At 42.2% G+C, this 144,179-nt stretch overlaps 1 protein-coding gene across 1 annotated transcript; it reads left to right on the forward strand.

The window, feature by feature from the left end:
• The first annotated feature begins 7,674 nt into the window (after positions 1–7,674).
• On the forward strand, positions 7,675–70,787 carry TAFA3 (TAFA chemokine like family member 3). The gene is made up of 5 exons (XM_063119564.1): positions 7,675–7,759; positions 9,863–9,978; positions 56,936–57,085; positions 64,826–64,950; positions 70,039–70,787. Exons 2-5 carry the CDS (start codon positions 9,864–9,866, stop codon positions 70,048–70,050), a joined length of 402 nt encoding a protein of 133 aa, XP_062975634.1. The 5' UTR covers positions 7,675–7,759; position 9,863; the 3' UTR covers positions 70,051–70,787.
• Positions 70,788–144,179: the final 73,392 nt, after the last annotated feature.

Raw genomic sequence — 144,179 nt, forward strand, 5'->3', positions numbered from 1 at the left:
CATGAGCATGCCTCATGCCTCATTCAAAAACCCACCTCTGCCGCATAGACAGGTGTGACGCGGCACTGCACAATACTGGTGAGAGCAGTTGTACACGTCATCTGCCCAGCACTGCCCACTTCTACCGATACACATGCAGAAGAGGTGTAACAGGGCACAAGTGCTCCCACAATAGCACTCCTGTAACTGTGGTAAACACATGTGCCCTGTGAGTGGTGATTGCGGAAGCGGGGAACCTTCAGAAGCATTCCTCTTCCATAGCAAAAGGGCTGCAGGTGTAGATTAGCCCTCTCTATTAAGTGTAATACACACATCCCAGCTGTGAGGGGCATGCCCATGGGTATTGGAGGTGTGTGCGAGTGGACCTATCATCCATTTCCGCCACATGTTTTAGATGGGTATCGGCGTGTTTCATTGCAGAGTGGGTTTTTTTAATGTGTTTTTTTTTTTAAAATGTGGAGCACATATTCAATGGAGTTTGTATGTCCCATATGTTCCTATGCATCTGTAGTAATGAACATGCCTCATGACTCATTAAAAAACCACCTCATTTTTTAAATAATAAAAAGCTTCTACCTTTAGAGCATGACTGTTCATGCGCTCCTCTTCCTTTAAAAATTAAAAAATGGCAGGCGCGACGCCTGTCTTCCTGAGGTCGTCGCACCTCGCGTGTAAACGGAGGAGGGATCTCGCGTTAATCGCACCACGAGATCTTCCCTCCTCCGTTGCAGACTATCAGGTAGGTCTGGCTAAGGCCTATGACAGCTGAGATCAAAACATCATTGCCTGACACACTATTCAGAATTTTCTTTTCTAGAGTTTCTCTCTCTCTCTCTCTCTCTCTCTCTCTCTCTCTCTCTCTCTCTCTCTCACACACACACACACACACACACACACTTTATTCCTATTCATTCAATTCTCATTTTTTTGGTCAGGAACATCTCTAGGAGCAGGAAATGCAAGGGACAGCAATCAGTCACCATGAAAACAGCCCTGCCCACACAAGCCCAATTTACCAGGGATGGGGGAACTGACATCTTCACAGCCTTGTATATCTCCTGCTGGGATTTAATGGGGTCCAGAGTGAACAGCCACAGAGGTCTTTCCATTGCTGTCTATGTTTCCCCTTTGTTGTCCTATGATGGTTAGAGACGTTTCAGCTACTGAAGTTTTCCTTTCACTAGTATTGAAAAACCATTTTCTAAATTAAAACTAGCAATTTTAGGCTTGGAAGTATTTGTTCTAGCCCTTTGTTCTAGTTTGTCAGTGTGTATCTTTCTTGGTGTACCTTCCTTTTCCCAGCTATGCACTATTCCTCTGACTCTCAGTATGGATATCTGTGCAGAATGTCTGCATATAGTCTGACAGTCAGCCTCTGCTTAATTTAGGTGCTGAGGGTTTGTGCGGAAATGAATGGAGCTTATCCCCAGTTCAGCTTCAGGTATAATAAAGTTGATTCTTGAAAAAGTCAGAACGCTGGCTCAATTTGAATTTGTTCAAATTACTAGAATGATATTCAATTAACAAATCCTCAGCACTCGGTTAAGTAATATTAAGTTCTATTGAGGTTGGATAAGCCATTTAGGGCAAAACGCATTTCCAATCTCTTTGCCAAAGTTTGCAAAGAAGAAGCAAATGTGGATTGCAGATTTGTAGAAGTCAATCTGGAAAATTTAACGTAGCCTTAAATTAGTTCCTGCAGCTGTGACATCTAATGCAAACAGCGGAAGATTAGGTCACCCACCCTCTACTGTTCTCACACATTTGTAAAGAGGAGAAGCAGGTGAAGTTCAAATGCTCTTTCCAGTGAAGAAAAAAACATGGCATATATCTGTGGGCAAATCGCTACGTCATCCTGGGTGGCCTGCCAATTTCTCCTGAGGTGTAAGAACATAAGAAGAGCCAAGGGTCCGTCTAGTCCAGCACTCTGTTCACACAGTGGCCAACTGTTGACCAGAGACCCACAAGCAGGACATGGTGCAACAGCACCCTCCCACCCATGTTCCCCAGCAACTGGTGTAATAATGCTATAGGCATACTTCATCTGATACCCGAGGTAGCACATAGCCATCAAGATTAGTAGCCATTGATAGCCTTCTCCTATTCATGTTTTCTAAATGTAGGGTGACCATATGAAAAGGAAGACAGGGCTCCTGTGTCTTTAACAGTTGCATAGAAAAGGGAATTTCCGCAGGTGTCATTTGTATATATGGAGAACCTGGTGAAATTTCCACTTCATCACAACAGTTAAAGCTGCAGGAGCTATACTGCAGCTATACTGTGACCAGATTTAAAAGAGTGCAGGGCACCTGCAGCTTTAACTGTTGTGATGAAGAGGAAATTTCACCAGGTTCTCCATATATACAAATGACACCTGTTGAAATTCCCTTTTCTATGCCTTGCTATTTACTGTTTTACTCTGTACAGCACCATGTACATTGATGGTGCTATATAAATAAATAAATAATAATAATAATAATAATAATAATAATAATAATAATAATAATACAACTGTTAAAGATACAGGAGCCCTGTCCTCCTTTTCATATGGCCACCCTACTAAATGTAAATGAAATAAATGTGTGCTGGGAGTTGAGGTTGTAGAGTATACTAGCCCTGCCCCCTCCTCATGTGTTTCCGCCACCGTCTACACATGGGTGTGTGTGACTTTCTGAAGGGGAGAGCCTCTTCTATCTGTGGAAGGGATTTGGAAATCTGATTTTCCAGGGTTCAAATCATGGGGAGAGCCCACGTATAGAAGAGGCTCTCCTCTTCAGAAAGTCAATGTCTACATATGGATGATGATGAAAACAGTGACAGAGTGAGGGCAGAGCTAGTGTGGTCGTCCCTGCTTCCCCACCTCACACATTTACCCATATTTAGAATGCCTAAATAGCACGTCTTGAATTAAATGACTAATGCAGGAGAAAAATAGACCTTGCTGCCCCTGGCCAGAGTGATCTTACTGCTACTTCAAAGGGCTCCTGTGGCTGCTCTTGCTGAACATTGCCACCACTTGTTGACACATTGACTTTGTTTGGAGGACACAAAAAAACATGAGCTTCTCCTTGAGTACCTTATTCTTCTGTGGGAGGGCAACCACTCCATTTTTCTAATGTTGCATTAGACAACTCTCATTCCAAGTTCCATCATTTCATTCTTGTACAATTTGCAAGGATGCTGATTTATATATGGTGGTTCATGGACTACTGGGTGCACATTCAGGACCATGATGAAAATAATGGGGGAAATGCAGAAAGCATTTTCAGAGCCAATACTCCCTCTGCACTCTGATATAGCTAAATTTGCAGTCTGCTGCAGCTAAATTTGAGTCAGGGGAAAGAGTGAAGTTTTCCTAAGTGCTGGGTAAATGTTGCCATGCTACAACTGTCCCAAACAGTAGTACCTTGATTGAGAAATTTAGCTCAGTAACATGGTGCACTCACAAATGTAACACTGCCCCCTTTTTCCTCATCCAGTGCACTCGCAACAGATGTTTAGAAGGAAACGAGATCTAAATCGGAAGGCAGCTTCTTCGAAAACATGGTGGTTCCAAAGAACAAACAAACTGAAATAATGGGCTACAATAAAACAAAGTTTAAGAATTGCTGTCATCGACTGAAAGATTAAAACGCTTACAGATAAATCATGATAAATCCAGTGCATGTTTTGACAAGGAACAGTGGTGAGCTGGCCCTGTGCCCAGTCAGGGCTCTACATCATCACAAACAATGTTCACTCACTATCTAGTTCACTGTTAATAAATTCTGATTGGGCGCTAAACCTTTACAGCTTCTGTGGCTGTTCTCTCTGGACCCCATTAAATCCCAGCAGGAGATATACAAGGCTGTGAAGATGTCAGTTCCCCCATCCCTGGTAAATTGGGCTTGTGTGGGCAGGGCTGTTTTCATGGTGACCGATTGCTGTCCCTTGCATTTCCTGCTCCTAGAGATGTTCCTGACCGAAAAAATGAGAATTGAATGAATAGGAAGAAAGTGTGTGTGTGTGTGTGTGTGTGTGTGTGTGTGAGAGAGAGAGAGAGAGAGAGAGAGAGAGAGAAACTCTAGAAAAGAAAACTCTGAATAGTGTGTCAGGCAATGATGTTCTGATCTCAGCTGTCATAGGCCTTAGCCAGACCTACCTGATAATCCACAACGGAGGAGGGAAGATCTCACCAGGAAGACAGGTGTCACGCCTGCCATTTTTTATTTTTAAAGGAAGAGGAGCACACAAATGCTTGTGCGCTAAAAGTAGGAGCTTTTTTTAAAAAAATTCATTTCCCCACTTCCCCCACCCTACCCCTGATGGGTGCAGTGCTCAGCTCCATGGCAACGGTCAACACGTTCCATGGTCTCGGGCTCAGCCCAAGACCATGGAAAATCCGGGCCCAAAGGGGAGTGCTCTATCCCAGGGCAAGGAAGAGATGATCCCTCCCTGATCCCGGGATCCCCTGTGCATCATGTGGACACACAGGGATGATCCCGGGGTTTGCCCCATGATAAAGCCTGGTCTAGCTAAGGCCATAGGCCCTGATCTGTCCACCAGCCCTTCTGCAGCCACTCATCCCTCTACAAACTCCAACTACCCCAGAGTGACTGCAGGTGCTGCAGTCACCCTGTTTCTTATATTATATCCCTGTTGCTGTTCTCACTTTGCAGAGTCCAGAAGAACGGAGCAGGGCCAACCCTACCATTAGGCAGAATGAGGCAGCTGCCACAGGTGGAAGATGCTTAGGGCGTGAGGCAGTGGCAAGGTGTTGGAGAACAGAGCTGTCTGTTCAGTGCAACCTGCCGTGTGTCCCATAAGCTATTCTGCTCTCCTCAAGAGCAGAGAGTGGAAGAAGCTATTCTGTCACCTCTGCCAACATAAGATTCAATTGCCAGTCAGCTTCTCTTTGTGGAATGGGGAGGGAGGGCGGGCACCATTTTGAACTTTGCCTGAGGCAACAAAATGTCTTGGGCTGGCCCTGGAACTGGGAAAGCTGCTTGGCATATTTTCCTTACCCCTGCTCTGCCTTGTAACTGCTGGCTCACACTGCAGATGTCCCATTTATCCTATGAATAGGTTACCTGTGCCAGAAATGGCTGCCAGTTCTGCCCTCAGGGGATGGAAGATACTTGCCAGTCAGTCTTGCAGCTGCATTCAAGATAAAATTACCCAGTAGTTAAAACATAACACAACCTGAATACAGTGCTTTGTTGTTCCATGGAATCTATTGGTGGCTTTCTGCAAGTCAGGATTCCTTAGCATCCCCCTTGTGTATAGATCGTATGGAAAACGAGACCTGTCTATATGACCTGTATTGCCTATTAGGATATTTTTGAGGTAGGAGTTTTAGTCCTTATCTAGATATATAATATTAAAAGATGAACTGTGGGATAGTCAAAAGGAAGGCTGGAGACTGGGCGTTTCCAGCCGGTGATATCTTTCTCTCTTTTTTTTTTAGTGGTGAAAGCAATAGTTAGCTTATCAAGTATCCATGTAATCATTTGGGAAGTCGGCTCTTAGTATTTTGCAGCTGATAGACTTTTATCACTTTCCTGCTTTTCCAGATTTCTGTTCAGGTGCAGAAAAGTTGTAAAATTCTTCACACCATTTGGCAAGAAGATTCTCCACACCATTTGGCTTTCCAACTACAGTTTCAGCTTTTGCTTAGGAAGACAGGGCCATTTGAGCTTAATTTCATAGAGGTTTGCGAATGGATTTTAAAATTCTAATCTGTCTTCTGTCACTGTGTGCTCTGTTTTGAAGTCACAGTCTATCTTAGCACCTTTTAGCCACTGGCAGACACAGAGGGTGTCTACCAAGCCATATCTGTCAAAGGTCATAGGGACAGAGCAGATCAGTCAAAGAAATCATAAGAACGTAAGAAGAGCCATGCTGGATCAGACTGAGGGTCCATCATGTCCAGCCTTCTGTTCACACAGTGGCCAACCAGATATTGACCAGGACCCCACAAGCAGGACATGGGTGAAACAAATCAAGAGAGGAAAAGCAGGCAGAACCTGAGGAGAATTTATTGAATGGAAATGAACATAAGAATGTAAGAAGAACCATGGTGGATCAGACCAAATGTCCATCTAGTCCAGCACTCTGTTAACACAGTGGCCAACCAGCTGTTGACCAGGGACCCACAAGCAGGATATGGTGCAACAGCACCCTCCTACCCATGTTCTTCAGCAACTGGTGTAAATAAGCTTACTGCCTCTTATACTGTTATGCAGCAGCCTTTTATATTGACTGTGCCAGTACCCAGACACATAGGCCTTTCTACCCTTTTGAAATAATCTATTTTTCAGCAGATTTCATTAATAATTGCTTTTTGACTATGCAACTTCTTGCAACAAATCCCACCAACTTTGTTTGCAGGAACACTTTTACTAATGTGGCTGGGTGAGATTCTGGGAATAACCTAAAACAGGGGCCTTGTTTTCACATCCAGCTAACCTTCGATCAGAATTCCAGGGTGCTTGACCAACAGCTAGCTTAATCTTCAGAGGTGTCTGTGATTTGAGTTTTATTTTAAGAATTTATATGTTGCTTTTCTAAACAGCTTGTGACAGAAGATATACTCAAACTAGCTTCTAACAGAAGATATAAAAACAAGATAAAGGACATAACTATATAGTAAAGCAACTAAAAATGTAAAATGGCCAGGCTTCAAGACAATTCCTCTAGGGAGGAATACCTAACAACCACATCTTATTATTATTATTATTATTATTATTATTATTATTATTATTATTTATTTATATAGCACCATCAATGTACATGGTGCTGTACAGAGTAAAACAGTAAATAGCAAGACCCTGCCGCATAGGCTTACATTCTAATAAGAATTACATTCTTATTCTTTCAGTTTTTGTTGATTAAAATCGTTTATTATATTTTTAAATCTTTCACTACTGGTGATTTTTACTTTAGTTTTATGCAGTGGTTCTGAACCTTTTAAAAGTTTTATATAAAGTTTTATTGTCTTATATTTTATGGCTTTAATTTCTTGTGAACTGTCCAGAGAGCTTCAGCTGTTAGACAGTATAGAAATATATTAAATAAATAAATAGTTTTGCAGCCCCTCCAAAATAAAAGTAGGGAGAAACACTTCCTCGCTTTGGGAGGGATGTGGTTTCACAGTCTTGTGGCCACAGTTCTAAATACCTTGCTCCTGGGTTGGAATTCATCATCTCTTCCTTGTTGCCCTGGAAAGTGGGTGGGAATTCAGAGAATCCTAGCTTTGGGGAGACAGGCTGATTGAAATGATACATGCTGACATTGTGAGTGTAGGGGAGCAATTATTTGATTGCCTTGCTGCTTGTGCAGATCCTGATGTGCATCGGAATGCCAATGTTTTAGTGTGGTGCACGGCAAAACTTGGAAATACTCGTAAGGCCTCAACTTGTGCATGAAATCAGCATGGATCTGTTTGATTGGCATGCTGCCATGAGCGTAGTGTCCCATAAGTCCTCAGCAGGGATGAAAGGAAGAGGAGTGGCTGGTGGCTGAAATATGGGGAGGGCAAGAGGAGAGGGCTTGTTAATAATATATTTAGAAACCTGATTTAAGGGATTGTGTGCTTGGAGGCTCAGCACCTTTATTTGCAAGTTGCTCTGCAGTAATTTCAGATTGGCTCTGTCCATCGAAAATCTAAGCTGCTCTTTCTTCATTTTTAGATGTCCTGATGTTTGCCCTTCTTTACACATACAAAGTCTATCTGAGATTGGCCAATGCACAGACAGTAGCTGTGAAGCCCCAGTAGGAGGTAAGTATAATTGCTTAAACCCTCATTTCAATTTTGGTCCTTTCTGTGCCTTCACAAGCAAACATGTAAGAAAGCTAGATGTATCCAGCTTGGCACAACAGCAACAAGAACACAGGTGGAAACTGTGGAAGATGCAGAGCTTTGAAATGGCCCACTGCCTTTATACTGCCACGGCCCCTTTGTTGGACCTCAGCATTTTTATGGGCTGAACTTTGCACCTGCTTCTTTTGGGGCAAAAAGAAAAGGAGAAGAAGTTTGCTTCCCTGTGAAGTTAGTGGGGCTGTATTTGTGCAACTGCTAGTGAACTTGGTTCTTCACATGGCAGCCAAAGGAGAAGATGCAAATGCTTTATAAAACAAAAGCTGGTTACTTGGAATTTAAGCACAGTGGATCTCTGTAGTTGCTCAGAGCACAGATGTGCTATCTGGCTTTCCCCCTTCTTTTTGAGCCAGCCACAGGAAGTGTGTGTAGCACGCATGTCATTTTGTTGTAACGATGTTTCTCCAGTTTAGCCTAACTGAATGTATACTGTTGCATCAGCCTGGCCTGGGAATGATTCAGCCGCTACCATATGTGGGACAACACATTAAAGGGCAACCATGTAAATTGTGCAACCCAGCATTTTGCAGCACATCAGATAATCCGATAATCTCATTTTCTAAACTAGATTCATAAACAGAAATAACACCATGCAACAGTCTCATTCAAAATTTCTTGTTGCAAATTCTTGACATGAAGATTCTATTCTGCTGGTCTCAGGGTTTTTTTCATGGTGTGTTAATGTTGTTTACTATTTTTATTTCTTGTTAGCTACCTTGGAAACCATTTGAGGAAAGATGGAGTATACATAAAAGCATAAGAGCCCTGCTGGACCAGACCAAGGGTCCGTCTAGTCCAACATTCTATTCACACAGTGGCCAACCAGCTGTTGACCAGGAACCCACAAGCAGGACACGGGTGCAACAGCACCCTCCACCCACGTTGCCCAGTAACTGATGTATGTAGGCACACTTCCTCTGAGACTGGAGGAAGCATATAGCCATCAGGACTAGTAGCTATGGATAGCCTTCTCCTCCCTTTTAAAGCCATCCTAATTGATGGCGATCACTACCTTTTGTGGCAGCGAATTCCATAGTCTAACTATGTGCTGCGCAAGTGATTTTGATGATGATATGCATTACTGTATGGATCCATTGTATTCCCCCACCCTCCACCATACCTTTGTTGGTTGACAATGGCATAGCAGAAATTGTTGGTTCTTCGTGGTGAGTAATTGTACGTAACAGGTCACCACCCAGAGATGGCTGCCATGCCATGTCATCTGCCATCTACATCAGGTTAGTAGAGACAGTTGTGTAGTTGTCCTGATGCTTAGAATTTCCAGGCAATTGCCCTACCCCCTATTGAAAACTATAATGGTATAGAGCAGTGTGGGCAATCTAATTCTCTCCAGATACTTTGAACTACACCTCTCATAAGTCCCAGGCAACATGGCCAATGACCAGGAATAATGGGAGTTGTAGTCCAAAACATCTGGAGGCACCAGATTGCTTCCCCTTGGTATAGATTATGTGGCATGTGTTTGAGTGTCTGTACATATATACACATGCATACAAATGTCATGTACATATTTTTCCTTAAAAACACACACCATAGGCTTGGATCTTGACTTTCTCTTGCTGGCGGGAGTATTCTCTATGTAGAGATCTGCTTAAGGAATGCTCCCACTGGCAGAAGGTGAAAGGAGGCCATTTTTGCCAATTCCCCCATTTTCCTGCATCCCCATGCACCCTCCAAAAATCTGATTCAAAGGGTTGGGGGACCCTTGGGACCAGTGTGTGTGTGGGGAGGGGGGACTGCAGAGGAAGAGGGAATGAATAAACATGGCCTCCTCCCCCATTCTATCACTGGGATCCTCTGCTGGATTCAAAGCCTTTTACGCATAGAAGGCTAAGTTAGGATCCAGCCCATGGTTTTAGATGATTCTAAAATTTAAAAGAATATGTGAATTGCTTGTGGGTTTTTAGAGGTTAAAAAAAAAGTTTAGTAATGACCTCTATCCATGACATGTGTGTTTTAATATTATTTCTTTTTCCATGGCAGAATGAGTGAGAGGGACATCCGAAGCTTGAGCAAAGGGGTATTGGTGCTCTCTCTCTGCCTTATTACACTATGGGGAAGGCTGACACTGGCCTCATCGCACCACAGAAGCCATTCAGGTAGGTCCAGTGATCTTTCAAATAGGCATTGTTGTTGTGATGGAGCTTTGACTTAGTGCACATGTGCAGCAGTATTCATCTGACTTCATGCACCTCCGGAACTTAGAGGAGTGGCAAGGCAATATCAACTGGACTCCTCCAGAAGACTGAAATGGTACTGTTGAGAGTTATCATCTGAGTTATAGTTTGAAAGGTGTACTCTAATGCATGTGTATACAGAATGCCACTGTTATTTTAAAATCATTTGTTTTTCATAGATCACTCTCTCAGAACTCTCATAGCTGTAAAAAGCAAGGGAGATGCCATAGCTCAGTGTGATAGAGCACCTGCTTTGCATGCAGAAAGTCCCAGGTTTGATTCCCAGCATCTCCCGGTAGGCTGAGGAAAGAATCCTGCCTGAAACCCTGGGTAGCCACTGCCAGTCAGTGTTGACAATACTGGGCTAGATAGACCAATGGTCTGACGCAGTCTAAGGCAGCTTCCTATCTTCCCGCAGAGTTTTGCCAGTGCAGAGGGAGGAAGAATCAGTGGCCCAAAACTGGAATCAGTACCTCTGGGGCTCAGATTTCCACCACCACCACGTCCCGTTCTTCACATAGGTGCAAAAGACCAAGGGCATGTCTATGCTATGCCGTATCCTGAGGATCATACCTGTGCATCCACATGATACACATGGGATTCCGGGGGAAGGGAGGGAAGATCCCTGAATTTCCCTGAGATAACTGGGATGGCTTTAATTCAGCCTTTTCCCGTGGTCTCGGCATTGTCCTAAGACTGCAGTGTGGGCGGCTGTCCCGGTTTTGTCCTGGCTCCTCATAAGTAAACGCGAGGAGCCGGGAACCGGGCCTGGGCCTGGAGCTCTTCAGGTCACTTCCATGCCCATCGGGGATGGGGAGGGGAGTGCAATCTTTTTTTTGTTTGTTTTGTTTTTACCTTTCGTAATTTTTGCTGGAGCGCTCTTGCACTCCAGCTCCTCTGTCTTTAAAAAAAGAAATGGACGCTGCGATGGGTGCGATGCCCGCAATGTCGTGCAGCCCGTGTGGACTGAGGGGGAGGATCTCGCGAGCAGAATACCACGAGATCCTCCCTCCCGGAATGCCAGGAAGTCTAGACATGCCCCAGGCTAAATGCTTGATGTATGCTCCTGTGCAGAACTGCTTTCTCTTGGGTAGAGTTGACATGAGTGTGTGTGGTTTGGCTTCTGCCAATTCTAGAAGAACTTGGCTGATGCTTGCCACCCACGTGCTTGCTTGAGGAGGACCTCTAATTGCCTCAGCCATGTGAGCCAGTGGCAGATAGCCAGGATGCCTTCTTAGAAAGAAGTCACACAAATGTCAGGACGCTTCTAGAGTTTTCCTCCTTTCTTGAGATACTCAAACCCTTTTCAGACATCGTAACATCTACAGTGAATGGACGTGGAAGGTGATGTGAAGCCTTGTAGCAGCAGGTTCCATCACTGAACTACACACATTTAGTGTAATGTCAGAAAAGACACCCCCTTACATATCCAGCTGCACATATGGAGGGCTTTTCCCTTTGTGCATTTGATAGTCTTGCTTTTCCAGGGTTTCTGTACACATGGAGAGAGCCCTCTAGAACTGTACCCACAGAGGGGCTTCCAGACATTACTGCAGAACCTGTTGTTTTGTGGGACAGGACCTGCTCTTTTGTTGCTTGCACATAGCCATGAATGTTCACTGTACCCAGTATGACATGTAAAAAGGACTTCAAATAAGTGCAGCTCCCAAGATCACACCACTGCGATAGAACTGAACTTCTTGCTGTGTATGGAAAGATGGGTTAATTCTCAGAATCAAGTGTACCTTGCTGTATGCAGAATTGTATTTTATGCTGAATACAAAACTCAGTAAGTTTTTTTCACAATAGTAAAATATGCAGGGATCTGTTCATTATGGTATGGAACTCTCTCTCTCTCTCTCTCTCTCTCTCTCTCTCTCTCTCTCTCTCTCTCTCTCTCTTTAAAAGAACGATTTGGGCTTAAACCCAAAGTTAATTCATGTGGTATTTATATTCTTGGCATATTTATTGTGTCCAACAGGAATGATGTAAGTGGTAAATCTTTTTGCCAGTATGACTGATAAAACTTGAAAAAAAGTATGAATATTCCTATGGTGGGTATAACATCGTTTGTTACATTTTTAGATTTTAAAACTGATCCTTTATTTTTAACTGCAGTGAATTCTAAGGAACTCTTATTTACTTTAGTCACATTAAACATTTATTTGTGTCAGTCCCAGGCCTGAAGCAGGTCACAAATCCCACAAACTCATAAGTGTGCTCTGGAGTGGGGGATGAATTTCTGGTTATGTGGGGAGTAATCTAAAAGTTGTCCCATAAAGTTTGGCTTTTTCAGATGTGGATAGTTTTGTACATAGTTAACACAACAGCAAACCTTCATCTTGTATGCTAAAAACCTGCCCCACTGTTCCTGTCAACTTGTGTGCTGTGGTGCTGTAGGCAGAGGAAGTTCAGGATATGATGACTTCAAAGGTTTTCTGCCTGGGACTCACTTCCTTAATTGTGCCATGCTAAAGGGAGCAATTAAAAGTGAGTGGCTGCTTAGGGAAGTTGTGGACCTGTTTCTTTTCACAGGCTTGGGGGGCCTCTTTAGTTTACTGCAGGTGCCCAAATCCCGTTGTTACTGTCTAGCATGCATCTCAGAGTGTGGTAGGAATTTATGAGGCATGTGTGTGTGAGAGAGAGATCAAGAAATGCATAATAAGCACCTGTCTGCAGAGAATAAAGGCAAATGCTGTTTCAGCCTCAGTGGTATATCTGCATTGTAGCCCCCTGAATTGTAAATACAGTTCTGCCATTTTTTTGTACACAAGTTATTTTCCAGTTCTCATTTGAAAGTGGAGTTCTTTCTTTTGATGGCGAGAGTTGATGGAAGTTAGGCAAAGCATCTACTGATTTGGATCAGAATTCCATGCACATCTGTTGCATACTTGTACCTTGCACTAAAGCAATACTTGCAAAGTAATTCTGCTTGGGTGCTTCGCTTCTGATCATATGGGACTGGTTTTGAAGCAAGAGAGCTTGCCAACATTGGGCCCTTGTTCACATTTTGGCTTTCGTGTTTAATAACCAAATGTGGGAGGATCAGCTATGCATGACAAGCTCTGAGAGAGGCACACCCAAATTGTTCCCAGAGGCTCACAATACCTCTATATTTTCTTAGAGCCTTGAGAGCATTTTCAGACATGAGAATTACTAATAGGAATACTCCCAAGTTTCGAAACTGTAGCAAGGGAAGACTCAAGTTAGACAGGTCTCAAGCCTGGTTAATGCCTGGAAAGGGCAGTTCCTAGAAACCCACCTAAGCCATTATAAGTTTTCCCAAGGACAAGTGGCACGTACATGCACCAGGTAAAGAAAGGTGAAATAGTAGGGCAGGGGTCTAATTGCTGCAGCACCTTCTTAGATGTGTGTACTTGTTCACCACGTTGATTCATAACATTGCCTTTGGCTTTGCAATGGTGGAGTAGTCATTGACCATGGGCCTGTGGATTTCCAAGATTTATTTATTTATTATTGCATTTATATCCCGTCTTTTTTCCTCCAAGGAACCCAAGATGGCATACATAATCCTCCTCCTCCTCTCCATTTTATCCTCACAACAACAACCCTGTGAGGTGGGTTGGGCTGAGAGTGTGTGACTGGCCCAAAGTCACCCAGTGGGTTTTCATGGCTGAGTGGGGACTAGAACCCGGAACTCCCGACTCCCAGTCCAACACTTTAGCCACTACATCACAAGATGACAGCATTGGGATAAGTAACGCAGCTCCAAATTTTGTGCATGTGCCTAGATCATCTGAGCTTTATGCAAAGGTTTATGGCAACGATAGGGGAACCTCGAGGGCTAAATTCAATTTTGGAGAAGCTTTTGGGGGCCCATAATCCTCTGGTGGGCAGGGCTGAAGGTGGTGGGTCCAAAAATATAACTACCCCACCTCCTAGCATATTGTAATTTAAAGCTTTTACAGCCGGTCACTAAGCTTTAGGAAAGACATTTCAACCTTTTAGAATGCAGGAAAATACATCACAAAACCTGGGAAACCACCAAACAGTTGTTTGTTGGGAAGAGGGGCTAGGACCAGGAAAAGGGTGTCGGGCCAGCTGGGGAACTCTGGAGGGCTGGATTGGGGCCCCAGAAGGACCGGATTTGGCTCCCATGTCTGACGTTACCAAGTCCTGGATTACAGGTTCCTGTTTTTAACACAGTGAATGGGATTACATAGTTAAGCTTATAATCAGGTGAACAGATTTTGTGTCTGCATCCAGAATTGGTCCTCTCTTCCTGTGTTTCTATTAGTGATATCCAGAAGTAACACTTTTATAACTCAAGGTAGTACAGGGTCACTGGTTCTATAGCTATGTTGTATTAGGTTCTCTTATTCAGTGTCAATGGTGCACATAGAAGAATGTGTAATTTTGCCTGCCTATAATGGCTGTGGAAATGGATTTGTTTACTTTTGTGTTTACTTTCTGCCAGCTTCAGGATGCAGACATCCTAGGAATCTGACATTCAACTTTATGTGGGACAACTAATGCATGAGCACAGACACTACTTCTCACTTGATGTGCAGATTCTGTGCACAATTCAGTTGGTGTCCAGTCGCTGCCAATTCTTCCATATGTTCAAGAAGAGATTTGGGCTGTGCATTAACATTTTAAAACTTTCTTTGTAGCAGTAGAAGCAGGTGTGTCTAACATATGGGAGAAGATACGGAAGCGTTCAGCTGCAACTGCATTTGCTAATGTGTGACATTTCATCTGTCCCCGTTCCATTTCTGCCATTCACCTTCCCCACCCTGCATAGATAAAACAATTTTAATCCTATAATCCCTAGCCTCATTGTTTAAAGCCAACATATATCTTGACTATTTCAAACAACTAGTGAGCATTCACTTATTTTATCCTCTTGCTAACCTGTAGCCAGGTGCATATGAAGATAAACCTCTATAATAGTAACATCTGGAATAATTTCTGGAGAGAGCGCCATGCTTGCTAGGGTATTTGTGGTTTCCCTTAGTGATCTCCTGGGTGTGATCTGTCAGGGGATTACTAGGAATAAAAGTGCAGCGAGAAAATAGCCTCGGTTGGGGGAATATTTTGTGTAGAGTCGGCTTGCATGTTATGGGTAGAAAAGACCTGTAATGTGATTGTTCAGATACAAAGTATTTGTTATATAATGTTCAGATTAATGCAACTTCCTACCAAGAATTTAATTAACCAAATGGAACTAGAGAAATAAGTTACTTATACCACCAAAACATAATGTTTAATATAGGTTGCATTCTGAAACTGGAGCATAAATAGCCTTTCAAAGTCTGACTTTCCCCCTAAATAATTATTTCTTGACCATACTAATGGCACCTCATCCCAAATCCCCTAATGACTCCACCCAGCAGCTTAATATAGATATTAAACAGTGTTGGAGACAAACTGGTACCTTGAGCCCCCCCCCCCCCCCCCACAGCAAGATTGCCAGAGGGCTGGCAGGCTGCCCCCCAATACAATTCTCTGGAACCTGCCCTGTATATTAGGAGCAGAACCACCACAGAATGATGCTTCCAACCCCCATGGTGGTTAAAAACTGCAATGAGCTCCAGAAGGATCTCTCCAAACTGGGAATGGGCATCCAGATGGTAAATGAGGTTCAATGTGAGCAAGTGTAAAGTGATGCATGTTGGAGCAAAAGAATTCCAGCATAACATGGGATCTGAGCTAGCAGTGACTGACTGAGAACAGGACATATAAAAGGAAGTACTTCTTCGAACAGTGCATAGTTAAATTATAGAATTCATTACCACAAGATGTAATGATGGCCACCAATTTGGAAGGCTTTAAAAAGGGGATTAGACAAATTTCTGGAGGATAAAACTATCAATGGTTTCTAATAACGATGGTTATATGCCACCTGCAATATTAGAGACAGTATGCCCATGTACACCAGTTACTGGGGAGCCTGGGCAGGAGGATGCTGTTGCACTCATGTCCTGCTGGTGCGTTTCCCAAGAGCAGCTGGTTGGCCACTGTGTGAATGGAAGGCTGGACTAGATGGACCCTTGGTCGATCCATCATGACTCTTCTTATGTTCCTGCTTCAAATACCTCACTGCAGACCAGAACACATGTTAAAGATTTGCTTATCCACACCACCTGTACACTCCTTGATTTTCATATTTATTTATTTACTGCGTTATATTCCAATTTTCAGACAATTATTGTCTCCCAAAGCACATTACACCAATAAAAAGAAACAGGCCTTGCCATTAGGCTTAAAACATAAAAAGACAAGACATGCAAGGGAAGGGGACTGGAGGGAAAAAGAAGATGAAGAAGAACTGTTTTTCAAGGCCAGAAAAAGGTTGTGAGCTATAAGCAGGCATTTAAGTGCACTTTGGGACAGCCTGATCTTCCCTTGCTGGTGTTATTGCTGGAATTACTATGGATGGCTCTTGTTTCTTAAGCCAATAGATGGGGCCAGAATCCCCCCCCCCACCGGCCTTTTGCAGTCGCAAAGCAGCTTTGGAACCGAGTCTTCATTCTGACAGGGAGGGGGAAGTGAGCTCATTGCTGCTGCTCTGTCTCTGTTCAATGGATGGGCCACGTCAGCCACCTTCTTGTGATGAATTTTTTACCAAAGTAAGCATGGTATTGTGATGAGGGCTAATGATCGCAAAGAGAAGCTGCTGACTGCATCCATTTAGCTAACTGTTGGCAACTTATGCTGGAAATGCATTGCCTTGCTGAGCCTAATTCCATCCCTATTTCATGTGGAAATATCTTAATCACATTGTTTGATGAATTGTCTATTTATATGCCACTGTGGATCTCACAGCATTAAACAGTAATTCAGTTTCTGAGTTCCTCACCATAGACATTGGTTCTTCCTAAATACAGCAGAATTAGAGATGGGCAACCTCTCCCATCCCACTAATTTTGGATTGAATTGGAAAATAAGCTGAGCCATCCCCTCCTCAAATTGGGAAAAGCTCAGTTTATTTTCTGAGCTAATACGGCTTTGGAAATTTGGAAATCTGCCAGTGTGCTGGAAAAGGAAGGAAGGAAGGACTTGAATATCCCTCCTTCTACTTCTGTTGCCTGAACTGTGTAAGTATTGCTTTAAAAGCAAGTGGAGAGGGTTTGAGGTGCTTCAGAACAGGTGAATAGACAACCAGCAATTCTCCTCCAGCTTAGATGTTAATCTGAAACAGAGAAGAAGTCGGGAGCCTTGTAATGTTCGCTTCTCTGTTGAAGTCAGCATTTTGAAACCCTGATGATGGGCCCAAGCTTGGTGCCAGAACAAGCCCCTGCCCCTTCTGAACTGGGGCCCACTGCCTTGGATCTCATATCCTATCCATGTGACCTCCACTGCCACTTCACTCTGAGGAGTGGGCTTCGGACTCCTCTAGCTAATAGGGACACCCTTCACATCCTAGAAGAATCCTATGCTTCCAGAAAAAGGCCACTGGCCCTTTAACAGCTGGTTACATCACATGAGGGGTTGGAGCGGAAAGACTCGCCTGGCTTGACTATAATTCCTCTGCCAGTTTCTTCCTGTTAGTGCTGGAGTAACTTGCTTGGTGCTCTAGCTACAGGTTTGCTGTCCATGGTCCTGAAAGCAACTCCAGACTTCTACCTGAAGTGCTGGCCATGGTACTGAACTTCCTGTCCGATATTGTGCCTCTTCTCTTGAGTTGTTGCTCACAGCAGACAATGGAGTGTAATCAAGTTTTCTGCCATTTGTAGTTGGAATCATCATAATCTTAGTTGCCTTACTCTTTTAAAAAAAAGAGTCAAGGTAACATATTACAAGATTACAGCATTTTAAAAACCAAACACAATTCCCACTAAAATACCACAACCCCATGGTTCAGAACTGTTTTTTTGGATGGAGGAACTGGTTGACATCAGTGGGGGTTTGGCCACACCAACTGATATCAACCCAGCATGCATTTTGCCTTCCTCCAGAGACAATACAGAAAGTGACTCAGCTGGTACTGGGAGAAGCAGCTCAGATCTGATGTAACAGCCAGAAATCCTCTAGGGGGTGGGGCTTAAAGAACAAGGAGGAACCCAAGGAAAGTCCACCCCATGGAGGAACCAAAGGAGTCCCTGCAGGCAAGGGGTGAAATTCCCATGGACCTGATTAGGCTGGAGGTTCCATATCCCTCCTGTAAGGGATCTTTTACAATCACTTTGAGCACCGTTCGTACTCTCCTAGAACATGAGGCATTTATTATTATTATTATTATTATTATTATTATTATTATTATTTATATAGCACCATCAATGTACATGGTGCTGTACAGAGTAAAACGGTAAATAGCAAGACCCTGCCGCATAGGCTTACATTCTAATAAAATCATAATAAAACAATAATTTGTAATTACAACAATTTGTAATTTTGCATTGCTGCTGTTTTTATCTGGTTGAGCTTTTATATTGTATTTTATATTATGGTTTTATACTGTTGTTTTATACTTTGAATGGTTTTAATTTTTGTGAACCACCCAGAAAGCTCCGGCTATTGGGCGGTATAGAAATGTAATAAATAAATAAATAAATAAAATAAATAAGGAAGGGAAGAGAATGCAAACAGGCACAGGGTAGGGTAAACAGGCACTGGGTAGGATAAAACTAACAGTATAAAGTCAGAACAAAATCAAGTTTTAAAAGCTTTAGGAAAAAGAAAAGTTTTTAGCTGAGCTTTAAAAGCTGTGGTTGAACTTGTAGGTTGAACTTGTAGGGCACTCAATTTGAGTGCCGCAATAATTTTTAGCATTCCCAGTTCTAAGCACAGCATTAACAGCTGGCCAGAAATGCAGTGTAAATGCTTCTGTACTAGAGAACCAGTGTGGATGCTCCTTGCAGTATTTTTTTTTAAATTAGCCCTGCCTGTCAAGACATAGGTTTATGGTTAGAAGGATGCTTCGTTCATTCTTTTGGCTTCCAATTTCATCAAAGCTCCTGGACAGCAACCTTTTTGAGAAGGCCATGCTGGGTGGCCGCCCGAGCCTCAATCACCACTCCACCCTATCCCACATCCTATTTCATAACTACTACCCTCTCCATAGTTGCCTTTTAGTTCTTGGTTAGCCCCTAGGGTGTGTGTGTGTGTGTGTGTGGGAGGGAGGGAGGGAGGGAGGGAGGGAGGGAGGGAGGGGGAGAGAGAGAGAGATTGCCCCTTTTGGGAGCATGGCCTGAATCTGGGCTAGTTGCAGTCCCCTATCCTAGATTTTTCTTGTGGGGTATAGGACAGCTTTCCTGCAGACAAGATAGCAGATATCATTCTGGTTACAATCTAAAAGCCTGGAACATTATTTTATTGAGAAGAAATCCTTTTCTTGAAGTAAAGCTGTTAGATTCCAAATTGCTTTTGTTACAGACTTTGAACTGCAGAGATATCTCTTATATTTTAAATATTGCATTTGGTTTTTTAAATTGCATTTTTTCCCTTAACCTCTTTGGGCCACTCAGACAGAATATGCAGGTCGGTGTCCATATAAATTCAGTAGTAGTACTAGAAATAAAGTCATGATTGGCAGAGACTTCCCAACATGTATAGGTGAGCTAAAATAGAAATGTGTACATTCTCCACATATAGGTGTATGTATAGGTCCGTATGGTTTGATTTATATCCACGTAGCAGCATCTTGCTAGCATAACAGACATTCACACACCTCACCTCATATAAACTCTGCTGTATGAGACAAGTGCATGTATCATCCCCTGCGAATTATTTTTACAATATGCTTTGTAGAGTGGATGCGACAAGATGATAAAAATCCATTTTCTCTGTGCTCAGTTAAGGTGTAGTAGTAATGAGCAATAAAAACAGGTCTAGTTCTCTCTAGTAACCATTTAATAATATATGTGCAAAAGGCAGAAGTGAGTTTAATTTTTTTAAAATTATTCATTGAATATTAGTAGCAGCATTGTACCATGCTGAGCAAGGAATACAGATTTCGCACTTGGCATTTGGCTGGGGAGGAAATTAGCAGTATTAGTTCTCTCATTTGAGGCATGACTGACAGATAGTTAAGAAATCCCAGGTCAGTAGTCTGAAAGGGTTAGAATTATTAGCACTGTTGTGATAGGGCCAAGAATGCTGCTGTGTCCATAATGACCTGGTTCAGACAACACGCTAAACCATGCTGCTTAACCACAAAATGCTTAAGGGAATGCATTGAGGTTAATGTTGTCTAAACCAGGCCATACTAAGTATAAAGCAACCCCACCCTTGCTTTGAAGTGTAGAAAGTATGGCACATTTTCCCATTGCTTGCTTTAGGGGTATAACGTTAGATAACAAGGTGGGGAGATCCAAGTTCCATTGTAACGTACAAACTCAGCCAATAACTACAGACCTCACATCATTTTTTTATAAATCCATTCTTTTTTTATTTGATTTTTTAAGTTGCTTCAACAGAATACTAGAATAATGTACCCCAAAACTCCAGTTCAGCATTCCATCATGAGAGACATTGTGATTGTAAGGGAAAGAGGTTTGCCTTAATCATGGTGTGGTCGGCTGGTGAGAGGAATGTGTGATGGAGAGAGATGCGATCTACTCTGGTGTAAGTTAGACACGTTAAGTTTTATTGTTTTTTAGCCTGTTACTGCGTTCTTATGTTATGCATGTTTTATGATATTTTATTAAGCTATCCCCATGCATCACCTACCCATAGCCTAAATAAAAGGTCTTAAACCTCACTTCGGTGAGCCTGTGAGCGTCTTTGTCTGGGGTCCGTGCTACATTCAGTGGAAGCTGGCTGGTACCCTGCCCATGCTTCTTTACAGTGATATCTCCAACTCCAATGTCTAGAAAAGGTTCATTGTCATTCGATACACAAATATTACAGAAGGGTTGGGGGTGGGATTTCGTACAGGACTAGTTCATCTCAAGAGATTTCCCCAAAGGTTCCCATGAGACACAGGTAGCCTTAAATCTGCTGCATAGTCTGCAGATTTACAGATCTCCAGGGCATAGTCTATAAATGGGAGCCAAATTGCATAAAAATGTCTGATAATGAGTCGTTGCGCTGTCTATGGTGATTTTTTTATTTGCTGCCTGTTGTTCACTGCTGCTGTCACTGCAGCCCCTGCTCACTGCCACTGTGTGCACATGGCTATATAATCCCTTGCCAGCTTTGCTCCTTATTCTAAATGCAGAGAGAGTCTGTCCAGCCTGATGGGTCAACTAGCTATTTTTTGGCTTCCCACTCCTTGGGAGAGTGCGGAGTAAAATTCGACATGCTTGCCTGTACATTGCGAGGTATTCCGATTGCCTTGAAGCCAATTACCATTCTGTTGGATTATATAGAGCAGGAGTGGGCAGAAGGTAGATCTGGGTCAACTGGTAGATATTTGGATGATTTTCAATAGACCAGCAAGGATTCCTGACTCCCAATGATTTTAACAATAGCGCAACAAAGTTTCTTTCCCTCCTCCCCTCCCTTCCGCTCCCAAGTTATACTGCTGAAATGACAGAAGCTCAGGGTAACTAAGAAGACATTTTGTGTGAAAGAATTGTTCTGATTCTCTGGGCAAATCCTGGGCCCAGAATGGTTTGACTCTAAATGTATGACTTTTGTACCAGGCTCTGGGGTTACAGAGAATTCCATAGGTCACAATTCCATCGTGTTAATTTCATCAGGTGCCTTTTCCACGTTATGTGAACATCAGGTGTCTGTTTCCTGTTGATCTATTAAATCACCAATGAATTGGATTTTACCTCAATCCTTTTTTTAAAAAAACCACAAACTATTGAACTCAATTCTTTTAATTTAAACCGCCTTTCCCCCATACTTATTTGGATGGTGTCCTATAGCCTTGACCATTCTTGTTGCTCTTCTCTGTATTAGTGTCTTTAATTTGTATTAAATAGAGTGCTGTCAACTGATTAATCATTTTCTTAGTTGATTAGTCATCTGACTTGTTAAATGATCAATTAATTACCCTTAAATAAATTTGCATATTACCAGGCCTGATTTTGAGAGGGAGGAGTTTCAATAAAAACTTATAATGTAATAGGAATCTGGAATATTGATTTATTTCCACTTAAGCTTTAACCCCAGAGCTTTTAAAAAAGAACCTTGAAATCCCATCAGCATTGTGGAAGGTCTGGATTTGAAAAGACACATTGACATTAATTTCATCTGATCACTGTCAGCTTTAACACTCTGTGATTGATATTGTTAAAGGAAATAGCCATAGTATCTTTCACCCTGAAATGCAAAATATTTGCTAGTTTTAGATGCAAATTGGAAGGCAAGGGTAGCAAATATATCACAAAGGGAAGGAAGTAGTTGTGCCTGTAGAGCAGTGGTGTGCCTTATGATCTCAATCCCACTGATAAATTAGGGAAGCAAATTTTATTATGTGACTAAAGCTTTTGTGGATTTGTCTGCCAATTCAAATCAAAGCTTGCAGTCCCAATTTTGAGAGTGGCGATTAGAATTGCATATCTACGGGGCGTAGGTATTTGGCTGTTTGTGAGGATGGATACACACTTGTTTTTCTTTTGCAGAGATTACCAATGGAGATTATCTATGAAGGGGAAGAAGCAAGGCAATTATAGCCAAGAGCAAAGAGTGGAAGATGATCCCACTCCTTGACTCTGGCTTTTCAGATATCACTCCTGAAATACCTTGAAATTTGTTACTGCAGCCATCAAACTAGATTCTAGCTTTAAAAAGAAACAACTAAAAACGGAGATTCTCAATGCTTCCCGAGATTCCAACTTCTGTGCTTATGGAGCAACCTCACTGATGAATGAATGTGTGTACTACTACTACTTATTATATTTTCATGTTGAACTTGAACAGTACTTTAGGGCACAATCCTCTGTATATTTAGACAGAAAAAAGTCCTACAACTCCTAGCATTCTCCAGCCAGCCTGGCAAATACTGGGAGTTGTAGGACCTTTTTCTGTCTAAACATGCAGAGGATTGCACCCTTATAAGTCTTTGTTCTCAGCTTCACAATATCCCTTGCTACTGTGAGGAACTGAACCGAGTGCTTGCTTTGCCCAAGGCCATAGAATGAGTCCACACAACAAAGGTAAGATTTGAACATTGATCTAAGTCCAGCTTTTGGACTACATTGGCTCTAAACTCCTGAGAAAGAAATAACCAAGCAGTGGAAAAGCAAGTGCAGGAACTGTGAATGGCCCAGTGTTAGGGATCTATCAGCAGAAATACTGTCAGGAACACAGTCCATGGGTCCTGAATCATATGCATCACGTAAGCAATGTTGCATCTTAACTCCATGCATAAATGCTTAGTAGCTGACCACTGCACTGCTTGGCTCAGTTTCCTTTCTGGTTCAGATCAATTCATTGGATGATCTGAAACTGCATCACACACATAGGAGGGGGCTATGTGTCCTACATTACAGAGAACAGTCTCTCTTTTGGGCTGTTCAGTCTTAAGTCCAGTTTAAAGATAAAAGACCATAAGATCAGAGAGCAGGAGGTTGTTTATCATCAGTGAGCACCTGGCCAACAGGCTAAGCAGGTACCCAGGTCTTCCCCAGAATGGTGATTTGTATTGTATTTCTGTCTACATTACAGTAATCTTTTCTACACTTGCAACAATCCATACACATTAACTCATGGATAATTTTATGTAAATCAATCTTCTCTTTCACTCTTTTTTCTTCTTCTGTGACACATAAGACACCACCCTAGATACACATGGGAAGTGGAATTCCCAGTATGGGTTAGATTTGGCAAAATGGAAATAATCCTTTGTACTCATTCCTTAAAGCTCTTTGCAGACAGTGGTGTGTGTGTGTGTGTTTGCGTGCGTTTTAGTGGCATTTAGTTTTTGTTGAGTGATCTGAAGAGCAATTGCATATTTCTGTAGATAGGCAGGCTGTGTCGTTCCAGGTGATACCATACAAAATGCGTTTGGCTGCTCATTTAAAGGTCAGCTGGAATAAGACATAGTTTTAATTTTATTTATATATCCAGGATTCACAAGCTCTGTGCTTTTACAATATGTATACGCTCCTGCAGACTAAGATCTTCCATTAAAAAAAGGAGATCTGGAGGGAAAATAGCATCTAAACTAGAGTGAAAAGTGTTGCAAACAGTGCAGGAAATTGTCCCGGTCTCAAAGGGTTTCCTGCTGCTCAGCATTAAACACTCATTCTGATTTGCCTTCTCAGATAGAAGTGATCGGAGGTTTCTTCCGGCTCAGCAAAGAAAAGAGGGGGATGGGCAGTTGCCCGGGGTGGGTGGGAGGGGAGAAATCCTATTACATTCATTATACATGCTCTTTAGATCAGGTCCTTCTCTTTGTACAGATGGATGATATGAAATGAAAACCCTGCACAGATTACTGGAGCTTTGCTGGCAGCATTAGCTGACACTACTGAGATGGCTCCAAACTCTCCTTAATCTCTATTTTACCATTATTGTAAATGCCCCAAAGAATAACCATGAATGTTCTTGTCCTGACACTGGACACTGGACATTGTCAGGGTTCATGTACATATTTTGTGATATTATGCAAGGCCCCAAAGGGTTCTTTGGAAACGTGTAAATCGGATTGTATTTGAGTGTGACTGGGAGCCATAGAAAACCCAAATAAAGGGCACACATGGATTTCTGATTGCAATCTATACAACGGCCATGATTAAGGGATAAAGCAAAGCTCTTCAGTTTGAAAGGCAGCAAGTTCTGATGTCCCCCCCACCTACCCACCCTCTGGACTATCACTGGACTCTTACGTCAAGACTGGTGATGTGACAATATCCTCCCTTGTACCTGAGGGCAACAAGGAAACATTGGGAAGTTCAGAGCCGGCTAATTTATTTGCTGCCACCCCTGGCATATGCTGCCTGAAGCAGGTGGCACACACTCTGTAATGGTGGGGCCGGCCCTGAGTATCTTTTACCCATTTTACGAGGATGGTACAGATGTTTTGATTAAATTGTCATGCAATTAGTGTCATTCTGCATAAACTTACACATCTATTAGAATTGGTTCAGTGACTAGGGGATTTATTTATTTATATGCTATGGTCATAGCATATGGAAAGAGGCGTTTTTGGAGAGGGCCTAGCACTTACTGCTTTATGGCAGATTCTGGGCTTTTTCTGAAAGTATATGAGAAGGATACAGTGGGCAGAATCCAATGGGCCGATTCTCTTCCGCCCCACCAATTCCCTTCCAGGGTGGATCCTACGAGTTCTGTTGTGGAAGCAGGACTCACTGCTTATGTAAGGGAGATTTAGCGCTTCCAAGAGAAAGCCCTGAAACAAGCAGAAATGCTCGTTTGTGGAAGGAAGACACTTAGCAGAGCTCCCTTATGGGAGGTCTGCCAACCTGCCTCCTTCAAGAAACTAGTGTTTCTGCTTGTTTCAGGGCTTCCTCTAGGAAGTGCTAAATCTCCCTTGCAGAATCAGTGGGCGCCGCTTGCAAAAGGGAATCTGTGGGGTACAGGAGAATCACTGGGGGCACAAGTGCCTCGTTGACTACTGCCAAGTATAACTCTACCTCTCCCCAGCCATGTTACACTTGCCTCCCATATGTAGAAGCTTTGGGCATGTCAAGAGGGCAGTGATATTACCACCTGGTTGATGCATCAGAGAACTCAGAAAGACCAAGAGGAGGCCTGGTGTAGGCCACAGAAATGGTTACTTGAGGCACAATGCAATAAGCATTTACTTGGAAATAAATCTCACTGTGTTCAATGGGGCCTACTCCCAGATAAATGTGTGTTCGATTCTAGCCTTTGTCTGGCAACAAAAAATAGCATATAAGAATAGGGGTCCTACAGAGACTTTCCCAAACATATGGTCCCATTTCCAGTGTGTTTATGGCTAAAGACAGTTTTATGCTGGCTAAAGGACTATTGTCAAAAATAATCCCTCAACCCCCTCTTCTTCTTTTTTCTGCACAGTAAGTCCTCAATGGAAGGACACTGTTCACATGAACTGTAGGGTCCTGCTGAGGAATGTGTGATAGTTATTCTTGTAGATCTGATTCATACTTCTGTCTTGCTTGGGCATGATCCCCAACCATGTGGAAATAATACATGAAGAAGGCACAGGGATGTGCATGCTGGCCGTGCTCCAAATATCCCATGCCCTACCCCACTACCCTTGACCTTTATATGTTGATTGCAAAGGTTTGAAGCTTTTTGGGCTTGGAACCAGGCTACCTGAAAGACCACATTCTGCAAAGGTGTTAAGCTCCTCTGGGAGGCCCTTCTCTCAGTCCTGCCACCTTTGAGGGCATGTTTCTTGGGAATGTGAGGCAGGGCTTTCTTCCCGGCTCTGCTGAGAGAAGCTATGTTGGTCCCCTTTCTGCAGTCTCTTCATGAGCAGACAAGAACATTTTTTATCCAAGGAAGCCTTTGTCATATAACCTGGTTTGTTGCAAAAGTGTGCTCTACTTGGTTGGTGCTGTTTATTTCTTTTATTATTGTTTTTCATTGTATTTTTCATGGATTTTTATGTTACGTTTCAGTTTTATTTTTAATCTGGATTTTATTGATAGCTACCTTGAGTGCCATTTTTGGTAGAAATGTGGGATAAGCATTAGACCAATAACAACAACAACAACAACAACAACAACAAGCACTTAAAAGCCTTCCCAGTGGTTGCTGATCATGGGAAGGCTTCTACACACATACAGCTGAACATACTTGGCATCTCCCTTCATGCTGATTCCATGAGGATTGGGAGTGGAGAAGGCAGAGGTGGGGATGATGGGGGTTGAGGCTTGTGCTTGCGTGTCCATACCCTCTTCACACATTGACCCTGTTCAATGACACACTGAGCCACGGTAGTTAAGCGTTTTGAGCTAAACATTATGGCTTAGCTTGTTGTGTTAACCATGACTTAGCCTGTCATGTGAACTGTTCCTAACCATGCTGGCTACATAACCATGGTTTAAACACACTCACTAACTATTTGCTGCAAAAGGGTTAGCGAACTAATATAAGAACATAAGAAGAGCCATGCTGGATCAGACTGAGAGTCCAGCACTCTGTTCACACCGTGGCCAACCAGCTGCAAGTCAGGGACCATCAATGCAGGACCCAGTGCAACAGCACCCTCCCACCTATAGCCTTACTGGAGGTAGCACATAGCCATCAGGGCTGGTAGCCATTGATAGCCTTCTCCTCCAGAAATTTATCCAATCCCCTTTTAAATGCATCCAAACTGGTGGCCATCACTACATCTTGTGGTAGTGAATTCCATAGTTTCACTATGCACTGGCTTCACCTGTTGTCTGAACAGGTCCATTATTTCCACATGGTTTGGAGTAATGTCATAACAGGGCTCATGTGATTTCATCCAAATTGTGTTTATTGAACATTGCCAGTGTTATAATTTTTTTGCTGTTCTTAGGCTGTTGTTTCAGTTTCTGTTTGTACTAGGGATATATGGATTTTGTTAAATCCGTTTTGTCTGTGTTTCACGGATTTTCAGGCATCTTTTGTTCTGCCTTCCGCTCACTGTCAGAATCTGATTTTTTAAAACCATTCTATTGCCCTTATGCACGTTAGCCATAATGTGCACGTGTGCAAATGTGCTAATCTGCATTAGTGAATGCAGATTAGTACATTTTCACAAGTGTGCAAGTTCGGAATCTGCAGGTCGGATTCATAGAAATCCAAACTCATTTGAATCAGTTGCAGTTTCCCTGACATCCCTAATTGGTGTTAATACTTTTCATTTACTTTCTTCAATCTCTGTACTTAAATCAGTACAACACTGTTGTACTATAGTAATCAACAGGGTTTACATTAAACATTGAAAACAAAAGCAGTGCACATAAATGACAAATCTAGCAGCTCACCAACCCACCAATTTTAAAAGTAAACACCTCACTTTTATCATTGTTATTAGATCCATCTATTTCATCATCAATAACGGAGGGGCTAGTTTTTAAATCCCTTTCAAATTCTTGTTATGTTGTGCAACTTTTCCTCTTTAATTTTGAATTGAACTGCTGTTCTTATGCTGGTTAGGTATACTTCTGCAATGTTCCTTGCTGAGCTGTAATAAATAGCTTATTCATGATAATCTTTGAATTGAGGGGGAATAAAAGTAAAAAGCTGGCCAGAATTATATGGACCCATTGTGTTACGCCTGCAGGAATTGGAGCAGATATGTTTTTTTTTTTTTGAGCTGGCAATAAATAAATAAATAAATATAATAAAATTAATATGCCGGCGATTCAGAGGTTCTTCAGCAGCAAATTTTGCTGACTGTCTGCTTAGCTTTCCTTCCCTGGAAAAAGGCCTCCATTCGATTGTCATGCCAGGTGCCTCATTTGCTCATGCCACTGCTGACCCAGTTTCCCTCCCCCCTTTCTGATGTAGCTTGGGGCTCATATGGATTTTCATGGCTCTTTGCCTGGAGCTCATTAGCAAGTGGGAAAATGCAATTAGCCACAGAAAAACAAACTGGCAACGGGATAAATAGTGGACCCTGATAGCACTCACTCCCGCATTGGGGAATCAGAGCAGTTTCATACTGATTCTTTATGGCCTAATCTCCTCACGGTGTCACCTGTTTATGCTGCCTATCGATTCTGAGCTCTGTGCAGCCTGTTTGCCGATTGTTATTACAGCTACAAATGAAGCATGGTCTGTCTGCGTATCTATCAGAGAAGGTAGCTCGGGACGAGCCCAATTTTCTGTAGGAAGAGATGCTGGCGAGCTTGCAGGGATGAAGGATTGCTTAAAGAAAACATCAAACACCTTTCAGTTTCTAAGAAATCCCTTCCCCCATTTTGGTCTTAGCTGAGACATAAAATAATGTATGTTGTCTATGATATCTATTTATGACCTCTTAATTCAACTATAAGAGGCTGTCTCTGCTATAATCCTGATGTCCAGATACTGCAGCTTGTGCAAAATGTGGCTGCTGGATTACTAACTGGGACCAGAAGGTCTGAGCATATAAGACCAATTCTGGCCTGTGTGCATTGGCTGACTGTATGTTTCCAAGCCCAATTCAAGGTGCTAGTTTTAACCTATAAAGCTTTACACAGCTTGGGGGTACAATACCTGATGGAACGCCTCTCCCAATCTGAACATACCATCAACACGTGTGAGCTCCCTCCGAGTTCCACCCCAAAGGGAAGCTTGGAAGGTGGCAACAAGGGAGAGGGGCTTTTCGGTGGTGGCCCCCCCAAATTGAATGAGCTCCCCATTGAACCCTGCGTCGACAGTGTCATCTTTTCAGTGCCAGTTAAACACCACCCCCTGCTCCCAGGGATTTTAGGTATATCATGAGGCTCTATGTCATGCTGGATCAAATCAAGGGTTCATCTAGTCCAGCACTCTGCTCACATAGTGGCCAACCAGCTGTTAACCAGGAACCCACAAGCAGGACATGGGTGCAATAGCATCCTCACACCCATGCTCCCCAGCAACAACTGGTGGAAATAGGCGTACTGCCTCTGATACTGGAGGTAGCACACAGCCATCAGGACTAGTAACCCTTGATAGCTTTCTCCTCCATCCTCCTTTTAAAGCCATCCAAATTGGTGACCATCACTACATCTTGTGGTAGTGAATTCCAAAGTTTAACTATGCACTGTGTGAAGAAGTCCTTCTTTTTACGCTGCCTGCTGTTTTAGAACAGGTCTGTTAAGAAAACATTGCTTATTTAGGTTGTTTTTAGCTGTTTACATTGTTTTAATTTTTCTATGTTTAAAATACTATGTTGTATTTTGTATTTTTTATGAATTGTTGTAAACCACCCCTAGAGCTTCAGCTATGGGGCAGTAAAGAAATAGTAGTAGTAGTAGTAGTAGTAGTAGTAGTAGTAGTAGTAGTAGAAATCATCATCATCATCATCCAGAATCCTTTCCCCTTGAAGTGCAAATAGTATTCCTGTGACTGAAGTGTAGATTTGTGTGTGTGCATTGGGGCACCTACTAGATAGTCTGTGATGTCACTGATGATGGACATAATTACGCCATCCTCTGCAGTTTTAGACTGGCTTTTAAAGGATTTAAAAAAACACCACAATGAAAAGAGAGGTCCTATTGCTTTTTACCACATAGCTACTTGCACAGACCATAAAAAGAAAAAGAGGGGGGAAATGCATTGCCTTCAGTCTCCATCCATCTGTAGTTATGCTCATCTCTTTGAAGAACTTTTCTCTCTATAGGGCATGTGCTTCCTTCTCCCCAAGCGCTATATTTCCCTTGATGTTTTTGTTTAGTTTAAAGAAAAGAAGGTCAGATGGGAAGATACTGGAATCATCCTAAGAGTCAAATCTTATCTAATCTTTCTGCTGTGACACACTGAGAAATTGTAGAAATTGCTGTAAATCGGGGGATTGTAAACGAGAGCTTCTAATGTTACTGCATTTTAAAAATGAAGTTGTAAGTATGGATCTAGACCTAGCCATGCTTACAGTAGACCCATTTGAATCAGTGTGACTTAAGGTAGTCATTAAGTTCCTTTGAATAGGTATACTCTAAGCATGACTACCTCTGGATCCAACCCATTTTTTTTTAAGAACTTGAACATTCTTTTGTTATTTGGACTTGATAGTGTATTCATCACAGTTGTGTGTGTTTTTATGGATATACTTTTTGTTTACATTTTTAAACAAATTATATGCCTAAAGAACTAAACTTCAATAGGTACAATTTTCTCCAACACTGTATCTTCATCCTGGGAAGTCTCCTTCTCAGGAAAAAATGTTATCTGCACTTACTTACATGAAATCTAATAACCCTAAATTGCCTCTGTTCACCAGAACACATTCACCAGATATGGTAGCAAGTTTAAGTGGCCCCTGGACAAGGTGCCCTCTGGGCTCTCCAAAACCACAAGCAGGGGGAGCAGGGGCCTTGACATCTCACACCAACTGTTAGCACCTGGACAGCAGACTGAGCAGTTACACAGGTCACCTTGTCCAAGTCTTCCCCACTGTGGTGAGATGTATTTCTATGCATCTATACATATAAAGTGGTGCATGCACATTTTATGCAAAACTGTTTCCTCTTTTTGGGTGATGTGAAAGTGGACACCCCAGGGCTTTCTCTAGTAAAATAAAAACAGCTGGAACATATATATGAGTTCCTTGTATATTTATGTCTTCCACTCTTTAGAATATCATTGTTCATTTTTACTACATGTAGCTCCCCTGCTAGCATATGCTGAGCTTTGAAATCCTGAAAACCCTAGTATTTCAGAGATGGATCAGTTCCAACTTGTGGTATATAAATATGAAAGAAACTGTATTTTCTGTGTAGGTGGTTGATAAGGTTAAACTTCCAATACTACTTAATGGGGTGGGTCAGAACAGAACCCACTGTGGAGAGACTGTACCATGCAGTAGCTGGGATGCTGGGCTTGAACATAAAAATCCAGATTGAAAGCCATGCTCAGCTTTCAGTATTCCTTTTTTTTTTGCCAAGCTCATCACAATTTCTACCCCCTCTCCCCACCAATGGCCGTGTGGATATGTATGTATGTATGTATGTATGTTTGAGATGTATAATCTGCCTACTGATCAAAGACATGAAGTGAGTTCCAGTCCACAAAAAAGTTTATGCCACAATAAATCTGTCAGTCTCCAATGAACAAAACAATCACAGTGTCTGGAATGAATAAAGACATGGAAACCGCTTTCCGTCCTGTTGTGCACATTGACTCTCATGACTATAAAATGTGATCTGGCTATTGTCTAGACCACTCATGGATGTCTGATCATTATTTTAAACCTACTGATTAGCATTTTTACAGATTTTGTATCTCTTCTTCTTTACTATCATGTATTTTTATTATATCTGTACTAATACGTTGTAATGGTGGTCTGTTGAATGTAAACAAAGATTGATTGAGTGACTATAAAATGTGTACCTATTTACATTGAGGAGGGTATTCCTTCTGCGAGCATTCTGTGGGACAATGCGGTTACTATCTTTCAGTTTTATCACACACCCTTTACACTTGGGTGCTGTTCTAACAGTCTAAGCTTTATTGCTGACTGGCTTCGTACTCTTGATAAGAAATCTGCAAATGGTATAGACAGGCCCACTCTCTGTGAAGTCTTCAACAAAAGTTAAATCTACCAGATGCTTAAGAAAAGCAGTAATTTTTAAAAAGTAACTTCAGATTCAGTTACACTCAGGCCATAGCTAGACGGGGCGATATCCCGGGGTGATCCCCAGGATACCCTAAGCGACAAGATACCCTAAGCATTTAATGCAGAATTCGGGCTAAAGCACTCCAGTTTAAACTCTACAAAGTAAGAATAGAGACCCATTTCAGATGGTGTTTTTCAGTTTCAGTTTGTAAACCAATTTTTTAATAGATTTTTCAACCTCCTTCAGGCAGCTTTCCATAAAGGTTGGAAGGGACCACATACTGTAGTTCATCTAGTTCATCTCCCTTTTGATACATAAAATCTGCTACTATAGCAGCCTTCAATAGGGAGCCATACAATCTCAATTTTTAAATTCTAAGGAGGTGAGTCCATCAGTTCTCCAGTCAGTCTGTTCTACTGTTGAACAGCTTGTACCATCAGGAAGTTCTTCCAAATGTTAAGTAAAAACCACACACACTTTCTTCTAACTGAACACACTGTGGTGTAGTGGCTAAAGAGTTGGACTGGGAGTTGGGAAATCTGGGTTCTAGTCCCCACTTCAGCCATGGAAACCCACTGGGTGACTTTGGGCCAGTCACAGACTCTCAGCCCAGCCTACCTCACAGTGTTGTTGTTGTGAGGATAAAATGGAGAGGAGGAGGATTTTGTACGCCGCCTTAGGTTCCTTGGAGGAAAAATGGTGGGGATATAAATGCAACAATAAGTAAAAAATAAAATAAACACATTGGCTTGGGTCCTACCCTCTGGATTAACAGAAAACAAATTTGCTCCACCACCAATGTAACAGCCCTTCAAATAAGTTGTAGGATTGTGAGACAAAATGAACACGTTCAAAAGGTTGCAAAGGTAGAATTTGTTTCTTGTATCTTTTGGCAGTTTTGTTGTTGCTAAGATGACTCAGTGAGGATGTGAGGATGATTGCGTAGGGAGAAGAAGCATTGTGGCTTCTCCCGCCCCCGTACATGCTGCATGCATGACCGCCATTTGCATACTTCCCTACAGTTGGTGTGTCATCTGAATCCAGCGCACTATCTGGTGGGGGTGGCTTCATACTCACCCTATAACCCCTACTGCGAGTACGAAGCTGCGCTGCATGCCAAGTCTGGACAACACGACAACCCACATGGCATTGCAGTGAATTATGCAAATGATGGTTGCATATGTGCATAAGGATGGGGAGGAGAAGCCACAATGGCTTAAGAAGAGCCCTGCTGGATCAGACCAAGGGTCCATCTCGTCCAGCACTCTGTTCAGGCAGTGGCCAAGCAGCTGTCAACCAGGGACCCACAAGCAGGACACAGTGCACCCTGCCACCCATGTTGTCTAGCAACTGGTGCATATAGACTTATTGCTTCTGATATTGGATTCTTGTCGCTATGTGATTGTTTGAACCCAGTCAATGAGGCTAGAATCTGAGTCTTCCTTCATTGCCGAATTAAAAACTTTTGGGAACGTTAGCTCAACATGAAGAGGCCCCGCAACAAAGGAGTGTCACTAAAGGTAAAAACTGAACAATGCTGTCGTAAAGAAAGAGAGCAAAGAAAAAATTGGGAAGAATTGACATTCTTTTTGGCTTAGAGGCTCTGGTAGAAAGCTCTGCTAATGATAAAAATATTACCATCCATTACCAAGAAGCGGTAGAAAGCTAGTGCCTGTGGTTGCATGGGTATGCCAGACCTCAAGTATGGTGCAGGCCATGTAAAATGCATAGAGCAGGAGACTATGGCCATTTCTACACCAGCCCAGTGTAGGGGGGGGGGGAGCCCGGACATGCCTCCTTCTGGGATGTCTCTTGTGTCCAAATGGCCAGCGCAACATCCATGATGGGAGGAGGGATGTCACACGAGTGGAAGCGGCCATTTTTTTAAGTGACAGGAGCTGGAGTGCACTCGCGCTCCAGCAAAAGGTAAGTATGTGTGTGGGAAAGCCCCAACCCCTTTCCCCCCCCAATCTTGATTCCTCCCTGCCTGGCTCCTTCCCTGTACTGCTCCCCGCTACTCGCGGGGACGACAGAAGAAGCCAGGACGGGCGACCACACCTCCCGCAGTCTCGGAACGATCTCGAGACCATGGGAAGAATTGGATTTTCCCAGGGATTATTTATCCCTGGGAAAACCCGCACTTATCCCCCCACTGCCCCTGGGAGTCCCTGTGCATCATTTGAACACACAGGGACTCGGCCATGACCAGCCTGCATTTTCAGGCTGGAGTAAAAACTGTCTATATTAGCCTTGGTGCATTAGCATATACTCTGAGTGAGACTCTTAAAATAATGTACCTGACAGAGGATTAAGAGAACTGAGGCTTTATCTTTGGCAAGTTGATAGGACTAGGATGCTTTATCATTTTTAAGCATCTAATTGGATCCAAACTTAGTTATACTTTGAGCAGACCCATTGAATTCAATGGGACTTAGTTTAGTCAAATATGTCTGAGTCTGGATCCAACCTACTACATTTAAATGCTTCGGACTGCAATCCTATACACCCTTACCGGGGAAAAACTCTCACTGAACTCAGTGGGACTTACTTCTGAGTAGACATGAATAGGACTGCATTGTCAGAAACTCTTATTTTGGAATATGAGAGCTCTTGCGCAGTATAGAAATGCAATAAATCAATAAATATGGTGAGAAGCCTTGTTTCAAGGTTAGGAGAAACACAAGGCCAGAAGCTTCCCAGAATTGCTGTGTGGTCTCACCAGCATCTATGTTTTGGAGTGATGTAAGTTGCAGTGTTTGGGATGAGTCTTTATCTTCCTGAGCATTGGATCTCGCCCACCACAAAGTTTTTGTGATTTATTTTCTCTTTTGTTATTTTCTGCCGGCTGCTTTTGGTAGATGTTCCTTAAAAGAGTCATAAAGGCAGAAATGGCTGCGAACAACAGCATCTTTCTTTCTTTTCTTTTTTTGCAAGAAGAGACGAGATGGTATTAATTTCCTTCTCTCCTCCATTTTCTCTCCTGAGAATCAGCTAATGCTCTACTGTCTTCAAGCATTCCTCCTTCAAAAATACTTGGTGGCTGCTCCCAGCAACCCCTGAGGCAATCATTCACATCCCCCAGGCTACTTATTTAGTTACCTCAAACTTGAGTGAGTTGCTTGTGGATCATGAATGATAATCATCCTCTGCCCACCTGGAGACTGCCACTTTGGAATGGGGGGGCAGGCTGTTCTTCTTCCTTCACTGTTCAATAGACCAACTAACTTGAAGAACCCAGCCTGTACTTCCCCATTTTCTTCTTTGCACGTAATGATATGTAGAGGACCTGGAGATAAATAGGGCTCCATTTTGTCACTTATGCAAACATAGTGAGAGCCAGTCTGCACCGCAAAAGAGCCATATAAGCTGGGTTTGGACTATGTTTCCATGGTTTATGAAACTGGGGACAAGTACTGGGGATGAGCATCCCTGCCTTGCCCTTGCCCTTGCCCTCCTGGTGTATAGGTTTATTATCCTGGTTTGTTAACAGACATTAAGCTAGAGTTCAACAGCTCAGATGTAACAGAGAACTCTGGCTTAATACAAGTCAGGGATGAAGTGCCAAAGCTGGTGCACAAGCAAGAGAGTGGAGGCAAGGGAGGAATGTTTTGCTTTGACACAGTTAAAGCTGCAGGAGTTTAGCTAGAGTGACCAGATACAAAAGAGGGCACGGCTCCTGCAGCTTTAACTGTTGTGATGAAGACAGAATTTCTTCAAGTGCTGCATGCATACAAGTGACACCTGCTGAAATTCCCTTTTCTACACAACTGTTAAAGATACAGGAGCCCTGTCCTCCTTTCCATAGGGTCACCCTATCTGTGTGTCTAGGTTCCCAGCTTCCTTCCACCAATGGCCAGTTCCTCTTCTAAGTCGCTGACTTTCATTTTACAGCGTTGCTCCTGTGTGGAGGCAGGTGCAGTTCTTGCCCAGATTCCTGAAGTTGTTTATGGCTCAACGAGCACCTGAGCCTCCTCAGCATTTTGCACATCTTTGAGCTCCTGCTATTATCTTGAGCTCTTTCTGCTTCCTTGCTTAGTTGCCAAATGTAATGAACAAAGGAGCTCAGCTGGCCAAAATCCTTTACTAAGAGCTTGTGTGAGGCTGGCAGGATTTGAAAGAGGGTTGTGGAAAAGGGATACAGCAGCACTTAGCGGGCTTGTGAATTGAGGTGAGAGTGAGCCATAGTCTGCTAGATGGGCTTTGTGAGGTGGCCAAGAAACCTTTCCTGTTATGTTTGGTTTCCTCCCTATGGATCTGACAGTTCTATAAGGACAAATAGACCAGTTATGGCAGTTTGCAGGTTGTCATCCAAAGACTGGTGCTGTGTTCTTTAGCTCATTAGATTCATGCAACCTTGGCTTTATTTGGATATTTTTATTTGGATGTTCAGAGAGGTCTGAAGCTGATTACAGATTGGAATAACCTCTTAGAATGGCTCTTTGCATCATCATCATCATTTCATATTATCTGTACAGTACTTTAGTGGATTCATATTATTATTAATATTAATAATATTTATTACATTTATATACCGCCTCATAGCTGAAGCTCTCTGGGTGGCTTACAAAAGTTAAAAACAGTGAACATTAAAAATAAATATAAAAATTTGAAACCATAAAAAGCATAAAATACAAACAAAAACAGACAATATCCATTTTTAAAAAAATATTCTGGGTTCCTTTATCCCCCTTCCTCCCCTCTTTCATTTTGTTTGTTTGTTTCGTGCTAACTATAGTTTGCCATGATGTCCAAGTTGGTAAATGCTGGTTACTGCTTGCCTTTCAAACCAGGACCAGAAAACCACTTCAAATCATGTTTGAAATAATTCTTCTTCTTCTTCTTCTTCTTCTTCTTCTTCTTCTTCTTCTTCTTCTTCTTCTTCTTCTTCTTCTTCTTCTTCTTCACATTTTTGTACCGCCCAATAGCCGAAGCTCTCTGGGCAGTTCACAAAAATTAAAACCATGAACTCATATCTAAGAACTTGTATGTCTATACCAACTAATTTTTGTGCAAATCATCACACAATACAGAGCAACAAACTGCTAAAGTCAGCATTTTCCATCGCTGAGGACCCGTGATCAGCACTCCATTTCCTGGTTTCTCCACCTTGCTAAAGAAGTACTAAGCTTCTGGCCCAAACAACTCTTGCTTATGTTTGAACTGATGTATTGCAGTGGCCCCTATCCTTATTAATTGTCTTTGAATATTTTGTTTTTCTTTTAAGCTGAATCAGCATATATTTTCACAATCACTACCTTATCTGTTATCATTAACTTTTTTCCTTCTGTGATATTTTTAAAAAGCAGAATTTGTGCACATCACCGTATTCATCATACTTACTTAGCTCATCTCTTTGGGTAGTTGCATTTAAGGGAAGAGGAGAGGGTTCATGTTTGATCTTGCATATTCCCAGTTACCGTGCACAAAGACAACACAAGGCTGTCTTCCCTTTTTCACGTTGTATAAAAACGATGTGTATTTGATGTGTATAGTGGATGTGGTGAAATTTCACACATTCAGCATTATTTATAAAAGCAGTCAGCCTACAATTGAAGAAGAAGAAAGCACATGGATGGAAGGGAAAGGCACAATAATTCATACCATGATAATGAAGAACAACCTGGAAAAAATGTGGCAAGGGACGTCATGTTGACATGTACCCCATTATTGAACAGGCACTCCCTGCCTCTTCTTCCCTCAAATTTGAGGTTCAGGTTTATCTTAAACCTGAACCACAAATTCAGCATCTTTGATAGCTCATCCTGACCTGAGGGTAATATCTTCACACACGTTTGGTCTTTAGTAGGGAAGTACTTGAGAAATACTCAAATTTCTCCACCCCATCTCCATCTTCAGTATGTGCAGGCGTTGTAAATTTTAAGAAATAACATTGTAAATTTGCATTGTAAATTTTAAGAAATAACAGCTTTCTCCAATAAAAATGCCCAAGTTCTTCATGCCATCTTATTTATTTATCTAACCTTTCCTTTTCACAAACATTTGTTTCTTAAAATCAAAACTCCTTAATTTCAATCCCATTTCCAAATTCTCTCCCAAGCACCACTTACTTTCAAGTGGAAAGACATTACTCCCCTGTCCCCTTATCACTCCTAGCTAGAATTTCCCCATAACTATATCTGACGATGTGAATTTAAATCCATGACAGTTTCTGCCATAATCAATTTGTTAGTCTTTAAGATACCACAAAGTGTTTCCTGTTTTTTGCAATGGGTGGAACTAACTACTCAGACCAAATACAGCTCGGATTGAACTTGAGTGTAGATTTTTATTTTTATTTTTTTTAAAAAAAATCAGAACGTTGTTGTTGTTGTTATTGGATGTTGGAAGCAAACACAAACATTTTTTCTACTGTGTCTATACTTCCATGGAGATGTACTAAAGCAGTAAGAAATGAATGTTACATGTGCTGTTGAGTAGGTGCAACTGCACCTGTTCCTGGACAGGGGTAGCTTGGCCACTGTGATCCATGCATTGGTAGCCTCAAGATTGGATTGCTGAAATGTGCTCTGTCTGGGGCTGCCCTTAAGGCTGGTTTGGAAGCTGCTGCTAGTGTAGAATACAGTGGCTACTAACTGGTTACTAACTGGGGTAACTTAACGCTCACGTATTAAACTTGTCCTAAAGGAACTACACTGGCTGCCAATCTGTAACCAAGCTAGGTTTAAGGTGTTGATATGACTATACAAAGCCCTGTACATCTAGAGCCAGGTTGCCTCAAAGGACATCTCCCAGTGTACCAAGACACTACAATCTTTGGGGGAGGCCCTGTTGTTCATAATGCAGCCTAAAGATTTCAGTTTGGCAGTGACCTCCAGTGTCAGGCCTCAACACTGGCATGTGTTTACTCATTTATTAAAAATGCATCTATTTGCTTTGGCTTTTCCCCAGCCATGAGCTATCTTTGTACCAGCCTCATGATATTAGCATATGTAATTTTTGTTCATTTTGTTTATTCTATTGTTTTGCAACCCACTTTGGGATTTGATTCAGATGAGAAGCAGTATATAAATGTTGCAAATAAATAAGATGAACACACTGACTGGGTTCAGACAACACAATAACCAATGGTGGTTTAAAAAGTCGATGGTTGGTTATTTAACCCACAATGGATTATTGTGTTGTGTGGAGGGAGTTTTTTTAACCAATTGTTGGTTATTTGGCTGAAATAACCAATGCTGTGCAGAATTGGCTATTTGAGCCACCATTGGTTATTGTGTCGTGTGGAGGGCACTGTTGGTTATTTCCTCGGCCACCATTGGTTATTTTGTCAGCGACAGAGTCGCAAGGCAAGACTAGTCAAGAGGGTGACTGCTGCTCTAGTCCAGCTGGCAGAATAGATTTTTGGTAGCAATGGCTGATGCGATACTAGAGGGAGGACTGAGGGGGGAGAGAGGGCAGGGGATGAGTGAGTCAACTCAGTGTGGACTAGTAGTCAACTCAACGCTGATCCTAATCTACACAATGGTTGATTATTATCATATTGTGTGGGGAGTACCCCCTAGATAAACAACCGTCGAGTTGATTATTCCCCCTCCCCCGACTATCGTGTTGTCTGAATGCAGCCACTGCAGCTTTAGTGAATGTCTGGTGAAAGGTTCATTCCAAGCATACTCTCAGACAGTTTGCAAATTAAGTTCAGAGAAGGGGCTCCATCAATCTGAATCTTTTGGGAGCCACCAAGCCTGTGCAGCTTTTTGCAGTTAGTCCTGTGTTTTCATGCCCTTGGGGAAGGAAAAGCATGTGCTGCTATTGCTTCTCTCTCTTTCTGTAGTTAATCAATATTTTATTAGAACTAAGCAGCCAAATGTAAGCTCTTACTTTAATTTAGAAATACCTATGTCATATGAGAAATGTGGCGCTGGTGATGGATGGATGGTAGACTGACAGCCACAAAGTCTGAAGTCCCAAAGACTGGAAACAATTCTGGGTGAGGCTGCTCATCCTTTTTCTAATCCCCATCACACTGCACATCCATCTCTCTCTCTCTCTCTCTCTCTCTCTCTCTCTCTCTCTCTGAGACACACAGAAAGACATGGCACAGCCACGGACTCTTGTTAGTTTCCTGAAGGAATTCTTTTAAGGATTGAGAAGGAAAGGCTAAAGGGCAGGGCAAAATGCTTTAAATAAATAATAAAAGCATTATTATTTATTATTTACTTCATTTTTACCCCGCTTTCCTGACAATTATTGTCTGCCAATGTGGCTCACCAGTAAAGAGGGAGAGGGCTGTGTCATCAGACTTACAAACTAAAATGACAAGACAAAGAGGGAAGAGGAGTGGAGGGAAAAGAGGAGGGAGATCAGGTTTTCAAGGCCAGAACAAGGTGGTGAGCTATAAGCAGGCATTTAAGTGCACTTTGGGCCACGCTGATCCTCCCTTGCTGGTGTTCTTGCTGGAATAACAATGGATGGTTCTTGTTCCTTAGGTCAGTGGATGGGGCCGGAACGTCCTTTCCCCTTAGTGCCTGCAGTCCCAGGGCAACTGCCAGTGGGAGCCGAGTCTTCTTTCTGACAGGGAGCGAAGTGAGTTCCCTGCAACAGCCCCTTCTCTGGCTGATGTATGGGCCCAGTTGGTCTCCCTGCTTGGCTTGAGGTTATTCCTAGGAATCAGGGGATGCAGCGTCCCAGTGGCCTTATGCTGATGGCAGAAGCCACCGTGTGTTTCCCTTCTGCTCTGCAGTCCCAGGGTTTAAATAAATAAGTTGCAGGTGATACCAGGCTTTTGAATAACCGTGAATTTTATTTAACTAATTGATGGGGAAGGCTCTAGGTAGATTGAAGTCGCTTACCTAAGTTCCTATAACTTTCTCCATACACTGGAATAGCTTATCTTGCTGCTGAATAACCACACTGTCCGATTTTACCATTTGATGCCAAAGAACTGACACACAAAGAGAATGATGAAACTGGCAAGACTGCTCCTTCTAAGGATTGTCTGCAACTCTCTCAGCACCTTCAAAGGCATTTGTTGAACAATCTCACTATAAGGCTTTGTCTACACCAGCCGTTTATTCCAGGATAACATCAAAGTCGTCCCTACCGGGCCACATGACGCACAGCTGATCCCGCGGTGATCTCGGGTCCATCCCTCAGTTATTCAAGAATATCACTGACTGGATTTGTCATGTTTTTTCTGTCCGTCTCACTACAATCCTGAAGTTCGTGGCTGGTGTGTGCCCCCTTCGCGAAGCTGTTGCTGTTCGGTGAAAATTCCTGGCTCAGCGAGCAGCCAACCCACTGTCAGGGTTGTGTCCAGCAGTGCCAGAGGTGTGTGGGAGTGGACCCGTCTGCCATTTTCAACACAGTTTTTTTATTGGTTATCACCATGTTGTGGATCTGACCATGTGTAATTTTTTTTAACACAAACATATCTCTTCGCAGCATCGCTGGACCTGCTATCCACCCCATGCGTAGCTGTGATTTTGCATTAATGCGCATCCCTCTTGATTCATTAAAAAAAAGCCTCATAGCCACATCATTTGCATATCCCCGCCCACTTCTCCTGATCCACATGCGAAAACGCTATCACGTGCTCCCGCAACGGCACTCCTGTCATTGTGGGAAACTTCCCTCGCGTGTGCCCTGTGAGTGGTGATCCTGGAAGCGGGAAACCCCTCTTCCCTTGCGAAAGGGCTGTAGGTATAGATTAGGTATAAGACTCAAATTGCTGGAATAATAATAATAATAATAATAATAATAATAATAATAATAATGACAGCTATTGCAAATTTAGCAACATCCCACTCAGCCAGGAAGAATTTTGGAAATTTGCATAGGACTCTAGCAACAACGAAGAGTCATTTCCCTAAAGTTTGTCTCTGCAGAAAGGCTACGGAAAATGCAAACAAAGTTGAAGGTTGCCACAACCAAAGAGTGTCCAGAAAAGGAGAATGTTTTTTTTTTGTAATCCTCTAGACTTTGAGAGCTTTGAGGTTCTTGAGGAGCACAGGCTGAGCTGCTTGTCTCTAACTGGTATGCCTCTTATGACATTTGAACATGCGTCTGACAGATTTACAAGAACAATCCCTGTACCTGGGAAAGAGCTTTTAATTTCATGGGCCTGCGATACTCTGCAGTTGACTGAAGACTTCCTAGTTACCTTCCATAAAATAAGAATTTATCTTTCCCCTCCTTTGTAGACTACCTTTTAAAAAACAGAATCCTGAACAATTTGCATTAATTTCATAATAAAGAACTTGTTATAAAACAAAACAAAAACCCTAAAATAAGCCAACCCCCATCTTCTGTAAATGGGCTCAGTGGTTGAGCTACGGCCAGCCTTCTAGTCACCAGAAAAATTCTGTTGTAAATAATTTCTGCAGACATTATTACAACCCCCTGAAGCCTAACAGAAAGCTAGAGGCTGAAATGCATTGGGCTTGTTCACAATAAAGTTGTCTACAGCATCCTGAGACATTTCTCCCTTTTTCTTGTTTATCTTGGATGCTTACCTGCCTTGCACCCTAGGGCCAGCCTAACCATTAGGAAGAATGATGGATGCTAAGGCGTGTGGGTTGGGGTGTGGGAGACAGTGGCAACCCCTCCAGCTGTTCCTCCTGAGCCCTCCAACTATTCCCCTTTGTTGGAAGAGGGAGCTTTGTTCACTAAATGGTCTTCCCTGTTTCCCCTAACCAAGCCTGCTGCCCTCAGGTGCAGTGGTAGAAGTGGTCCCACCCGTAGTATTGAAGGAAAATTCAACTGCCAGTCTAATTGGTTTCTGAATGTGGAATTGGGGAAGGTGGGGAGGCAATATCTTGTCCTAAGCTTCAGGCAGTAAAATGTCTTGGGCTGGCCCTGGGTTCGGCTCAGACTATGCTGTGTTACATAGATGGCCAGTTACTGATTAGAAATAAATACGTTGCAGATATCATGTTTTTAATTCCAAAAAGTCTTGTTACTAAAGTTTTTGACAATCTCTGCATTGGTCTAAAATGAAAAGGAAGTGGGCATGTCCCGCTATTCTGCTGACATTCTACTTCTCCAAAAACTTCCTGACTGTTAGAGCAATATGACAAAGGCACCAATGACCTAGGGAGGTCATGGGCTCTCCCACACTCAATGCATTCAAGAGGCAGCTGGACAACCGCATCTGTCAGGTATGCTTTAATGTAGATTCCTGCATTGAGCAAGGGGTTGGACTTTCTAACTCTACTATTCTATGATTCTATGTGGATAATGACCATTCAACAAAATGTGTAAGGACATACACAAGGTACATTCAGAAACTCCCACAAACCAAGTGTAATTTTGTATACTTGCACTAGTTATGTGACATGAGGAATGGGCAAAAGTGTCAAGGGATCATACGTGACCATGCTGGCCATGCTGGAGGTTAATGTAAAATGTGTGTTTGCAAATTTTTGGATCATGGTTAAGATGCAGCAAGGAGAGGCAAACTAAACTATTTTCAGGTCAGCTGAACAATACATTAACTTGGCACAAACCTATGGCACAAACCTAAAGCAGTCTAACAGCATAAACAAGAGTTCCCAAGAGAAGAATAACCAGCTAGGCAAGGGGCCCGAGGTTTATTCAGTTCCCAGGTAAACCCTTATTTAAAAAAAGACTCTAGTCTTCAATGACTTGTAGCATAATAATAAACATGTTATTCTTTATGGAGCTACAGGACTCTTTTTCCCCCTAAGTGGGAAGTAAGGGGGAAAAATAATCCACAGTGAAGATAATGGATGTGGAATTCTTCTTATTAGGCTAATCCTATTGCCAGAGTCTTACGCCTTAGCTAGACCTACCTTTTAATCCACTACGGAGGAGGGAAGATCCCATGATGTGATTATCATGAGATCCCTCCTCCGTTTACACGTGAGGCATGACGACCTCAGGGGGAGAGGCGTTGCGCCTGCCATTTTAAATTTTTTTTAAAGCAACAGGAGTGCACGAGCGCTCGAGCACCGAAAGGTAAGTTTTTTAAAAAATAATTTAATTTCCCTGCTCCCCCCACCCCCACTGCACCCTGTGCTCGGCTCTCGGTGAGGAATTGTGCGGAGCCGGGTCAACCCGTGGCAACAGGCCACACATTCCACGGTGTCGGGCTCAGCCCAAGACTGCAGAAAAACCAGGCCCAAAGTGTAGGGCAGATTAGAGCCTGCAGATCATCCCTCCCTGATCCCGGGATCCCCTGTGCATTATATGGGGTTCCCGGGGTTCGCCCCGGGATAAAGCCCCGTCTAGCTAAGGCCTTAGTGATGTGATGCCACAGTTTGTAGAATCTGAGTTGCTCATTCTCTAGTTATGAGTCTACCTATCATGTTTTGAGTCCCTCTTTCTATTTGTACTCATACCCCAAGAGCACTAGACTAGAGCTCATGAAGAAAACATGATAGTCGCTTGAGTCTGTACAAGGATCAATAGTACAAAAGGTGAATCTCTTCCAGTGCCCCCAGTGAACACTTATAGGTGGAATCTCCTTTCTCCAAAGAAATGAAAAATTACGGACAAGTTTGGAACTAATGCTTTCCTCTGGAAGCAAAACCTCTGGGAGCTGTCAGCTATCAGGATTTAACTATGTCAAACAATTGGAGGTTTTGTCTCTCACTTTCATCAGATTAATAGATCAACCAATTTAAAAACAAATACAGCAATCTTAACAAAGTAGCTGATATGTTGTGGCTTGTAAAGAGAAATAGTTATTTTTTCAGTCTGAGTCAACAGTGCACCCCCTCCCCCAATACTATTATCATTGAAAAGTTGCCAGAGGGATTTTCAAATAGTAACTAAAATGTAGGATGCAATTTTGCAGGAAGGTCTAAAACACTATGTCTGGATTATCAGGCTACACCTCGATTGTTACAACATTATGATCTTCACTGAACAGCCCCATTTACAAGCTGTACTTCCAACTAAGATCATATTTCACATCCACATTTTTAAATTTCCTGTTAATGAACTAGGCCATTTGCACATGTGGTGTTTTAAATTGGTTTCTGCATTTCCCACATAATACAAGTGGAAAACATACATTGAGTAGTTGGTGCATTTTGATTCAGAAATAGCTTCCTACTGCCTCTTATATGCTGCACATTAACATTTGGAAGTGACATATTCTGGACAAAAGTATGAAGTCAGTGACACTTCCAAACAAATAATTTAATCAATAGGTTCAGCTCCAGTAATGTTTAGTATTTTTCCTGAAGCCTCATCTCACAGAATAGTTCCCTGAGACTAGAGTACCAGATTTTGTTCATGAGAACAATCTATTGAGGATGGAAGGTGAAGTAACGAGACGAGACAAGAAGTTGGATTTAAAATAGGGCCACATTTATTTATTAATACCTGCAAAGGAAGATGGAGGCCTAGGCGGGCATCCTATCTTGGCCAAAATCTTGGCCGTAATTGGGATCAGGCGATCCATTCATATCCCGACTGGTGATGCGTGTCTATCGCCACCTGTCAGGATTCCCCTTTTGGGGTAGGTAGGCCTTCCAGTGTCACACTGCCTCAGGTTGCAAAATTCTGAGTGATTGAGTAAGGTTGGCCTAAGAGGTAACCCTTATCCCATCATCTGGTGCCACAGGACTCCCAGCTGAGGGCCTCAGGTATTTACCAATCACCACAATGGGAGCAAGGATAAGGTTCACCAACCTTATCCTTGCTCCCGATGCCCGCATGCCTGCCCCCAGTCAAAATGTGACTAAATTCAACCAATTAAGTAGTTAATACTCCCCTGCTGTCTTACAGTGTGAAGTAGGCAAAAAAACCCAAACCAAAACAAAAAAAAAACCCAACCCTCCCAAAAGAAATGATTGAGAGCAAAAAATTCCTACTTGCCCCCCCTAGGGGCAACCGGTGAACCCACACTGTCTACAGGGAGGTAGGGAGGGAGCTGCAAAAGACGCTGAAAAGGCTGGGGAGGGGAAGCGCTCTATAAACAGGGTTCCCAGTCCCCTCCCCGCGTCTGTGGCGCCAAACGGAGGATGCCTATGGAGAGCCTCCACTTGTCTCTCTCCCCCTACAATTGCCTCACCACGCCCAGGCAAGCCGGGCGTGGTTGTAAGGCCTTTTCCAATTCTCATAATAGCAAAGAATGTGAATTATTACTTTGAGAGTGTAGCCAAATGTTCAGGAAAAGCATGTGGTACAGTTCTCCCAGAACTGTATCAGTTATAGTGCAGAGGTGTGTGTGTGTGTGTGTGTGTGTGTGTGTGTGTGTGTGTGTGTGTGTGCACGCGGGGTGGGTGGGTTTGAGGCTGGAGTGGGTGGGTGGGTTGCGTGTTCAAATGTAAAAATATACCAAAATCTCCCTGCATGTTGAGAGCTATTATGCCAGATACATAGGAAGCTGCCTTATACTGTGTCAGACCATTGGTCTGTCTAGCCCAGTATTGTCAACACTGATTGGCAGCAGCCGTCTATGGTTTCTGGCAAGGTTTTTTTCCAGCCCTTCTTGGAGATGCCAGAGATTGAACCTGGGACCTTCTGCATGTAAAGCATGTGCTCTACCACTGAACTACAGATGCCCTCTCCAAATTTGTTCCTGGGCACAAATAAAACTGGTAGTTTTGATGTATCAAACCCTAAATGGCCTGAGACCTTGGTGTCTTGTAGGGCTGCCTGATCCCATACAAACCTGCCCAATTGCTAAATTTTACATCAGTCCCTTCATCAGAACCTCTTTGGAGGTTATGTCAATGGATACCAGGGACAGGGCCTTTTCTGTGATGGTGCCGTGTTTGTAGAACACTGTCCCATTATCTATCTACTTGGTGCCTTCTCTGGTTTCTAGGGGCCAATTAAAAACCATTCCTTTAACCATGGGAGCTTCCATACTAGGCCATTACTGTGCCATTGTCCTGCTTCATTTACCAAATTTTACAGGGGGTGGGTGTCCAGACATCATCTTCCACTTGTAACCCTCCTGTGTTTTTCTGATGCTTCCTCTTTTTTTCTCACCCTCAAAAAAAAAAAAAAAAAAAAAAAAAAAAAAAAAATTAAGAAGGAAAAGACAGAATAGGTTGGTAGCACTAGGAGCTTTTATCTGGGAGCACCCTTGCACATTAGTGGGCATTTCATGGCTTTATCATCGTCTTTTTGCTGCTGCTGTTGGAGTTGGGTCATAGTTATTGTTTGTTTAGTTTGAGTTTTATGCCTGTGTCTGCTTGGTTTTTATATTGATTTTCGTGAGGCCTTTGTTTCAAATAATTTCTGTGAGCTACCTTGCAGGCTACAGTTTAAAGGCAAAGTAGAAACGGTTTAAATAAATTGCTTTCCATATCTAGAGATAGTTTGGTGTGAAGGTGCATCCAGATATGTATTTTTTCCACCTGCATTCTGAAGTGGTAGAGTCCTGGATACCTACGTTTCTTTACATCCTTGTTGACTTGCACTCATGGTGACAGCAGAAGCTGCTAAGTAACCATTTCTAATATCAGTGCTCCTTATTGCTATATTAGTAAATAATTAGCACAGTGGAAGAAGAATGGCATCAAATATTCTGTCCCAGATGTTTATTTAAACTGAGCATCTGTCAAACTGCAGATTAGAGCCATGTAGCTGACTGGAAGAATTTCCACACCATCAAACAGCCTTTTCCCAGACAACATAGCGTAACCTGTCCTGTATTAAACAGTTAACACACAGCACTGCATCAGAATACTGCAGTCTCAAATCTGCGGGGGTCTCATGAATCTCTTGTGCATTTTAATATGGCCAACAAGAGGTAGAGATTATCTCAGGTCATCTTTACATAAATGCTAACGCTCATACCTGCTTTAAGGGTGAACACCAGAATATCAGTTCAGCAACATCAGAGAATAAAAACAATTTGCTGTATTACTCAACCAAAATAAAAGCTAAAATGCTTTGTGAACCATCCTCATTTTCAGGTACTAAGTGTTCTAAAGAGCTGCTCTTAAAGGCTCTTTTGACTAAATACTTAAATAATTAACCACTGTAAAAGCAGCATGCTAGATCCCTTGAAATAACACAAGTGTGTAAACTTTACTGAAGAGCAAAACAGAACAAATGCACAACTTTTGGTCTCTAATCTTTAATAAAAGATCACACCACTTTGGAGCGCTTGCTTGTTCTTCCTAATTTCAAAGCAGTCTTAATGTTTTAACATGCTTGTCAAAAATTACAGTTTAATTGCTTATGGAATGATTTTTAAATGGCTATTTGGTTTAAGAATGAATGAATCCTTCAAAGAAATGGTTAGCAATTACAAACCTGTATTCCCCCTGCCCCCCGGCCATTCCTATCTTGTCTGTCAGAACTAGTCACTTGACAGGACTACTAAATCAGAATGGGTTGGATCTAATGGTGGTTTCGCTCTAGTAGAACAGGTTTATACTCACACAAAACTCGGCACCCCATTTCCAGCAATGCCTCCCACAAGCTCTTCTGGTGGGTGCTCCAGAACAGCATAAGATATGGTGCAGAGCACTGCAGTAGGTAGAAGGTTGGTTACAAATTTGATATACCGCCTTGTGTGAGTGAAAGTGCTTTCTGCTACTGCAGAGCTGCCTTTGGATACATCCTATTGAGTTTATATGATCTCACACTTTGAATAAGTCTTCTGTCTGATCAGATGTTTGCATGGAGTGCCAGTTTCAGATTAGAAGTTATCTGCATGGCATAGGAGTGAGGCTTTAATCAAAAAAGTCAGGGTGGGGAGTAGTCAGGGAACGTTGAGCTCAGTGAGGGCAAAATAGCTTTCAAGGTGGATAGACACTCCATCCACGGCAGGGACTATTCATCCAGTTCAAAGGTGGCAAGGCAGGCTTTCTTGTAAGAGTGTGCATGCAGAATCCAGTAGCCTTGCTGTGTTTCATAACTTGTTTGAACTATACAACAGTGTGTGCTGGGGCTGGTAGAGGAAGAGAAGGTTCTCAGCCCGTGAACACATTTTGATAGAAAGGTAACCAGTCCCTGAACCCTTATGTCCAAAGCTGATTTAAAGTAAAAAAGACTCTGGCCTTAGCTAATCCTAAGGTTTATCCCAGGATCATCCCGGGGTCATCCCTGTTCATGTAAATGACACACAGGGGATCCCGGGAGCAGGCAGGGATGACCCCGGGATGATCCTGGGATAAACCTTAGGTCTAGCTAAGGCCTCAGTAATACTTATGAAATAGGTGGAAGAATGCTATTCCCCTTTTTATAGGCAGTGAACTGCGGCTGATGGTGACTTGTGTAATGCCACCCACTGAGTATATGTCTATTCTTGTCCTTTGACCTACAATGAAGACTTCCATTGAGATATCTCTATTAATCCCTTTAGTAATTCCCTCCTCCCCTTTTGTTGTCTTCACCTTGCCCCAACTCACTAAATTTAAATTTCATTTCATTTATTACATTTCTATACCGCCCAATAGCCAACACTCTCTGGGTGGAGTACAAAGTTCAAAAAACACACATGAAAAATACATCATACATACTATAAAAACCAGTTATATACAAATGGTTGCAAGCTCCTTTTGCAAGGGACTTGTCTCTTGCTCATGCTACTTCATGAAGCGCCATGCACACTGATGGAAATAATAACAGACTGTATTTAAAACACACACACACACAAAGATATTTCAGTCAATTAATTAGTTAAAGTAACAAACTGAATTGCCTTAAAAGCACAGTGGCTGACAACTCTTTAGCGGAAACCCATGAACTGGAGCAAGACAAAATAGAGGCAGGAGCCAGATAAATTTTGAACTAGACACATATAAGCTCTTTTTAAAAATTCAAATATATCAAAAATAAAAATGGGGGAATAATGACAATGACAACAAACATTGCAAACAAAAGGCATATCCATTGACAATAATATTTCACAATGCCAATAATTTGGGGGGGGGGGAGGAAGGAGAAAATATATTCTACATTTCTGTTGTTAATTTAAGCAACCCAATACATAAATAAGTACCCTTATGAAAGATATAAGGGTGTCATGTTCTCCAGCCTCAATCTCCCCTCTGACTCAGGGGTGGACTCAGAGGAGGAAGTTTCATCCAGCAACCCATTATCTGCTATTCTAGAAGCTTCTCAGTATGTGGCTTCTCATGCATCCTTTTGATGCAGTTCTCATTGTCCTACACTATAGGAGCCAGCAGGCAACCCATTATCTGCTATTTTGAGAACTTCCAGGCCAGAGTAGGTGGCTTCTAAGGCATCCTTCTGAGGCAGTTCTCACTGCCATACAGCATAGCAGCCAGCAGCTCCAGAATCTGTCATTGACCCTTTAAGAAGCAGACAGTTCCTCAGACTGAGTGAAGTTAATAGCAGATCCAAACCCACCAACTTTCATAAAGCTTCAGAAGGCCTCTGCATATTGCTGAGACATCTGCTCTTCTTGAGTGAGTTCCAGCACATATCTGCCACAGTCATCTGTCCAGGGTCCTACCTGGCCTGGCCTGCCTTCACTGGACGTGATCTTACTTTACCCGATGTGATTCAGCCCTTCCAGTACCACAGCTGCAACCCAGACTCCCCTGGGAGTTCTAAGTCAAGCTAGGACGGGACACTTGCAGTTTTGGCCTTTAGACCAAAGATCATGTGTGAGGTTACACTCTCTGTACTTGAATTTGCTGAAGAATGCTGCAGCAATGTGAAGCAAAAAAGTAAAAAGTTAAATTTTACTAGGAGGGAGGAATCATTGAAAAGAATTGTCAAAGTCACTCAGAACATGCAGGGAGTTTGAGAGAATGGACAGAATTTTTCAGCCAAACTTGCCTGTCATCTGAACAATGGCGCCAAATATTCCAGAGGAGCCTCTGAAGGTTTTTTGGTTTTTTTTACAATGTCTGCAGGGGAATGAGGTGGGGAAATTGGACGCACTTATCTTCCTCACTGATCAGCCAGTGGGCAGCAGAGAGTGTGAAAAGAAAAGAGGTTGGAAGGTGCACGTAATCACCACTGATGAGAGGCTGAGCAATTGTCTGGCTTTAGCTCTAATACAGAAAAGGGCTACCACGGCTATAAAGGTATTTCCTTTGTATCTCCTGCACAATAGTATGGAGGCTCCTTCATTAACATTTTCTATCAAGATTGCTTTGACAGCAGGTTACAATATCCTGCTTTTAATCATTTAAGGCTGTGTCCTCAAGGAGTAGGTGTAATGCTTCAGAAGTTTGAGACTTAGTTTACCAAAAGCCTCCCAGTATATTGGTCCTTGCCTTATTAGATTGTAAAGAACTGATAAGCAGTAGTACATGCAGAGTGCCTTCGAAGATCATCGGAAGCATCCGGCTGATTCAGTGACACAGTTCTAAAACTATGAAATGAACTTGTTTCAGCAAATATTTCCAAGCTAGGACTTCGTATGTTCAATGTTTGTTTCTGTTTTCAAAATGAAAGCAGAGGACAGGTTCAACATCCAAGAAGAAATGGATTTTGTTTGTTTGGGTTGCTGTAATCCAAGAGCCATTTGGCTTTTGATAATGACCTGAAAATGGGTGCAAACAAATACTTCTTACTGGGCTGTCTCCAGTATTCGAGGCCTGTGTGCACCAGTTGCTGGGGAACATGGGTGCGAGGGTGCTGTTGCACCTCTCATGTCTAGCCCTGCTCCCCCTGGGTTGGAAGAAGGTGTTTCAGGTGATCAATCAGAATCAGACTCTGAAGTAGAGGAGATGGCACCAGAAACAGGCCAGCCTGTTACCGTGGGGGAGAAAGATCTCACGGGCTCTTTACTAGCTGGGAGTGAACTCTCTCTCTATCTCATCAAGGGCAAATAATACACCGTCAGTGGGAAGCCAACATTGTTCCAAAGGAGAGAGCACAGACAGGTTAGCCAATCCTAGACTAAAACAGGTGGAGCTAAAGGAAGGTGAGAGAAAGTTGGCCCAGCTCGCATCCCGTCAGAAGCTGCCACAGAACTAGTCTCTCTGAAGTTAATGTGTCTTGGGAAAAGGCTTTCCATTCTTGAAAGGACAATTGTGTTGCTTAGTTTGCATAGTTTTGCTAGGGGAAAGTTCCTAGAGATTAGACTCTCTTCAGGTGGGAAGAGATGTTTATTGCTTGAATAAAGCTTTGTGGATTATTGTCTCCCAAGAAGGCAGGAGGTTTTGAGAAACAAGACAGCACCATGTCCTGCTTTGTTGTTCCCTGGCCGATAGCTGGCTGGCCACTGTTTGAACAGAGTGCTGGACTAGATGGATCCTTGGATCCAACATGGCACTTCTTATGTTGTTAACCTTGCCTGGTTAAGAACATAGGTCATAAATGCAAGCTCATGTCCAGAAAGAGGGGTTGGGTGTTTTTTTAATGTATCATTCTGTGATTGTCTAATCACCAGCAGCCTATTTGAATTTGTGGTCCACAAATTTTCATGGAACAATATGCAGCCCATAATTTGCCACTGGCCCCAAAGATTTCACCACTTTCCAGATGTTAGGGTTTGTTCAAGGCAATTAAAGTGTATAGCCCCCATTACTCTTTCCATAAAGGCTGGAATGACTGTAGAGCACAAGCTTTGCATACAGAAAGTCCTAGGTTGTGTCCCTGGCATAACCAGGTAGGACTGGAAAAGACACCTGCCTGAAATTCTGGGGAAATGTTGTGAGTCAGTGTAGTAGCCCATACTGAGTTAGATGGACCAATGGTCTGACTCTGTTTAAAGCTGCTTCCTATGTTCCTAAAGACATATGGGGAAGTAAGTATTGTCCAGTTTTGGTCAAGTGGCATCCAGCCAATCTAAACTTTGTTTAATATTCATCAATACCTTAGAAGAGAACTCAGCTCTATGGAGGTGGGAAAATTCAGAGGCCAGGAAAGATGTCTAAACCGGGAGACTCAAAGCCCTGATACTTGGAATTAATCTGGGACTATACACACACTTAACAGGGAATAAGTCCCATTGAACTTTATAAAAGTTACTTCTGGGTAAATATGCAGAAGTTCAACTGTTAAAGAATAATCCATTACAATTATCAGCCAGAGTTTAAAATCTGCATGCTGAGAGAAGCCTGTGGCTCAGAGCCAATGTAGGTTCTGCATTACTACAAGTTCCATTTAGGTTTATTTATTGTTATTTCATGGACATTTTCTACTAATGAACCATCACTTTAATTTCTGCCTATAATAATTACAATTACCTAACCTGGAAGTATTTAGTAATAACATCCCTGGCCATAAATTTGACTCTCTCTCTTTAAATTCCATCATAATTCAGTTTTAATGAAAGCTGGAATCCCTTTTTGGTACGCAAAAGAAAATGGACTTTAGTGGAAGTAAAAGAGAAGCAACTTGTTACAGAATAAACATTCCCTACTCCTTTCTCCATGGTTAATGAGATTTAGTGTGTAATCTGAATAAGCAATGACCCCCTTAGATTTGATTAACTATGGATGTTTTCAAGGGCTCTAACTGAGCATGTGCTCCTGGGGATTATAGAAAATTTAAGGAAATCCCTTGAAATCCATAGTTTTCCAAAATGGGATGTCTGGCCCCTTGTGAATATTGTGGTGTGAGGTGAACAGCAAGTAGGAAAAATAGGAGTGTTGCAGCTGGGTCACTGTATAATAGCAACATGAACCTCTCAGAAAAGAATAACTGTCAATTCAGACTATCTTCCAAATAATGGAAGATGAGTCATGGGCTGCTCCCTCTTTCTCCTCCTCCTCATAATATAGTTATGTCCATCATCTGAACAAAGTAATGTAATGACTGGAGAAAAAATGATACTGGATGTTTAAGAATTTTATTTGATGATGATGATGATGATAATGATAATGATAATAATAATAATAATAATAATAATAATAATAAAAATAATAATAATTTCTTACCTGCCACTCCATTCTGATCGAGGCGGGAACAACAGTAAACGATAAAATACATAATACTCAATTAAAACATAATATACATTGTTAAAAACATCCTAAAAACATTTTAAAAACATCTTAAAATTCCACTGGATAGGCCTGCTGGAAGAGATCAGTCTTTATAGCTTTTTTGAATGCTATAACGTAGGCTTTGTTTGCTTAGTTTTTTAAAGACATAGAAGAAAATGCAAAGTGGGTGTAACATGATGTAGCATCTCCTTTTTCAAGTTACATCATGCTGGATAAATAATGTCTTCAGTTAATTGTTTTGTTCTTCCTGGTCTCGGAGCAGTCCTCCACTGGGGTTCTGCATGTATTCTAAACCCCTTGTCCTGCATTTGAAATTCTCTAGAAGATCCTGGAGAATAGATATAGATACCAGGTATAGATCCCAACTGTGGGATTGCATGATGGGTGACCACTCAAAGGTTAACAGTTACAGCTAAGCAAATTTTTAAACACAAACACACACCAAGACAAGGGAGATGTGATAAGTCCAATGTATTTGCAGGTTTGAAAAATATTGAATACAATAGTGTGAGAGAAATGACTACTTAAATTGGAACAGATAGCCCCTGAATGACAGGTGTATTATGAGATAAAAAGTAACTGCTTAAATGTAAAAATAATAATAATCTGTGGTAATAAGAAAAGACAGATCTTTGAGTTGAAGAAAGTGTTTCCCAGTTGAGTTCTCAAGAGCAAATCTCAAGACTGCTTTATTTAGTATTTTTGTTGACAACTTTAGCAATAGAAGCAAGAATATGTCAAGGAAATGACAATTAGTTGGGAAGAACAGTCATTTCAGTTGAGAATTGGGAAAGTATGCATAATGTATTGCGTGATTCATGAACTGAGCAACAGAAAGGGGGTGTGATTTAATAGTGCAAAGTGCAATAGCATGAACAGTTTTGGTGCTTGCTGGAAGTAACAGAGACAGATATAGAGGTTAAATTGCATGACATCTGTGAATTGCTAAAGTGATGATCTGCAAATGCACTTGCAGATGGAATCCTGAATCCTGCTTTCGTTATCCATGTCCCAAAGGAATACATGGGGCTTTAAATGTTAATACCATGGGGTTCCACGGGGCTCTATCTTATCCCCTATGCTGTTTAACATATACATGAAGCCACTGGGGAGGTTATCCAGAGATGTGGACTGAGGTGTCATCAATATGCGGATGATACCCAGCTCTACCTTTCCTTTTCATCAAACTCAGGTGAGGCAGTGGCTGTTCTGAACCAGTGCCTGGGCACGGTAATGGACTGGATGAGGGCTAACAAACTGAGACTCAATCCAGACAAGACGGAGGGACTGTTAGCGGGTGGTTCATCTGTCTGGCGAGGTGATGTTTGCCCTGTCCTGGATGGGGTTGCACTCCCCCTAAAGGATCAGGTCCGTAGTTTGGGGGTGCTCTTGGATCCAGAACTGTCATTTGAGGCACAGGTGTACTCAGTGGCAAAGAGCACCTTTTATCAGCTTAGGTTGATATACCAACTACGCCCTTATCTGGACAGAGATAGCCTAGCTACAGTTATCCATGCTCTGATAACCTCTCGTTTGGATTACTGCAATGCGTTATACGTGGGGCTGCCTTTGAAAATGGTCTGGAAGCTTCAGCTGGGCAAAACAGGGCAGCCCGTTTACTAACAGGAACTGGCCGGCGAGATCACATTACGCCAGTCCTTTTACAACTTCATTGGCTGCCAGTCCAGGTCCGGGCCCGATTCAAAGTGCTGGTATTGACATTTAAAGCCCTAAACGGTTTGGGGCCAGGTTATTTGAAGGAACGCCTCCTCCCATATGTACCTGCCCAGACCTTAAGTTCATCTACAGGGGCCCTTCACAGTGAGTCCCTGCCAAAGGAAGTGAGGCAGGTGGCTACTAGGAGGAGGGCTTTCTCCACTGTGGCACCCTGGCTGTGGAATGAGCTCCCCAGAGAGGTCCGCCTGGCACCTACACTGTACTCCTTTCGTCGCCAGCTGAAGACCTTTTTATTGTCTCAGTATTTTAACACTTAATTTTAACTTAAATTTAAATTTTACTGTCCTAACTTTGTATTTTAATCTTATATCAATTTTGCTGCATGGTTTTATCCTGGTTGTGCTTTTTATATTGTATTTTTTGTATTTGTGCTTTTAACCTGTTGGTTGTTTTATTATGGTTTTAATTTTTGTGAACTGCCCAGAGAGCTTCGGCTATTGGGCGGTATAAAAATGTAATAAATAAATAAATACACTTTTAAAGTTGGGACAGAAGTATAAGAATGAAGGAATGGGAGTGTAGAAGGTCACCTCTAACTTTAAAGTGTATCTGGGGAAGCAAGTGTCATAGCTCTGGCTTCAACTTGATTCCCATCACATCAAGTGTGATGGGGTGCATTTCCCCCCTGAATTTCTGGTCATGCTGGGATTATGAATGGAGTGAAGCAGTGAGTAGGATGCTCAGCTGTCTGGATAGTTAGTACGTAAATGTAACTTTTTGTGATTTAACCACCTTACATCCAGGCAGCTGGTTGACTAGCAGAGATTACTGCTAGAATATCTTCCCAATGAGCTCTTACAAATCAAAACCTTTTGTCGAGGGGCCATTTTATGGACTCTGCATTAGCCATGGGCTCTATCTTTAGAATTAATGATCTTTTACACATTCTAGCTTATCTGCTGAGCACATTTTACATTGCTTATTATTATTATTATTATTATTATTATTATTATTATTATTATGAATGCCAGCTATTCTTCCAGAGTAAGCTAAACCGTAACTGCCCAGTGACAATTTGTGAATGGTGTGACTCAATTCTTGTACTGTTCCTACCTTTTTGTGATATCTGGCTCCTGAGAAATTCTAACTCTTTTTTTTTTTACTCCTTTGCAATATATGTTAACTAATGAAGTAAGGTTTTAAAACCTGTTTGGCTTTTTACTCTGTGCCCCATTTGTTTCACCACACTTTCAGTCTATGTGGCCTATTTGCTTCTCTAACGTAAGTGCGTGATCCCACTTGACTACCACATGCCTGTGCAATTTGCCATGCTTTCCTTCCTTGCAGTGCACATAGAGCCTGGCACATGTGAAGTCATTGCTGCCCACAGATGCTGCAATAAGAACAAGATTGAAGAACGCTCACAAACAGTGAAATGTTCCTGCTTTCCAGGTCAAGTGGCTGGGACAACACATGCTGCACCTTCATGTGTAGACGGTAAGTACGCACGCCTCTGTAAATGAGCATTTGGGTTTGGGAGAAGCTGTCCAATGGATGGAAAGGGTACACTCATAGCTCTTGAGCCTTTAAGTCCAGATAGGTGTGCCTGCTGGAACACCTACATCAAAGACTTCAAGTCCTATAGTTTAAGCGACAATCTGTAATCATCTTCAAAAGACCCAAACCAATACAGATTTGTCATTTTGGGTCTGAGCCCCAAATCAGGCCCCAAATGAGGACTCTAGTACTTGTGATGCCTTCGACTAGTGGACCACATCCATTTTCACCCAGATATATGTGTTGGGGATATACTCGTTAGTTTCCTGCTTATCCTAGAAATCTGAGGCCACCAACACCTTGTTCTTGTTGGCAAGTGATGGGCAAACTCTCCTGTGGCCTGTTTGCACTCTGCTTGCTAGACTCCTGCCAGTTGCCTGACCCCACAAGCCAGGATTTCTGCAAATTGTCAGCTGGGAATAAATAATGGAATTTGCTTACAATTCCAGGCGTACAGGAGCATTTGGGCCTGCAATTTTTCACAAATTTGTCTGTTTTTTATGTTTTATTGTCTGTTTTTCTTATGTTTTTATATTTTGTATATCAGTTTTTAATGTTTTAATCTTTTGTGAACAGTCCAGAGAGCTTCAGTTATGGAGTGGTATGGAAATGTCATCATCATCATCATTATTATTTCTGTATATATATCCAGCTGTATATATTTCCAAATTTGTGTAAATCCTGATTTGTGCAAATAAACCCACCACTAAGTCTAGCCAGCTTAGGGATCTGTGAGCTGGTGTCTGGGGGCTGAACTGGTGAAAGTGCTCTGAGCCACATCCCCAAACTGTATTCCTCCGATATCCCTAAATCAGATGTGGGATAGAAAAGTACAAAACAATCCAGCAACCTCAGGCCAGTCTCAGCACCTTTGTCAATAGTGCGGTGAGATATGGGCAACCTTACTATGGTCCTCTTAGATCCTTAATCATTTATCCAAAATGGTATGTTATCACTGCTCTTTTAAAAAAAGGTAAACTGGTGTAGTTAAGTGCATAGCTTATAATTTCAGGTAGTGATCTTCCTTTCTCCCAGGTAAAGCAAGACTGACATGGCAAGAGAATATAAACTATGGACCCCAGCATATATTATATGGAGAGGATTGGCTTAGAAGGGGTCTTTCCATGATCTTTCAAATTCCTGTACTTTTGCAGATCATGGCAGCACAAATGATCAGCTTTGTGTTTACTGAAAGATATTTTCTAAAAAGATTACTTTTGAAATAAATGGTGTCTGGGTTGAAACTTTAAATATTCAATTATCCCAGTTTTGGATTCTGAAGCTAATACCGAACACCTTTGTATGAATGCTTCTTAGTTTAAGTCAGAAAGAGATTCACTTCACAGGATTCTGTCTCTCTCTGGCCTTAGCTAGACCTAAGGTTTATCCTGGGATCGTCCCGGGGTCGTCCCTGCCTGCTCCCGGGATATCCTGTGTGTCATTTACATGAACAGGGATGACCCCGGGATGATCCCTGGATAAACCTTAGGTCTAGGTAAGGTCTCTCTCTCTCTCTCTCTCTCTCTCTCTCTCTCTCTCTCTCTCTCTCTCTCTCTCTCTCATTGTCCCAAAGTAGCCAAGGCTGCTTGGCCCAGAAGGTCTGCCATTGATTTTTGACTCATGAAAACCTGTTACTGCAATGTAGATGCAGAACACATGAATAAAACCATGCTGTCTAATCACCTGTGCAAAGCACTAAAAAAATGCAGCCCATCTATATTTTATTGAGCAGTGTCATTCTGGATCTATCTGAAGTGGCTGGAAGCCTCTGCTGGTACATTATTGATTGGCTTGGCAGCTTGGCTGGTGCAAATGGATTTGTACATGATGCCAAGAAACTACTTAAAACACACAGGATACAATTCCCATGAAAGACTGCATCCCCAAGCAGCCTCACTCAGGTGCTTCCTTTTCTGTGAGCCAAGCATTTCCCCTAAAATTATCCACTGGAATTCCATTGAAATGATCGTGTAGGCATGAGCTGCAAACCAGACATAAAGTTTTTACAGACACTCAGCATACCTCAGCAAATAAAGTGCAAAGAGAGCAGAAAAAGAAATTGCCAAGTTTTCTAGTGTAACATAATGTATAGCATGGCTATTGTCTTCCTTCATTCTTCAAGCTCTTGATTGAGCTGTTGTGGTTCCATGGAATGCTCAGAAGAATTCTAACTTCTCAGGTGAAAGCTGTCAATGATCCACAGTTTCTAGGAAGGAAGTGGAAGGCCAGTTAGGGTGAAAGGAACCTCACACAGAGAACATGGACAAGATGAGAAAGTGTCATATGCAAAAAGGAAGTGTCATGTGTGAAGCAGCCCTTTAGTGTCCTATTTCTGCATCTGTTCTGTCTTTCTGCTAGTGGCGTACCCCATAGAGGAACAGATGCAGGAATGCTGGGATACTAAAAGGCTTCTTCACAAATGACACACTATACAGTGTGGCTTCCTAACACACATGTCTGATATTCATGCAAAACACGTGGGTGTATGTATTTCTACCCACAGGAGAAAAAGAGTATGAAGCAGGCCCAGGTGGTAGGGACATAATGAAGCAGTCAGCTCACAAGCAGGATGGTTGAAGGAAGGGCACTAGGCTGCAAACGAGGAAAAATGGGTTGGAGGAGAAGGAGGGTGGAAGGAAGGCCAAAAAGTAACTGGAGTGGGGAAAATTTTGACACAGAAGGGTGTTATGTGCTTTCGGGAGGGAGGGAGTAGACAGACAAGTGATATTTGGAGACTGAGAGACCAAGACCCAAAGGGGCAGAGAGGGCAGAGATGCACTATGTGCAAGACTGAGGGAATTGAATTCCACACCTCGATCTGAGCCACCTAGCCCAGCTTTCTCCCACCCTCTAGATATGTTGGACTAAGGGATGTAAAATTTTTGGAAGAGCTTCAGTTAGATTTTTAAAAGGTGAACACATTTTTATTTTCTCAGCATTTTAACAGTCTATAAATTTAATTTTAACTTTGCTGTTTTAAATTTGTATTTCTGCACTGCTGCTGATTTTATCCTGGTTGTGCTTTTATATTGTATTTTATATCATGCTTTTATACTGTTTGTTTTATACTTTGAATGGTTTTAATTTTTGTGAACCGCCCAGAGAGCTTTGGTTATTGGGCGGTATAAAAATGCAATAAATAAATAAATAAATAATGATGTTTTGTTAAACCAAGCTAGGATCAAGCCATGCTTTATGAGTCTAGCTTGTTAATAAACCATAATTTAAACTAAGCAGAGTTTTTCAAGTTTAGAAGTAATGGCCCTGTTCAGACAACATGCCAAACCATGATAGTTAAGCATTTTGAGCTAAACATGATGGCTTAGTGTGTTGCGTGAACCCTGACTTAGTGTGTTATGCAAACTATTCGTAACCATGGTGGCTCTATAACCATGGTTTAAACATGCTCTCTAACCACTTGTTGCAAAAGGGTTAGCAGCCTAACCATGGCTTAGCTTGTTGTCTGAACAGGCTCAAAGAGATACTGTGGTTAGGTTAAAATAGTGCGCTGGAGGACAGGGAAAACACATGAGCCGAGGCTCAATGCTCATAGTTTAGTGCTCAGCATATAACACTAATCAATGGTTTAGCTTTATGTCTGAAGCTGGCCAATCTCTTTTCTGTTCCTCCTTTCAAGACTTTTCATTTTTGTATCCTTGCCTTTGCATTGCAGCTGTGTTGCCTTCAGTTGCGAATGAGCTGAGTGGTGGGCTGGGTGAAATCCATGTGTGCAGCTTTGGTGCTAGTGGAGCGTGGGCTGAGTTCTTTTTCTTGGCATTTGCGCTTCTGACTAGTTTCCCAAAAAATCCTTTGCATTTGAGGGTACAAGCCATGAGAAAAAGCAGATATTGGTGTGATTAAATTACACACAGGTACCTGCCCCGGTACCAGTCAGGCACAAAATCTCTACTGCAATTAGCCACTCAAGGTTGCTTGCTCTTGGTTGGTTGTCATTAATCTGTCTTTTGTCTTTAAAACTGTCACAAACCAGGAAAGCTCTAATGCTGCAAGACATCTCTTTTCACCAATTCCATCATGGTGTGTGCTTCCTACCAACTTTATTCAATCCTTATCCCTCCGTTATTAATGGAACACTGGTGTTGTTTCTTTGTGTTTCTTCCTTCCTGGCCTGGAAGGGTTTGACTGATGGTCCTTATGACTTTGATCATGTTACACTGAACTCTGGGTTGCTATGGAGATGGGCTTGGTTATGGGCTCGCCTTCAGATAATTTTGATGGCCCACTGTAGGTTGACACAGTCCCATAGTCTGTAGAGAAATAACCACTAAAATAAGTTTGTGGACTGCTCTGTTGGATTGCTATTCTGGCACTACATCCTTGGGGAGTGGGAGATGCGATAATGCTTCCTCGAAAAAGTCGTCACACTGCTTTCTGCTTTTAGTTTGCTCCAGTCTAAAGACTCAGTGCAATGTGGATTTCCCCCAGTAAAAGAGAATGCCGCAGAACTGTCAGAAATATAATCTGATCTCAGAAGGAGCTAAGCTAATTCTAGTCTACTGAGTTTAGCTGCCCACCCATCTGGTCATTTATTATTTCTACCGTATTTTCAATTGTCCAGTGTTTTGCAGTTTGTATCTCTTTTATCCTTGCGATAATCCTGTAAATTAGGTTATGCTTCACACACGGTACTTTCTATGTTGGGGAAATGCATGAAACCTACATGTAGATCATCATGTGATTACTGCAAGTGAATATGCATGCAGTCAAATTCATATATTATCAAGCTGAAGTTGTCGACAGCTTCCCAGTACATGTATTTTATGCGCATGTGCTTCTTGCATGTGATTGCCCTATGACTGCAAGGTTTCCATGGACAGTATCCAAGTCAATGCTAGCCCTATCATAAATTATGTTGCACTAGTGTAAGCAACCTCCAGCACAACACCAACAGTGCTAGCTGGCATGACAGGTTTTCTGTGAACCCATGGCATCAGCTAATGCTATTGGCATTGTACTATAGGTTGCTTATACTAGTGCAACATAATTTACGTTAGGAGTAGTGTTGACTTCGTTACTGCCCTGTGCATTTTTCTACATGGAAGTGCTTTTCTCATGGAAAAAAAATGGAGGGAAGCAGCTGTGAGAGATATGTCTGAAACATTTTATTTATGATACATGGAAGTTGAGATCCCCCAGAACCACCATCCTGGGGGTCCTCAACACCAGGTCCGAGACAACCTCCGTCAGCTCAGGCAGGGAGACTGTGGGGCAGCGGGGTGGACGGTACACCAGCAGAATCCCTAATCTGTCTCGAGTACCCAACACACAGTACAAACATAGCCCCCTCAAAACATAATGGGCTTAATGGCTGAGCAACAATTTTCTTCTGAGCCAAGTCCAAACACAATATTCTAACCATATCACCACATTGTCCTCAAATGAATTTAATGGGAGTTCTGGAAGTTATTTGCTTGCAACTTCTTGCCACCTTCTCACATACCTATATTATCCCTTGCAAATATTTAATTGGTGCTGTTTTTTAAACACCCACCCACTGCAAAATGAAAATGCAGTGGAGGAAGGAAGGGATGCCTTGTGGTACATTAGAAGTGAAAATAAGCTAGCATTTATGGGTAAGACCAAAAGAGCTGAACTGATGATGTAGTACAATTGGGATGTAGGCAAGGTAGATCAGTGAGAAGACATGTAGGGTTCCCTAGAGAGGCCTGTTAAGCTTTCTTTTTATATAGTTTTGGGCTAACAGTCTTCTGACAGTGTCAGTGAAAAGTAGCCACAGGAGGCTGTGAGTTTAACCAGTGGAACAATGGGGAATGGACTGGCTTAACCCTTTTCTCTCTGGCCATTTTTTTCCTGGCTCAAAATGTCTGCTTTTCCTCTGACATCTTCAATTAAAAAGATTTCTCCCAGTGGAAAAGTAACTATGGAGGAGGGGTGGTTTTCAGTAGGAAAAGATGAAGCACACCCACCATGAAACCCAACCACTGTTTTGTTTGCTCAACTTCAGAGCCTTCCATAGTGCTTTATATTAAAAGTGTCTGGAAAATGTTGTATTTGTCTGCCGTGAAACATCTAGTTTGGTTCTCAGACACCAGTTATCTGGCTAGTCTCTTTTAACTGTTTTGCTGTGGATTTGTAGTAGCAGGCCCTGATTAATATGAACGATTGGATGCTTTAATTTGTATTAACATGTTTTTATGAGGTACCTGTACAACTAAGCAAGTACAATGGTAGAAAAAGGCCATTTTGAACTTGTAAAAATAAACAAATCTCTTCCTTAGGCACTCTGTTCCAATTTTTCTTGCACCACTGCACTTTATGGCTTTTGAGCATGTCCACCATGGAGAATGGGCATTAAAATGGCAGCTGTGGTTCAGTGAAAGCAAGTGTAAAGTGATGCACATGCTGGAGTGGGAGGGAAGGATCCTAACTTCACATATGTGCTGATGGTGACTGATCAGGATAGGGATCTTAGGGTTGTGGTGGATAGCTCAATGAAAATGCCGACCCACGTGTGGCTGCTGTGGAAAAAAAGGTGAATTCCATCTTAGGCCTTAGCTAGACCTACCTGCTATCCCGCGACAGAGGAGGGAAGATCTCGCGTTGTGTTTAACACGAGATCCCACCTTTATTTACATGCGAGGCGCGACAACCTCAGGAGAGGCGGCGCGCCCGCCATTTTTTAATTTCTTAAAGGGGAAGCAGTGCACGAATGCTCGAGTGCTAAAGGTAAGTTGTTGTTTTTTAATTTAAATTATTTCCCTTGTTCTCCCCACCCTACCCCTGATGGGCGCAGTACTCCTGAGGAATCGTGTGGAGCCGGTTCAACCCGCGGCACCTGGCCACACATTCCGCGGTATCGGGCTCAGCCCGGGACCATGGAAAAACTGGGACCAAAGGGGAGGGCTATATCCTGGGGCAAGAGAGGGATGAGCCCTCCCTGATCCCAGGATCCCCTGTGCATCATGTGGATGCACGGGGATGATCTTGGGGTTCGCCCTGGGATAAAGCCCCGTCTAGCTAAGGCCTTAGTGATCATTAGGAAAGGGATCAAAAATAAAACTGCTGAATTGGTAATGCCTCTATACAAATCCATGGTGCCACCACATCTAGTTTACCTTGTACAGTTCTGATTGCTGCACCTCAGAAACGATATTTGTAGAGCTGGAAAAGGTGCAAAAAAGTGCTACCCTTTCCCTATCACATCAGCTGTTCTTCTGTAAAGAATGTTAAAATCAAAACATAAGAATTGTGCTGGATCAGAGGTCACGCGTGGCCAACCAGCTGCCTATGAGAAGCCCACAAGTAGGACTTGAGTACAGTAGCACCCTGGTAAATAGAAGCATACTGCGTCAGATACAGGAGATGGCACATAGCCATCATGACTAGTATTCACTAGTAGTGATAATGCCATATGCATGTACAGCTATATGCTTTGTGGCTTTAGAAGCCCTCAGCAATTATAGTTTCCGGTTGAATGGTAACACTGAGACAGGGCCCCCAGTAGGGCATGGCCAACAAGGAATGTCAGGAATAGAGTTAGTGGACTCTGACGCATTTCCTGCTCACATATTCGCAGAATCTGTTGGTAATTTCTTGGTCTACACCAGGGGTGCAGAATCCCTTTCAGCCGTTGTGCCTAGCCTTCTGTTGATGTGTTGTTGTTGTTTAAAATATCATATGCCATTTGTTTCCCCCTAGCTTCAATCGTGCTTCAGAAGTGGTGGTGCCAAATGCAGCCATGTCTAGAAGGAGAGGAATGTAAGGTGCTACCAGATTTGTCCGGATGGAGCTGCAGTACTGGAAACAAAGTAAAGACAACCAAGGTATTTCTTCGTTTGATTTCTGTTTGAAGTGATGTTAATCCAAAGGGAGTGAGAGAAGGCCCAGTTGAACAGCCTCTTTTTACCCGCCAAAAATCAATTTTTGTCACTCCTTTGATGAGATCCACATAGTGGGAAGTGTGGTGAATTGCAGTGTATTGGGTTCATTCATCACTTGAGGGCTAAGAAAACTGAACTTTAATGACATATAGTAGCATGAGAACCCTGTTGTGTGCCTAAAACATTCACAAGACTCTTGAATGGGGCTATCAATAGGAAGTGAATACAATCATGGGGATATCAATAGGAAGTGAATACAAAAATCAGTTTGTGAGCAAATTACGCAAAGGGTGAGGTTGTGCCTGACAAAAATCTCAGTGTGGCTTGAAACTTGTAAGCAAACCTATTATTATTATTCTGGTATTAGGGAATGACTTTACTTTTTGTGTCTGTTGTTTGTTGTTAGGCAGCTACTATATTGCCTAACTGAGAAGGTTTGCCCTGGCAGGAGGTATGGCAAGGGATTAGTGGAAGAAGCTGTTTGTCAGGAGAGCTGTGGAGCTCCACAATGGATGGAGTGACAGATACTTTAAGAGAACTCAAAAAACTTTAGATGCAATAGACATTTCAAATGAGATTGTACAAAAGACACAAGAAGCACAAGGTACTTCCTGTTCTCAATAGACGTATGCACACACTCTGTCTGTCTGTCTCCACCCCACCCCCGGCCCTCTCTCCCTCATATACCTTGACGTCATGTCTGAATCTGCTCTGGGAAACCTAAGGCACTACCCTAGTTGCAGGCTAATTTTGCTTCTTGTTTTTAAAACATGCAATTAAAATATGTGATTGAGCTTCTTAGTCTAAAGTTCATACAAGCTTATTCTGAACAAAACTTTTTTATTCAAAATGGGGAATTATCTGTTTGTTTGTTTGTTTGTTAACTCACAAGTGGGGCCTGTAACAAAATGTTGCAGTGTGAAATGCTCCTGTACATGGTTCCAAATGCCCAGCCAGCCAGTCCCACTTCCAGGATACTTCATTCCATTTCCCCTTCCTGTTTTTTTGTGTTTCCCTGAACTTGTTAATATCTCCCTCTTGTCTCTCAGTGGCCCATTTTGGTACAACCTGTCAGTTTACTGTTAGAAGGAGTGATCTGAAGACACATCTCTCACTAGAATCTACATAGTAATAATATTTTTTAAAAAATCTAGAGTTGGGGAGAAAATTGAGGGAAAGAGGACTTTAACACACATGTTACCATACGTTTTCTAAGCAGAGCTAAATAACGTTTTCCTCAAAAATGGAAAACAATTATTCTTATCCACTGAAGAGAACTCCATTCAGGCATTTTTACCAGAGTTATCCCCATATATCCCACCTAGCATTCAAGAGCAGGATAACAAAATAAGAAGTGACAAGCATAGTGCTGATAATAAAATGTCAGTTGCCTCGTCGAAGCACTCATGATCCAGCAGATGGAGATGGAAATGGATTTTCAGGTCTTCTCTTCTAATGAGTGTTTAGCAGTAACATCTCTTGCTAAAGCAGGGAACGTGTAGATGAAGTTCGTCACAATATCCCAATGCACTTAATAGTAAGACTTCTGCCAGCCCCACCGCCTGCTGCAGCAGGTTCCCTATTCTTTGCATCGCGATCCAGCTGAGGATTTTCCAACCTGTCACAGCTCCTCCAGTCGGGGCAATCATCTGTGACAGAGAGCTACATGATTATTATTTTCATGGCTTGCTGAATACCCCGAAGAACAAGGTATAATTAAAATTTTATCAAACTCATTAGTAATTACATGTATGTCATGGTTAATCAGTTGCATAATTTTGTAATCATTGTTCATACAGTCGAGCATAATTATTCTTCGCGCTTTGCTTGCTTCGTGCTTCCATCTCCATTCCACACAAACACCCCATAAAAAAATATCCTGTAAAATAGCAATCTCTTGTTTCTTCCTTATCTTTTGCTCTACAAATAACATGTTCACACCAAAGTGGTTTAAAAGGAAAGACAGAAAAAAGAATATCAGAGCTGCCTCTGTTGACTCAGACATCAAAACACTGCTGAGTAATCTAATCATCTTCACACCACCAACCATGTTTTATCTGTTGCCCCTTTCAGTTTGCTCATTTCCCACTTTTTGTAGACGCATTGCCTTTTGGTGTCATTCGCCTCCTCGTGGTGTGTTCTCGGAATGCTGAACTCTTGGCAGTAACCACTTTGGTCCACAGCCACCCTCACATTCTGGCTTACCCTTCCAACAGGGGTTTCTTCATGGCATATGTCTAAAAAAGCCTTGATCCATCTTTCACTCTAGTCTGTATGAACTGCAGAGGCAAATTGCAAACTGCAGCCGCTGGAAACAATGGAACATAGCCCAGTCTTCATTAGTTGGGTCAACATGGGGGGCAGCCTGTTCACAGCAGCAGGAGATGGACGGGTTTTCATGCACGTGCTCCTGCTGCACAGAAATGGCAGGAGTTGAAAGAACAAGAGAGGGCCTGATGCTGATGCTGTTGCCATAGAGAGGCAAGGCAGAGCCCAATAATAAGCAAGATGAGGAAGACAGGTGAGGGACCCACCTAGGGTTTGATGAGCTCTGCAGTGACAAGGGAGAAAATCAGTCATCACAAAGGGGATGTTTCTGCTCAGCTGGTCCCGTTGATACTCCTGCCACCTTCAATAATTTGTGAAGAGATGCTCCCCGTATTATTTTTTAAAGACACAACTACTTTTTCTCTGTTCTAGCATATATAGGCAGTGTGGGGAAAATCATTTCCTAAGAATATCTGCATTTGAATATTAGAAAGTGATTTCTGTCTGGAAAATGGATATGTTGGGGGAGGGTTGCCTTTCCACCTCACCGTATCTCTGCAGCTACAAAGAGCAACACCGTTTTATGAATGGCTTTTCCTGATCTGGTCATCCCAGTCTCTGCATTAAAGCAAATGCCTCTGTTTGTTCTGTCCTCTTTGATATAACTGCTATGGTATTACGAGCTGGGCAGTTAAATAATAAGCATATCTTCCCTCCTTAGCCGTGGGTCCCTGCTGCGTACAAATTGAGCTCCTTCCCCCTCCCCTCCAATGCTCTCAGTTTGATCTGCCTGCCATTTTGCAATGGATTTGCTAAATTGTTCCTGCCCGAATGTGTCTCTTGTTTGGCATGCACACAAGGCCAGGGATAGAATTTAAATAGCAATATTTCCAAATGCCTCCACAGTTCTGATGGCTGCCTTGACAGAAATCGCTAGTCCTACTGTGAAATCCATAAGAGAGGACATTGTAATGGGTAAATAGGGTATGGAATGTCTGAAACCTATAAAATCATCCACAGCCATCGGAATAACCTAGCATTTCAAAGGCTGAAACACAATTTTCAGGCTGCTCCTTAGGGAGAATTTGTTTAGCTTATTTACTGTGTATACAGGGCATGTGGAATCAAAGCCAGGTAGACATAGGGGTTCACATAAACCATTACCTGCATACCAAAGAGAATTTCCCCCTTTCTGTCCTGCCAAGGGCTTTTATTAACACTTTTTCTCATCAAGTGCATATGCATTTCCTTTAAATTATTTTGTGCATACTTGGTTTTTCGTTGCAGACAGAATAATGTAAGGGCAGCTATGCTAGATGAATTTTAAATTTTAAAAGAATTATCTTGCACTTTAGCTGCTGAAAAGGTCACTTAAGGTAATCTTTGAACTAGAAGCCAAGAAGTGTTTGGGGGAATTAAATTTTTAAGAAATGTTAATATTTAAGCATTTGGGAATACATCCCCCTGCTTCCAAATAAATCTGTGCCCGCTCTCCCTCGGTACATCTGTCCTTCTTTGGTGTTGCTTTTGAATTTTGTGTACATGGTGGGCAATTGGATTGACTGGTATCCTCCATTGCCTTGCTTTATGGGCATACATGCAAGAGAATACATTTTATAGAAACATAGAATAGTAGAGTTGGAAGGGGCCTATAAGTCCATTGAGTCCAATCCTGTTCAGAGCAGGAATCCATCTTAAAGCATAACTAATAGATGGCTGTCCAGCTGCATCCTGAATGCCTCTAGACCTCCCTAGGGAATTGGTTCTATTGTCATACATCAGTTTTTCCTGATGTTCAGCTGGAATATGGCTTCCTGTAACTTGAGCCCATTGTTCCGTGTCCTGCACTCTGAGATGATCGAGAAGAGATCCTGGTTGGCTTGACTTAAAGCAGCAGCCATGCATGCAAATCCACAATAAGGTCAAATTCATAAGGAGGATCCTGTCTTAAGGGAATGCATCTATTTCATCAGATGCATTCAGTGGACATGGAAGGTTTTGGATATTACAAATGAAAGGCACTGGATTTAGCCATTTGAAGTGGGAATTCATCAGTCTCATGAAAAACTCACCCAATATGTGGCATCACGTGTCCACTTAATGCTTCTAATCTTCATACTACAATCAATGTGTTAGGTTTTGTTTGTTGTTGTTTTGGGCAGCTACAGGATTGTGCGAGTTGCAACAGATTAACATGGTTCCCCTTCTGACAAACATCAACTTTTAGACTAAAATTGTTGGCCTCTAACCATTGTTGACTTTCATCTGATTTTCTTCCCAGAACAATTTGGCTTTTTTTTTTAAAAAAAAATAATAATAAATCCCCACGGGTTAGTTTCGAAAATGTTGACTTATGATGAATACATGCTTCAGTCAACTAAGCCCTACAGAATAATTTCTGAAAAGAGTTTTGTTTGTTTGTTTGTTGGTGCTCATATAAAGGAAAAGAATAGATCAGGTCTATGGAAAGACAAATAATCTAAACATCCTTTGCAATCCTATGAAAAGCATGACTCATTCTCTCCATTCCAGTCATTTTGGCATAGAAGAGTCCATTGCCCACACAGAGTAGCCTGCAGGGGCTTCCCCATTTATCCAAGTGGAGGGAGAATCCCTGCATGTGCAAAAAGATGTCCTCTTCAAATGAAGTGAATTGGAAAGCCCATTCATGTATGACTGTGGTGTATGTACTGGAACGCATGTATCAGAAATTATTACATAGGTTGGCAGAGGTCTGTCTGATGCATTCTGTTTTATTCACAGGTCACACGGTAGACTTTGGAAGATCTGCTCGTGACAGATATGATGGGCATTGACATGGCCAACTTGGCAAAAAGGGCGCAACGTGGCCTTTGTTTAAGTGCAAGCTATTTCTTGAATGCTCTGCAGAGCTGGGAACAAGACGACTTTCTTGGCAAAGCATAGAATGCAATTGTGGCATAGGATGGCTTTTTTTAATGGGCACTTTATTGTTCTTCCTCAAGCATATCTGCCAAGGGAGTGGTGCCACAGTCTGCTCCCTCCTGCTAGAACAGCACCAAGGATTACAGAAAAGGGTTGACTGGGAAGAGATCTTGGAAAATTTCCTTTGTTTTTGAAGATTAAATATTGCATCAACTACTGATTCAGTGCAGCCTCTAAGGTATTTAACCATCAATTGCTACTAAGTCTACAGTTATGGGTCTTGAATGCAGTTACAAGAACTTCCTTCTCCACATTTTCCTTCCATGCTGTGGATGTACCTGCAAGAAAAATGCATTTCTTCCCCTCCTGCTCAGTTAAATATTGGAGTTCCATAGAATCTCTTGATGGCTACAGAGAAAAAGCAGCTTTCCTTCCTTTTAATTCTCCTGTGTCTGTAGGCTGGTTATGATGATTGCTAAGAGAATCAAGGTGTTGAATTAGTGTTGCGTTCACAGTTTAAAATAAAATGGGTGTTTTTACAAAAACTTCCGAATTTATGTTTTGTTGCTTTCATAGCAGACAGGCTTTGCGTAAGGGTTCTGGAAACAAAGAACCAAATTCTGATCTTGAGTTGTGTAAAACTAGGGGAACTCTGAGACAGACCACACAGCTGTTCCAACCTTTTATCTAGATACCAGCTTCAGATTCTTTACCTAGAGCATAGGATGATCAACATTATAGACAACAGCTCATTACACCTTGTTGGAAACACAAGAGATGAGAACAAATAGAGTGGATTCTGTTAGTTTTCCACAAGGATCAAGAAATGTTCACTCCTGGTCTTTCTCTCCCTCTCCTGATCAGGAATTTCTCTAACCAGGCTTATATTCTCATCTCTTTTGTTCCTTCAAAGTTACAGGGATACATTATTGTCAAATGTCTATTGAAATTTTAGAAAGACTGGTGTCCTCTTTTTCTTTGCTATGTTGTGTCTGGTACAGTCTGAATTTTACTTGGGAGGACTGAGAAAACTTAGTTACATATAGTATTAAATAAAGATTTGTACCTGGCAGCTGTAATGAGTGCAGATCCCTCTCAGGGACCGAATCATTGCTCTTAATAATCTGTTCCTCCAAACCAGAAAATATTATAAGGATTATGTTAAATTTCCCAGCTTATGATTTTGTTGGTTTTTCTTCTGATATCAAGGGTGGAGAGGATGGGGGCATCCACTTGACTTACATGGGTTAGGACAAGGTTTTGGAGAGGTGTTTTTCCAAGGAAAGTAGGGGAAATCAGCAGACACAAAGAAATGGCTTTGTTTAATGCATCTCAATTTTTGATATGCAGGAAATAGTGGAAATGCATATTCAGACCCTACTTAGCATTTCAGAGCAAATGGGAACATCAGGCATAGAAGGGACTGGCTTCCTTTGACACAAGTCACTGTTTATCTTTCCAAGTGGATTGTTATCCACTCCCAGTTAACTAACATCTGTAAACATGGTCCATGTCTGTGTCTTCTTATGGCTACCTTGATTCATGAAGGTCTGTTGATTTAACTTTGGAGTGGGGCTGAGAATGATTGCCTACCTTGCAAAGTATAACCCAAAGTGAACATGAGATGGATAAAATGAGATGGATTTCAGGTGTACCCAGGGAAAACAGAGTGGGCGAACAACTACGTCTTCATAACTCTGCCCTGACCTATACTGTTTTGCAGTGGTCTGGCCTCCATGCTGTGACTGTACGACCTGCTGACTTTGTTATCTAAACTTTTTTTTGTAACAGACTATGTTATACCTGCTTCAGATGCGATGTAAATACCAGACTGTGAAATATTAAAGTTCGTTTTAATCTCTGCAAGATGATTTGTTCATTTAAACATGAGAATATTTTTAGGTCAATTGGGGGAAATGGTTGTGAGCTTTCTGAAGTCATCTTTGAGTGAATGAAAAAGTGACGGAGCATTTTATCACATGCGGTTGGGGGTGTGAGGAGAAATGCCTTCAAAATCTGTTCTAATTTCAAACCTGTCTTTCTGTTGCTCTGTCTTCTGGCAAAGTGGTGTAATGTTTTACATTTCCTTGAATGTGAAAAGCCTAGAAAAATTGTTAGATTATATAACTGCACTGAGACAAATTAATTTATCTCTTTGGCCCTCTACATTTTACTCCTGGCTTTTCTTTGGATTCTAGATCTTGGGCTGTGTTTATTGTGTGGGAAAATTGAAGCAATTTCTACGTGCAGGAATACTAACATCCCACTCAAACACTTTGCAAAAGACATCACTGCCATTGGGGAAATTTGGCTAAAGTATTAGGCTTGCATTAATTTCATTAATCTTTAAGGCAGCTTTTAAAGTGAGTTAATGGACCGGTGAACCATCAAGGTTTTGCCAAACCTTGAAATGTGCATAAGCACTTTGAGAGTAGCTATAGACTGAAGATGGGTAGATTTATAATGCATCAAATCATACAGGTGTGTTTTTGTTAAGTCTGAAATGTCTCTAGAAAAAGTAAATGTTCAAAGCAGTGGGGGCCATAGACAGACTTTTTTTCTTAGTTTGCCTTCAGCTGTATTTCCTTATGCATAAGTTGCCAATCACATTCTTCAGAAGGGTAGATGAGTCACTGGTGGCTGAATGATTAAATTGTTGCCCTGGGGATGCTGATTAATTGGAAGGAAATGTACTTAAGACCAGCAGATGAGAGTATTGATGGTAGACATAGGCAGGAGGCAAGAGGAGACAGAAGCATGACAGGTACTAGGAAGCATTCATCAGATGTGTGTGTCCACTTTGGACAAATCCTGAATCCAGAACAGAAATGGACTGCTTTGGGGGTCCATCTAGTCCAGCACTCTGTTTACACAGTGGCCAATCAGCTGTTGACCAGGGACCCAGGGACCCACAAGCAGGACACTGTGCAACAGCACCCTCCCACCCAAGTTCCCCAGCAATTGTTTAATCAACTGGTTTTGGAAGCACGTGATTCATTGCATACATGTAGCAGCTCAGTATACTCTTTTTGCTCCTTCAGGTATGTATTTTTTCCAGAATATTGTTGATATTTTTCCTCCTCTACCTATACCCAAAGATGATAATGGCACTTAACATCTGCACCTCTCTGTTTTTGACATCTGAGTTAATTGTTGGGTCATCATTTCAAGTGAATGTATCTATGTGCATGCACATACACATGATTAAATGCATGCTTTTGTACTTAACCAGTGTTTTTGAACAAAACACCTGTACTTCAGCTTTGATACTAAAGAGTTTCCCCCCTTTTTTTCTTTGAAAACAATTCATGCTTGCTCAATGAGTGCTCCGAAGAAGTCAGGCTAGTATTAGGAAAGGGAAAAACTTTTAGATAATGACCCCTCCCCCCGATGATGTATTTGGAAGTAAAGTAGGCAGATTTTATTCATTTGAATATATAGCTTGCCAAAGGTTTAGAAGTAGGTAACAATGAATTAAATAGTTAACTGTAGCATCTATTGATAAACAAATCCAGTCCAAAAGCTGCAGATATTAAGTATTATTTACACACACACACACACACACACAGAGACAGAGACAGAGACAGACTTCTACTGAAGGCCCTCATATCTCAGACCTGAAATACAGTAGCTCTTGCAATTTCCTAATAATACTCAAGCTTAAGCAAGGATACATTATTATAATGCATGTATGCAGGACTACCAAAGTGAAGTTAGTACATGATGCTGCATGCTCTATTTTAACAAGTCTTAGTCATGGTAAACATATTAAACCTGTGTGGGCCAATTTGCAATAGCTGTTTTCTGCTACTGAGCCTGATTATAGGTGTTATTAAGCTATCCTTTAATTAGTTTCTAGGTCCAGTTCAAAGGGCTGATTTTGACTTCTAAAGCTCTCCCCTCAGTACCTGATAGAATACCACAGCACATACTTTAAGGTCACCTAGCAAAGCATTCTTCAAGTACCCTCTCATTCTGAGGCTCAGAGGAGGGCAACAAGAGAGAGAGAGAGAGAGAGCTTTTTTGGTGGTGGCTGTGACGTTACACCCCACAAGTCAGTTCCCTAATGTATGTCTAGGATTTTTAAGTCTATTGTGTTTAGAATGTTTACCTGAGTGGGTAGAGATTGAATATCTTAGGATGGGGGAGGAGAATATATAAAGGAATGACTGAGGTGATAGGGGTGGGTGTTTTTTTTATTTATTTATTATTATTATTATTATTATTATTATTATTATTATTGTTATTATTATTTATATAGCACCATCAGTGTACATGGTGCTGTACAGAGTAAAACAGTAAATAGCAAGACCCTGCCGCATAGGCTTACAATCTAATAAAATCATAGTAAAACAATAAGGAGGGGAAGAGAATGCAAACAGGTACAGGGTAGGGTAAGCAGGCACAGGGTAGGGTAAAACTAACAGTAGAAAGTAACAGTAGAAGTCTGCACAACATCAAGTTTTAAAAGCTTTAGGAAAAAGAAAAGTTTTTAGTTGAGCTTTAAAAGCTGCGGTTGAACTTGTAGTTCTCAAATGTTCTGGAAGAGCGTTCCAGGCGTAAGGGGCAGCAGAAGAGAATGGACGAAGCCGAGCAAGGGAAGTAGAGGCCCTTGGGCAGGCGAGAAACATGGCATCAGAGGAGCGAAGAGCACGAGCGGGGCAATAGTGTGAGATGAGAGAGGAGAGATAGGAAGGAGCTAGACCGTGAAAAGCTTTGAAGGTTAACAGGAGAAGGACTTTGGTTCGAGGGGAGAATTAGAGGATCAGGGTAAAGAGGGTTGTCTTTTGAGAGTAGTGTGCAGATAGTCAGTTGGTGTATATTAAACATTCCTGATAATAAAGAAAGTTCGAGAGTGAAGGTGTGAGAGAAAGGAAAGTGTGTATGAGAAGAGAGAAAGGATTGGATGAGAAGTTTTAACAAGGGTGAAAAGTTTTATTATGAAACAAAATTTGTGAACATTGAAATAAATTTTTATTCAGTTTGCTTTACTACCACAAAAATCCCATGTGTCTTCTTGGCATTTATCATCTGCAGTTATATACATATAACACCTGTTCTGACATTAATTCACCATCAGCACATATAATTCACAGCACATTATTTTATTCCTGAAATTATTCCTGTTTAACCCCTTTCTCCACATAGTTTGTAGAAAGGTGGTGTTTGTCCCTCACTTCAGGCTCATAAAGTGGTGGCACTTAGCTTGAGCAAGGAGTGTCCGTGGACAGGCCTGTTGTAAAAAGCCTGTGTCATTCCACACTCTGGAATGATCTCCCAATGGAAGCTGTCCTGGAGTCCACACTGCTGTCTTTTCAGCTCCATGCACAGACTTTTCTGTTCTCCCAGGTTTTTTAAAAAAGTATTTTATATATTTTATGATTTTAGTTCCTGCAACGTGGTTTTACCTCTTATACCAGGGGTGAGCATTTTGTGCCGCTCTAGTTGTTTTGGCCTAAACAATTAGAGCAGCGCAAGTTGCCAAATCTTATACCTAATATTATATTACATGCTGTGTTGGCACGTTTATTAGTTTTATATTATTGATTTTATTGTGTTGTTGTCTTGTTTTGTTTTAAATTTTAGACACCTAGAGAAATGATTTTTATGAGGAATTTCATGAAATAACTAACTAAATAAAGACCTAATCCAGCTGGCCCTGGCTTAGCCATGAGATTGTCTCCTCCCATATGAATCTTTCTGCTTTTCATGATCTGCTAGAAAGTCTTTGCTGTGAGTGGGTTCCTTCAATGTACAAAGTAAAATCTAGCGAGGCACAGGGCAAGGCATTTGTCTGTGCGTGTGCGTGCGCGCTAATTTTGGATTGGTCGCCTATCGACATCCACCAGACCACCTTATTAGTAATACTTAGGTGCAAAGTTAACTGCTTTTAATACTCCTTTGCCTTTTAAAATGCCTTTTATCGTTTAATCCATGTATTTGTTTAGAACATTTATATTCCACCATGGAACTCAAGGTGGCATACATGTGGTTCTCCCTTGTTTTGTTTTTATTCATACTGTTGTTTTATTATCTGAGTTTCTAACTTTGCTACAAATCATCTTGGGTTGGATCCAGAGTTGCTGTAAACGGAAGGACTCCTGTCATTCATGAATGGGGCTTAGGTCCATCAAAGGCTTTCCTCTGGAGGAATTTGCGCTGATCCCTCCTGCAGCTCTTAGCACCTTGTTCCATGCTGTTCAGAAGGGTCTCACAACAGTTTGGAGCAGTTTTTCAAGGATCAGAGGAATTGGCCAAAATCGCATCCCGACTTCCTCCAGTGGAGTTTTATGTGAGTAGAATTGTGCTGAGCACAAATAAGGGATCCAACCTAACGTGGAAGATGATAATTTTATATAATACTATTTATATTTAGTATTGTATTTTGATATTTTGTGTTGTTGTATTCATATTCATTTATTAATGTGTTTATGTTTGGTTATGTTGTTGTTTGATTTTATGATTGTAAACTGCCCTGAGGGCGTTTGTCAGGTGGGCAAATCTAACAAATAATTAAATATCATCATCAACTTTATTACGGTCACCATAACATTACAAACTTATATCAATTTTGTACCAATATGATGTCATGACTTTTCCCTTTTTTATATATATATATAATTTTATTTTTCTACAATACTTAAACATACACATTACATCCTCTCATAAAGAAAAAACAACAACATACTACATAATATTAAAACGTTGAATACATAATATCTTATCTAAATACATAATCAAAATTAACATAGAAGTGCACCCCCCACCTCGGGATCTCATTCCTGATTCCAGAATCTCATACTTTCTTCTGCTGGTGGTTTCCCACTTCCTTTAGAAAACACAAATATTAGGAACTGTTTCCAAATTCCTTCAAAATCATTTGATTTAGCTATACCTCTTCTCCATTTAATATTACTTGTCAATTTATCATTAATAGCTATATCTCATACTTCTTTATACCATGCTTCAATAGAATATTCCCCTTGAATCTTCCAGTTCCTAGCTACAATCAATCTTGCTGCAGTCAACAAGAATTTTGGGAATTGGCATTTGGTGAAATAGTATATGAAAACTGATGCTAGAAAAAAATGTTTTGTTTGCTAAACCTTTGGAGGCTAAATTGCACTGGTTTTCTTTTCTTTCTTTTTTAAAAAGATTTTTTCTGTAGTACATATTTTAATTTGTTATTTATTATTGGTTTTTGTATTTGCTTTTAATTTTTGCAAGATCATTTGAACTTCAGATGTACAAACAAACAAATGAATAAATAAATAGCAAAACTATAGTTACCAGGGTTTCTGTAAGACAGGAGGAAATCGCAAGTTCCCATTGCCAGTTTTATAGCCTTTCCTGAGTATTCAAGCTCTAGGTTTGCTTCACGGCATGAAAAATAACCAATCCCTTTTCTTTCCAAGTTATGCCCTTAGTGACTTTTGTGTTTGTAAACTGCCTTTCTTGGATGTTTCAAAGATAGGTTTGTTGCAAATGAGGAATGCAGTATTGTATAAAAATAAAACTTTTATTGCCTCAAACAAACATAGCTTCTAACTTCTCTCCAGCCCTGACTGACTCCTGAGAGTGCTGAGACACTGACTGCTGTGTCACCTCCTGATTGGGCGAGTATTCCTTCAATCAAAGTCTGTGTCCCTGACTTCCTCTTCCATCTAACTTCTTGTGTGTCTCACTTAGTTCTACCTATTGATACATCTTTCCTTTTTTTATTTTAACCAACAATACATGACAACTCCCATTTACACCCCCCCCCCCCAAAGTTAAACATAGTCTTGTAGATGGTGTGGCTTCTGTACCAGGCGACCTGCTCGAGTTCTTACTTGTTTTGCTATAGGAGATGTAGTTTCTCTGGGGTGATAAGCGGTATCATGGGTATCCCTAGGATGTGAGGACATTTCAACTATCTCCCCAGTCTCTCTGCCAGGGGATTCCGAATGACCTCTTGCCTGGAGGCCAGACTGTGAAGTGGGTGCTCTCTCCTCCTGGAATTGCTGTTCTTGGTTGTGGTTCTGCACACCTGCATTTGATACTAGTTGGCTGCTCCTCCGCAGATGTCTACGGTTTCTTCTGAAGACTTGACCCTCTGGTGTCACCACCTCAAATGACCGTGTGTTCACTTGCCTTTGTACTTCTGCCTTTCGCCATTCCTTGTTCTCTTGCCCTGCTGGCTGAATCCAGACTTGCTCACCACTGTGTAGATCAGGTAGATCTTTGGCTGACTTATTATAATAATGGGCCTGTCTAGATTTTTGTTCTGCTATAGAGTCAGCTCGTCTGTTATGGATTTCTGGCTGCAGCAAATTTCCTCGCATTGGAAGTAAGGTCTTAGTGCTTCGACCCATGAGACTCTGAGCTGGACTCGCATCCAAGCCTTGTGATGGGGTGTTCCTGTGGTCTAAGACAGCTAGATATGGATCTGTCCCAGCTTTCTTGGCTTTGACCAAAATACGCTTTGCTGTCTTGACAGCTGACTCAGCTTTCCCATTGCTCTGGGGATAGGCCGGTGACGATGTTTGATGATCAAATTCCCACTGTGCTCTGAAGGCCCTAAATTCTTCAGACACAAACTGAGGGCCATTGTCTGAAAATAAAACATCGGGTATTCCATAACGGGCAAAGTGTCCTTTAAGCTTTCTGATAATTGTTCGAGATCGGGTATCTAGCAAGGAGTCTATCTCCCAGAAATTGGAATAGTAGTCCACCGTTATGAAGTAGTCTTTGTCTTGCAACTTGAATAAGTCTACTCCTACCTTTTCCCAAGGCCTCCTTGGAATCTCATGTGGGTGGAGTGTTTCTTTTTGCTGTCTGTCACCTAGAGAATTGCAGATCTCACATTGTGCCATGTAAGTTTTCAGCTGATCATTCATGCCAGGCCAATATACGCATTCTCTCGCTCTCCTCAGACAGCTCTCAATTCCCATATGTGAGGAGTGTATCCTTTTCATTATGTCCAAGCGCATTGCCTCTGGGATGATAGCTCTGTTTGCCCTAAAGAGAATTCCATCTTGCACACTGAGCTCCTCTCTCATTGAGAAATAGGGTGTAGCTTCCACTGGTAGCTGATGTTTGGTCTCTGGCCAACTATCCAGGACAATGCGTTTAACTATCTGTAAGTTGGTATCCTGCTCTGTGCCTTCCTGTATTGCTTGTAAGCGTGGCCGTGAAATGGATAGATATTGCAGCATATTTATTGACTCTATGTTCTTTTCAACTGAACCATCTTCATTGGGCTCTGAGAGATATGCTCTGCTTAATGTGTCTGCCATTACCAGGTGCTTGCCTGGATGATATTGGATCTGTACATCATACTTTTGCAATCTCATCAACATCCTTTGAAGCCTCTTTGGGGCACTCAATAATGGTTTCCGCACAATGGTTTCCAGTGGCTTGTGGTCAGATTGGACATGTACTGTCTGTCCAAAAGTGAGCTGGTGGAAGCGTTCCATCCCAAAAAGGACAGCTAACAGTTCTTTTTCAATTTGTGCATAACCTCTCTCTGTTTCTGACAGTGCTCTACTGGCAAAAGCAATTGGTTGTTGTTTTTGTAAAAGGGCCGCTCCAAGCCCCTTTTGTGAGGCATCACATTGTAGGACTAGCTGTTCCCCTGGGCTGTAGTACTTCAGTACAGGGGTCTTAGATATAGTATCCTTAATTTTATGAAATGCTTGCTGATGACTCTCTGACCATTCCCATTCTACTTCTTTGTGTGTCAACTGTCTGAGTGGCTCACAGTCAGCTGCTAACCCTTTACAAAACTTCGCCAGGTAGTTTACCATGCCTAAGAATCGTTGCACACCTTTCACATCCTCGGGTCGTGGCATCTCTCAGATTGCCTTAACTTTTCCAGGGTCCACCTTCAACCCATCTCCAGTCAGCAGGTGGCCAATGTAAGGTACTTCTTTCAGTCTTAATCTGGCCTTATCCTGATTCAATTTGATGTTCCTCTCTCTGCACCTCTCCAGAAAATGGCACAACTTTTTGTCATGATCCCTTGTTGCTTCTATTATTGTATCTCCTTCTCCCACAATTAGGATATCATCTGCGATTATCTTCAGGCCTGGGATGTTCTCTAGCTCTTGATTCAACCTGTGTTGAAACACTTCTGGGGCAGGGCTGATGCCCATTGGCATTCGTAACCAGCGGTATCTGCCAAAAGGGGTTGCAAATGTGGTCAGGTAGCTAGATTCCTTATCCAGTTCTATGTGCCAAAATCCATTTTTCACATCAAACACTGAAAAAACCTTGGCTCGTGATAGGTCACATAGAACATCGTCAATGGTTGGCAGGGGATAATGACTGCGTTTTAATGCCTTATTTAAAGGTTTAGGGTCAATACAAATACAGAGTTTTCCAGAGGGTTTCTGTACAATGACCAAGCTGCTCATCCATTCTGTGCTAGTCTCTACTGGAGCAATTATGCCTTTGCTTTGAAGGCTTGCTAGTTCCTTCTTCAGTGGTTCTGCCAGTGCCATAGGAACTCTCCTTTTAGGGATCTTTACTGGTTCTACTGAAGGATCTACCTCAAGTTTCAATTTCCCTGCCAAATGTCCTTCCCCTTCAAAAACATCCCCAAAATCTTTCAGTATTTTCTCCATAGTCCAAATCCTGGACTGGTTCTGCTCACTGGCTTGTACAGCATTCAGGATGTTCTTATGTTGCACGTGAATCAATTGCATAGCTTGGACTGCTTTGCTTCCTAGCAGTGGTCTGTGGGCATTCCCTTCCACGATGATGAACTCTAAGCGATAGAGTCTATTATTCTTTGGATTGCGAATCTTTAGCCTGCACTTCCCCACAGGTTTCAGGGTACTGCTATTGTACATAATGAGCAATTGGCCACATGGTTCCAGATCTGTTTTCTTGTCTATTAGAGCTAATGGCAGCACATTGCAGGTGGCTCCACAATCCAGTTGGAAACGAACTGGGTGTTTGTTCAACAACATAGTGGCAAACAATGCGGTGGGATAGGTTACCTTCTTCCCTGTATTCCCCACTATGTGGACATCATGATTCACTGGACCCAAAGTGAGGCTTAAAACATCCTCACAGTTTTCAGACTCATCGCTTTCATTCTGTATTGTTCTCACAGCCAGCCTATTAGGTTTCTTCTCACTCTTGCACTGACTTTGGAAATGGTTGGGTTTGCCACAACCTTTACACTTCTGTCCATATGCTGGGCACCTTTCTTTTCTCTTTTCGTGTTGTTTCCCACAGAACATACACTGTATTTTAGGCAGTCGTCTCTGAGGCTGCCGGCCCTGCTCATTATACTGACTTGACTGGTGTTGGACTGCATGCACCTGCACCTCATGGGTGCCTTCTAATGTCCTAATGTCTCTTTAGTAGCTTCAGCTGCCCTAGCAATCTCCAAACAACGAGTCAGTGGTAAATCTGGCTCCCGCAACAGCCTCTCACGGAGATGTTGGTCTGTGGTCCCACAGACAATTCTGTCTCTGATGAGGGAGTCTGTGATAGCCCCAAAATTACAGGTTGTTGCCAAAGTCCTTAGTGCAGTAACACAAGCATCCAGTCTCTCTTCAGACCCCTGCTGCCTCATAAAGAATTGATATCGTTCCATTGTTTCATTTTGTTTAGGTATGCAGTAATCATCCAGCCCTTTTACTAGCTGTTGCAGAGTAGAAGTTGTACTAAACCCAAGAGTTTTGCATATCTCTCGCCCCTTTTCTCCAATCAGATAATATAATAACTTTACCTTTTGCTTTTCTTCCTCTTTTGTGAAGGCAAGATCCAGGTACAATTCAAACTCCTCTTTCCAGTTCTGCCAAGCTTGAGCCAGATTAGGCCCAGTGAAATCCAGTGATGGGGGAGGGCTTTCAAACCTCGCTCCATAATCCAAAATCTCAAGCTGTGTGTTGTTGTTTTTTGTTGTAAATGGGTCCTGTTAGACTTCTGACACCATGTTTCAAAGACAGGTTTGTTGCAAATGAGGAATGCAGTATTATATAAAAATAAAACTTTTATTGCCTCAAACAAACATAGCTTCTAACTTCTCTCCAGCCCTGACTGACTCCTGAGAGTGCTGAGTCACTGACTGCTGTGTCACCTCCTGATTGGGCGAGTATTCCTTCAATCAAAGTCTGTGTCCCTGACTTCCTCTTCCATCTAACTTCTTGTGTGTCTCACTTAGTTCTACCTATTGATACATTGGAGGTTTGCAGTATTATTGTCTAGAAATGGCAGAACAGCCTTCACCCTCCTACCCAATTTTTAAAATGTTAAAAATTGAAATTTTATTTCCAGAAAATGATGGGATTTCTCCACAGTTCCATAGTGTATTATTTCCCACTGATGCATTTTGAGTCTTTCTGTATTTCCAAAGCTCCTCAAATATCAGTGTTCCTTTTATTTACATCATAAGAGGAGCAGTTAAAAGTGAACACTGAGTTTTGAAATCTACGGATGCTAATCTGTGTGCTGTGGCTCAGAATGGATTGTGCACCTTTATCATTTTGTATAGAATAGGCACAGAGTAGATTCTGAATAATTCCTGCCCTCCTGCACTGAATTACACATAGGGCCTGCTGTTTCCGGCTGCCTGCTTTTGCACAAAAGGCAGCACAAGGTATGGATATCAGAGAGAACTTTGCGAACTATCCAGTCTAGAGAAGACAGAGGTGCTGTTTATCAGTAATACATTTGAGCAAGGAATTTTGCTGGATGGGGTTGCACTTCCCCTCAGCGTAGTGGGTGCTTTTAGATCCAGCTTTGCAGATGGATCTTCAAATTATGTCTGGGGCTTTTTGCACCTTTTGCCAACTTCAGTTCATGCTCCAGCTATGATCCTTCCTAAACAAGTATGATTTTGCCATAATTATCTGAGCCTTGGCCATGGCTATGCTTGACTATTAGAAAACCATTCGGAAAGTACAGCAGCTAAGTTGTTAACTGGAAAAAGGAACTGAGCATATTTCAAAAGGTCTTGAAGATCTGCCCTGGGTACCAGTGTGTTTGTTTATTCAATTTCTACCCTGCCTTCCCACCCCGAAAAAATAGTGCTCATGGCAGTGATCATAATGCTGTTTTGCCATATCAAGCATTAAATGGCCTTGGACCAGGGTAACTGATGGATCACCTGCTCCCCTATGAACTTGACTTATTTTAGGATTCTACAGAAGCCCTGATTTCAAAGCCCCCACCTTAGGAGCTGAAATGTGTGGCTGCAAGGGACAAGGCCTTCCCTGGAGTAGAACCCAGAATAATTCAGCAGGCACCGATGCTATTAGTCTATATAAAGCCCCCCTGGCATTAAGTGGCTATTCATTTTGATGATTGTCGATGATTCTTTGTTTAATGCTTTCTGTTTAATTTTAGAATATTTATGTTATTTTTATTACGTGGTTTTGAATGTTTGGTTTTGTAAGGCCTTGCAGACTTTATGGTAAAAAATATTCTAAGGATATTCTATTGAAGAATGGTATAAAGAAGTATGGGATATAGCTATTAATGATAAATTAACAAGTAATATTAAATGGAGAAGAGGTATAGCTAAATCAAATGATTTTGAAGGAATTTGGAAACAGTTCCTAATATTTGTGTTTTCAAAAGGAAGTGGGAAACCACCAGCAGAAGAAAGTATGAGATTCTGGAATCAGGAATGAGATCCCGAGGTGGGGGGTGCACTTGTAGGTTATTTGGATTATGTTATTAAGATAAGATTTTGTATTCAAATTGAACATTATGTAGTATGTTGTTGTTGTTGTTGTTGTTGTTTTTATGTGAATGTAAATGTGTATGTTTAAGTATTGTAGAAAATAAAAAAAAATTATAAAAAAAAATATTCTAAGGAAATGGAATGAACTTTTAAGGTATAAGGTGTCTTCTGCAGTAGAGTTGCTAGATTCAAAGTCAGAAAACATGCATACATACCTTTATATCTCTTGATGTAGAAGGAGATAATGCAGACATGAGTTATCCTGCACATTAGCACCTCAGCCTTGCTCATTCCTTCCCCTGCTCATTGTGTGGTTGGTACTCACCATTTTCCTTGTTTTTGCAGTCCCAGATAGGCATGAAAGCAGGATGTTTTTGAAACCCTTGATGGTGGGCAAAACTCTGTGCAGTCGGAAACACAGGCTCCCTATTCCACTTGTTAACACCACACACAAACACACACAAAAGCTGGGATTTTCTGGATGTCAAATTTTGCCCCTAGGCCAAATTCTGCACCTGGACTGCCCTTAGGAGGAATTGTAGAATACCAGCCTTATCAATGGCTAAAATTTCACCAAAACTTTATCAGTTCATTACAATCATCCTGTGCTCTGGTGGTGCATGACTTTTTTGTATCCTTTAATACACTTTTGACTGGCTTCATGAACTGCAGACATTGTTAATATTCATATAAATATCACATTGTTTGAGCCAACAAAAGCTTGTGCAGCTTGACATTTCACTAGATATGATATACTGTCTAAAAATGCTCCTTTAATTTTCCCAGCTCGCTAAACAACTTCCCTAATGACATTTCACAGTTGTGCAATAGGCTGATCTGATAACCAAATGACGTTCTTTCTCCTTTCCACCAGCAAAGACCACTTTTGCCTTGAGAGACAAGATGATCACTATAGTATTTCAGGAAATTATGTACAGTTTTTGTGGACATGGGTTATTGCCATCAGATCTGACCATACGTGATCTTCTTGAACCAAATTCAGGCATTCTTCTCATATGTAAGCTCTACACATGAGGAAAGGGAGCAAGGACGAATGCCCCCGCCACCATTCTTGTTGGCCCCTATACAAGAAATGTGACTGTCTGCAGAGGAGAGCCTCTGAGATCCATGATTTTCTGGGGTGTAGAGCTTACACTTGAGAATGACTGGGTTTTAATTTCTAGCTTGCAACTAAAATGATCAAGTGGCTGGAGCATCTCTCCTATGAGGGAAGGTTACACCACCAGCTGGGATTGTTTCACTTGGGGAGGCACAGAGAGTAAGGAGAGACATGCTAGAGGGGCACAAAATTATGCATGGTGTGGAAAATGTGGATAGGAAGATATTTTTCTACTTCTCCCATGATACTAGAACCCAGGGTCATCCCATGAAGCTGATTGATGAAAGATTCAGGACAGATCGAAGGAAATACTTCTTCACACAGAGCATACTTAAACTACAGAAGTCACTTACACAAGATGTAGTGATGGCCACCAACTTGGATGGCTTTAAATTCCTGTAGGAGAAGGCTATCAATGACTACTAGTCCTGATGGCTGTGCTACCTTCAGTAGCAGAGGCAGTAAGGCTATATACATCAGTTGTTGCGGAACATGGGTGGGAGGGTGCTGTTGCTGGACTAGATGGACCCTTGGACTCTCAGTCTGAACAAGCATGGCTCTTCTTATGTTCTTATCAGTAGGGCTCATTCTAGTCAGAATGACAATCCCTGGGACTGCTTATTCTGATCATAATAGAGATGTGATGTTATGCATTCTGGCTGAGAATCATTTTCTTAGCTAGATTGATGGTTCATAGATCAGAATGGCTGCTTGATGTTCCTTCATGAGGAGCTGATGGTGGTTAGGAGACCATTAGGAATCTAAGCATTGCTGGGGTGCAGCTAGGGTTGGACCTTGGGGCCAAGTCCAGGGCAGGATCTACACTACTGCTTTAAAACAGTTTATAACAGTACTGACAACTGTTGGGGCCCAGGGCACACTCCATATACCCTTTTCAAACAGTTATATCCTGCTTGGTGTAGTTCTGGCCCAGTGCCTCACAGTGCAGAAGGACCCCAAATCACAACTCAGAGAGTTGCTGGTGATGGGGCAGTGGCAAACATGTCTAACATCAGCACCAGGGCAGGCCAGCGGCCCATTGGGGCTGATGCTGCTTACTGCAGCATTGTTTCTTTATTTTTTTAAAAAAAACATTTTATGGTCGGTGAGTGACCAGCTGGGCATCTGCAATATAGTTACAGATGCTCATTTTATTATTTTATGTAATCCTGTGTATTCCTGTAATCGTGAGCGTGCTATGATTTAAGTAAGTTTAAAATGCAAAATTGTACACGTTCAGAGTTAGGGAAGGCAGCTCTAGGGAGAACCTCACCTTTCATTACAGACTTAAATGTGAAATGTGGACAAACTGTTTACTGGAAATACTTTTCCACATGGCATTATGATATTTTTCTGGCAAGGGCTCTGTGTCATTAATTGTTGCATGCCAGGGAGCAAGTCAATAGGGGCAACCTTTTCCTAGCACAGCAGACTCTCTTCTGTTGAATTTATGACCCTTTCTACACCTACAGGTGTAGAGGGAGGAGAGGGGGCAATCCCGGACTTACGTGCTTCCAGGATCATTTGCCTGTGTCATTCACATGGCCGAGCGACGTCCCAGGTATTGCACCCGTCTCGGCCACCATTTTTATTTTAGTTTTAAACAAGAAGAACTGGAGTACTCTTGCGCTCCAGTGAAAATTAAGGTTAAAAAAAAAAAGCCCCCAACTCACCCCTGATGTTCCTTCATTCCTCCCAACCTGGTTCCTTCCCTCTGCTAACTCCTGCTACTTGCAGGGAGGAGGGAAGAAGCTGAGATGAGTGCCCATACCTGCGGTCTTGGGAAGATCCCGAGACTGCGGGAAGAATCAGGTTTTCCCAGGGATTATTTATCCTTGGGAAAACTCATACTCATCCCCCCTTGCCCCCGGGAGTCCCCGTGCATCATTTGGATGCACAGGGACTCAGCCATGACCAGCCCGGATTTTCAGGCTAGTGTAGAAACAGCCTAAGTGGCACAAAAGCTTCTGTCCTGGGGAAAAGGTCACAACACTGACTCTAACATTGCTTCTCTGATGTTAATAAAATTTCTTGCAGGCTTAAGGTAAGACTGCCCCTGAGCACCTTACTGGATGAGGGCCATGGGATTTATTTATTTATTTGTTGTGAGGCAGACAGTCTGCAAAGTTGAAGCCCTGCTCAAGGAGTGACCCTTGTCTGGCTTTTACATTGATCAGTTGTTTGTAAGTGTAAATAATTTATCTGGCTGATTTTCAGACTCTTTGATGTAGTAGAGAAAGGGTATCAGTAGTTATGGCAGGCAAGGTCTTTTGAGATATATTAATATGGTTTGTCATCTGTGCTGCTGAAAAGCTCTCTTTCTAAGCTTTGGATTTTACAGTTTAACTCTTGTGCCGGTTATTTCTTTAAAGCCAGTAGCTTAGCCAAAGCATTACATTGGCGTGATTGGATGTTATGAGGGACTAGCTGGGCTTTGCCTTTCCCGTCTTTGTAGCATTTAGTTTGAGGTTTACTTTTAACTCTGCATTAATGAAGGTTTGTCTCGCTGAATTTGTTTTTGGCTTATCCCTTGTGCATAATCCCTTCATAAAGTAAATGAGCCTTGAACTAAAAAGTAAAAAAAGAAAGAAAGAAGATTTATTGATGAGAGAACAAACATTAGCTTAAGAAATAACTTTTTAATTATGCTTTTAAACAAGTCTCTGTGTGTGTGGGTGTGGGCATTGAGTGAAAATCACCAGAGAGACTGCAGGTACCTGATGTCTATTATACACATGAACTTAATGCTAGGTGGTGCCCACAAAAGCAAATCCGCCAACACAAACCTTAGTTAACTTTGTGAAAGTCATTCTCAAATTGAATGGTGAGAAGTGTATGGAAATATGTCCATAAAACAGGGACACAGCTGTGTGGATGAGTGAATGTCAGTCCAATGCTTGAAGAATTTGGTCTGTGTAAACTCCTACATGAACTGACCTGGGGGCTGCCTTGATGGTGCTGGGTTGCCCCTGCTTTTTTTTTTAAAAAAATGTGCTTTTGCTGCTGCCCCAGCATGGTGCAGAGTGAAGACAGGATGGGGGAAAAGCTGCTGCAGGGTGGCGTTGGGTAATCCCCGACGCAGGAAGTTTTCCGGTGGCCATTTGTCTTGCTGGGCTCCCCCCCCCTCCTCCTGCTTTCCGCCTGGGAATGCCCCAGCATGGTGCAGAGTGGTGTCCTTGCTTCAGCAGGAAAAGTTGAGGAGAACTTCCTGACTTTTCTGCTGCATATCTTCATCTCTTTGCCCAGCAGTGGCAGCAAATTGGCGGTTGCAGCCACCGCAGGGCAAAGGCAACATCTAGGCAGCCCCCTGAGCTGCACTTCCCAGGCTAATATGCAGATTGGAACATAGTCCTCCTTCCTCCGAATCTCGTGGTGCAATTTTTGGCTCAAGAATGCATTTAAGAATGTGTATTGTAGAGTAAAATGCGTTTAGAAATACATGATTGACAGGGAATACTTTAGAAATGTCTATTTTGTGGCAAAATACTTTAAAAATAATATCGAAATTTATGGTTAGTGCAGGCTTGTTGTTGTTTAGTTTTTGTTTTTTTAAAAAAACTGCATCATCTTCAGCCAACAATCTCATCATGACATCAGGATGGTAGAGTGTTGAAGAGCGTTTGTGTGTGTGTGTGTGTGTGTGTAGCCCATTCTAGTTTTCCTTAGAATGTAAAAGTAGCAAGAGTGGGGACTTGAGAAGGTCTCTCCCCATCCCCACCCCCAATATCTTGGACCTAATCTCTGCATGACACACCAGTGACATGTAGATCTAAAAACAAACAAACAAACAACAAAAACCAACCCGCCCCCGCCCCACTGATCATAGCTTCTCATATTAAGCTGCAGCAGCACAATGCAGCGAGCTCAGGTTTGAAACCAGAAATGTAGCTAGAAAAAATGGGAATTGTGTAAACCCACCTGCCCCAAGCCAATGCCCTCCTGATGTATTGGACTGCAGCTTCCATCATTGCTGGAAATAATGGAAGCTGCAACCCAACACATCCAGAGAGAGCTTGGGGAAAGGCTGGTGTAAACTACCAGTGTAAAGACTAATACCTATGGATGAAGGGAAACGGATTGGTCTCCAGGAAAGCTTTAAGTGATTTATCCAGCCATTCAAAGTATGCATTTTCACAGCTTTTGCATCACATCTCTTAGGAAGAGAACAAAGTTTTAAAGCTAGCCGAGAGGACTTTCCCTACGTCCTACAAAACAAATCAGTAATAACATCACACCATCAGTACACAACGCCCACTTAGCTTATGGAAGAGAAAGGCAATGAAGGTGGGCCGTCAGCCCCTCTGATGCCAGTAAGGGCTTGGGTGCGATGTGCTAGTTGAGCTACTTATCCTCTGGAGTCAGCTATGGGGCAGCCAAGTGTGCACGTAGATTTTCCAAGTGCGCTCAGTGATGAAGAGCAGATGGGGGTTAATCTTTACGCAATGAGTATCTGCTTCCAGGATACTCAAGTGGGAGAAGCTGTACGCTGCATAAGCATAAGCAGACTTGACAGATGACTAACCCGGCAATCAATAGGACTTGTTGGCTGAATGCTGAATTTTACAAGGAACAATATTTCTCGAATCATTATTTTGAAAAGAAAGATATTCTCGCCTTTTGAACCAAGCCACCCCATCCCACCGGGGTGGTCTGAACCCTTTTAGTCTGAACTTTAGCAACTTGGATGATTTGGAGGAGACAGAGCAAGAAGGACAATGGTCCCCTAAGCAAATGCTAATCGGCAGCTTCTGCCATGTGGTTCCCCGTGTAGGAACAGGCTGCTCACCGGGTTCTCATCGCCTTCGTTACTTTGCGGAAGGAGGAAAGTGACAAAACACACAGGGCTTTTTTTGTTTAGTGAATTTTTCATACTCTGAAAGCATCGCGTTCATTTGAAGATTAGGCCATGAATACGCTCAGAATGCCTTTTGGGCCATCAAAGGGTTCTACCACATGCGGCTGCCTGCCACGCGTCCCTCTGTGCTACTGTCTTCCACAGTTTTTGCTTTTGTTCCTTTATCTTCAAATGCAAGCAAACAGCTAGGTTTTTTTCTACTGGGAAAACAATTGATTAGTCATTTCTAACTCCCAAACATACACCTCTACAGTGGTGCCAAAAGTGGCAGTTGTGACAGGGGAAGTTGGCATTACATTTTACAGGCATTCTCTCTTCCTGGGTTAGGTTTCATTTTTCTGAATGATCGGGGGTTGGGGGCCATTAAAAAACTACAATAGTAAACTAAGAAGGTTTGTTAAAGATATACACTTGGATCCTATATCTTTAGCAAAAGGAGTTGATTTCTGCCAATGCCTCCCTCCGTCTGCCACCCACCCCACCAGGCCCAAGGGTCTCCCATCCCTTGGGACAGGCCACAAGAGGCAGCAGAAGGAAGGTGAAACTGGGAAAGACCCAATTCGTGAACAGAACTGTGTTTAGCTCAGAGGGGAAATTTTGGTTCCAGTAATGAAAATCAATAAAGAAAACGCATTTCTTCAAATGTGAGCACACGTATTATGGAGTAAACTCACTAAATTCAGTATGACTGAGTTTTAAATAAATGTGCACAGGATTGCCCTGTTTAAAGTACATTAGAAGTAGCTAACTAGTAAGAGCAGCTTTCCTTAACCTTGTGGCCTTCAGATGTTTTGGTAGGGTGACCATATGGAAAGGGGGACAGGGTTCCTGTATCTTTAACAGTTGTAAAGAAAAGGGAATTTTAGAAAGTGTTATTTGTATGCATGCAGCACCTGGTGAAATTCCCTCTTCATCAATGGCAAGACTGTTGATAGGACGACTGGTGAAAATCTTTGAAGGAAGTTAGAGTTGCGAAGAACCTGGATGAATTGACATGCACGTAAACAGCTGTGCGTCTGAAGAACTATGTCAAATAGAGGGAACGGGGTATGAAGTTTTAGAGGTGCCATATTAAGAAATAAAAAATTAGAACAGGTCAGCATTCAACTTGGAGTTCTTCAGGAACCCAAATGTGAAATGGATGGACCTTAACTAAAAAAAAAAAAGTAATTTCATAATGTAATAGCAGCTAATGTGATAGCAGTTTTTTTTCCTTTTTAAGCATAACTGAGGGCATAAACTTCAGGCAATTACTGACCTATCTAAAATTTGTCTTAAGGAAATTGGTGGAAAACGTTGTTAAGATTAGAATTATTAAGCACATAGAAGGGCAAAGCCTGCTGAGGAAAAATTGGCATAGTTTATTCAAAGGGAATTCTTATGCTTGCCTCAATAACCAAATTCTTGGGGGTGTCAACCAACACAAATTGGGGTGGGTGGCGTGGATCTAGTTAATTATGAGATGCATAAAGTGCTGGTGGATATTTTGTGCTTGGCTTTTCAGAAGGCATTGAAGAAATCCTTTAAGAAAAGCACCTGCGTTTCCTTAGGAATCCAATAAAAGGACGCATCCACTTATGGATTGGCAACTGATAAAGAGACAGAAAGCAGGGATAAATTGACAGCATTTACATTACAAGGCTGCAAAAAAATCAGTGGGGATTCTCTGAGGACCAGCACTGAGATGTGTGTTATTTATCTTATTCTTAAATTAGCTGGAACTGGAAGAGTGTTAAGCAATGAGCAAACCACGTTTGTAGGTGGCCCCCAGGTACACAGGACAGTAAAATGCGAAGCAGAATGTGAAGGGCTAAGGAACTCTCCAAACTTGGAAAATGGCTTCACAAGCTAATGCCGCACACATGGTTTTTTATGCAACCCATAATTAACTTCTGAAATGCAGTGCTTCAAGATAGGGTGCAAGCCACTAGCTTAGATGGCTTTTAAAAAAGGATTCAATGGCTCCATAAAAGTTAGATCCTATCAACAGCTTTTGTTGATTATAGCTAACCTCCATGTTTAGAGGCAGTGTACTTCTGAATACCGAATGTGAGGTACAAACTGAGGTAAAGTCATCGCATTCATGGCTTCCAGAGGCATGTGGCTGACTCAGATACCTTAAATTAACTGTCTCCTCTGCTACCCCCTCAAAAAGAAAGAGAAAAAAACCACCAGTTGGTTCCTCCACGTTACACAATCCCCATTTTTCTCACTCAGTTCAGAATCCTCTGGGACAAACACTTCCCGTTCATCTTCTCTCATCCAGGCAGACCAATCCTAAAGTGCGGTTTCTGCTGGCATTGCCTCCAGGCAGAAGAACAAATTAGCAGCCACCCACCTGTGCCTTGATAGCCAGTTTGAGTCCACTGCTCAATTCCCACACTGTGGTCTCACAGGGCAAGTGCCTGTTTTGTTCTCCTGACCCATAGGTCAGAGGTAGTGATGGGAGAATGTGCACTTCCTGAACCAAAAGCTGAACTGGAATGCTGATTGCTGTCAAATTCCATACATTTCTGAAGTTTGTGCAGAAATCTTAAAATGTGGACAGTGCATTTTAAACAATGCATACATTTTTTTAATGCACAAAATGTGTATATTGGGGGGAGGGCGCGAATGTGGACCAAAACCACTTTATTCATTGGGAACTTGCTTTAAAATGTGTATGTTTAAAAGGGGTGCATAACAGGCATCTATTTAACAATGCCTACAAAAAACTACTTATTTAAAACAATGTGCACGAAAATCTGCACAAATTTTCATGTCGGTGAAAAAACAATTCTCAATCCAATGCAAAACCAGACAGAAAGGTAAAAAAAAAAGAGAGACCCTGAGCAAAATTGAACTTGACAGATTCAGCCACCCCTACTCAAAGCCTAAAAGAGAGGGAAGAGAGAAAATAATTCCATTAAATATTATGTGTACTGATTTACACATTTATTTATTTATTGCTCTTTTCCAATATAGTTTCAGGGCACTGTCATCAATGAATAAAGGCTATGGCTACTCATTGGTCAGGATTAGACAGTGATGAGGGGTGGGGAAGCATTCTTCACAAGCTTCGAAGTACTCTCATCTTTAACATAGGGTGACTATAGGAAAAGGAGGACAGGGCTCCTGTTGTATTGAAAAGGAAATTTCAGCAGGTATCATTTGTATATATGGGGAACCTGGTGAAATTCCCTCTTCATCACAACAGTTAAACTTGCAGGTGCCCTGCCCTCTTTTAAATCTTTAACTGTTGTGATGAAGAGGGAATTTCACCAGGTTCTCTGTATATACAAATAGCATCTGCTGAAATTCCCTTTTCTATGCAACTGGAGCCCTGTCCTCCTTTTCATATGGTCAGCCTATTTAAAAGTGGCTTTTCTCTTTTCCCAGGCATTTAACAGCATTTAACAATGCTAAACAATTTTTTTAAATAGACCCCAGAACTGTTGTTTTTAAATGGATACCATTGTTTTTATACTGTTTATGTTTTTGATGGTTTTAAATTATGTATGCTTTTTTTAATGTTCACTGTTTTTAACTTTTGTAAACTGCCCAGAGAGCTTTGGCTATGGGGCAGTATATAAATGTAATAAATCAAATCAAATCATTATTTCACATGTTATGGGGCTGGGTGTTAACATTCAACAGAGTTCCTAAGTCTAAGCAGTGGTTCAAATTAATCTTTGGATGAGCATTGACCAAAGCTAGCATCAGTAGTCATTCTCTATAAATCTATTTCATTGCTGCAATGTGTTAAAAAACAAAACAAAGCCTATGGTGATGAAATTATTAACTGGTGATTTCCCAGCATTTCATTTGGCTGAAGATATTGAATGCTTGGAATGAAAAAAAATTGGGAGAATAGATAGGAAATAGAATTTAGTAATTGCAGTACTACAATGGCTGCTGGAGATGGACTTTGGAGGCCTCTCTCAAACCTTGATGTGCTAGAGAAAAGAGGATGGGAGAAACACAAGAGCAATAGGACAAGATGGAACTCTTCAGACACAGGAGGTTTGTTACAATGGGAAAATGCCAGATTACCTGATGGGGGGCTGCACGTCTTTGTAAAGGCAGAACACTATGTCCTACATTCTATGGCCCTTCCAGTATTAACGCTGAAATCTCTTTCATGCTTTTTCATTAAGGAGAAGAGACTGTCATTCAGGCAGCATCTGCTCAAGCCTCTTGTTGATAAGAAGAAAGATGGAGTGGCTGGTTCTTGCTGTGTCCCATAACCGTCGGTATTTTATGTCCATCTCACTTTGTGCTGTATTTCAAGCTTCATACCATTGCCTGAAAGATAAAACAAGGTAGTACTTTTAAACTTCCTGTCCTTGGCTTCAGTGCCCCTGCCACCACTTCTTTCTCAAGAAGCATAAGCAGAACTCTGCTGGATCAGACCAAAAGTCTATCTAATCCAGAATCCGGTTTCCCACAGTGGCCAAACAGATGCCTATGGGAAACCCATTTGCAGGACATGAGGGCAATAACCCTCTCCAGTTCTGGTTCCCCAGCAACTGGTCCATTAGATATTTGAGGTAACACATAACTACTTTGAGTAGAAGCTATTGATGCAGCCAATGAACCCCATGTAATTAGCCTATCCATCCATCATTATGCACATAAAGCAGGCTCCCCCAATGCACGGGCAGCAAACGTGGGGGCCACTGAGGACATGACGTGCAGGACCAGTGGGTGCAGCCCCTCCCACTTCACCCCTGACTTGACTTGAGTTCCCAAATAGTATTAAAGCCTTCAGGATTATGGGGTATGTTCTGGTGGGCATTCTCTATCTGCTTGGCTTGGATTGAATTTAATTTGGACTACAGAATGTGTTCTGGGGTGCAGTTACAGTTGGTTTGGGGAACTGGCAAAGGCAGAAGCAGCCTAGCCATTCCCTAAACCTTGTCATCATCTGACTTAGACAATGCTTACAATTACTAAGCACTGAGCAAAAGTAATTAAAATGGTAGGGGCCACTGAAGTTACTGGCAGGAGATGCAGACATGATTTATTTATTTATTTATTGCATTTATATCCTGCCTTTTTTCCTCCAAGGAACCCAAGGCGGCATACATAATCCTCCTCTCCATTTTATCCTCACAACAACAACCCTGTGAGGTAGGTTGGGCTGAAAGTCTGTGACTGGCCCGAAGTCATGCAGTGAGCCTCCATGGCCATGCGGGGACTAGAACCCAGATGTCCTGACTCCCAGTCCAACACTCTATCCACTACACCACACTGGCTCTCCATCACTGTTGCTTTCTTCCCTCCATTCCAGCCCTTTTGATTGTCTTTTTACTGTGCCTAATTTTCAACTGCAAAAATTGTGGGCATGAAGGGGGGGTGTTGGGGGGAAAAGTTTCATGATTTGCAAGTGTTTCTTTTTGCCCACTCAGCAAAAAGAACGACATCATAATTCTTCTAAAACAGGGATATGTATTTATGATTACATTTATATCCTGCCTTTTCCCCTCTTGCAAGGAGCGCAGGTCAGCTTACATGGTTTTCCTCCTCCTCTCCATTTCATCCTCAAAACAATCCTCTGAAGTGGGTTAGGCTGAGAGTCAGTGACTGGCCAAATCTCAGCCAGTGAGGTTCATCTTCTGAGTCCCAATCCAACATCTAATCACTACACCACACTGGGGGCTTTGCTAGACCTGCCGGGATAAGCCGGCAGGGAGGCGGGGCTACGGCACGCTAAGTTTACCGCGCGCCGCCCAGCCTCCTAGACGGCCGACCCGCAGGGACGACGGAAGCCCTGCACGTCGGCCATGTTTTTTTTTTTTTTTAAAGGGGCCATGTGGGGCCCGAAGCTGCCGGAGAAGGTAAGGTTTTTTTAATTTAATCCCCCCCATCCACCCCCCTCGCCGTCTCCTTCGTCGCCCTCTGCCATCTCTCCCCCCCCGGATCACCCACCCCCTGGCACGATGGGCACAGCGCTCATATGAGCGCTGTGCCAGGTCCGTGGCTTTTCGCGGCTACTCGCGAGTAAGCGAGTAGCTGCAAAAAGCCGCGGACCTTCCCACACGTTTCGCAGCTCCGGCCTGAGGCCGGGGCTGCGAAAAAAGCGCGCCATAAGCGACTTTGCTTATGGCACGTTGGAGGAGGCCTCAGTGCGGCCTGGGCCCAGATTCCCCTGTGTGTCATCTGGACGCACAGCAGGGAAACCGGGTCTCAAGGCGCGCTAAGGCCTCGTCTAGGAAGGCCCTGGCTCTCTTGATGCAATCCTAGCTGTTAAGTGATCATGTAGTCAATGCAATGATATTACATTGTTATCCACACAGCCGTATTTGATTACATAGAATCATAGAATAGTAGAGTTGGAAGGGGCCTATAAGGCCATCGAGTCCAACCCCCTGCTCAGTGCAGGAATCCACTTTAAAGGATCCCTGACAGATGATGATGATGATGATGTTATTTGGGTCAGCCTTGTTTCCCAGTAAATGTGCACATGTGATTTGGGGGATTTTTAGGGGGGGATGAAAGTTGTATGACTTCAGGTAGGTGGAAGTTTACTATACTTACTTACAAGCTGGACCTACCTACCTCTCTCTCTCTCTCTCTCTCTCTCTCTCTCTCTCTCTCTCTCTCTCTCCCTCTCCTTTTAAGTGCTAATCTGCTGGTCTAAATAGTGCCTTGAGCGCTCGCAGCTTCCTGGCAAGCAAGTGGTTTTTAAGAAATAGTTACTAACATCCTAGGAACAACACTACACCATCACGTAGCATTGCTCCTTTGACATTTCCAACTGGTTTGGCAAAGGGTCTGCCTTGTATACTCAAGCAGAGAAAATAGAAGGCTGTGGTTGAAATAGCAAAAACACAATTGGGGTGCTGAGCACTCAACCACAAAGACTCACACATGAAATATAAGATAGATGCAATATATTACAAATGTGGGTGATATATACAGTAGGGATGTGCTCCGCTCCGATTAGGAGCGTAGAAGCAGTAGCGGATTGGCCTGCTCCGCCTTACCCAGAGGCGGAGTAGGAGCAGACCGCGGACCCCCTAGAAGCAAGGCGAAGAGAAGCACCCATTTTTCGGAGCTCCTAGTTCAGGCGGAGCGCTCCGGTCGCCATCTTGAAAACATTTCGCCATAGGATTGCATTGCGGCAAATAATCGCGCATAACTACGTTGTTTTTGAAGCTATCATTCTGAAAATTCTTGTGCACAGAGAGTCGTGGATGGGGGTCATTTTGAGACCACTCTCACCTCTCTGCATTGTCTGGGTCGCGTGCTATATTTTTGTGAAAATCGGGTCAACCGCGCGGCTCAAACGGCGTTTTCGGCTTTTCGCCCATAGGATTGCATTGAGGGAAAGAATCGGGGATAACTGGGGGGGGTTTAAGCTATCATTCTGAAAATTCTTGTGCACAGAGAGTCGTGGATGGGGGTCATTTTGAGACCACTCTCAACTTTCTGCATCGTACGGGTCGCGTGCTATATTTTTGTGAAAATCGGGTCAACCGTGCGGCTCAAACGGCGTTTTCGGCTTTTCGCCCATAGGATTGCATTGAGGGAAAGAATCGGGGATAACTGGGGGGGGGGGTTTAAGCTATCATTCTGAAAATTCTTGTGCACAGAGAGTCGTGGATGGGGGTCATTTTGAGACCACTCTCAACTTTCTGCATCGTACGGGTCGCGGGCTAGAAGTTTTTAAAAAATCGGCGGGAAAAATACCTTTTTCAAAGGGCTGAGGGGCAGAGTCAGCTCCCGGTCATGATGATCCCAAAGTTGGAGGAGGGCATAGGCAAAACAGGTAACTTGGGATTCTGGGAAACTTCTCTTTCTTCATCTGAACGGGCTTTTCCCCGTGTTTTTTAACACAGTAGCCCCACCAAATGCACAAACACAACCTGAAATCATATACTAAGCCAAGAATAAGAGATAGAAACACAGCACTGCTCCCCACCCTAACCTTGGTGAACAACTGAATCGATGTGGTGCAAGGGGATGAGCTCCCCTAGGGCATCTCATCGTGGACGTGCCCCCACTCTCTCCTGCACTGGAAGGCCATTAGAGCCTTCCAAAGAGAGTAAAACGGTGGAGCAATGCCTATCATGAGTTGAAGTGAATGGTCACTTTTCAGTGGTGGAGCAATGCCTGTTATGAGTCGAAGTGAGCGTTTTACTTCTTCTCAGAGCTGTTGGTGGCTGTCAGTGTCTTGAACTGGCAGCTACTTCCCCCTCCCCCGGGCACGTCCCCCTATTGCTGGTAAAAGACAGATATAGCCTTTTTAAAAAAATTCTTCTTGCTGTTTATTGAGCAACACTGCTGCTTTTAATTCCACCCCTCCTTTGTTTATTTATTGATTTATTCCATTTTATATGCATTACTGGCTTATCCTTGGCTCACTTCCTTATGCCCCCAGAAATGCCAGCTGCATGCCTGCCTGCCTTCCTTCCCTCCTCCCCTGCCCACCTCGCAGGGATGTTGTGTGTGGGGTGCCCGATTTTCAAAAATTCGCCAAAAATCAGGGGATGATGGGATTGCTTTGAAACTTGGCGTGCGTGTGTATATCCCCATGAGGTGTCATGGTGCCAAACATGAGGTTTCTAACTTGAACAGAAAAAAAGTTGTATAATTTTTTAGCTTTCAATGCAAGCCTATGGGGGGGGGGGAAACGGAGCTCCGGATCCGGATCCGGAGCTCCGGGCGGAGCGGAGCGGAAGTGGGCGGAGCGGGGGCGGGGCGGAGCGGCCCGATCCGGAAAATGGCGGATCTGCAAGTGAAGCGGAGCGGGGGGTCCGTGCACACCCCTAATATACAGTATTCTTACGTATACAGTTCGTAAATAAGTATACAAAACACTTTCTCCTTGCTGATACACTGCCTTAAATCCCTCCAAAAAAATCCAACCATGCAGAAGCTTCCACCATATAGACAATAAAGAAAACAATAACAATAATAGAGTCCAATGTGTCAGCACTAAAGTCTCAATACCATGTTACCAAACAGCATATGGGAAAAATATTTTTGTAGTAGAAGTACAGAATTGTATCCCCCCACACATTCACTAATCAGGGCGTCTAAATAAACATTCACAAATCTAGGCATCTAAATAAACAGGTGTCCGGTACAGTTCCTGTTTCGAGGAGTTATCAGTTGGACGGTTGTTCAAAGAAGGAGCTGTGGTTGTATGTTTGGGGTGGAGCCCTCCAACATTGTCTTGTAGTTTTCATGTTGGAGGGCTCCACCCCAAACATACAGCCACGGCTCCTTCTTTGAACAAGCATCCAACTGATGAGACGCCTCGAAACAGGAACTGTACCGGACACCTGTTTATTTAGACGCCTAGAATTGTGAATGTTTATTTAGATGCCCCGATTAGTGAATGTGTGGGGGGATACAATTCTGTACTTCTACTACAAAAATATTTTTCCCATATGCTGTTTGGTAACATGGTATTGAGACTTTAGTGCTGACACATTGGACTCTACTATTGTTATTGTTTTCTTTATTGTCTATATGGTGGAGGCTTCTGTACGGTTGGATTTTTTTTTGGAGGTGTTTAAGGCAGTGTATCAGCAAGGAGAAAGTGTTTTGTATACTTATTTACGAACTGTATATGTAAGAATACTGTATATATCACCCACATTTGTAATATATTGTGTCTATCTTATATTTCACATGTGAGTGCTCAGCACCCCAATTGTGTTTATGTACACTCAAGCTACAGCTTGGAGCAGTGGATTACCTTCTTTAAAATTTAAAGAAAGAAAGGGGGAAGGGGGAAAAGTGCATGGACCACCTTGTAAATAAGTAATACCATCTTGCTTACTGAATATTTGCCCTCGTTACCCACACATTTGCAGCCCCTTTAGACGTTGGTTGTACTACCCCCAAGTTCCCTTGAAAACAGAAAAAAAAGAGCCAGGCTGAAATTCTCATCTCGCCTCTAGACCTTACAAAGCCAAATCAGAGTGAAGGCATGGAAGCATTGCATTCACTCTGAATAGGTACCCCGACAAGGCTGCATAGTCAATCAGATTTTGCCACATTATGATCTTGTGTTTTGTCTTAGCCATGCTTTTTCTAATGAAATTGTGAATGTTAAAAATGATTTTTAAGAATTCTTTTTCTAACTGACAATCACTATAGAAGGTTGTTTATGTTTTTACCATTTCTGATATTCACAAGATCATATATGTAAAATATAAATACACACGCACAAACTCCCCCCCAAGTTTCTTATCTTTTATGATATTTTGAAGTTTCTTCTGCAGCAATTTAGGAAAGTAGTAAGACAGGCGGTGGGTTTTTAAGATAAAGAATGTATGTATAGCAAAGATGTCAATTTTAGGGAAACTGACTTGTTTTTAAATGATAAATTAGCCAATTAGATATTACAGAATTTTGAAACCGATACTCTGAGGTTCATTGATGAAGGTGCATTTCTCTTGACTAAATAAAATATTTTGTTGGTGAAGAAACACGTTTTTGATACTTTTCTGAATTAAGGGATTTATACGACTTGTCTGCGACAGTGATTTTGGCACTAAAGACCCTTCAAGCAGGAGGCATTTGGGTTTGAAATCCACATTTTAAAAATCTGAGTATTGTACATGCTTCAGCCCAAGTGTGGATATGTAAGTTAAGAATGATTATCTTTTGCTTATTCTTGATTCCGGCTTATTTAAGACAAGATCCTTTGCCTTTATAGATGATGCATCTGTACTGCCTATCATTTAGAGGACATGTGATTCTGACCGGTGGTTCTTATCAATGTACTGCTGTAAATATTTATTGTTATCTGTCTTAATGCCTGTACAGTGTTGCTTTTCTCTAGCGGCGCAAACTGCTGCCTGATTATGCAGCGTGGATAGCCCGTTTATAATTCCAAGGACCTGTTCTTCAGGAGACTTGACTTCGGTGTTATAAAGCCGTTTTATTGTTCGCTTAACAGCCACCTCGAATGCTTATTTTCCCCCCTTCCTGCAGTTCTTCAGCAACGCAATAGCCCCTTGGTGTCAGCATCAAATGCTGACCTTGCATCTTCCAGTCTGGCATCAAGGTAATACATATAAATACAGAAAATCACCAGCTCTTGTGCTGAAATGTAACTAATTTCAAAGCTATCAGGAAACAGTTGCTGCAGTTGCTTGCTGCTTCTAGACAAAAGGAAGCCAACGGTTTACCCCAATGTCACACATTTTTTCAGGTTGTCTCATAAAGAAGAGAATCTCTCACGAAAAATGAAAAATAATACTTTTTTAAGAAGAGCAACAAAAGAAATGCATATTAAAAATAGAATCGGTTCTGAATAGCCCACAATTATAGGACACTGGATTTACAGTGCAAAGACCAATTTAATACTGAGAATATAATAGAGTGAGAATAGACTTCTGAGAAAGGTCTTTTCTTTCTAGAATTAGTTTTATTGCAATTTCTCCTTTGTTTCAGAAATAGCTATTTTAAAAATAAGCAGTCCTTTGAATAGCTGGTACTGGTATGAAATGAGAGAGGCTTGGGGGAGTGGGGCTGTACATAATTTAAGGTTGCCAAGTGAATGCAACCAAAATCAGCCCCACTGATGTGACTAGTTCTCTCTGCTCTGGTTGCAGGAGAAAAAGGTTACTAAGTGGATCCCTGCAACCATATCAGGAATGTCTCTGCAAAATGGTGGGTCTTTGCACCTATCACATGTACTTGAAGACCACCGAGTAAATGTCTTAATATGTTGGTGGTGATACGTCTGGATAGTTACCCTAAATGTTTTACTCTATTTATTTATTTCATTTCTATACCACCCAATTACTCAAGGTTTCTGGGCGGTTCACAACAATATGCAGATAAAAACAGCATAAAATTGTGAAAATATATAAAATTTAAAACAATTTAAACAGCTAAAAGCAATTACAATAGAATACTTGGACATATTCAGACAGTGGGCATAGATGCCCCATCATATATCATTAAATACCTGGGAGTAGAGGACAGTCTTAACCTGGTGCCGAAAAGATGACAATGTTGGTGCCAGGCTGGCCTTGATCGGGAGCTCATTCCAGAGTTGGGGGCCACGACTGAAAAGGCCCTCTTCCTTGTTGCCACTCTCCGAGGCTCTGTCAGAGGAGGCACTTGGAGGAAGACCCCAGATGTTGATCGTAGTGTCCAGGTAGGTTCATGTCAGGAGAGGCATTCCATCAGGTATTGCAGTCCCAAGCTGAGTAAGACTTTATAGGTTAAAACCAGCACTTAGAATCAGGCTTGGAAACATACAGGCAGCTGATGCAAGCGGGGTGGAATTGATTTTATATGCTCAGTCATTCTGGCCCCAGTTATTAATCTGGCTGTTGCATTTTGCACATGCTGAAGGTTCTGAACAGTCTTCAAGGGCAGCTCCATGTAGAATGCATTGCAGTAATCGAAATGTTAACTGCTGGGCCATGGAAAATGTGACATTGAAAGGCTGTTTTTGGTGGTGATTATTATGTTCGCACTGAGTTCCTGTCCTTGCATGGTGTCCCAGTCAGCAGCTTTTCCCAGTACTGGCATAGTCCCTGGCTTTGTATATGCACCCTGTGGATGTTTCCTGAAGTGACGTAGCCAATGCTGGGAAGAATGGCTACGCTTTCTGCTGCCAGCAGAATCTGTTTCTGCCCACATTCCTGTTATTTCCAAGCTGCGTTGGGAGATAACAGTGGGGATTCCCTTGTGAGGAAATTCCTCCAGGGGTGCAGCTTGGAGGCAAGCCCTGCCCCCTGTTGGAATTCCAGGAGGCCAGAATGGGGAGTCCAGCAGATCAGATTAGGCCCTCAGGCTGGGGGTTCTGAATCCCTGAACTAATCACTCTGATCCATAGTCCAGTAAGTTCTATGCATTCATGGAACTTGTACCCCTGGACTTCCCAATTTAGTTCAATGGAGGGGCTGCTCTGAGAAAGATGGACACAGAGGGACTGTTCAGGCAACACACTAACATATACTCAGTGATTGAGTGTGGCTTGTTTGTTGAACCATGGGTTGTTGTGTTGTCTGAACGTCACAGGGTGGCTTGTCAATCACCCTGAACAACCCAACCACAAACCATGGGTTTTCAAGGTGGCTTATTTGAGAAAATAAGCCACATTGCATGGTTAACAAGTCACACTGCAGAAAATGGCCTAGGTTCAGACAACGTGCTAACCCACATTTCAACAAACAACCCTGATTCCACTATAATCCACAGTCAACCACTGAGTTTGGGTTAGCATGTTGTGTAAACAGCCCCAGAGATGCATGCATGTGTAAGGAGGAGAAAGATTGATGGAGAGAGAGGCAAAGATATACAAGGTAAGATTTACATAAGGTAAAGGGAGTCCCATGTTGAAAGTTTTTTTTTTTTTTTTAAAGATTCCTGGATCTGGAAAATCCTTAGACTGCTGAGTGGAAACTGATGGGAAAATGTCCTGTATTGGAAGCAGTTTCACCATCTTTAAAATAATTGTGATCCCACGGCTGGCTAGTAGCAATGGACCCAAAGTAGGTCATGTTCTGAAGGCAGATGATGCAACCGTCTTGCTGAAGCTAAGCATGTTTAGGTTTGGTCGGTGTCTGGATTGGTGACTGCCTAAAAACACACTGTATCCTGCCTTGAGTTCCATGATTGAAGAAAGGCAGGCTATAAATATATTAAATGGATAAATAAACACACCTGATTCTTAGCACATTGTGCATTAACTGATGTCGCAACTCGGAGGGGGGCTTTTAAGCACAGAATTGTCATGGTTGCACTATCATCTCCTGGGATACTATAATTATACCTCTAGCTCAATTAGCTTTTAGGGAAGGGTGGGGAAGAACTTTTGTATTAAACCCTTGATGGAGAATTATTAGTAACTGAATTAAAAGGCAAGGATTCCATTTTATTTCACAATAATAAAGGCATCATGTATAAAATATCTCCAAATTACCAGCCAACTAAATTTAGAGCTGCGTTAAGAGGTGAAATGAAAGGTAAAATGAAGAAGAAAAGAACCTTTGAGAAGCTATGAGACAGAGAACAAGAGAAGCATTATCCAAGAAATAAGATGGAAACATAATTAACCACCCAGCATTATGCTGAAAGGTGTAAAATTGTAATGGGAGACAAAATTAGGTGAAGCAGTATAGCCTGTTCCAGTTTATTTCTGATTTATAAATCATCACTAGCTGGGATGATGCAGGTTTAGCTAAGAATAGGAGATTGCTAGCTATGGTGTTGGACTGGTGACCAACTTCATGGTACTTCATCCTTGTTTCTGAAGTACTCAAGGAAAATTATTATTTATTATTATTATTTATTTATATAGCACCATCAATGTACATGGTGCACTTTTGCAGGGGAAATTGTGCTTTCTTTTGCTTCCGCAATTAAATGCCGCATTTCCCCAGCTCTAAAAGAAACTCGCTGAAAATGCTGGTTAGGCAGAGAAGAAAAACTGGAGGGTCACGACATGGGTTAAAGAACCCACAAACAACCAGGAGTAGGGAATGATGAGTGCATGATAAATGCCTGATGTATGCCAATGTATTCCAGTGCTCTTCATTATTATTTTTGAACTGCATTTCATATTTCTGCAGGGCTCTGGGGTCCCTAAAAACAGATTAGCCAAACTGAATCTCTCCATCATTATCATGTCCACCACTTTTTGGCATATCGGCCTTTGTTTGAGATGATGGCAGCACATTGTGGTTCTCTGCCCTCATCCAGACCAAGGCCCAAACCTGTGTCCCATGGCTGATATAAATACAAAGGGTAAATTGTGTCCTACCCATGGCAAGTTTCCAATTAACTGTGTTCCGCTAGGAAGTGAAGTCATTTGTGTTCCCCTTCCCCTGACACAAGATAAATATACTTGCTCTGACTTTATTTCTCTCTCTTTCTCCTGATAAAGCTCTAGATCTATCCTTCTGCCCCTCCCATGATCCACTCTATACCTCTGAAACCTGAGGTCATCCTGTTACAGTTAAACCTCCCAAAGCCCACTTCTCCATTTCCATAAGTGTCCTTCCCTCTCCTGACTTGGCAAACCTGGACTCCACCTTCTGGGTGACGTATTTTGAGCTTTTTTTGATGACTGCACGCATTTTACTATTCCAGCAGACCTAAGGTTCCTAGGAACACATCTTGCTGTTAAATTACACGGTATGTGACTCCCTCGGAACAATGCTATTAAGGATATGAACCTGAAGTGTTTGTTCTGCTTAATGAAACCATGATGGGGCCCGTTCAGGAGGCAACCAAGGAGATGCCAAAAACATGGTCTCATGTTTTATTAAAGTGAATATCAGTGAAGATGCTCTCACAGAACAGAGAGCATGAAATATTCATGCCCAAACTTAATGTGCAATGAAAGCCGTTGGATGGGGTGGTGCCTTGCCACAGGCATCGGTCCAGTGTACAAATCTTCTGGTTACTTCTCCTTTGTGCATTAGCACCCTTAGCATTGCAGTCTTTTCCACATGCTGTAGAAGGGCTGTGGCGCCATGGAGAAACACAATGCCAGTCACACTGAGTTGCCCTTTTTCTTGCATGCCACCAATACAGTTGGGAAGAGAGGTGGAGGCTACTCCAAAATGGCCTGAAAAGCAAGAGATCCTATAAAAGTGGGTTTAAATAACTCAGGTGAAAGGTTTCTTTCTCAAAGTTGGAGCAACAGGATATGCTTAGGGCCAGAACCACCTGTTTTCTACTGATAAATCAATGTCAGTCAGTTTGACTTGATGATATACCTTGTTATATTTGGGCAGGTAAGCCACATTCCCTACTAGAATGACTTTGGGACAAACTACACATGGTCTTCTATGTGTCTTTCCACCTAACCTCTCCCAAGCTGGGATAACGGGCATCCAAATGGTGGATGCAGTTTAATGTAAGCAAATGTAAAGTGATGCACATTGGGACAAACCCCCCCCCCCAAACTTCAAGTATAATCTGATGGGATCTGAGCCTGTGGTTACTGACCAAGAAGAGATCTTGGGGCTGTGGTGGACAGTGCAGCCACTGTAAAGAAGGCAAACTCCATATTACGCATTATTAGAAAAGGAATAAACTGCCAGTATCATACTGCCTTTATACAAATGTATGGTGTGACCACACCAGGGCAGGATCTACACTACTGCTTTAAAGCATTTTATAACAGTTTTGACAACTGTTGGGTAGGGTGACCTGGTGAAATTCCCTCTTCATCACAACAGTTAAAGCTGCAGGAGCTATACTAGAGTGACCAGATTTAAAAGAGGGCAGGGCACCTGCAGCTTTAACTGTTGTGATGTAGAGGAAATTACACCGGGTTCTTCGTATATACAAATGACACCTGCTGAAATTCCCTTTTCAATACAACTGTTAAAGATACAGGAGCCCTGTTCTCCTTTTCATATGGTCACCCTATTTTATTTTTATTTATTTATTTAAAACATTTATATCCCGCCCTATATCATTAAGATCTCAGAGCAGTGTACAGATAAAAGCATAAGTATAAAACAATAAATATGCACAGTTAAAAACAAACCATGAACCAAGTTAAAACAATATATAATTTAAAAGCAGTAAAAGCAGTTAAAACGGTAGACCTTCGGTGTTCTGATGAAAAGCAAAATAGATCCTGCACATCTGAAGTCTGCCCACCTCTACTCTAACTCATGGCTGTGCTGGCTAGGGCTGATGTGAGTTGCAGTCCAACAACATCTGGAGGGCCACAAGTTGCCCATCCCTGCTTTAACCACTAAACGACACTGGTTCTAATGCATGGCAGCATCCACATAGCATATGACACTGTGGTCCCATTCCAAACCTCACGATCTTTGGCAGCTCCATCACACCTCCCCTGTAGTGCATTGCCATTACCCCGCTGAGGTTCACTCACACCGTGTTGTTTTCACTGTGGCCTCACCTAATGAACCCTACTGTTGGGGCCCAGGACACACTCCATATACAGTTGTCAAAACTGTTTAAAGCAGTAGTGTAGATCCAGCCCTAGAATAATGTGTATAGTTTTGGTCAACACACCTAAAAGAAGAAGATACTGTAGAGATGGGGAAAGTGCATAAAAGCACAACTAAAATGATCAAGATACTGGAGCATCTCCCCTATGAGGGAAGGTTACAACTAGTGATGGGCCCAAAATTCCAACCATTCCATTATCAGCATTTCGTGGGGGGAAAATGAAAACTCAAGTGAAACAGGCTGGGAGGTAAGAATTTTCTCCTTGGGGAGGGGACAGGGCACATACCTTTTTAAATGTAGCCAGTTGTTGAGGGGTCTCCTTTCTTTTGTTTTATTTTTTTTCAAAACACCCCTGGCATTTTCAGGAGTATAGGAGTTCTTCCTGAGTGTTTATTGAAGAAGGTGCGGTCACATGGTCTCCAAAAGGCATTCTCTAAGAACTGCTGGGCTCCTCCAAATGCTGGGGGTAGGGTTTTTTTTAAACACACACACACACACACTAAAAAATAGGAAGAAGCCCTCTTAGCAACCAGCTACACTTAAAAAAGGTATGTTGAAACCCTGGCCCTCTCTCCAAGGCATGGTGTGGAGAATGTGCATAGGGAGACATTTTTCTTCCTCTCCCATAATACTAGAACCCAATGGGGTCATCCCATGAAACTGATTGGTGGGAGATTCAGGATAGATAAAAGGAAGTACTTCTTCAAACAATGCATAGTCAAGCCACAATTTGGATAGTTTTAAAAGGGGATAGGATAAATTCCTGGCTACTAGTCATGATGGCTAAACACAACCTCCAGTATCAAAGCCTGTATGCATTAACTGCTGTGGAATGTAGGTGGGAGGGTGCTGTTGCACCGTGTCCTGCTTGTGGGTTCCTGCTCGATGGCTGATTGGCCACTCTAGAAAATAGAGTGCTGGACTAGATGGACCCATGCTGATCCAGCATGGTTCTTATGTTTTTAAAAATGCAAATTGAATCAGCTGAATTGGGAGGCTGAAATTAACAGGATAAGAGTGGGCATGTGCAGGGAATTTAACCATTTCCTGCCCAGTGGTGGTCCTGAAGAAAGTTCTTTTGAAGCTGGTACCAAGGGGACCAAGGGGAGATTTCCTCCTAACAAACATGCACATAAACTCATCTGTATCCCATTCTTTCTCCAAGCAACTCAGGGGTACATACAGATTATCCAATTTTATCCCGGGTATTGTGTTGTGAGGCAGCAGCTAAGACTGACTGGCTAAAGGCTATTGAGTGAGTTTCATGGCTGAGTGAGTATTTGAAACCAGGTCTTCCCAAACCAAGTCTGCTATTCTATTTTCTATAATGTATTGGCTTTTACATTGTTTGCTTTTGAATTGGCCTGTTTTTCTCCTCTGCTATACAGGTGTTTATTGACTACCTTGTACCTGAGAAAACCTGGATGATGAAGAAGAATCTGGGAGTGAAGAAGATCAGTAACATTCATTGCCCAAATTGTTAATGTATGGTGTAAAGCCTGGGTCTAGCTTTCATTCTTTCTTTGCAATGAATGGACTCTAATTGGTGCTGGGTGGAGAACTTCATATCACACCATTGGTATAGGCTGTAGCCCTTGCCCTAGGACTGGTGGTCTTTCTCCTTAGGAAGATCAACTTGCACTTTCGGGATATGCAATTATTAATTTTTAAACTGAAATGATAGATTGTTTTTCTTTTCTTTTTTACACACAATACCTTTTTCACTGTGACACACAGGCTGCCCATCTCACCCATCAGACAATTTTCAACTGCAATCATCTGCTGATTGCAAGCTTTATTAAAAGCTTCTAGATATTCCCACCCAACATTTTATATTCGTATTTATTTATGTACCCGCTTTGTGAACTTTGAGATCTTACATATAATGGTGCCACTCATTTCTAGGAGAAGGTATTTAAACTTTCTAGGATCACATTTAGCTACTGAAGGCTCTATAAATCCACCATTGCACATTGTAATCTGAGTAATACATAATATGCCCACAGGAAGGCACGTGGAGAACCAAGCACAGGGGTGCTACTTCTTTGAACTTAATGAGAGTTTCATCCAAATATAAGTTACGTTGCATTTAAATGTTGGCTTCCACACATTGATATTCTCTGAAACCTGTATATCTACTAGCTAAGCATAATATGCAAAATAATGCATATATTTAGTTAGTTTTTCTGCATAGAACTCAAGGTGGTAAGCTTGGTGCACTTACAAACTATAAGTCTGTTGAGGTTCCATCTGAGCATGAGACTTAAGTGGTTCTAACTTGCAAAGAAGCTCTACATTTTGGATATGAATAGGTGACTTCAAAGCTTTAAAAACAAAACAACCCTGAACTTAGAGCTCCACTAAATGTTCTTGTAATCAAGCATAGCTGGGCTAGGTGCAATTGGTTTATTTACCCCAGAGTAAGCACACACAGCTCTGATTTGGATCAGTACAGTTTTCCTTTGGGAGGGTGTGCTAAGCTTCCCTCCATCCACTTTCATTTAGGAATTTTATCCCTACCCATGGGGGTGGGGGTGTTAAAAAAGGAAAGGGAAAATGGAATGGAATGAATGAAAACAGGTGGGAGGAAACTTAATCAACCACAGACCTGATCAGAATTTGGTCTCTGCAAACTTTGTCCGGATAAATAAACCAATCATGCATTGCTGAGCTATGTGTGATTACAAGAATGTTTAATTTGGCTCTCACATAATGTGTGAACCGGCACTTATAAAATAAGAGGAGTCTAGGAACAGGGAAGAAGACAAATATCCTAGATTGGTTGAAATTCAAACAGGTCCCACGGTCTTGTTAAACAAAGGATTCCAGTCGACGTTTGGCTGCTGTGCTCCCTCTAAATGAATTCCAAATTGGATACTGATGATTTCAGCATCCTGAAAAATATGCTGGTGCTTAAAAGCGATCCGCCAGGACTCCGGTGCTTTGCTAATGGGCTGTGCACGCACGATACTCTTGCATGGGCGAGCAAAGGCACTTCAGCTGTTAGGGAGTCTCAAAATAGTTTGCATCTGGTACGGATTGCCTTTCATCACACACCTCTCCCCACCCCCGCAGGCAGTTCTGTGCCTGCAGCATTGTTAGCCAGAGGGCATACCCACTCGGAGAAGGGAAGAGAGCGTGTCATTGCCCTCACCATGCTGATCAATACCCAGCAAAAGAGTCTAGTATGGCTCTCTTACAGAAGGCATCCACAGCACTTCACACTCCGTCAGCTGCAGCAAAGGCAAAAGACATAAGGCAAACCTAATGGGTCTTTATTAGGAAAATGAGAGATGTGCCAAATGAATCCCATTTTACTGTCTGCATAACTCTCAGTGACCTTCACTTATTTATTTTAAAGTGATTTTTTTAATAGGCTGACCTTCAGGAAAGCTCTCAGGTGGTGCAAAACTAGGATGATAAAACATTGATTTTAAAATATTTGTAAAAAAACACACTTAGGCCATAGCTAGACTGGGCAAAATCCCAGGGATCATCCCTGTGCATTTACATGACATACAGGGGATCCCGGGATCAGAGAGGGATGATCCCTCCCTTGCCCTGGGATCTCACCCTACCCTTTAGGCCTGGTTTTTCTGCAGTCTTGGGCTGAGCCTGAGGCCTTAGCTAGACTTAAATTTATCCCAGGGTCATCCCTGCCTGCTTCTGGGATATCCTGTGTGTCGTTTACATGAACATGGATGACCCCAGGATAAACCTTAGGTCTAGCTAAGGCCTGAGACTAATGCTTACCCTTTGCACACGAGCACTCATGCGCTGCTGGCTCTTTAAGAAAATTAAAAAATGGCGGGCTCGATGCCTCTCCCTCTGAGGTCGTTGTGCACTGCGTGTAAACAGAGGGGGGATCTCACGATAAAACCATTGCGAGATCTTCACCCCTCTGTCGCGGACTAACAGGTAGGTCTAGCTAAGGCCTTAGACAAACGAAAGAGCAGAAAAGCAATATAAAGTTTCAACATAAAAGCAGATAAAGCCCTCACTGCTCTGCTGTTTTCCAACTGTACTTTAAATCTCTGCATTGATGCCAGGTTTTATTCTGGTTGTACTTTTATAATGTAGTTTTAAGCTTTTATATTGTTTTATGCTGCATTTGTGGTTTTAATTTTTGTGAACTACCCAGAGAGCTTTGGCTATTGGGTAGTATAGAAATGGAATAAATAAATAAATAAATTTAAAAGCCTGGGGAAATAGAAAGGTCTTTGACTGGTGTTGGATTGACATAAGAATTGGCTCTAGGACAGGGGGGTTTCATCACCAGGGTTCCCTGACTAAAACAGTACTCCATCGGGCCACCACCCACCTGGTGGGAGAATCCAGAAGAGAATGTTTCTTGTTCCAGAAAATATCTTCCTTTGAACACAAGAAATGACCAATGACCTTTCTGAAAGGGAATGTTTTTCATCCCCCCTCCTCCCCAGCTTGACTGCAGCTGATGTTCTCTTTCTCTCCCTCCCTCTCTCTCTTTCTCCCTTCTCGCTTTCTCTCTCTGTGTGTCTCGCTGCATGTAAAAGCTTAGATGCATTTCAGAGAAGGAGCCAATTGAAACTAACTGAGAGAAGGACAGATCTGGGATTCTTTTGGATCTCTGAAGGTACTGGCTATTCCCTAGAAAAATTATGGGGGAACAGTGAGCTTGAAAAAAAACAGGAGTAGGTGAGCACCCAAAGCAGGTCACAAAGGAAAAAAGCATGTTCTCAGGATACAAAATAGTTTATTCACAAGAAGCCCCCCCCCCATTTTTCCCCGGAAGTTGTATTATATGTTCTAAAATATTATAGAACAAGCTTGAACACTAATGCATTTTTTTTAAAATAAAAATACTACCAAAACAAGAGTACCTTTTAATATCTTAGATTTATAGCAAGAAAAACCCTGACAAAGTTGGCATAGCACTGTCACTATTACAAAACCTAACCTCATAAACCTCCAGAACCTGGTTGTGCTTCTGACACCTGAGGATGGAAATGTCAAATAACTCTGGATGGAATGTACTGGGCTGATGGATGAGTCCTCTTGGACTCTGGTCTGTCATCCCACAGTATCTAATCTCAGAACATTCAATGCATCCTTCCTGAGAGGATCCCTTTGAACAACAGCGTTAATGGCTATTCCCAATATATCCATTGGATAAGAGAAACTGAAGATCAGATAGATGAAGTAAAGTGCTCAGGGTGAGAAAAGGGATCAGTGGCCATCAGACCAAGGAACTGCTTTTTACTACCTAAACACCCTTTCTTGCTGCTTGTCTCTTATCTTTGGTCTCTTTTCCAGACCAAAGAAAACATTAATTCCCAGGTCTGCAGTTTTATTTATATGACCCATTAATTAACTGAAAAACAGAGATGTAATCAACAGCAGATGAGCACTGGATGAGAAACTTCTGGCTCTTGATAATCCCTTTATTATGGAACAATGCTGCAGAAATCAAATGCCTGCAATAAATCAGGAGATTAATAACAGGCTGGGAAATGCTACAAATTAAATTGTGCCGTGCACAAACCAATGGCTTTGTTCCTGGCCCCACCCAGAGCAGCAGGAAAACAAGGTTAGAAATCACTTTATAAAAATGAACATCTACTTTAATCTTTGATCCAATCAGTAAATAGAATCGGCTCAGAGGGCAGCGAGTCCTTGTTCTGCCCTTTGCCTTCTTTCCTTGCATTTCTTTTTTCAAACGTTAACTAGGAAATGGGACCACGGTGTCTTGTTTCAAAGGAAAATGCTATCAAAGACAAAGCAGAGAGGCTTTGTGGTCAGCTCATAGGTAAGGGCTGTTCCAGAGGTAAGAAAGGTGCGAGAACAAACTTTCTTACAGAATGCCCGGAGAAAATGCACTGGGCAGCTTCTAATACTATATTTCTGTTCTCGCCTTTTAAACAGATGCACATGGAACTGGGCAGAATGAGGCTGAAGTCCTATATCCTTTGTAATCTCAAAGATATCAAATCAGAGTACAAGAGGCTCAAACCTTGAGAACAAAGTTCTGTGAGATGCTGGTCTCATGTTCAGAATTATCTACTGCTTCCAAGATAACAAAGATACACCAATTTCTGGGGGAGGGGGGAATTGGTCCTTGTTTTCTTAAATGTAAGGAAATGTACCAGTCAGGTGACAGCTTCTGATGTTTCTGGTTGGGCATCGTAGCTAGTGGCGAATTTTTAAATGCAGGCACTCATCGCGACAGTCTCCATAGCCACAAACAGAGTCCAAAGATGTTGGCAGCTGTGTCGATACACACACACACACACACACACACACACACACACACACACACACACACACTTCTAGTAGTTTCCATCTTCACTTGAGGACACAGGTCTTTTATAAAGCTAAAGGATCTTAATTGCCTATTTATGATCAAGCCATCCCCAAATACTTTGCATTACAATAGGGGAAAATATATATTGTTGCTGTGAAAAACCTATCCCTTCTCTCCCTACTCAGCATCTCTGAGGATTACAGCTAAGCTCAGAGGGAGTCTGAGGGGTGGGTGGGCAGATGACGTCCTGGTCATTGCTAATAAAAAAGTGCCAGTGCTGCATGCTTGTAAGCCCAGGTTCCGCTACACCACTAATGATAACACTAAGTGAGCCAGGGCACTCACCTGGTCAGCAACACCGGGCAGGCTGGAGACAGAATGAGTGAGAGCTAAGAAGCATGTTACGAACAGCAGCTATGGTAAATGTTCTTTGGCCTATGAGGTCCAGAATGAAAGATGGGAAATATGTTTTTGCTTCTGCTCTCATCAGTAGCTGTACGGTTAAATAGATACCAGAAGTGGCAGTCTGGAATGCCTGGAGATGAAAATTCCTTTGGAGGAAAAACAAAAACAAACCAACCAAAAAGAAGTACAACTGGTATAATGTTTACAAATTTTCCTCCACATTAAGGCCATTTGGACTAAGAGTTCTAAGTCTATGGCCTAATCTACACCAAGCAGGATAGCAGTATGAAAGCAGTATATGGTGTGTCTCAATGGGCCCCAACAGTTGTCAGTGCACGTCAATACCGCTATAAAGCAGGAGTGTGGCTCCTGCCTTTTTCATACTGCTTTCATAGTGCAATATCCTGCTTGGTGTAGATTAGGCTTATAGATCCAGAAGTTTTCCCTTTCGTCAAGCATGTCAGTGTTTTTGTTTGTTCTTTTGGAAGCAACTGTACATCAGAAAGGCTATGAGCAGGTGGATTCAAATGTTTTGCAACAGGCTGCTCCAGTTTTTGGGGAAGAACAGCAGATTTGTGGTTACAGAAGCTTGTTCTTAGGTCTGTTGGAGTTTCCCCTATATATTGCATATGACATCCATTTACAGCCATTTATGCATAAACATGGAAATCCTAATTTAGAATAGCATTCATGGATTCAGCTCACAGGGAAACCTACATGCATTCTGCAGGCTTTCCCCACCTTCAGACCTTCCCTGCCAGGGAGGAACCAGCATGGGGTTCAGTAGGCAGCCTGTTGTAACCTTCCATGTGATTGGGATTGCATGGAGAGAAATGCTTAAATAGGGCTGTTGTTGTTTATCCACATAGAGATGCCCTCTTTAGATTCTGGCTAAGGCAGAAACTTTCATCCACTTAATGGATACTCCTTGTTTTTGGAAGGGGGAGGTGTGTTTACTAGCTTAGTTTAATCACCCAAGTCAAATGGCTATTTTTAGGGCTGTATACAACCCCCCTCCCAATTCAACTCAGAGGCCAAATCAAAGTTTCCAAATCAGCCCCAATTCAACTTGGGGTGCCTTGGTCCTGGGCCACCTTGTTTCAGCTGCAGTTCTAAAGCCAAAGCAAGGGCAGCTGCTGCAGTGCCCCAGTGCTACCCCTGCACTCTCCCTGCTGCTACCCTCTGCTCACCAACCCTCCAACCCATGGGAACTTAGCTGAGGCCTCCAAGTGTGCTGGCAAGCCATAGTGTTGTAAGCTACAGAAGGCCAGAGAGGAAGCTGGGAGACTTGCAAGCATATGTGAAGTCCTCAGGTAAATCCCACAGGCAGGCAGCAGTGGAGGTGAGGGAGCGAGCGGGACTTACCTGGGGCCTCTGCATACCGGTGAGCTGCCCAGCCTCCTCTCAGGACTGCTGCAGTTTACAATACTAAATAGCTATTTCCGGCTGCCATAGTTTACATCACTAAATCTACAGCAGTCCAGAGAGGAGGCTAGGTGGTTCACCGGCATGCGCAGAACCCTGAGGTAAATCCCATGGGTAGACAAGTGGATGGGGTGGGGGCAGTAGCTAGCCATTGGGCTGAATTGGCCTGAAGCGGTTTGGCTGCTTCGGGCCAAGGTGGCCCAATCTGGTCCCAAACCAGATTCGGGCTGAGGCAGGATGAATCAGTCCACTTTGACTTGATTCTGGCTTTGTGACCAAGGTGACGCACAACACTTGCTATTTTATGCAAATAGCTTGCCATGTGAGATGCCTCCATGGTTTCAGTGATAGCTAATCCACTCCAATACCATCTGAAGTAGCCCTAATTCTCTGGTAAAATTGGGATCACTTGCAAGCCAGTCCCTTCACACTCTTTTTTTCCAGTCACAAGTTCATTGCTGCTTTGTATGCTCAACATCATTTTCTTTTCCATTATGTTATGACCTCTCCTGCAATCTACCAGCCCTCCAGGGTTATTCAAGTGGGACCAGTTTCTTCTGAATGACTTAATTTGATTACAGCATCGAACCTTAGCCTCTTTCATTACATGTGAATCTCATCCTACATAATTAATTCAGGCTGCAACCAGGTGTACATCCATATACTTCAGTTGGTCTCGCCTGGTATATTGTGCAGAGGTCTCTGCAAAAACAATAATAATAATTTTTGAACTTTTAGCTATGTGAACAGCAATGCATACAGGAATGCAAGGCTGTTTGATTTTGGAGAATAGAGTTTTGCCATACATACTAGCAAAACTCATAGATGTCAACTGATTGCCAAACTTGGTATCAAGATTTTTTTTCTGTGGTCAGAATGGCCACAGATCTTGAGGATTTGACTCTGTGAGTATTTTTTTTAAAAAAAACTGGAAGTACAGTTTAACTATAGTGTGCAATTTAACTATAGTTAAATAGAGCAACTTTTTGGGGTGGTGGGGGTGGTGGAGATGATGTGTATAAGTCTGCTCTGGTGCACTTCAACCCATTAGGAAATAGCTAACTAGGTGTTCTCCTCTTAATGGTATTTTTTATATATTTGTTACATCTATATCCTTCCTTTTCCTCCAAGGAGCTGCAGGCAGCATATAGGATGCTCCTCCTCTCTATTTTAGCCACACAACAACCCTGTGAGATAGGTTAGGTGGAGAGTCACTGATTGCCCAAAGTCACCCAGTGAGCTTCATGACCAACTGGGGACTTGGACCCAAGGACATGATCCAACTGTGTCATTCCGTCTGCGCAAATGAATTTGTGCTAGTAGAAATTCAGTTCTGAATTATGCGCAAAAGAAGAATCCAAGTAAAGTTATGTTTACGCAAGCACGGTTGCACAAGCAGTTGTGCAGTATACTGGTGCAACCTGTTGCGTAACCTGTGGCACATTCTGCTTGCTCAACCTGCTGTGCTGCCATGTGCTCATACTTCTTGTGTAACCTGTTGTGCAACCAGTTGCGCAACTGCTTGTATGACTGGTTGCACAATTGCTTGCACAAGTGGTTGTACAAGCATAATGGGCAATCACTTGGTCAAGGGAAAGATTCAGCAAAGATTCCACTAGCACTGACTGAGTTTGCAGAATGACATTGATGGATACTGCCCCAGGCCTCCCCAGTCCCAGTTCAACACTCTAGCCACTCCACCACACTTAAATAATCAAAGTGTCATCCTATCCTCCAGGTGGTGATAAACCTTGAGGTTTGCACCAGCTTCCTCCCCCCTTTTCTTGGTGAGGTCCAATGACTATTATTTGTTGGTGAGGTCCGACTATTGACAAATATTTTTGGCAGAGGCTAGTTTACCCTATAGTTCTCTAGCATGTCTCTGTTTTTATCTAGGACAGTAAGAGAAAATATCTTTCGGACTGGTTTCATTTTAATTTTCTTTCCTCGCTGCAGGATGGCTTCTGGGCCCCCTCCAAGCTGCAGGCACTCAGTCAAAATCTCATCATGCCCAGGTGAAGAATTGCTTTGTGCTTTTTCCTGTGACTCTTCTTTAACAAAACCTTGATGGCTTGTGCAGCGTGGGAGATTGGAAAACAAAGCAGAGGAAGACAGGAAATGGCAGGAAGGAAAGAGTTTTATTTATTAGTTTATTTATTTATTTATTAAGGTCCATCAATCTGCATGGCACTTTTCAGTGTAGCATAAATTAAAAGACAAGCCCATGCTTGAGATCACTGGCTAGGGATTCGGCAAAGCAATACCTCTTTCCAGCCCAGTGACACTTTAAGGGCCACTTTAAAGATGCTCAACACTGGGCTCCTGCCCAAAATGGGGCAGCTCTGTGACATATTCTCCCATCTTTCCCCTGCAGGGATAAGTGCACACACCAATATCAGGAGATCCTCATATTTTACCTTGCCTTGCTTCTGCTAGCTGCAGTCAATGCTACAGCGTGAGTGAGAAATGTATAATTAGGGACGTCCATCATTTGCACACCTGGCCTTTGGGGGGCATGACAGATTCCTGCTGCCCACCTGGCTCAGCTTGCACTTGCAAGCTGAGCTGTGGGTTTGCGCAACTCCCTATTTATGGAAGAAAAAAACACTGGTTTGCGCAACTTTCTATTTACAGAAAAGAAAAGAAAAAAGACCACCCAGAAAATCCATGGACTGGCCTGACTCAATGGAGATCAAGTCAGGCCAGCTCATGGGGAAGCAAGCTGAAGTCCGGTGAAAGCTCAGCGAGCAACACACACACCCGGACACATGAACATTTGTACACATTGTTGTGCACATTTCTCCTAAACACATTTCTCCTGATACACATTTTCCAAGGAATTTTCCTAATACAATGCAATCTCGAACATTATTTTCAGTCATAGACAGTTTCGTGTGTACTTTTGCACACATTTTTGTATACATTTTTTCATTGGAAAATTCCATTGCAAAATTTGGAGAAGTGCAAATTTTGAAGGAAAACTGAGTTTTGGTTCTCATATTGGTTCACAAGTGTGAAAGTAGGTAAGTTTGCATTAAAAAATTGCATTAAATTTGCAGAGGACAACTGGTGGGTCCTATCCATATTCCCCCCTCCTAAATGCCCACTTCAGCATTAGCATTATAAGGGAAATGTGCAGTTGGAAACTCTACATTTCCTTTGTACAATGCTGTTCTTCCCAGAGATCAATCTGGCCATGGTTCTGGATCCCATGCATGAGGGCAAGGATGGGGGAATCTCTCTTTTTCTTTGGCTGACTCCATCACATTGCGTTTTTCTAACTGTGCAAAGCTAGCCTACTGCTTGCATCCTCCTTAATGGACCAACCTTCCACTCAGGAGGCCATAAATAGACAGAAACAGGGTTGGCAGGGCAGTGGCGGGGGGTGGGAATGCCAAGTATTGTCTCTATAATTATACTCTGCACAGCTATACTTTCTTTTTGAACAAAAAATTAAAGCTAAACCCCAGGATGTGCAATTGATCGCTTTCCCACAACGGCTGTCCTACTTCTCGGTATACAATTTCCTTCGTCTGTCTAGACCCGGCGATAGTAGTATTTATGTGAGAAAAGAGGAATCAGTGGGACAGGGTCCTATTATGCAGGGAGTTTATGCACAATGCCCCACATGCTCCAGGAGATTGCAGCATTGCTTCAGTTTAAAGGGAGGAATCTAGAGGTGATGACATAGTCATAGCCTGAACCTAGGCCAGATCTACACCAAGCAGGATAAAACACTTTGGAAATGTTTTGAAAACTGTATATGGAGTGTGTCCTGGGCCCCAACAATTGTCAAAACTGTTATAAATCACTTTAAAGCAGTAGTGCAGATCCTGCTCTGAACTCAGATACACTGGAATACTTGTATTTAAAAGTTTTGAGCATCAAAGGTTGTGTTGAGAACATAGCAATTGACTATTCTATAGATCAGTCTTTCCCAACCTGGTACCATCCAGATGTTTTAGAGTACAACTCCCAGCATTCTTCACCATTGGCAATACTGGTAGGGACTCATGGGAGTTGAAGTCCAAAATATCTTGAGGGTATCAGGTTGGGGAAGGCAATACTAGGGTGTCTTGCAGCAATTTCTATGCATTATAGAACATTAACACCCCCTAATATTAATAAACTAAGTCACTGAGGAAACTAAGGAGAATAACACATATCTCCCTTCACTAGCATGTTCAGGTCCCTTGTTGCTCCCTTTCTCCCTAAATACAGCTCTTTCTCAGCTTAACACAAGTATCAATAATGCCCTACTCCCATTCTTGGTTCTCTCATGCACAAAAGAGTGGTATAAATGAAACTGGGAGGAAAAACACCCACCACCCACTAGACCTTCCAGAATCCCCATGTCTCCATTTAATAGAAAAAAGGTATATCTAATTGGATTGGCTGTCTAGAGAGCATATCAAGACATATAATTTACCCTCTGTAAAATATAGTAGGTCTTTTATTGTTTCCATGGGTGTCATCCGAGACTAAGATAATATTATTTATTAAGTTGACCTGAATCTGAGTGAAGTTAGAAATCCTTAATAAATGCCTGCTAACTGGAAACATGAACAAATTAGCACATGCTTCATTGCTTCTAATAATGTCTTTGCTTCCTATTTCAGCCTTCTCCCCACCTGGGGGACAGGGAAGAAGGATTCAATGAGAGCTCAGCCTTTATAACTCCCCGCCCCCACCCCCACATCTCACATACACATTTCAGATTCTGAAGAGAAACTGAAGGCTAACGGTATGGTGGAGATACACATCCCATGCAGAAGAGCAAACACCCAGATAGCTTTGGCAACTGGGTGGAATAGAGATGTAATTAATTAATAAAGAATCACAGCTTGTAATAAGAACCAGTTCAAGTATGACAAAAGAAATCCTTTTTCACACAATATGTGAATTCACTGCTACAAGCTGTGATGCTGTCCACCAGCCTTAAAAAGAATCACTAGCTCTATTAGCCATGATTGCTAAATGAAACCTCCATGTTCAGTGTCGTGGGCATGCCTGTTTCCTCTGGCATTCACATGTGCTGGCAAACTGACACGAGACACATCAGTGTCACTTCTTTTTATTGAGGAAATCTCATGGTAACAGGCTTAATGGTTACACACTCGCCAAAAACACACTTAAAGCTGAATGATGGTCAGAATGCGTTAGGCCCCATGCTTTCTGTTTAGCACTGCTGAGTCTGGCAGAGAGAGAAATCACGCACTAGTCAATCCCGGTCTGCTGTATGCTGAGGACTCGGTAGACATGATCACAATGAAGGGAAATATCTCAGGTACAAGAACTCCCCTGCACATAACGTTAGCTCTGGGGTGGGGTGGGGTGGGGTAGCTCCCTGCCACCTGAGTCAGGCCACACACACACACACACGATCCACAGCAAATGCAAGTTCAAGTCTATAAAAAGCCTCACAGTACTTTTCATGGCACAGTCCTTAGAAATCCAAAATCTAAATAGCAAAGCGTCCATGTGCAGAACGCTTTCAAAGTCCCAAGCGGAGATCGAATCTAAAGCAGGAGGGATTTCAGGTCTTGCACTGAGAGAGATGAAACCTAGCAAAGCCTTTTCAGCTTTGCAGCAGCATTTAAAGGCTTGTTCAAAGCCACTTGATAGACAGGTCCTCTGACTTGTAAACCAAACCCATGTGCCAACAGGGTGGGACTGCACAACCCACTAAGGTGATGCTTCCGTGGGTACCCACCTTTCCAAAACACTCCCAAGTTCGCAGAGAACCAGCTGAGACGGAGTGAACAAGCTACTCCACTGAGAACTTCTGACAGAAATAAGCTTGCAGAGACATTGACATTCTCAAAATATTTCCTAATAAATCTCTTATATGACTTATATCTGACATTCAGCAGTGCAGTATGTCTGCAACCCGTCACCTGCAGACAAACTATGATTTTGGGCCGCATTAATAGAACCATCATTCCACTTTATTTTATATTAGTCAGATATCACCTGGAGTACTATGTTGAGTTCTGGGCACCACACTTTTAAGAAGGATTAAACAAATTGGAATAGGGTTGGAGGAGGGCAACTATGAGGAAATGTCCTATGAGGAAAGGTAGAAGGAACTGGGGCTATTTAGCTTGGAGAACAGAAGACTCAGGATGGACATGAAGGGCTGTTGCTCCAGAGGGCAGGACTAGATCTGGCCTAATCTATTCTATTCTAGTCATCTAATCTAATCTAATAATCTAATCTAATCTAATCTAATCTAATCTAATCTCTGTTTACCTGAGAATGGAGAGCAGAAAGGAAGCACACTCTGGCTTCTGCTGTCAGCCAGGAGAACTGGGGCCACTACGAAGCTACACCCCTTGTTTCCTAGGAATGGCATCAAGCCAAGGGGGAGACCACCCTGCCCCTCCATCAGCTGGGGAAGAAGCAGTTGCAGGAGCTCTCTTTCCCTTTCCTGCCAAAAAGAACACTCAGCTCCAACTGCCTGTTTCCTGGGACTATAGAAGGTGGGGAAAAGACCACTCTGTCCCTATCCAGTGGCCAAAGGAACAAGACCCACCAATTGCTATTCCAGCAAGGGAAGATCAGCCTGGCCCAGAGTGCACTTAAATGCCAGCTTATCACTCACCACCTTGTTCTGGTCTTGAAAAGCTGATCTCTCTCCTCTTTCCCCCACTCCCGCCCCCACTCCCCTTCCCTTGTGAGTCATGTCATTTTTGGTTGTAAATCTTATTGCAGGGAATGTTCCTGATATATATGATGAATAAGGCACAATCCTATGTACATTTAGACAGGAAAAAGTCCTCCAACTGTAAACCACAGGAGGGTAGATTTCAAACATTAGGACAAACTTCTTGATGACGAGAGGAGTTGGACAATGGAACCAATAGCCAAGAGCGGGTGGGCTCTCCCTTGCTGCAGGCGCTTCAAGCAGAGACTGGACAGCCATCCGTTGGGGTTGCTATAACTCTAGATTTCCTGCACTGAGCAGGGGTTGGACTAGGCAGCCTACAAGACATCCTCCAGCTCTATGACCCTATAAAAGCAATGTCCCTCTGAAGGCCAGATGGAGGAAGAGCAGAGAGGGCTGTTCTCTTCTTGTGTTGTGCTTGTAAACTTTTGCGAAAGATAGAAACAAAAGACTGGAGTTGATTGACCTTGATCTAATCCAGTTTAGCAGTTTTCAACAATACAAAAAATAAGAGTGTGATCCAACTAAAGGGCATGATTTGAATGGTGGTAAGAGTGCTTGCAGATTTTGATGATGGGCTCTGGACCAAATTTCTGAGAGAGCAAATTGCAAGGCACCTTAGATTTTGAAGCAGATTGGCAGCTCCTTTGTTCTTATGCTTTTAAGCACAGGGAGTCTGAAATATAGCTAACCTGGCCTTACTCTAATGGATCTTCCTTGATAAATTGTGGGCACTCACTCTGCTGGGAGAAGGAATGGAAATATATGTACTGATATACGCTATCAGTGATGGCAGGCATTCTCATTTAGAAATAAGCACATCATAATAATACTACAACAAGCTTCAGATCAAAATGCTGACAGCCTTGTCTCTGTGCTGCTTAAGGAAAGGTATAAATAATAGCTGGAATTATGAACTCATTTGGTAGACAGTAAGAAAAGCAGCAGCAGCATATGATTTGGTATGAATGAAGAAATCATAAATGCTGTGATGCAGAGATAGTCTTGCACAGCATCAAACTGTACACCTGCTGCTTCAGGCACAGATCCTTTCCTTTCTCTTCTGCTAAACTGAAGTGTTCCTTATAATATAAGGCAGAGTGAGGCAGCTGCCTCAGGTGGCTGATGTAGGGGGTAGTAGCAGCCCCCATTGTTCTCCCTTTATCCACCAAGTTAGCCTGCTCTGCAACCCCTAATGAATGTTGATAAAATGGAGGAAGTTGTTCCATTATCCAGGTACAATGGAGGATGTTGTTCCATTATCAGTGCTGAAGATTCAGCTGCCAGTCCAGTCAGATTCTATCTGTGGAATGGGTGGGCTTGCCTCCACCTCAAGCAGTAGAAGGTCATGGGTAGCCGTGAGTGACCCTTTGGGAGAGAGGGAGATTCTCTGGACCCAGTCCTCCCATTTATCTAGTGGACTGTGGCTATATATATATATATATATATATATATATATATATATTGGTGTATACACACAACAGGCCCACAGACGTTAGTTGTAGGAACTTTCCCCCATGACCCTGTAGCCCTCTTCTGTCTGTATACTGGTGGAGATAGAGGGCTGACTCGTGCACAGAAATGTTTGCATACACAAATCACTTTTGCTGGACTGGGCTTCAGGACGTTTTGCGTCTTTCCAACTGGTTGTTGAAGTTTCACACCAAGTTGTTACTGAAGGTAGAATTTTTCTCTAGGTACAGTTGTTGTCGTGGGCAATTATATAATACTACGTATATTACATTTCTATTCTGCTTTCCCCCCCAGTATGGAGCGAATGTTGGTTTCCCAAGTGCAGGCAATGACCAGACATTTTTCTTCTAGTCAAATTTGCAAAGCAAGTACTGGAGCACTCATCCAAATCCACCCCCTCCACTACATTATATACACTAATATGGCTTTCCCAACTACATCAAGGCTGCCTTATTAAGTCTTATGTCCATTTAATATGTCTTATGATGCCTCTGCTTTCAGAAGAAAAGAAAACCGCATGGTTAATTTGCTCTAATTCTCAACTAACCTTGCCAGATGTGGGGTGGTGTTTTAAAGATTAGCTTCAATGTTACAGTATCCATCTCTCTCTCTCTCTCTCTCTCTCTCTCTCTCTCTCTCTCTCTCTCACACACACACACACACACACACACACACACTTTATTTATTTATTTATTTATGGCATTATACTCTTCAAAGCAGCATAGAAAATATAAAATCATGAAAACAAATAACTAGTCATTAAAATTAGGGCTGTGCATGGACCTCCCCCCCCCAATCTGCTTCTCTTCCAGATTCGCAACTTTCGGATCGGGTCGGCTCCGCTCTGCGATGATCCACCAGTGGTCCGGTCCACTTCGCTGCAGAGCTCTGGATCTGAATTGGTGCTCCGTTCCCCCCCCCCATAGACTTGCATTGAAATCCAAACGCCTATAACTTTTTTCTGTTAATGTTAGAAACCTCAAAATTGGCACCATGAGAGCTAATCCATGTATCCACATTCCTGCCCAGTTGGAAGGAAATCCGAGCTTCCACTGATTTTTTTGGAATTTTTGAAAATCCTACACCACATTTTCAGAAATGGGATTTACTCCAACATCTGTACAGATACAAACTTGAAAGTGGGCACTCTCACAGATGCCATTTAGATCCACATTCATGGCAAGTTTCAAGCAAATCTGAGCATGCCCTGATTTTTGGTGATTTTTTTCCCTTTTAACTCTCCCCAATTCAAGTCCCATGCTAGAACTCCGTCAGTTTTCACTTTAGAAACCTCAAAATTGGCACCACGAGAGCCTATCCATGTATCCATATTCTTGCCCAGTTGGAAGGAAATCCGAGCATCCCCTGATTTTGTGAGAATTTTTGAAAATCCCCCACAAAGGACAGTATGCCCATAAGGAAACCATACCTGCCCATAGGGATCCATTGCAAAGGGCTTACCCATAGCAATCAATAGCACAGATGATTTGGGAGAATCAAGATTTTTTCTAAATAAGGATCTTCATCTCAGGAGAAATGCACACACACACACACACACACACACACACACACACACACACACCAAGAAATCTTAAACAGGGTGAGCACGCAATGCAGAAGGATACCCTCCGTGAGTCAAAGCAAGACACGCACAAACCATCCCTGCAAGGCGGGCACAGAGGAGGACAGGCAGCACTGGGAGCAAGCATGCCAGAGGCTTGTGGGGTTGAACCACAAAGCCCATCATCTAGTACATTTCCCAGGCACTAGGAGGGCAGAGAGGCATGCAGAGATGTATGACTATGCCATAGACCTATGGGGAAGTAAGTCCCAGCAGATACCCCACAACAACAGCACCCAGGTGGAGGAGGGAAGGTAGGCATACAACAGACATTTCTGGGGGCACAAAGAAGTGAGCCAAGGATTGTTTCAAAGCCAGTAATGCAAACCGTCCCTGTGAGGCGGGAACAGCACAGACAGATGCCTTTTCTTTTGCATCCCTTAACTAGGGGACTAGGAGGATTACAGTAGAGCTTTGTGATCCTTGCTTCAGAGTTGATTGACTGCACTGTGATCATAGCCATTAATAACATTAATAAAGCAGTACTAATATTAATAGTAATAATAATAACAACCACAACAATAAGGAGTTGAACCATGATGAAAGCCTGCCTGACTTCACTGAAGAGGGAAAGCCAGGAGAGCTTGGGCTATGGGGTATATAAATGAAATAAATAAGTAAACAAACACAGGAGGGGTGGAATTAAAAGCAGCAGTGTTGCTGAATCACAACAACAAGAAGAATGTTTTTAAAAGGCTATGTCTGTCTTTTACCAGTAAAAGGAAAGTGGATGTGCCCAGGGGGAGGGGGAACTGTGCCAATTTGACTGGCCCTATCTAGGTACCAGTCTTTCAGAAGCTACCTTACACTTCAACTCATGACAGGCATGCCATGTAGCTTCATTGGCTAACCTTTGGAGGGTTCTGATGACCCTCCAAGGACAGGAGTGCACTGGGCATATCCACATGCCCTAGGGGACCTCATCCCCTTGCACCACATCTATTCAGTTGTTCACCAAGGTTAGGGTGGGTAGCAGTGCTGTGTTTCCTATCTGTTATTTATTTGCTTAGTATATGATTTCAGGTTGTGTTTGTGCGTTTGGTGGGGCTACTGTTTCAAAAAACACTGGGAAAAGTCCGTTCAGAGACTAAGAAAGAAAAGTTTCCCAGTATCACAAGTTACTAAGTATCCCATTTTGCTTATTCCCCTCTCCAACTTTGGGATTGGAGAATGCTTCATCAGGTGATCACGATTGGGAGTTGAATCTGCCTCACATCACTTCAAAAAAAGGTACCTCCTCCTGCATTTTTAATCTGTTTTTTAAAAAATTATAGCAAGCAAACCACAGCATGAAAACTGCTGAAAATAGGCACAAATGACCCCCCCACCCATGACTCTCTAAGCACATTCAGTTTCAAGGATGTAGCTTGAAAAACAAAAAAAATTATACGCTAATCTTTTCCGTAATGCAATCCTATGGGGAAAATATCCAAAATGGCGGGTGGAGTGCTCCGCGTAAAAGTGAATTATTCGCTTTCGGTCACTTCTCTTCACCATACTTCGCTAGGCACCTGATCCGCTTCTCCTCTGCCTGTAACAGAGGCGAATCAGGCCGCTCCGCTATCGCTTCTAAGAACCGAAGAGAAGTGGATCACAGTCCTAATTAAAATGTATTTACAACAAGCTAAAAGCAGCAGCAAAACAACAACAACAACAACAGAATGAACTAAAACTAACAGTCAATAGGAAGAAATAACCACGGCAGAATCAAGTGTTTGTTTAAAATGATACGTCTTCACTTGCTGGTAGAACACAGATAAAAAGGAAGATGACCTAACCTCTTGGGGCAGGGAATTATATAAGTAATGCTGTCACAATATAGCATGAATACTTTGCATAAATAGTAATCTCTCCTGAGCTGCTGCCAAGATATTTCCTTAGAAATATAAAACATACAGAATAAAATGTAAAATTGATTTACAAGGAACATGATGCAAAGCACGGTGCTGGGATCAAGCAGTGATCCAATTAAATACTAGTTGATGCATTTGTATTAGTGTGAAATGTCTAAGTCAATCAATTATTTAAAAATACTGGGAATCTCATCTTACAGTTATTAAACAGGCTGAAATTGTCTTCCATTCATAACAACAATAAACGTTATAGATGTATGCGTCTAATAAATGTTCCATGATTCTATGCCTGAATCGCAAAGCTGAGATGTTATGAATATGGATCAGCAGAATTATTATACAGTTCGGCACCATGGGACGAAGTTAGATGGCATTTCAGTATTTTGCAAGAAAAGAAAATGCAGTATATGAAAATCCTGGCCATAATTTACTACAAAAAATGTCTTGTTGGAATGTTCATACATTTCTGCAGTATGTTTAAATTTTCTATGGTCCAAAGAGGCAATTGTATGTCGTGTGTATTTTGCAATGAGAGCCAATACGTTTGTTTTAATAGAATCGTTGCCACTCTGAAAAACACACACCCTCTTCTTCTTTGATAAAGTTGGTTTCTTAGGGATACCAAGAATGGCCTCTTAATTCTACCATCCATGTACCACCCTCTCATAGAAGGAACACACAGAGAGGTACGCCTGCATTTCTCTGTGGATGCACCACAGCTATGCAATAACTCCCTTCCCCAGGAGAGGGGCCAAAGGATAAGCATCTTTGATCCTCAAGTGGATTTCAGTCCAGGAAAGCTTATGCTGGATTAAATATCTTAGTCTTGTGGCACCTTAAAGACTCTTCATTGCTTTTGTTAACATGACTACCCCTCTGGAAATTGCTGCATCTTATCTATTTAGGTTGACATTTGTAGCCAGAATAAGGTTCTAAGACCATGTTACATATTACAAAGGCACCTCAGACCACTTTCACACACCTAGAGATGTGGGATCTTTTTTCTCCATTGCATCTAGTCACTCAAAGACTAGACATGGGGAAATGAGGTGCTTCTTATGATTAAGGGGAAATCATGTTTCCTTACCGGGTCTTTGCTTCCTGCTTCTCTTGCACAATCTTAATGGGGCTGCATTACATGTCCAGAGCTGGGTGACCACATGATCTATAATGAAAAACTTCCACTTCTCTTGCTGCTCAAAGCTCTGAATGGGACACCGCCCTCTAGTGGGTGATTTGTAGTGCAACTTCCCCTGTACACGTTGGAAATCCCGAGATATTTCAGCAGAATTGAGATATTACGGTGGTTGCTTTTGTTTGTTTTTTAACGGAATTATTGGGGGAAGGTGCGGGAAACATGCAGGAGGATGCTGACATTGTCAAAACGACCTGCAAACTTGTATGAGTGGCCAGTCACGAGTGTGCCTTATTTCGCACATGTGAAGAAGCCTTATCTTTAGTTCAACACAGATTTTTGGTATCATAGAATAGTAGAGTTGGAAGAGGCCTATAAGGTCATCGGGTCCAACCCCCTGCTCATTACAGGAATCTACCTTAAAGCATTTCTGACAGATGGCTGTCTAGCTGCCTCTTGAATGCCCCTAGCGTGAGAGAGACCACGACCTCCCTAGATAATTGGTTCCATTGTCATACTGCTCTAACAGTCAAGAAGTTTTTCCTGATGTCCAGCAGAATCTGGACATTGAGTCCATTATTCCATGTCCTGCACTCTGGGAGGATCGAGAAGAGATCCTGACCCTCCCCTGTGACAACCTCTCAAGTATTTGAAGAGTGCTATCACGTCTCCCCTCAGTCTTCTCTTCTTCAGGCTAAACATGCCCAGTCCTTTCAGTCTCTCCTCATAGGGCTTTATTTCCAGACCCCTGACCATCCCCATTGCCCTCCTCTGAACCCCGTCCAGCTTGTCTGCATCCTTCTTGAAGTGTGGTGCCCAGAACTGGACACAATACTCAAGATGAGGTATAAAGTAGTAAATCCCACTTCTGTTCAATCAATAGCCAACAAATGTCCCAGAATGTGCTGAATCCATCAGAAACTTTATTCAGACATAACTGTGGTGGGGGTGGGGGAACAGCTCTTTTCAGAAACAGAAACCTGCCAAGTAACCTGGGAGCCCAATTAGCAGAAATGATGATGGATCTTTTGCAGTATGCAGAAAAAGGAAATGGCTGCTCTTGTTGCCACAGTCTGCGCAACTGATCTTCATATACAGCTCTTGCTACCTGCCATCCCTTCCTATTCCCTCTCATCCCCTTTCAGAGATTCATCTTTTCATAGAAAGCCACTTTGTTTCCAAAGTGGCAGAAGGAACCAAGTCAAGCAGCATGTGGAAGGCCCTGCATGAGACATGCATCTTCATAAAACCAACCCAAAAGGACATTATGGGGCTATGCATCAGATGTTTCTCTGAGTGATGAAAGGAAGTATGCAAGGATGAGCTCATTCGAGGATGCTCTCCTGACTAAGTACTTCTGTTCCCCAAGTCCAGATGGCTGGATGTTCTTGCAGAAATCTCTAGTTTCACCTTCATGAATCACTGGTGGAGGGTGTGTTTTGCCTGATGTACACTGTCAAAAAAAACCAGACCATGCTTTTTTCTGCTAATCTATTCATTTGCTTCGATCAGGCCAGTGAACTAGAGAAGGTATGGAAAGTTGACTCTGTGAGTAAATCAGCACCCCCTACTCCCTTAAGACAGAGATGGGCGAGTCTCTCTGTTTCTTTTCCTCCCAATGTTCAATTTTTTATTTTAAAAAACACCCTCAAATTCTTGCTGTTCCACTCATAAAGAAATTTTCAAATTTCGGCAAATTCTTATCAAAAACAAATATTTACTTTGTTTTATCTGCCTAGAACCTCCCACCAGTCAACTTCCTGGGATGACCTCAGATTCTAGTATTTAAAAATAGGGAAAAAATATCTCCCTGTCCATGTTCTCCATGCCGTGCATAATTTTGTACACCTCTACCATGTCTTCCCTTACCTTCCTATTTTTTTCCAAGCTAAACAATCCCAGTTGTTGTAACCTTTCCTCATAGGAGAGTTGCTTCAGCCCCTTGATCATTTTAGTTGCTCCTTTCTGCACTTTTTCCAATTCTACAATATCTAAAATAGGCTAAGAAATTAAAAAGAGCCAGCGGTTTTGTTGTGCTAGATGATAGCTATGATCCAGCAAACCTAGTGTGTGCTCAAGATTGTGTACGCAAACTGTGAAGTCACAAACTGTCATTGGATAGATGTATTAAATTCCTGTCAAGGTATACTGGGTTGAAGACAAAAGCAGCCAAAAGCCACACACACACACACACACACACACACACACACACACACACACACACACGTATGGTTTAGAGCTGAAGCAATGTTTCGATTACATTCAAATTCAACAAAGGATTCAGAGATATGAGGGCCAAATATATTACTTTTTGTATTTTAATTTTTTTTTGCTCTAGTGTAATTGCAAGGGGGTGATCTGGAATGGAACCCTAGAGTGGACAGTAGGGGGCTTTAATCCTTCTCCCCCCCCACCTGCTGCAGTCCTAATCTGTGGGCAGGGTGAAGGGTGTGTGCCTGCAATTGATAGTGCCAAATATGATCCATTTGCTTTAATGGATCACTACTTGCTCTGTGGATCCCCTGAGAGAACATTAGTTATTGGGCTGAGTAGAAATGTAATAAATAAAAAATATTTATTTATTTATTTATTTATTTATTACATACCACCCAATAGCCAAAACTCTTTTTACAAAGGTTAAAAACAGTGAACATTAGAAACAAATATACAAAAATATACTTGGCACTATAAATCGTCAGGGTGGGTGGGTGTGATCTAGTTTGATCCTGTAGTCATCTGGAGGAAGAGAAACAGTTATCCAATAGAGATGATTGCTCAGTTTCAAGGATTAGCAAGCAATTGTGGATGAGATAGCTTGCTGGCCTCCTTCAGTAACAAGTTGCTCAGACTGAGGGACTCTGGGAGCTTTATAGCAGGCAGTGGCATGGGATTGGCTGTCTGATATCATCTGATTATCCTAGCTTGAACTTCCTGCAGTTCCCCCCACTAGCCAGCAGCCCTGATGGTACGGAAAACAAGGAACTAGCATCTGACTCGTAAGACTTCCATTTTGAGCCCTTTGCCACCTCATATGGAATTGATCCTTTGAAGGAAGTGTCTGTAGGGAGTGTCTGGTCTAGCAAAAGAAGATAATGGGCTGTTTATTTACCACATTTATAGACCTTGCTTCCCACAAATATATATATGCAAGCCGGAAACAACATAATGCACTCTGAAATGCTGAAACTATCCCCTTGGTAGTTTTGCAAGCAAATATGGCTTTGGGTAAAGAAAGCATAGCTGCACTTTGGTCAGGAGACATAACAAACTAATATTAGAATTGATTCCCTCTACAGGGAAGGAAGTGCATGGGGGTGTCTTGTGCCATAATAATGAACCAGCCAGATAAAGAGAACAGTTAATACAAGAGAGGGAGGCTGTACATGTAGCAATGGTTTAGTTCTCCCAGTTATCTAAACAACTCTTTAATGGCTAGGATGTTAATTTCAACTACAGTATTTGTCTTTTTCAATGTCTCTGGCATAGAATAACCCACGAGAGTAATAAAATTATTTTGCTTTTGAGACTATGAGGAGTTTTATCTCAAATACCCCAAAAGTGATCATTTGATTAATAAAATACTGAGATTTGCAATTCTGAAGGGCTTTTAAATTCAAAAATCAATTGTGGTGCTGGGTTCACTGAATGCATTGTTGAAATCACTGAATAGTGTGTTAGTAAAATTAAGTAATTAGTAAGATTAATGCCTTAGTAGAGCTATAACCTGGGCAGAATCCAGATTCATTAGATTTAATTATCTTTTGCTGGTTTAAATAATTTGTATTCAGCTGCCCACAGAGAACATAGAAAAAGCCTTCCACTGATTCTTGATGTAGAACAAACTGCTCAAAAAGGAATATAAATCTGCTGAGATGGCTTAAGCAGGGGTTGTGATGAAGAGACACAGCAAACCTGTGTCTAGTTCCTAATTCTGGGACAATGATTATGACATTCAAAAGAGCTGAAACAAATTTGCAAAGATAGATTTTAATTTATTGCAACAAAATCCCATTTTTTAAAAAAACATTTACAAAAGTTCCGATATATTAATTGCAAATTCCACATTTTGCAACTTTTGATTCTAGATCTGCTTCCTTCAATCATATCTTGTGCCCTAACATTATTTCATACTCCAAAACGTCAAGCCTGTGTTCTGGACTCAATGTGCTGTACTCAAATCTGTATCTATTTCTATATATTTGAAAGCACAGATCTAAATGTATCTGATTTAGGAACTCGAAAGTGGACTCTCAAATATTTTTTTGAGATTCACACATTTCTATTTTGGGATATTTTTTCCATTTTATATATTTACATAGCTACCCATCAATTCCAAATCCAGGTTGCAATTATTGGTAAATACAGTGAGGGCTTCCATATGGTGGCAAGGTAACGCTACTAATCAAAAGAGTATTGAATCTCCATCTCCATAAATAACAGTGGTTATGAGGCAATTTTTTTATGAAGATAGAATTACTGACTGTATTTCAACAGCATCCCAGTCCTGGGTACAAGTAGCGTTAAACACTCCCTCCCGTAAATGTGAGCTGCCAAACCAGAAGACATCAAACATCTCATTCTGTTATTTCAAGGCATCCCAGTGCAGCAGCGCCTGCAATCTGGGGAAATGAAAAGGTGAGAATGCATTATTGATTAATTACTTAGTCGTCTCCAAATGGTTATTGAGCCCGGCTGTGACTTTGACAAATTACTCTTCAATTTTTGTGACTGATATGCAATTTGAATAATGCAGTTTTACCATCCTCCTGTCAAAAGAGTGACACTGAATATGATTCCAGTGGCTCACAAAAGGCAGTTATGTCATGTTTAGGTAATGGATGATATTTGCCAACAGTTAGCAGGGGGGAAAATAATTAAAGGCTGTGATATTTTGTTTGAAAAGAACACTGGGTTAATTAGTGGAGCTGAAAGTTTTTTTTTCGTTTTTTTAAAAAATCAACTTTCTATCATAGCCATGTCTAACAAGCTGCTTCTGGGGATAATGTGCTAAAAATTCGGACTGCCTGATCATCATGTTGGATACCAATTTATGCCTCTTCACTTTCACAAATGAACATCTAAGTAACTTAGAACTGGGTGTTATGGCCACATTGTGGCTGCTGCCCAAAGCAGCCGCCCTTCATCTCCCCCCTCTTTGACCTGGAGGGGATCTACACTAGTCAAGTTAGAACATGTCTTACTGTTTTTAAGTGTGCGTTCGGTAGTATTTTGCCACATGACATATAGTTTGTGATGTTTTATTGTTGTCCGTTCTCCGGTTTTTATTTTGAACTTCTCTGAAATAAGTCGTTCTATTTGGTATGATGTGGCCGATTTCATCATATTAAATGGGTTTCCTGTAGTTCTTAATTAGCCAATCGCATTCCTGGGGGGGGGCATATTTATGTAATTTCCACGCCCAAAGTTGGAACTGCTTTTTTCTTTCAAGCCTCTTTTTTGCAGGCACTTCCAGTTTCACTTTTGGGAGGCTGCTTGCTGGATTATTTGTAGGTGGAGGATTGTCTGGGAGAGAAGAGGAAGTGGGAGGGAAAATTGGCAGACGGGGAAATAGAACAAACGGATTTATTTTCTTAGTGTGGCCAAAAGGAATGCATTCCCATGGAAAGAGAAAAGTAAGTAAATGTTTTAAAAACTGCTATGTTTTAAATCGTTCAAAAACAAAACGTTCAATGACTGTAAAAACAACATTTCATATACTAGTGTAGATCCCCTCCTGGTAATGCTCCTAATTCAAAATGGATGGTTTAGGTCGGGTCCCCCCCCACTCTTTTCTCATGAAAGTTTATTTTATTTTGAAATAAAGGTTAACAAAATAAAGGCAACAAAAAGAAAAAAGTACATAATAATGAATCGCAATCATTAAAGAAACAATGGAATTCACTAATTATAAATCTAAGGCCATTTCTACACCTGCCTTTTGCCCCAAGATCATCCCGGGATCATCCCTGTGCATCCAAATGACACACAGGGGAACCCGGGAGCAGGCAGGGACGATCCCTCCATTTTCCTGGGATAATCCTTAGGTGTAGAAAGGGCCTTAGTCTCTGATATTTTAATGGAACATTTACAATTAAGGGCACAATGCTATGGGTTGCACCTTGGCTACTTGTAAGCCCCTGAAATTGGGGACTTGGCTGTTAGCTGGGGCTTCAGAGTGGGAGGGGGGAGATTGTGAGGGTTAGAAAACTGGCTAAACCAGCTTCTGCAGATTCCTCCCCTGCCCACCCCTGGGAAACTCCCTTTTCACCCTCTCAGTGTTTGGTTTACCAAGCATAGAGAGGCAGCTGCTGCGGTTCACACCGAGCTGGCTGTGAGGGGAAGGGGACAGGGAACATGGTTTCCTGGCTCCCTGCTTGGAGTGCTGTCTATGAGCTCAGAGCTAGAAAGCCAAAAATTCCTATGTCCCTTCAGACACTGTCTAAGGGACATAGGATTGCTCCCCATGGCCTAAGTAGGAGCTCAGTTCCTAATGAAAGTAAAAATACAAGTTGAAGTGGGAGGTTATCATGTTGCAGAGCTTCGTCTATGGGGCAGTATATAAATGTAATAAATAAATAAATAAATAAATAAACCCTCCCACTATGCCAGGGGCACACACACACACACACACACACACACACACACACACACACACACAAAAGTCACCTGCAAGCCTTGTCCAAGTGTTTCCCAGCATCTGATGCCAATGAATGAATGAAATGAAATGATGCTGCAGGAGGGGGAGAGAGAAAAATGATCTGGGGATGAGCTTGATGGTTTCTATCATTGAAGCCCCATTCCTAGAGTGTCCTACAAAGCAATACTCCAACATTCCTACCTGCTTCCTAGGATGCTCTAGTGATGCTATAGTATGGCAAAAACCATAGAGCCTATTCCTGGGGCATTTCTTTCTTTTCTTTGGAGACAGAAGAGGGAAGGGAAGGGTTAAGGTGTGAGTGAGTAGGTGCATGCATGTGTGAGTGAGGTGGGGGGGAGAGAAATGAGTGGATGTGAGTGGAAATGTTTTTTTTCTGTGTGAAGAGGGGCATATGGGACCAAAGAAAGAAAGAAAGAAAGAAAGAAAGAAAGAAAGAAAGAAAGAAAGAAAGAAAGGAGCGTTCCTGTAAACCCTGCTAATGGTGAGCCCTAACTTTGGGAAGCTGTCGAGGAATTTCTCTTCCCCCTGGATAAATTTGGTGTTATTGTTCCCCTAATCACTCTGCCCACAAATACGTGGAGAATTTTGAAAGGCTATTTGTGCATAGCTCTAAGTTCCAATTAGTCTCAAGCTCACAATCTCAATTTCCAAGAATTTTGGAAACATTCTCAGTTTGTTTGTTGTTTTTTCTCTGTCTTGAATAACTAAAATAATTAAGCATTTGGAAACCATGAAAGAAGCATGAAAACATTTTCATGTTAACCATTGTCAATGATTTGATATTAGAGTGTTTGCATGTGGCAAATTTCATTGGCTGAAGTTGGTTATTGGATAATCTTTTGGAGGATTGGTATTTAGGGCCACTGCATTGGCCATGAAGTCTGGGCTAGGAGGGAAAATTAAAACAGAACTTTCATCCCATATCAAGAGCCTGAAGACTTTTCTTCAACCCATTGTCTCAGCAAATAAACATTTTTTACTGCAAGAGTCCCCAGGAAATGAATAACTGGTCTCATAATAACCGTAGTAAACAATACTGGGCAATGTACATGCCAGAACCCATTACCTCTCCAAATACAACACCCCATTTCAAAGAGTCTTCTGGGATAGTTGTGAACTCTGGCTGCTTGAGGTTAGATTGAGTTTAAAAATCTGTTCTTGTAAAGATTTTCTTTATGTTTCTGTCTAACTTTGCTCTGAAAAGTGACCATGCTAAAAAAACAAAAAACAAAACCTGCAACCTTTTCTCCTGACTATTTGTCAAAGGGTGTGAGAAGCTGAAACTGAATTAGTCTAGTCGGAAATTGATATTTACTGTTATTTTACATCTCTATTGCCACAAGTGGTGGAAGAGGAAATGCATCCTAATTGGGCTCGCTTTTTAATTTTGAAAACAAATGTCACAATAACATTCTTGACTCTGCCTCCCAAGGCATAGCATGGCTCATTATTCACCAGTCACCATGACAGGCCTGGTTTGCATAAAGGTGCTGGTAGTTATCCATGAGGATGGCAGTCACATGGTTGCTTCCTTCAATTATTTTCGAAAAGAAGTAGGTCATATGCAATAAAAAAAAATGCCTAAGCATGTTTAAAATAGACTTCAGTGTCTCTTTTGCTTGGTCGTCTCTGCCACAGAAGAGTCCTGAGAGAGCTTTCTTTGACAGATTTCAACTGCTTAATGTCCCACTGCTAAGCACTTAGGAAAATAATGCTCATGCGCATACAAAAAATTCTCCCCTATTGAAAAAACCTTGCCTGTTTCTGAAAAGTACAACAATCTGTGCAGCCCTTACGTTAGGTTGGGTGTGTCACTGCTGCCATGGATTTCTCCTATCATAGTTATTTAAAAACAATGATATTCCAAAAAGGGAGAATGAGATAGATACTGATATAATAAATAGAGATCATGGCATCTGGCCCATGGCCTGCATCTTTCCAGCCCTGTTCATGTGTTCTGAAAGGTATAAAAGAACTTGTGTGAGGAGGAGGAATGTGCTCCAAACACCACTTCCTCCATCATAATTTCCATCACCCCTCTACCTATGGAAGGAACATTCTGAAGATACATAGATATGTTCTCATGTATCTATGGAGGCTCTCCATGAGATGTTGAATGATGATTTTCCAGTGTTCTGCACAGATAACGGTGGTTCTCCTCTTCAGAAAGTTGCCCTTCACAGGTATAGGGTGATCAAAACAGTAATGGATGGAGAAGAGCTAGCATCCCAGCTAAGGTCCCTCTTCATGCATTTCTTTTGTCATTTTTCAGAATGCCTGAATAGGGCGTCTGTCTGTCTGTCTATCTATCTATCTATCTATCACCTCTATAAGGATATATGGGATTTATACCCCACTTTTTGACAAATTCCCTCATAATGGCTTACAAAAGAAATCCATATAAAATCAGAGAGCTGAAGTTGGAGTTATTGCTGCCGCCACCCCAGTTTTTTAAAACAGCAACAACAAATCACCCCCAAATTGTCCATAGCTGCTATGGAATGTCCGAAGGGTTAAATATAGCTTGGGAACAAGCTGAATTGCTGCTGAATGTTGGCAGCAAACCAGCAATTTTGGCCAGTTATTTTCACTGATATACACATTTGTTTGTGCATGTCTGCCTATGTATGCATTTTTGTACACTTTTTTTTTATTGGAGAACCTTATCACAACGTTCAGAGGAGTGCAAATTTTGGTTCTTTCTTCAGTTTGAAAATGCAAAACAAGTAAGTTTTGCATTAAAAGATGAACTGAACAAATTTCTCCCATATCCCTAGCTCTTTTTCTAATATTCAGGCAGTTATAACAGCAAAATATCCAAACTGAAAAATCGCTCTTTGCAGAAAATAGCAAAAAAGAACCATGTTGGCTTAGGGCCATCAGCCAGGTGGCAAACCTAATTTTTGGCATGCAACACATTTCTCCAGTTTGCAATTTTCTGCTTTATTTCAGGAAAAGGAGCCAAAGCAGCAGATCACACTCTCTGTAAACCACTGTCCTGAGTCATTAGTATTCTATGCCCCAGACATATATTGTGATGGAGCTAACTGCTTTTATCTGTTTCTGTACTGAACTTGGGTGAGTCGGAGGTTATATGCCCTGTGAGCGAAGCATGTACCGTGTTCACCTATCTAACAAACGGAAGAAAAGAGACTTGCTCCCCACACAGACACACTAGTGGATTTTGAGAATATTTTGTGGGCAGGTCTGTGGGAGGTCTGTGGCCAACAGAAAGATCTGGCATGGGCTGGTCCATGAAGTCACGAAGAGTCGGAAGCGACTGAACGAATAAACAACAACTGTGGGAGGTTAAGAGTTTGAATGGCATTTTCAAAGCAAAAGTGTTTTTTCTGTATGTTGACCCCTTTCCTTTACTCACATCTTTTCTTCAGCAGTTAAGGAAGAATGAGAGAGATACCTGGTTCAAGGCATAGGACTACATTGTTTACTAAATGGATATGTAGCAAATGACATACTATGCTCAAGGTTGGCTGAAGAGTCTGGGGTTTTGGGGTGGGGGACAGCCTCTAGGTGTTGGAGGGGACACACAAAGGCAATTATGCCCAAGCTGATGCTTGCAGTGAAATCCTAATGCACGTCCCCCTGGGGCTATATACCAAGCACGATATAACATTTTTAAAACAGTATGAAAACTGTATATGTAATGTGTCCTGGGCCTGAACAGTTGCCATAACCATTATAAACCGTTATAAGCAGTAGTGTAGATCCTGCCCTAGACTGGACTATAATTCACAATGTGTTTTGAAGGCTCTTGCACTTACATGTATGCACATACACATGCATACATATATGCCTGCAGAAGTACCTTTCACAAAGAAAACTAGCTTGCCAGGGAATAGTGACTCACGTTAGCCTTCTCCCTGACATACTAGTGTTCTACATGTAGGTATTACGGGGGTGGGAGACGTAAATTTTGAGGCAACAATGGATGAAGGCCAATGCACCACAGTACAGAGAACAGCTCCAACAGTGTCCCAAAATAGTGTCTGCAACAAGGTAGGAACAAAGCCAGACTATAAAACACAGTCTTCGATGTCTATATACTAATGCCCAGAGCATGGGAAACAAACAGAATGAACTTGAACTCTTATTACATGAAGGCAAATACGACTTGATAGGTATAACTGAAACTTGGTGGGATGACTCCCATGACTGGAATATAGCAATTGAAGGATATAACTTGTTCAAAAAGAACAGAAGAAATAGAAAGGGAGGTGGAGTTGCACTATATGTTAATAATACCTATCCCTGCACAGAAATACAGGCGGATGAGATTGGGAGCCCCGTCGAGAGCGTCTGGATTAAAATAAATGGGGCTAGGAATAAAAAGAATATGATAATCGGAGTCTACTACTGACCAACCAATCAAGGAGAAGACGAGGACGAAACTTTTGAGAAACAAATTGCCAGTGTTTCAAGGAAGTGTGATGTAGTAGTGATGGGGGACTTAAATTACCCTGATATCTGTTGGGGGTCCATTACAGCCAAAAGCGGCCCTTCCAAGAAATTCCTGACATGTATGGGTGATAACTTTCTCCTACAGAAAGTGGTGGAAGGAACTAGAGGATCGGCAATCCTTGACTTGTTATTGACCAATAGGGATGACTTAGTGGATAAAGTGGCAGTTACGGGAACTCTGGGGGAAAGTGACCACGTCATACTTGAATTCTTGATTATGAAGGAGACAAAAGTTGAGCGTAGCCATACACGTACTCTGGATTTTAGGAAAGCTGATTTGAATAAACTCAAAACTATAATAAGTAAGGTCCCGTGGCAAGGGAGCCTAAAGAGAAAAGGAGTGCAGGATGGGTGGGAGTATCTAAAAAATGAATTTTAAAGGCACAGTTACAAACAATTCCAACAAGGAAAAAAGATAGAAGACAACAGAGGAAACCAATGTGGCTCCACAAAAAGCTTATTGATGAACTGAAAACAAAAAGGGATACATATAGGAAGTGGAAGGAAGGCCAGGCTACAAAAGAAGAGTACAGACAAGTGGCGCAGAAGTGCCGAAATGGCGTCAGGAAGGCTAAAGCTGTGAATGAGCTGAGATTAGCGAGGGATGCTAAAAGCAATAAAAAGGCTTTCTTCAGATACGTGAGTAGTAAAAGACAGAGGAAAGAAATGGTGGTTCAACTGCTTAATGAGGATGGCAAATTGATAACAGACGACAAAGAAAAAGCTAAAGTGCTCAATTCCTACTTTGCCTCGGTCTTCTCCCAAAAGCGGGTCTATGACCCCCCTGGAAAAAGTGAAGCAGAAGTTGAGGGGGCAGGATTGCAGTTTGAGATTGATAAACAAATGGTCAAAGAACACCTAATTTCCTTGAATGAGTTCAAATCTCCAGGGCCCGAAGAACTGCATCCAAGAGTAATGAAGGAGCTAGCGGAAGAACTCTCAGAACCTTTGTCTATTATCTTTGCAAAATCATGGAAGACGGGTGAGGTGCCGGACGACTGGAGGAGGGCTAACGTTGTCCCTATCTTCAAAAAGGGCAAAAAGGAGGAACCTGGGAACTACAGACCAGTCAGTCTGACATCCATCCCTGGGAAAATTCTGGAGCAGATTATAAAGAAGTCAGTCTGTAAACACCTTGAAATCAATGCAGTGATTACTAGAAGCCAACATGGATTTGTCAGGAACAAATCCTGTCAGACTAATTTGATCTCATTTTTTGATAGGATAACCTCCCTTGTGGACTGTGGGAATGCTGTGGATGTCATATATCTTGACTTCAGCAAAGCTTTTGACAAAGTACCACATGACATTCTGATTAACAAACTAGCTAAAAGTGGGCTAGATGGAACAACTATTAGGTGGATCCACAGTTGGCTACAGAATCGGACTCAAAGAGTACTTATCAATGGAACCTTCTCAAACTGGGGAGAGGCAACGAGTGGGGTGCCGCAGGGCTCAGTCCTGGGCCCAGTGCTCTTCAACATTTTTATTAATGATTTAGACGAGGAGGTGCAGGGAACGCTGATCAAATTTGCAGATGACACCAAATTGGGTGGGATAGCTAATACCCTGGAAGACAGAAACAAACTTCAAAGTGATCTTGATAGGCTGGAGTGCTGGGCTGAAAACAACAGAATGAAATTTAATTGGGATAAATGCCAAGTTCTACATTTAGGGAATAGAAACTAAATGCACAGTTACAAGATGGGGGACACTTGGCTCAGTAATACTACAAACGAGAAAGATATTGGAATTGTTGTAGATCACAAGCTGAATATGAGCCAACAGTGCGATATGGCTGCAAGAAAGGCCAATGCTATTTTGGGCTGCATTAATAGAAGTATAGCTTCCAAATCACGTGACCTACTGGTTCCTCTCTATTCGGCCCTGGTTAGGCCTCATCTAGAGTATTGCGTCCAGTTCTGGGCTCCACAATTCAAGAAGGACGCAGACAAGCTGGAGCGTGTTCAGAAGAGGGCAACCAGGATGATCAGAGGTCTAGAAACAAAGCCCTATGAAGAGAGACTGAAAGAACTGGGCATGTTTAGCCTGGAGAAGAGAAGATTGAGGGGAGACATGATAGCACTCTTCAAATACTTAAAAGGTTGTCACACAGAGGAGGGCCAGGATCTCTTCTCGATCCTCCCAGAGTGCAGGACACGGAATAACGGGCTCAAGTTAAAGGAAGCCAGATTCCGGCTGGACATCAGGAGAAACTTCCTGACTGTTAGAGCAGTGCGACGGTGGAATCAGCTACCTAGGGAGGTTGTGGGCTCTCCCACACTAGAGGCATTCAAGAGGCAGCTGGACAACCATCTGTCAGGGATGCTTTAGGGTGGATTCCTGCATTGAGCAGGGGGTTGGACTCGATGGCCTTGTAGGCCCCTTCCAACTCTGCTATTCTATGATTCTATGATTCTATGATTATTGTTTTTAATTGGGGGAACTTTCAAACACATGATATGGTTCACTGCAGTCCAGGAAATTATCTCCACTGATTCTGCTCAATGGAGCACTGACTCCTGGCTAAATGGTGGGGGATGGGAGGGCCCTTTTTAAGACACTGAGAGGTGTCTTAAGGCAGCATGTTGATTTGAGCTCACCCTCCTCTTCCCACAGCACCTTGTCTCAGTGTTATTTTCCCCTCAGCTGGAAAAAAAAAGTAAGTCTGCATATAATTCTTAAAAACACACACAACTATACTTGACATCAGAATGTAAATATTTTATGATTAAAAAGAAAATGTTTACACACAATGATAAACTGCATTCAGAATATTTTGAAAGTTATCTCAGCTTCCTTTCCCCACTTTTCTTGTCAGCAAATTCAGAGATGAGATTATCAAAAGAGATTTCTCTCAGAAGATCCCATTCTATGGATAGCACAGATAATGACGACAGTCTTGACTGTAGCATTGTGGAGCGTAAATTATTTTTAATAAAGCTAAATTTGGAAAACGCTCTTTCTCCTTCTCAGTTCGAAATTGGTAGAGTTAGATAAAGGCAGAGAGCTAAGGTAACATTTGGAAAAGCTTCAACCAGGTCCTTACTGTAAATGATCTTCAAACTACTATGTGTGGTAGCCTGGCTCTATAAACAACACTGGTGCCAGTAAGCACTACGTTGAGCACCCCATCATGGCTGGGTTGTCTGTGGCTGCAACAATTTTGCTCATGCTGACATAACAAAAAGACACTACCTTCAGAGTTTGTTTCGTGATCCCCCCCCCGCAAATTTGGTTTACAGAGCTCAAGTTAATAAGATTCTGAAAGAAAAGAGTTGACCACAATGCCAATGTTGATGTGTCCCCCTCCATGTGTGATCCCCCCACTCATATGTGAGGCCAAGGGCAATTAAAAAGGCCCTGGGGGTGCTCTTTCGATGGCAAAATGTATTATGTCTCTTACTTCAAAATGGATCCTGGACTTCTGCCCCAAAGTCCTGTTGTGAGGACTGTTTCTGCTATATGTGGTGTTCAGCACTGAGAGTTCACCTCAAACTGCTTTTGACCATGCTGAAGAATCTGGGGTACATCCTCAGCAGGCATGGGGAGTCAGTCACAGCAGAAACAGCTTGACAGAGTGGCTTATGCTTTCGCCATGGCTGTTCATGAAAAGTCCCAATTCTTATGTTTCTGAGAACTTAGAAGTCTTTACACTTCCTCAGCATAGCTGAATCAACTGAGCACCTTCCCTGCATCTTGTAGAAGACAGCATCTAGCCCACTTGCTGCTTACACAATGTGACTTGTGAAAGTATCCTACGTGTGCCTCATCGTTATTAGTTTTAACACCTCCTCAACTCTTATTATTCAATTCAGCATTGCACCTTTTATGCAGAGACTGGGCTGATAAATCATGTGTGCTGCTTTTGGATGCACAGAAAATGTATGTATGTATGTGTATTCATATACATAGGGGGAGAGAGAGAATGTCCCCTATGTGACGATGCCACTGTCTCTGCCATCTCTTCTGAAGAGTTTTCTTTTTGTCAGGACAGTTTCATTAAAAAGGAATCAAGTGAGGGGGCCTGAGAGGTCAGCCCAATGATTTAGTGATCAAAGCCGAGTGCCAGGTCTGTCAGGTCTCCAGACAAAATAAATATGAGGAGTGAAACCTGCATCCTATTTTGCAAAGACAGGATCAGATTGCAGTGTCATTATATCATCGAGAGCAGGGATAAGAAAATTAGATTGGGCTACAGCCAGAATGGATAAAGCAGGCACTGTCTTCCATTAGGATGTTCAGGGAAACCAAACATAATATTTATTTAAACATCTAATCTGCCTATTACCCACTCCTCAAAGTTTCCATCAGTTTAGCAAAACAGCACATTAGAGACAGAAAATACCTTCTAGTTTCCAGCTGCCAAACTGACCGCCATTTTGGCTTCTGGCAATGCCGTGTAGCTTGGCCTGCTTTTTCTTTCCTTTTTTTTAAACATCAAGAGCTCTACCAAATATTTTCATTGCAAATAATAAGGACTGACCATTCTGATGGATATTGATAGCCTATAAAATATACCAACTCCAATCCTGATTACTATATGTTTGTAAATTCATTATTCTGAATCACAGTGACCAGGAGCAGTCTCGCACCAAGTTATTGTAATAAAGCCAGCTTGAACAACCTGTGACCTACCCAGGTAAACATGTACACCACAAGCCATGCACTGGAGAAATTAAACCAATAAAAAAGAGCACAATGAATCTGTACAATAACACATCTAGGCCTTTATAACCAAGAATCATGGTTACAGTTAGCTGTGACAGAAGTTAGGGCTTTTATATGGCTTTTTGAAGCTGCAATGGCAAAAAGCACAACCTGCTGGGTCACTTGACTATTTTGTGATGCAATCCCATGGGGGCGTGGCTGAGAATGTAGGACTAAACATAGGGTTGCACCCTTGATCAGACAGCAGGTAACAATATACTACATATGCATACCAAAGGCTTTAAAAAACAAACAGTGGCTGCATGACTGTAACACTGACTAAGGCCTTAACTAGACCTAAGGTTTATCCCAGGATCGTCCCTGCCTGCTCCCGGGATATCCTGTGGGTCATTTACATGAACAGGGATGACCCCGGGACGATCCCAGGATAAACCTTAGGTCTAGCTAAGGCCTTAGTTGTTACAACTTGTGAAGTAGTCACAACACTGCTTTTGGCAATGTACTCTTGAACATATCTAAAAGGGGCCTTTGATTTTTCCCTCTGAGAAACCAGCCTCCTCCTACAGGAAGAGTATTTTTTGCAGCGCTCTGTTGAAATTTAAAGCAGTGCCCCTGATTTTCAATGCGAATGCTCCTGAATATGTGTTGCCCATATCCTTGGGAACATCTGTCCAAATTGAGCAAAGAAACAAATGGCAACCAATAGTCCTTTATTTCTTTCCAAGTTGAAGACTCTCCTTCTCTTTCTACTCCTTTGAACTGAAGATGCAACAAG

The sequence above is a fragment of the Elgaria multicarinata genome, chromosome 1, assembly GCF_023053635.1.
Source record: "Elgaria multicarinata webbii isolate HBS135686 ecotype San Diego chromosome 1, rElgMul1.1.pri, whole genome shotgun sequence".
In the NCBI taxonomy this organism is placed as follows: domain Eukaryota; kingdom Metazoa; phylum Chordata; class Lepidosauria; order Squamata; family Anguidae; genus Elgaria; species Elgaria multicarinata.

Excerpts from the sequence above, each read along its gene's own strand:
- TAFA3 (XM_063119564.1), top strand. The coding sequence starts at position 9,864 with ATGAGTGAGAGGGACATCCGAAGCTTGAGCAAAGGGGTATTGGTGCTC. Across the intron at positions 9,979-56,935 it reads GCACCACAGAAGCCATTCAG|TGCACATAGAGCCTGGCACA; the intron begins GTAGGTCCAGTG and ends CCTTCCTTGCAG. Across the intron at positions 57,086-64,825 it reads TGCACCTTCATGTGTAGACG|CTTCAATCGTGCTTCAGAAG; the intron begins GTAAGTACGCAC and ends GTTTCCCCCTAG.